This window comes from Tinamus guttatus, unplaced genomic scaffold (genome assembly GCF_059628265.1).
Source record: "Tinamus guttatus ecotype Peru unplaced genomic scaffold, ASM5962826v1 Tinamus_guttatus_pri_ptg000674l, whole genome shotgun sequence".
In the NCBI taxonomy this organism is placed as follows: Eukaryota; Metazoa; Chordata; class Aves; order Tinamiformes; family Tinamidae; genus Tinamus; species Tinamus guttatus.
Genome location: NW_028289208.1, coordinates 3,427,907 through 3,560,441, shown reverse-complemented (window position 1 = coordinate 3,560,441; position 132,535 = coordinate 3,427,907). Strand labels below are relative to the sequence as shown.

The 132,535-nt window shown below is 52.4% G+C and overlaps 10 protein-coding genes and 6 non-coding genes across 17 annotated transcripts; 11 read left to right on the top strand and 5 right to left on the bottom strand.

Annotated features, from left to right (window-relative positions):
• Positions 1–846: 846 nt before the first annotated feature.
• On the top strand, positions 847–3,460 carry DOK4 (docking protein 4). The gene is made up of 8 exons (XM_088536456.1): positions 847–927; positions 1,471–1,578; positions 1,665–1,779; positions 1,866–1,985; positions 2,080–2,269; positions 2,807–2,945; positions 3,089–3,212; positions 3,289–3,460. The coding sequence occupies exons 1-8, from the start codon at positions 862–864 to the stop codon at positions 3,411–3,413; spliced, it is 987 nt and encodes a 328-aa protein (XP_088392582.1). The 5' UTR covers positions 847–861; the 3' UTR covers positions 3,414–3,460.
• Positions 3,461–6,182: 2,722 nt separating this feature from the next.
• Positions 6,183–12,356, bottom strand: POLR2C (RNA polymerase II subunit C). Of its 2 annotated transcripts, XM_088536457.1 has the most exons (9): positions 12,257–12,356; positions 11,898–11,947; positions 11,576–11,644; positions 11,330–11,382; positions 11,102–11,230; positions 10,584–10,635; positions 10,290–10,458; positions 7,230–7,304; positions 6,183–6,567 (listed from the first exon to the last, which is right to left on the bottom strand). In XM_088536457.1, exons 1-9 carry the CDS (start codon positions 12,340–12,342, stop codon positions 6,423–6,425), a joined length of 828 nt encoding a protein of 275 aa, XP_088392583.1. In that variant the 5' UTR covers positions 12,343–12,356; the 3' UTR covers positions 6,183–6,422. The 2 variants fall into 2 exon arrangements, with proteins under 2 accessions (XP_088392583.1, XP_088392584.1); XM_088536458.1 differs by lacking the exon at positions 7,230–7,304.
• Positions 12,357–12,553: 197 nt separating this feature from the next.
• COQ9 (coenzyme Q9) lies at positions 12,554–18,595 on the bottom strand. The gene is made up of 9 exons (XM_088536532.1): positions 18,538–18,595; positions 17,346–17,517; positions 16,672–16,807; positions 16,222–16,364; positions 15,852–15,936; positions 14,970–15,074; positions 13,727–13,882; positions 13,566–13,619; positions 12,554–12,615 (listed from the first exon to the last, which is right to left on the bottom strand). Exons 1-9 carry the CDS (start codon positions 18,593–18,595, stop codon positions 12,580–12,582), a joined length of 945 nt encoding a protein of 314 aa, XP_088392658.1. The 3' UTR covers positions 12,554–12,579.
• Positions 18,596–19,677: 1,082 nt separating this feature from the next.
• CIAPIN1 (cytokine induced apoptosis inhibitor 1) lies at positions 19,678–24,094 on the top strand. The gene is made up of 8 exons (XM_010221002.2): positions 19,678–19,851; positions 20,165–20,317; positions 21,662–21,735; positions 22,111–22,273; positions 22,433–22,506; positions 22,804–22,919; positions 23,447–23,516; positions 23,977–24,094. Exons 1-8 carry the CDS (start codon positions 19,695–19,697, stop codon positions 24,085–24,087), a joined length of 918 nt encoding a protein of 305 aa, XP_010219304.2. The 5' UTR covers positions 19,678–19,694; the 3' UTR covers positions 24,088–24,094.
• Positions 24,095–25,590: 1,496 nt separating this feature from the next.
• Positions 25,591–25,661, top strand: TRNAG-GCC (transfer RNA glycine (anticodon GCC)). Its single transcript has one exon. It is a non-coding gene; the product is annotated as a tRNA-Gly (tRNA).
• A 343-nt stretch (positions 25,662–26,004) lies between these two features.
• On the top strand, positions 26,005–26,075 carry TRNAG-GCC (transfer RNA glycine (anticodon GCC)). Its single transcript has one exon. It is a non-coding gene; the product is annotated as a tRNA-Gly (tRNA).
• Positions 26,076–26,489: 414 nt separating this feature from the next.
• Positions 26,490–26,560, top strand: TRNAG-GCC (transfer RNA glycine (anticodon GCC)). The gene has a single exon. It is a non-coding gene; the product is annotated as a tRNA-Gly (tRNA).
• A 1,116-nt stretch (positions 26,561–27,676) lies between these two features.
• TRNAG-GCC (transfer RNA glycine (anticodon GCC)) lies at positions 27,677–27,747 on the bottom strand. Its single transcript has one exon. It is a non-coding gene; the product is annotated as a tRNA-Gly (tRNA).
• Positions 27,748–28,090: 343 nt separating this feature from the next.
• On the bottom strand, positions 28,091–28,161 carry TRNAG-GCC (transfer RNA glycine (anticodon GCC)). The gene has a single exon. It is a non-coding gene; the product is annotated as a tRNA-Gly (tRNA).
• A 458-nt stretch (positions 28,162–28,619) lies between these two features.
• Positions 28,620–28,690, top strand: TRNAG-GCC (transfer RNA glycine (anticodon GCC)). The gene has a single exon. It is a non-coding gene; the product is annotated as a tRNA-Gly (tRNA).
• Positions 28,691–39,432: 10,742 nt separating this feature from the next.
• On the top strand, positions 39,433–45,841 carry GFOD2 (Gfo/Idh/MocA-like oxidoreductase domain containing 2). The gene is made up of 2 exons (XM_010221419.2): positions 39,433–39,764; positions 44,514–45,841. Exons 1-2 carry the CDS (start codon positions 39,506–39,508, stop codon positions 45,410–45,412), a joined length of 1,158 nt encoding a protein of 385 aa, XP_010219721.1. The 5' UTR covers positions 39,433–39,505; the 3' UTR covers positions 45,413–45,841.
• Positions 45,842–56,736: 10,895 nt separating this feature from the next.
• On the top strand, positions 56,737–62,057 carry ENKD1 (enkurin domain containing 1). The gene is made up of 7 exons (XM_088536467.1): positions 56,737–56,851; positions 57,376–57,588; positions 58,677–58,849; positions 60,367–60,528; positions 60,722–60,891; positions 61,418–61,554; positions 61,865–62,057. The coding sequence occupies exons 1-7, from the start codon at positions 56,767–56,769 to the stop codon at positions 62,023–62,025; spliced, it is 1,101 nt and encodes a 366-aa protein (XP_088392593.1). The 5' UTR covers positions 56,737–56,766; the 3' UTR covers positions 62,026–62,057.
• Positions 62,058–64,755: 2,698 nt separating this feature from the next.
• On the bottom strand, positions 64,756–68,296 carry PARD6A (par-6 family cell polarity regulator alpha). The gene is made up of 3 exons (XM_088536451.1): positions 68,234–68,296; positions 67,819–68,041; positions 64,756–65,543 (listed from the first exon to the last, which is right to left on the bottom strand). Exons 1-3 carry the CDS (start codon positions 68,294–68,296, stop codon positions 64,756–64,758), a joined length of 1,074 nt encoding a protein of 357 aa, XP_088392577.1.
• A 1,414-nt stretch (positions 68,297–69,710) lies between these two features.
• HERPUD1 (homocysteine inducible ER protein with ubiquitin like domain 1) lies at positions 69,711–76,484 on the top strand. The gene is made up of 9 exons (XM_088536466.1): positions 69,711–69,845; positions 71,257–71,334; positions 71,423–71,497; positions 72,487–72,608; positions 72,733–72,855; positions 73,503–73,850; positions 75,196–75,301; positions 76,056–76,320; positions 76,354–76,484. The coding sequence occupies exons 1-8, from the start codon at positions 69,714–69,716 to the stop codon at positions 76,221–76,223; spliced, it is 1,152 nt and encodes a 383-aa protein (XP_088392592.1). The 5' UTR covers positions 69,711–69,713; the 3' UTR covers positions 76,224–76,320; positions 76,354–76,484.
• A 3,987-nt stretch (positions 76,485–80,471) lies between these two features.
• On the top strand, positions 80,472–87,782 carry CETP (cholesteryl ester transfer protein). The gene is made up of 16 exons (XM_010221421.2): positions 80,472–80,631; positions 81,252–81,366; positions 81,960–82,094; positions 82,339–82,409; positions 82,811–82,898; positions 83,012–83,081; positions 83,288–83,348; positions 83,990–84,081; positions 84,387–84,566; positions 85,230–85,280; positions 85,598–85,765; positions 86,688–86,755; positions 86,877–86,919; positions 87,009–87,078; positions 87,403–87,488; positions 87,574–87,782. The coding sequence occupies exons 1-16, from the start codon at positions 80,487–80,489 to the stop codon at positions 87,646–87,648; spliced, it is 1,518 nt and encodes a 505-aa protein (XP_010219723.2). The 5' UTR covers positions 80,472–80,486; the 3' UTR covers positions 87,649–87,782.
• Positions 87,783–93,679: 5,897 nt separating this feature from the next.
• Positions 93,680–131,297, top strand: NLRC5 (NLR family CARD domain containing 5). Its single transcript, XM_088536464.1, has 46 exons — positions 93,680–93,980; positions 97,933–97,995; positions 100,604–100,672; positions 101,780–103,532; positions 104,865–104,948; positions 106,134–106,217; positions 106,305–106,388; positions 106,947–107,036; positions 107,851–107,901; positions 108,410–108,475; positions 109,119–109,202; positions 109,817–109,900; positions 110,205–110,294; positions 110,974–111,039; positions 111,790–111,867; positions 112,570–112,653; positions 113,378–113,461; positions 114,290–114,379; positions 114,505–114,552; positions 114,981–115,046; positions 115,924–116,007; positions 116,985–117,068; positions 117,680–117,769; positions 117,874–117,936; positions 118,614–118,697; positions 119,122–119,205; positions 119,843–119,932; positions 120,212–120,277; positions 121,057–121,140; positions 121,228–121,311; positions 121,630–121,716; positions 122,316–122,396; positions 123,151–123,234; positions 123,601–123,684; positions 123,889–123,972; positions 124,392–124,475; positions 124,566–124,649; positions 125,318–125,401; positions 125,763–125,846; positions 126,571–126,654; positions 127,352–127,435; positions 127,985–128,068; positions 128,244–128,327; positions 129,598–129,681; positions 130,369–130,452; positions 131,105–131,297. Exons 1-46 carry the CDS (start codon positions 93,692–93,694, stop codon positions 131,184–131,186), a joined length of 5,562 nt encoding a protein of 1,853 aa, XP_088392590.1. The 5' UTR covers positions 93,680–93,691; the 3' UTR covers positions 131,187–131,297.
• The last annotated feature ends 1,238 nt before the right edge of the window (positions 131,298–132,535 follow it).

The window sequence follows — 132,535 nt, the reverse complement described above, 5'->3', positions numbered from 1 at the left end:
CCCTGTGCCCCTTTCTGAAGGGGAGGGAAATGCTGAGAGGGAGCAGAGGTGACGCCGGCGGGTGAGGGAGCCCAGCGGATGCCTCCGCTCAGGAGCGTGGCCTCTCTGCAAACAGCCCTGGCTCCTGGCGGGATGCGGATGCTGGGCACGCGGGCACCCTCCTGCTCTGCTTGCCTTTGGGATCTGCAGGCACGGTGCTTGCTGGAGCATTGCCCAAGCTGGAGCGAGCAGGAGGGGTGCAGAGCCCTGCTATTTCAACGCTTGACTTGCTGGGAGCAAGACATTGTTAACCCTGAACCCTACTGATGCCCCCATCTTTGGCTACAGCCACTTTACTGCCTAAGTGAGCAGCCTGTGAGGAAGATGGGGGAGTCCAAGAGGCGATGGAGACCCATGGGTGAGGCCTGGCATCGCCCAGCGACAGGAGGACGTGGCCTCGCGGCCCCTGGCTTTGCCTTCCTGCCATAGGTGACGTCCGGGGCGCTCGGCAGGGGTTAACGTTGGACTGTTCCACTCCGCCGCCGCGACCCACCTTGCCGCTCCGCAATGGTTCAGTCAGAGCAGGGAGGAGGAGGAGAGAAAGAGGGAGGGGGCGCACGCCAGAGAGAGGCAGAGAAAGATGTCACTATCTCTAATCTATCTGTCATTTCTCTTTTGCAGCCGGTGCCGGAGCGGGAGCCAGCGCCGGGGGCACCATGAGGGCTGCCGGCGCTAGGACAAAGCCGGGGCGCGGGCGGCGCTGAGGCAGCGGGGAGCAGCCCAGCGCAGGTGCCCGGAGGAGGAGGAGGAGGAGTGGGGCGCGAAGGCGAGCGGGCGAGGGTGCTGGCGGCCGGCGGCGGCGAGGGGAGCCGGGGCTCCGCCATGGCTACGAATGTCACCGACATCGTCAAACAGGGCTATGTGAAAATGAAGAGCAGGAAGCTGGGGGTAAGCGCTGGGGACGGGGAGGGGGACGGGGGCGCGCGGCCGCCGGCTCTGTGGGTTGCTCCTGGTTTTGCCAGAGCCAGCCCATGCTCCCCCCTCCTCCAGCTTTGTGCAGCGGCGCCTCCCCGGAGAGGCTGCTTTTTCCGGCAGCCTCTTCCCTGCGCCGGTGCCACCCGTGAGCTCGGAGCATCCAGAGGGCTGGCTGCAGAGGGGGAACCAGCACCACAGGCCTGGGGGCGCTGGCATTTGGGGGCAAAAAGCAGTGTTTGGGGCAAAGAAGCAGTGTTCGAGGGCCATGCTAGGACAGGGGCTGAGCCAGGTCCTCTCTGTCACCATGTCCCCCGCATGGCCATGCGTCCGCGAGGGGCGCATAGTTGCCTGGCAGGCTGCTCCACGTGTTGCTCTCGGCGGCATTGAGCGGGGCTGGATCCTGCTCTGGGCACCTCACTTCAGAGCTGGGGAAACTGAGACGGGGAGGCTGGCGTGTGTGAGGAGGCCGGCGCGTTGGTGGCCGCCCCCAGCCCCGGCGGGCTCCGTGTCGCGCAGATCTACCGGCGCTGCTGGCTGGTCTTCAGAAAATCCTCCAGCAAGGGGCCCCAGCGCCTGGAGAAGTACCCGGACGAGAAGTCCGTGTGCCTGCGTGGCTGCCCCAAGGTGAGCGCCTTCGCCCCGCGCCGCTGCCCCGCTGCCCCCCTGCAGCAGGAGCCCCGGGTGACACCCCGCCGTTGCCGCCTCCGCAGGTGACGGAGATCAGCAACGTCAAGTGCATCACGCGGCTGCCCAAGGAGACCAAGAGGCAGGCGGTGGCCATCATCTTCCCCGACGACTCGGCCCGCACATTCACCTGCGACTCGGGTGAGCGAGGGGGCCCCGGCGGGGGCGCCGGGCAGCCCAGCCATGCGCCCGCCCCGCGCGTGACGGCCGCGCTCGCTGCCTTGCAGAGCTGGAGGCCGAGGAGTGGTACAAGACGCTGTCGGTGGAGTGCCTGGGCGCCCGCCTCAACGACATCAGCCTGGGGGAGCCCGACCTGCTGGCGCCCGGCGTGCAGTGCGAGCAGACGGGTGGGTGAGCGCCGGCGGCGGGGCGCGACCCCGGCCTCGGCTCCCCTCATTTCTCACTTTTGTTTCGGCTTTTCCCCCCGAACGCTTCCTCCAGACCGGTTCAACGTGTTCCTCCTCCCCTGCCCCAACCTGGATGTCTACGGCGAGTGCAGGCTGCAGATCACCCACGAGAACATCTACCTCTGGGACGTGCACAACCCCCGCCTCAAGCTGCTCTCCTGGCCCCTGTGCTCCCTGCGGCGCTATGGGCGCGACGCCACCCGCTTCACCTTCGAGGCCGGCCGGTGAGACGCGGCCCTCTGTGCGCTGGCCAGGCCCGATGCCAGGGGTGATGGCCACAGCCATCGGAGGCGTTCGGGGGACCCTCGCGGGGCTAATGCCGTTCAGCTCCGTGGGGCCTGGCTATATTAGGAGCTTTTCCTGCTAATTAGCAGCTACAGACGGGAGGAAACATGAGCCTCCCTTTCATCCCGGCCCTCACCTTCCGCTGATTCAGCACTTTAGGCTCCTTTATGGAGCAAAGCAGAGGGAGGTGGCGGTGTCCCCCCAGCGCCGTCTTCCCCCCGCCGCTTCCCGTCGCTCACCGAGGGCCTCTGAGCTGGTGCCTGGGCAAAGGGCGCCGCTTATTCCTCGGGCAGCAGGACCAGGCAGCTCCGATCCAGCCACTCGAGCAATACCCAGCGCCATGTGTCCACACGAGGCTCCGGCTCCTCGCCCTGGCGTCGAGCATGGCAGTAGCAGGGGGACAGCTGGGAGGCCGCGGCGGGGAGCAAGGAGGGCCCACACGGCACCCGCGTGACGCCCCGCGCTCCGGCCCGCAGGATGTGCGACGCGGGCGAAGGCCTCTACACCTTCCAGACCCAGGAGGGCGAGCAGATCTACCAGCGCGTGCACAGCGCCACGTTGGCCATCGCAGAGCAGCACAAGAGGGTCCTGCTGGAGATGGAGAAGAACGTCAGGGTGAGATGGGGTACAGGGTGCTGGCCGGCTCGGGGTGACCTGCAAGAGGGGACGGCACGGGGGGTCCTGCGCAAATAGGGGGCCCTTTTGGGATGTCGCGGTGGCCGCCAGCGCCCCCTCAGCCCCCTGTCCCTGTGCTGCAGCTGCTGAACAAGGGCACCGAGCACTACTCCTACCCCTGCACGCCCACCACCATGCTGCCCCGCAGCGCCTACTGGCACCACATCACGGGCTCGCAGAACATGGCCGAGTCCTCCAGCTATGCCGGTGAGTGTCGCCGCGCGCTTCCCGCGCGCCCCCGGGCGCTCCGCGGCGCGAGACCGAGCTGTGCTTCGTTCCGCAGGCGAGGCGTATACGGGCGCCCAGGCCAGCTCGGACACCAACCTCCTCAACAGGTTCATCCTCCTGAAGCCAAAGCCCTCCCAAAGCGACAAGAGCGAAAGCAGGGAGCCCAAGCCGTCCCCGTGAGCTTGTGACACCGGGGGAGCCACCACCGGGGCCTGGTACCTGCGGAGCCGATGAGTGCAGGACGTGCGGGGCTTTGGATGGTCTCTTTTTGGGTGCCACCTCCTTTCTTTTTTTCACTGGGGGTGCCAAGGATCTGGGGCCGCTCCGCTCGCCTTGGAGAGGCCGAGAGCCACTTGCCGCAGGAGCTGGAGGTGGAGGCAGGTTGATGCATCCTCCACTCCAAGACCTTTGAGGCCCAGGTGCTGGCAGCGGGGGCTCTCACCCTGGCCTGCCCTCATGGAAGGTGATGATAACTAGCTCTGTGTTAAAGGATTTTAAGTATATATTGCACATACGTATGCTATAGGACGAGACTTTTTCCTTCTACCGTGAATGCAAATGTCATAGCCACCGAAGAGACCTTGGAAGAGGAGATGCTCAGCGCTTTTTAAAGCCTGGGGACATGGCTGGGAGGCAGAAAAGAGCAGGGACTTGCACCGTGGGACAGGGAACAGTGGCCACAGCGCCGTTTTGCTGTGACAGGGACCGTCCCTGGCACCCTGAATTCCCTGCAGCGGAGTCACCACTGGGGGCACCGTGGAAAGAGACATGGCTGGAGGATCCACGTGGGCCGGCCAGGCGTCCGGCGTCCTCATCCTGTGTGAAGAATGGGGCTCCTTGAGGCGCCGTCAAGCTCGTTTTGCCCTTCTCCAAGGTATCGAACCCCATGCCGTCAAATCAAGATGTCTCAGGAGAAACTGGTTTTCCCGTCGCCGACAGAGGACTCACACATGCGGTGTGGGCACCTTTGGGGCCGCCCAGGGAAGACCCGCCGCTGCCCAGCGCCTTCTGCTCCCTCAGCACCAGCCTCTCCTCACTTCGGTGCTCCCAGACACCACGTCCCGCTTACCCGGGAGTGACCTGGGGGCCGTTTTTGGCCAGTAGCACTGGTCCCTCGAGGGGCAGCTTTGCCGTGAGCCCTCGCTTACCCTGGGAACGCCGCACAGCAGGAGCTGGTGGGGAAAAGCCACCCCTCTCCTTAGCTGCAGCCCCCATTTCCCTCCCACGCTCTCCCACCGCCTCGCTGCCCATGGGGAGAACGGATGCAAAACCTTACGCACGGGGCTGGCTTTAATATCTTGAACTCAAGCAATCAGTTTTCTAGGTCTCCTATTTATTGAACTCCTTTAGAAGGGCTATCTTTTTATTGCAGTGCAAACTGAGGTGTTTCCTTCGAGTTTTCTTTCGGGGCTGGGGGCGGGTTGCTTGCTTGGTGGGTTGATTTCTTTTCCTTCAAGCTCCGGGTCCTTCCTCTTAGGCTGAGGAGCGTTGTGCTGTGGGAACCTGTGCTCTGTAAATATAGCGTGTCTTGGGTCTGTGTAGTTTGTGGGATCTGCTGGAGCAGTTTGGGACAGAGAAGGGCTACTTCTTCCGCCACCTCCACCTTGCCGCTGGGTGCGGATGGGTTCGCCGGCACCGCCTGGGAGCACGGCCGCCCTCGGGGATAGGAGGGGGAATGTGCCTGCAAGGCCCAGCTACCCCCCTCCTCTGGAAAAGATGGGATTTAGCATTTATTACCAAAAAAAAAAAAAAAAAGTTTGTTTTGTTTTGTTTTTAAGGAATTGCTCCATCAATAAACAACCCTGATCCACCCTTCCCGGTTTGCCTCCATCCACGCGCACGCGGGAAGCATGAGGCACTGGACTGGGTGCCAGAGGGAGAAGCACGCTGGTGTGGGGAGGCGATTTCCTATCGCCGCGAGGCAGCGCATGGGGCGAAGGCCTTGTCCTGCCTCCAGCCTCCTCCAGGGACAAGGGACAAGGCAGCTGAGGGCAGCAGGAAGCCCAGGAGCTCGGTAGGATGCTCCAGAGGAGCTAGGCCCTGCTGGGGCAGCTCTTCCCTGGAAGAAACGGCAGTGCTACCTCAGCACCACACAGGCTCCTCTGCCCCTTTCATCCCCGTGCCCCATGTCATCTCCTTGCCCAGGCCCTGCTGGGACAAGCGCGTGGCACCCACACCTCCCCTTCCACTAGATCCTGTTCTCTCCAGCCATGCCTTAGAGGGAAAATACCATTAAGAAACTCATCCCAAGCCCTGCTGGGTGCTGACGACGGGGAGGAGGAGGTGACCTGGCTGCTGCCAGGGTGGCAACAGTTGGGTACTTGCCTCAAACTCCAGCCCGGCAAATAAACCCCCTCCGACCTCGGAGGCACTTAAGGCTGTCGGGGGGGTTAGTAATGACCAAGTCCCTGCCGTCCCCCTTCCTAACATAAGGATTACATGGTGCACGGAGAGGCTCCACTCCAAAGGAGTCTTTAAACACAGCTAAGCGCCCTGGCGCGGCTGGACTCCCCTGCAGCATCTCGCTGCCCAGCCCAGCTTCAAGCATGTGCTTCAAAGACAGCCCTGGATCCAGAGCACCAGGGCTCCTGACTCCAGGGTTTCAGTCTCCTCAGGAGACAACGTCAAGAGCAGCAATCAGCAGCAGAGAGCGATGCCCCCTCCAAGGCAGATCTCATTAAGTTAATGTCTACTGGAGAGAAGTAAATGATGTGACATCTCTTTCTGCAGCCCCGGACGAGCTTTCAGGGATGACTGAACATAGGGGGTAAGGTTTTATTCGGCACTGTAAGGAATGGGCATACATATAAGACAGGAGCGTGTAACCAAGGGATGTGCTTCCCACTTCCTAAAGCCGCATGACCAGAGTCCAAAACCCTGGGCTAAAACACCAGGATCACACAGGGGAAAAACTACCAGGCCAGCAGAGACATTTACAATACCCAGAAATTCTTTTCCCACTTTACCATACAGGTCTTGATGGCCTGTCTATTGATCCCCCTTATTTGAGAGGGAGCGTAAGGGAAGGGGTGTTGCTGAGCAGCAGAGCCAGGTCAGGAAGGACAGAAGGAGACAGGGAGGCAAAAGCCTCAGGCCAGGCAGGTGCAGCTTTGCCCAGGCTGCTGCCAGGCAGAGGCAGGAACCTTCTGCATCACTCCTGCCTGGACAGTCTCCTGCCAAGGGGGCACCTCAGTTTATAGTGAGGACGTCGCTCTGAATCTCATGGCTCAGCTGGGTCTGGAGGTCGCTCAGTTTCTTCTTGAGGCCGGAGAGCGCAGACAGGACGATGGTCTCCGGGCGAAGAGAACCGCAGGACTCCACGTTGTAGTAAAACCTGAGGAGGGCGGGAAAGTCACCGCCTGCTCTGCAAGGAGGTGCAAAGAGCAGAGAGCACCTGCAGCGCCATCCCAGCCCACTGCGACCCAGGGGGATCCCCTGGGAGCTGCTCAGCATCGCTGACCTCCCGAGCAGGCAGCCTCGCTCCTCTGCCAGAGCTGCAGACCCACACGGCAGCCGGGCCAGCGCGTGCCACTCAGCTAAGGGCACTGCTGAGGTCTTCCCTCCCCAGACACTGCAAGGCAGCGCAGGGCCGCGCGCCAGGGCAGCTACACCGCAGGTGCCACAGATGCCGTGGGAGTAGGGGGTGCCATGAGTCACCAGGGCATGAAAGACCCGCTCGGGGGACAAATACCGCACGTGCTGATGACATCAGTGTCCCCGCGGATGTCCCGGGCCACCTCCTGCCCAAGCCTCGCATTCCACCCACCGCTTTGCTTATGAACATGAACTCAGAATAGTCTGGCATTTCCCAGAGGGGAAAACCTGCCAGTCTGGGGCATTTCACCCATTAACTCTAACTCCTGCTCTGCTCCTCAGGGAACACCAGCTCCCTGGCTTGGCAAGCAGAGTATCTGACACACATCAGCAAAAGTCAGAGGGATGGGCCCTGCAGCACCGCCCTGTTTTCCAGCAGCAGGATCACGGTCAGGTTCCTACCTCTCTGGCTTCCCATTAGGATCATAGGGAGCCTGAGCATCTTCTTCATCGATCTCAGAGTATTCGCTCTTGGGCCTGGAATCAAACAGCAGGGAGAGTTAGCACAAAGTCCCCGCGCTGGCCTGCTTGGCGCTGGGACAGGCGCTGACAGGGAAGAGGCGATGATGCCGGCAGAGACTGTGTTTATAAAGTCTGCCCTCCTGTTTACAGAGTAACGGAGTCTGCGCTGTTTCCTTGCTACTGATTCCCGGGCCAAAAAAACACTGGAGCGCTCCAGCACTCGGAGCCTGCAGCACAGCTGAGATGGGAATGCCTGATCGGCCCGTGGCCAGCAGCAAAAAAATCCCAATCCCCTCCCTGGAGCCTCAGGGCTCGGAAGCCTGTGCTCCAGGCACGAAGTGCACCAGCGGGCTCGGCACTCCTCACCACCCTGGCTGTGTCTGCGACGCTCAGATACCTCAGAAAGCAGCAGAAGATAAATATATATCTATATATTTATCTCCTTGGATAACAGGGAGATAAATTTTCTTCATTGGCTCCAGAGAGATTAAAATGGACTTGGACAGAAAGATATATTAGCAAGGAACAGACAACTCCAATGGCAATCAACATTTCTCTGGGCTTTTCCAGCTTTTACCTGTATTTTACAAAGGATTTCTCCAAATTTGTTTCCAGATACCCAGCTTATTGTATAAAACACCAGGTTTGTGAGGATACAGCCTTGCCTGCTATCAAACAAAACAATCTACACTAGCAAGTGCCTTGGGTCACCCGGAGCAGGAAACTGGGGCCAGGGCTGCTCTCGGAGGTCTCCAAAAGCCCGAACTCTCCTAAGGTCACACTGTGACAGCCTGTGTCCAGGAGAAAGTAAACCTGATAGCTCAGCCTGCACACATGTGTCCATATGACTCAAAGAAATATTCCAAAATCTACCCTCATCAATGTCAGAGAATGAATATCTAGCATCACAGCCAAACCAAAGACTTACTGAGCACCAGAATGAAGCTTAAAAGTCACTTCACATCCCAAATTGAAATTCCAGATCAAGGAGATTTTCTTGCTTCTCAAGCATCCAATTTATGGCCCAAGACAATCAGCTAAGCTTTGAAGCAACGTGCCTGCCACAAATCATTTGGCTACTTCGAAACTCTCAAGCTCCACTCCCTGGACTCCTGGTGATGGAGAATCCTGAATTACCTGCACATCAGTTCTTGTGATGGGCTCCTGCCTGAAGAACTGCTGAGCAGCAGCCTCCTGCTCTGCACCACCTCCTCACAACCACCCCCTCGCACGAACCTTGCCAGCGACGGCCTAGTCTGAGGCTAGCAGCTCCCAAAGTCCAGTTTCATGGGAAGGTCATTAATGCTAAGGGAAAAGCATCCCCACTTCCAAATTTCTTGCACTACCAGCCAGCCCGGTTACTGCTGCAGATCCCAGAGTATCACCCTGATGAATTGTGGAGGGAACTGAACGCCTGACATCTCCTGTCCTCACCCAGACTGACGGAACCGGACTCCTGAACGTGCCCTGCGGAACCCATCAAAGCCAAGCGCCGTTTTCTCCTCCATCCATAAAACAGGACCGAGATTGCTGCAGGCAGGTTTCTGCCCATTTTATGCATGCTACAGGTTCACCTGCAACTCCACCCTCCACAGCAAAGGCTCCTCACATCTCCGGAGCGCAAACCTGGCGCAGCATCTCCGAGACAGCAAAAAGCCCTGGTTGAGGTGTGAAATCAAGGTCATTTGCCCCTCTGAGAAGCTCATTTAGTGAGAGCTGAATTAGGCAAGGGGCGACACAGCATCAAGCTCTGCAACGGGGCCAAGCACCCGGGCTCAGGACACACGGACGGGGAAGGACTATAGCCCGTGGCTGCTGCTTGCAGCCACTTGCAGAGTCAACCTGGGCAACGCGGGGCCCGACAGCGCCGCGCAGCTGGGGGAGGAGAGCCTGCTGAGCCCCCTCTGCTGCCCGGCCGCGCTCTGGGCTCCCTTCCTGCTCGCTCGGCTGGCGCTCCTGCGCTCCTTGCCGCAGATCCTGCTCCTGTACGAAGGTCCTGCCAACCTTGAGCTCAGGCTGCATCTCACCACCCTGCTGTTACAGCTGCAGGGCCGCTTCCTTCGCTAGCTCCTGCGCGCAGCTTGCGCTGCCTCAAACACCTGGTTTCTCTCTCTCTCTGCTGGCTCCAGCATAGTCCGTGACAGGATGTCGACTTAGCTGCATCTCAGGAATCTCCTGGTGGAAAAATTCTGCTGGCTGAGGGCCTTACCCTGGCCACAGCAGAGCAGCAGCTTCCCAAAAGCAAAACCATGAGACCTTTGGTGGAGACTCAGCACAAGGCTGGAACAGAGCGACACAGTGCTCTGCCAGGGCCTGGGCAGAGGGCAGGGCCCAAGAGGAACATCCATCAGGAGCTCCAGGAGTGAGGAGACCTGTGGGGGAAATCAGAGCCACCCACTGGGCCTTCCTCAAACAGACAGGTCTTCAAAAAAATCAACCTTGCAACGTAACCTTCTTCCCCCCACTCCCACAACATCCTCCTCTGCCTAGAGCGGTTCTATTCCTTCCTCAAGGTTTACTGCATGCAACTTTTACAGGGAAGAAAAATTATGCAGGAGTGGCAGGAAAGAATGTGAAGGGGAGTGACACAAAACAGAAGGAACTGTTTCAAGGACGCGGCATGAGAAGAGGCAGAGGGCAGCCACAGAGCAGTCCACTTTGCGCACAGCAGAGAACAGGCTGTGCAAGGGGATGCTCGTGGTCATTTACTTGCCAAAATTACCCCTGGAGCTGAAGCGTAAGTGCCTTTTTGGAAATCTTTCCTAATTCCTCCAGGCTGATCCATATTTGTCACAGAAGGCTAACAGCGATGACAAAAATAATAGAGAGACTGCAGAAACCTGAATGCTTCAGTTTAAGAGCCCTTAAACATCAGGTTCGAGGTGTGAGCCATTATTGCAGCCGTTGCTTTACTCAACACCCCAGGTTTCACCTCAGTACCACCCTTCTCAGCCCCAGCACAGCCAGCCTGGCCCCACGGGGCAGTCAGGCAGGACATACCACTCCTCGGGCTTGGGGTACACCGTGTGCCTCAGCGCGTTGTCCGGGTCGTACTCGAAGGCCACGCCGGCCGTGGGGTTCCACTTGGCGTGCTCCTTGCCAAAGCCCTTCTTGGCGTACGCTCGCAGCCGCAGCTCCTGGCCCTTCCGCAGCTTCACGATGAGGATATCTGAGGAACAGCACAACAGAGCTTGAGAAGGCTGCGAATGAGCGTGCAGGATCCCACAACGGCCAAGGCAGCAACTATTAGTGACCAGAGTCTGCAGCCCTTATTCCCACTGTAGTTTCACTTACCATCCTGCTCCACGTAGTCATTGGGGTCGTTGTCTCTGCTCCGAGACGTCACCTGCACAAGAGAAGCGGCAGCAGAAGCATTAAGAGAGAAATTGCCCTTTCTCCCAAGGCGAGTGGCAGCCTGGCCTTCAAAGGCACTGGCAGCAAGCGGGCCAGAGATGCCATCATGAAACAGCAGGACACCAGTGCACCAGAGTGGAGTGTTTAAGGTGAGATGGACACTACTGGGGCTACGTTAAAGCCTCCCATGAGTTTAAGATGTAGAATGAGGTCTTAACAAGACCATAGTGCCTACAAAGGAGAGTCAATGGAGGAGAACAGAGCAGCACAGAGGAAGGCTTGGGCAGACACTGCTTTTCCCCCTCAGATATTCCTGTTTTGCACTTTCACTACGTTTCCACTGGCGCTTTAGGCCACACAAAGTCTTCTCCAAAGGCATTATTTAGTCCGTATCTTGTGCACGAGCCACTATAGCTCCTGTAGGAATGAAGAGAGGGGAGGGAGAACGTTACACTGACCGGTATAACGCGGGGGTTGTTGGAGATGAGATCACGCGATGTGACATGACGAGTCTGGTCTTCATTGCACCGGACATCCAGGGTAAACTCCACAGAACACTCTGGACAAAACTCATCACATGTGCAGTCCTAGGACAGATACAGGTCAAAACCTTGATGCCAAACCTCTCCTTTTGGCACCCTCACTCCTATCAAAAAAAATCATCAAAGATGTTTCACTCTACTCACTCTGGAATACTGCATCTTATCCACGATGTCATCGCTGGTGAGCGGGATCAGGCCTGAGGAAAGAAGGCAATTAGGGGAACACCTAAGCGAGACCGTGGGAGCATGGACCATCCTACTGGGACTAGCAGAGGAAGGGCAGTCTCACACCACAGGCCCTGCCAGGAGGGAGATTTCACCCGTGTCCCGTTCCTTACGGCACATATTAGCCTTTCTGCCATGGTCCCCTCCTCCCTGGCCGGGACTCACCCAGTCTGTGTGCGATGAACTCGTCGTGGAGCACAGAGGAGTTGGCATCTATTTGGACCCAGTCGATGGCTGCAAAGGGAGAAGGGACGAGCTCAGAAAGGTGTGTGGGGGCCAGGCATGGGGGCAGAAAACATGACACTGAAACAGGGGAGCTGAAAGGGCATTCACTCCACAGGTTACACCCATCAGGACTGAACACCAGGTATCATCTAAGCAAGACAACTTGAGGTAGAAGAAAAAAAAGATGGGAAATGGGGAGGTGGTGGCTGGAGTAGCAGCGTAAGGGCCACGAGCAGGCAAGCCTACAAGCCAAGGCCGATACCTATAATGGGTACTTCGGCGATGAACACCCTCCGGATGGAATTTGCCACCCTGACAGAGAGAACAAGAGCATGAGACACGGCGGAGCGCCCAGCGGCGACGCGAGCGCGGCCGGCGCGGGGACGCAGCTGCCGCGGGGCCCCTCCGCGCCCTGGGCAGCGCCGGGCCGGGCCGGGCCGGGGGAGCTGCCGCGGAGCCACCGGCCGCGCCGAGGGCAGCGCTGAGGCCGCCGCAGGGGACACCGAGGGGGCCGCCTCCCCGCGAGCCGCTGCCTCCCCGCGCAGGGAGGCCCCGCGCGGCCTCCGCCGCGGGCCAGGCCGCGGCCTCCTCTGCCCGCCCGCCCGCGCGCGCGCCGCTCACGCCAGGTCCGTGTTCTCGATGATGAACTTCACGTTCTCGTCCGTGAGCTCGGTGATCCGCACCGTGGGCTGGTTCGCGTACGGCATGGCCGCCCCGCCGCCCGCCCGCCTCCCGTCCTTCCTCCCTTCCTTCCCGCCCGGCCCCGGCGCGGCCCGCGCCGCCCGCCCCCTCGCGGCCGCCCCGCTGCAGCGCTCAGCTCCGCACGGCGCCTTTATTGCAGAACCGAACCGCGAAGGGGGCCGGGGAGCCCGCGCCGCCCCGGCGGGGCCCGGGGCCGCTCCGGCGGCAGCAGCGAGTCCGCGGCTCCTTCCTCCTCGTCCTCGTCACCGGCGCTGGTTCAGGCCGCTCAGGTTCTTCACCTGCGGGGAACGCGGAGGAGGGGCTCAAGCGGCCGCACGGCCGTGCCACTGGTGCCCCAGGCCCCTCGCATGGCTCAGCACTGGCACTGGGTCCCCCCAGCTCCGCTGGGGCCCCTGTTGCTTTCGATGCCGCTGTGGAACGCAGCTTACATTTTGGAGCATGAAATAAGAGCGGCCGCATTGGCATGTGGGATCGAAAGCGATTTCCGCTCAGACGGAGAGGGTGAAGGGAAGAGGTTGGAAAGACGTCGCTCTAGATCCCCTCGGGAACATCCCAGAGAGCCGTAAAAGCCCTCCCTAACTTTCTAGGGACTCTCTCGGTTAGCGGGTGTCAACTCATGTTGATTTGCACGCCTGTATATTGCCAGGTACGCTGAATTTAACGCGACCTCCGGGCAGCTTGTTTAGCTGTTTCAAATGAACTTGGAGAGCTCAGCACACCTGGGCGGCGGCGGCAGCTTGGGAGACCCAGACTGGCTCCTTCCTGGAGTTAACACTCGGATACCTCTGCGCTAACTAGCCGGCTGCTGCCCGTTTCCCTTCAGAAGAATGTTTCTGTGGTTCAGGATCTTTCTTGTCTACGTAAGTGCAAAGTAAACGTATTTTCTAGCAACAAGGAAATACTTTTGCTGCTGTACACAATCCGTCAGGATCTCGACGGCACGGGACGAGATTGAGCTACAAGGGATGGAGAGCAGGATCACAGCTTTATTCTGCTCTCCCGTCTTTCCTCCTCATCGCTCGTCCTGCAGCAGCAGCTGTTTTTGCACTTTTTACACCACAGAATAGCTAACTGACTGCCAACTATGCAGAAAGTCGCCTTTACAGATAGTTATGATAGGGAAGTCTTTCTTGCTGTCCTCCAGATTTGGGAGGAGAAACGCACTGACATTAAGTGTGGAAGGGCACAGAAACAATTCTGCCCTCAGAGCCCTTGCAGCAGTACTTACAGTGACTGCAGCTCCCATCAGTCCCTGGACAAGGGCTTCTCCGGTTGATTTTATCTAGGAGACAGGAGGTGACCATGACATTCAGCCTTCTTCTGCCATCACACAAGCCATATACGATGGCAGACAGGGACACGGCATCCCGACCTTGCCAGTAACGTTACCTGCTTTGCCGTATTGTGCATGTTCACAGCGTCGGCTACCCGGTTCTCCAGGAAGCGCCAAGTGTCTTCGAAGTCAGGGGATGTGTCCTGAATCATCACCAGTTCTGTGGTGTTGTAGATGCCGGTGAGCACGGCCCGGCGCGTGTACCAATTAAGCTGCAAAAGCACGAGTTGAGAGAGAGAGAGAGAATTGGCCTGGAGCCTGTAAGGATGCAGACCAGGGAACAGCAACCAAAAAGCAAAAAGGATAGATTATATCATATATTTATAAAAATGGCTCTTCAACTTCATTTGTTGCTGTTACGATGGCTAAACAACTCGGGCGCTTTTAAAAATACTGGTTGTGCTGTCTGTGACTGAAAAGCACCAGAGAAATGAAAACACTGGTCTGGATTTTGAAAATGACTGACTAAAAGCTCTCCTGTTTGCAGCTCACCAAGAAAACTCCTGCATATTGATCAGAAGGTGCAAATAAAAAAATACTTAAAAATAAAGCTTAGGAACCTTTTCTGCTGCCTGGATCCGTGAGGAGACTTCAGGAAGAGCTCAGCACAGGCACCGACTCTGATGTGCCACTGTGACTTTCATAACCCGTAAGGGACTTGCAGTTCCTGATGCAACACATGTTTCAGTTCTTTTCAGGCTTATTCCTTTAATTTTTCCATCCTCTTGTATTTTTTTTTTCGCTGCAGTAGCTTCTCTTTTATACTCACATAAAAGAAGTTTATTAAAGTAGTTTGTTAAAATAGTTTCATTTATTTTTTCTCATCTCCCCCTACATCTGTATGAATTAAAATAATTTATTAATTGCTTTAATTAAGGTTATAATTTTCTTTTTATTTCCTGCCAGAAAGATGAAAGCTTTAATAAGCTACTGGTATTTTTAGGTAGATTCTTTAAAGATTTTCAAGTAAAATCAGGAAATGCTATTGCTGGGGGAAGAGACAGCTGCTTCAATAGAGATATATTTCTTGCTAATTGAATAGTGGATCAAATTTTTAGTCACTAATTCAAAATTTTTTTAAAAAGTGCTTACAAATAAGTCTAGGAAAATTGGGGCTTTTAATTTGCTTATAAAGTGAGTCCCGCTGGCTCCTAGGTCTCTTTGGAAATTAGAATATAACTTCTGAAGTCCCTTGAGTGCTTTAGAAAACTGGATTGTTTCCAGACAAGCCCAAGGCGCCTTTTGAACCTTCGTTCTGCTGAAGTGCAGAGCCCCAACCAGCCTAGCAGAAAGACTCACATCCGTGGACTGGTCTCCAGCGTAGTGCCAGATATCGTCAATCATGCTAGTGAGGAGGTTGAGGCTGGAAGGGATGTTATGTGGGAGCAGCAGGATGCTGATAGCCTGAAACATACCCAGATAAATGGAAGAGTCAAAGAGAGAAGGACCCAGCATCAAGCAACCCCCCATTCCTTTGCTCTGGTATCTTCTCCCTCTTGTGACCAAGTTGTCTACAGCACTGGTCTTTGCCAGAAGGGAGATCTGTGAGGAACGTGCAGCTGAGCTCACACCTCGGCACTGCCTGGCGCCGAAACTCTCTGCCCGGTCCTGATGGCAGCATGTTGGGTCTCCTGAGCTGCCTCTCTATATATTTTACTATGGCCCCATTCCTTTCTGACCCTGGGAAGGATGGCTTGAGAATGAACAGTGAATTTGGAGCAAAAACCCTGTCAGTGGCTAGAGCTACTCTCCTCAGATTGTCAGCAGTTCCTCATTTGCCCGCCAGGCAGGGCAGTTCCTCACAACAGAACAGCAGTTCTGCATTTTCGAGTTTCAGGTGATACCAGGGCGGCCACAACAGCGCTGCAAGGAGCCCAACACGCAAAGACGCTTCAAGGACAACTAAGTGGAGACGCAGGTTGTCCCCTGGGGATCCCAGCTGGGCGGAGTGAGCCATGGAAAGGTTTGTCTTGCTGGAACTGCAAGAAATAGCACGGCTCTGAAGACACCTCTAATTGCCTCCTTCCAAGGGCGCTCTCCTCTTGAAAGCTATAAATGATCTGAAACACCTACCGAGGATTATTTTACAGCCTTCAATTAGTCGGGCGGAGAGATAGTGTTGAAGGCCATGGGATGTTTAAAATACATAAAAGAAAGACAATCCTTATATTCATTTTATACCTGCGGCCACTTCTCAATATATGGAATCAACATCCTTAGTCTGGCTTCCAGAGCATCTCTCAGGAATTGTTCTGTAGTCTTCTTTCTGGAATAGGAAGAAAATAAAAATATGAAGAACATCTAAGTTAGACTCAGTTCTGAACTTGAAAAAAATAATCAACCTCTGTCCTGCTTCAGCACTAGAGATACAAACTGTTACGCGTCTTTCCTACCTCTGCTCTGACTCTGTGTTGGAGAGGTGGGTGATTTGGGGCAAGTTTGCAGAAGTTACGTTTTTGCTTAAGTAACTGCCTACTGAATAAGCCCCCTGTTTATCCAGTCCTGAATTCTCATGTGCCAAGGAAGGTGCCTTTCCACACACAGTACTCACTCTGTTTCACCCAGCTGCACTAGTTTTTGTTCCTGCTCCAGCAGCTCGGAGAGCTCGGTGTTGCACTGAGACACGAAGTGCAGGACCAGCTCACTGCCATCGTTGTGGAACATCCCAGCCGCGGCAGAAGAGAGGCCCAGGGTCTGCAGCGAGGAACAGAGAAGGACAGACAAGTTCCTGGGTTACCAAGCACGATCCACCTAGGAAACACTTATTATTTTGTATTATTTTGTGATGTTAAACAGAACAGCACTGCGTTAGAAAGCTTTTCCTGAACATACGCTCCTCTCGTTAGAATCACCACTGTGTGTTGTGCCTTAGTTTAACTTTGACAGTGTTATCAAGGCTGTGTTGCCCAAGAGTATGTGGGGGAAGCATGCAGGCCTGGCTGTCTCTGAACATCAGCTCCATCCAGTTTTCAGCTGGTCCTTCGCTTCTCTCCCCACATACCTTGGCTCCCTCTGCAATGGCTTCTGCACTCCAGCCATGTTCAGGCACAAACTCCAGCGCTGCTGTGAGGATTCGATGCTGCAGCTGCTCCTCGCTCTCATAGTCCTCAGACTCCTGGCCGCCCTGGCCAGTGTAACTATGAGAAGGTATCAAACATCAGCATCAAGCATCAGCAACCCGGCCTCTACTGCTCATTCACAGCCGCCGCTGCAGGCAGACACGCTTCGAGATCTGCTAATGCAGTACAAAATCCCGCCTCTTCCTCTAAAATCCCTACAACAGGGATTCTTAATCAACATTTATTATAGGGGGGGAAAGAGAGAAATAGGGGAGGTTCTCTGGAGTCTGATCAAATAATATCCTCCTCTAAAACAAAATAAAAATTCCTAAGTTTTTCCAACAAGGCCTTTAAGTTTATGGGCATGTGGACAACATAACTGTAATTTTACAGGAAAAGAAAAAAAAAGCATCCAGAAGTGAAGGTTTGTGCTATGCAGACTACAAGAGGCTCCTTCTTGAAAGCAAGTCCCATCTCAACTCTGTGACGGCCGGGGGAATTCACACCGTCAGAGCAGGTCAGATCCCCTGTTGCTGAAGCCCGACACTCTGGATTAACTCTGGAATCCAACGTCTTTTAGTGCTGTCAGGACAGCACTAAATAGCGAGGAAGTTACCTGCGACGAGGGCCCTGAGGTTCCTGTTCGGGCTGCTGATCTGTCGGATGGGAATCAAACTGGTGCTGGGAGGAAGATGCCGCCGGCTCCTTCTTGTGCTCGTCCGAGACCCTCCTCAGCGCGGCGGAGGCCTGGAGTGCGCGCTGGGGTGGGCACAGCTGGCACCGGACCGCTGAAACGCAAACAGACACGGTCAGACATCTCCTTCAGACACGGGAAAGCCACAGGAGAGGGCTGCGGAGAGGAGAACTGTGGCAAATACTGCTGAAAGACCCGGAAAACCCCAGAGGGAGACAGCGCTGCTTCCCCCTCTCAGCCGAGGATTGCATTTACCACAGTCTTAGGAGATAAAACATGCTGATCCTCCCGCTCGTTTCTCAGATGGCTCCAAAACAACGCATCTGTGAACTAGGGCTATTCTCTAAGAAATTTTAATTAAATTGCCTTGAGGTTTGGGTTTTAAATAAGTTTGGGTTGCACACACCTTAAAAGACAAACAGGACCTGCTTTTTTTTTTTAAAAAAGCCCCCTAATTCCTGGGGTTACTGACAACCCATTTTCCTTCAACAACTCAAGAGGCATCAATCCTTTACGTCAGTTTCCCAGTAAATACCGCAGCGATGGAAAGGGATGGGACAGGGGGAGAAGCTGGCAGCTGTTTGACCGAATTCCTCTGCCAGCTATTCCGAGGCACGTCCAGGATGGGCAGGAACGTGCGGGAGCACTGGAGGGGGAACCAGCCCGGGACAGCAGCGACTGGCGGCAGCACGAGCGGGAACAGGCGTGGGGGAACGCGGGTCCACGCCACCTCCGGCCCCGGTCACTTTGGGACCTTCCTCAGCAAGGTCGCCCACCTCCGCAGCAGCGGATCCTGCACGTGGGGACCTGGCAGCCCCTCAAGCACGAGGCGGCCGCGAGCGTCCCCCGCTGGAGGGGGGTGACGAGGCTGCCCGCGCCCCGCCGCAACCTCCAGCTCGGCCGCCGGCGCCCGCCTCACGCGCGGCGGCGGCACCGCCCCTGCGCCGGGGGCGGGAAGCCCCGCGGCGCCCCCTGGCGGCGCCCGCCCGCTGCCCTTCACCTCACCTTCCCCTCCCCCCGCGCCGCGCCGGGCACGCGCCACGCGCGCCCCCCCCACCACGCTGCCCGCGCGCGGCCCCGCGCGCGCGTTCCCGTCCCTCCCCGCCCGCCTCACCCGGCCACAGGCGCCAGCCCGCGCGCCGCACCAGGCCCGCTGCCGCCGCCGCCGCCATCTTGGAAGCGGGCAGAGCGCGATGACGTTGAGGCGGGGGCGGGGCGACGGGCGGTGACGCAGTTAGATCGAGCCGAGCCGAGCCGAGCCGCGCCGCGCGCGGTACTGAGGTGAGCGGGGCCGGGGCCGGGTGCAGAGGAGGGGGCCGCCGAGCACGGGCTGTCCCCGGAGAGCTGCCCGCGGGGCAGCGAGAGCCCCTGGGCCCGTCCTGGCCGCCTTGCCGCTCCGGGTGCGCGAATAACCTTGGGGAGGCTCGTGGCGCCGCCGAGTGGCTCCCCGCGCCTCAGCGCGCAAGCCGCGAAACGCCGTGACTTGGCTGCTGGACGGGCCTCTTGTTTCCTCCGAATGAGCTGCCGTGTTCCCTGTTTTCCCCGAGACTCTATTTTATTAATTGCCCTTGGCTTTGCCTCGCAGCTGTGCCATTCCTTCATGTAGTTAATTCCAAGGCCCTACGAGCCTCTGCCTCCATGATGCAGAGGTTTGGTGTTCCCTTCCTGCATTAGTTATAATGCTCAGCAGTTTCTCTGGTTTAGGTGTTGCCTCACACGCTGAACTGAGCCCTAGGCCAGTAGCAGCATCACCAGGAGCTCTGTCATTCAGCCCGTGGGTTTGATGTGCTCTATGGATATCTCAGAGAGCAGATTTGTTAAACCATCAAGACTGGAAACGTCCAGTATTGTTAAAAACCATTTATGCCCCCTCTTTGGGGAGTAACTGTCCTGAGCCTCAAGGGCTGTTCCATGTGTGTGAAATTAAGATAACAACTCCTCCTTCCAGCATATTATCCTGGGGTGGCCACCTCCCTGATGTGGCACCAGGGAAGCAAATTGTCACCGGCAAAAGTCCTGCTGGCCTGTGATAAAGAAAGTGCCTGCTCACCTTAGCCATGGTGACAAAGCCAGAGATGCCACCGGCGTGTGCCCCGGGCTCTTCATTCCCATGGTTGTGTTAAATTACAAAAGAAGCAGATGTGCCTGCGTGAGCTCCTCACGGAAGCGGAGCTCCTGTCCCTTCATCACCTTCCCTGTCTCATTCTTGTGCCCTCTTCCTCACTGCCCCTTCTGCTCTCTGTCCCTGCCAGGTCTGGTGCGGCTGCAGAAATGGGAGAGTACGGGATCGAACCTGGGCAGCGCGTGGCCGTCGTCTGGGACGCGTCCGCACCGGTGGAGGCGCTGAAGGATTTGGTGGATAGGATTCAAGCAGTAGTGGGAGCTGAAACCCGTGTGTCCGTGGAAAACATTAACCAGCTGTGTCAATGTAAGAATGAGTTTGTTTGTTTGTTTTACTGCTCAGTGGAGAGGGCACTTTCCTGCTAGGAGCTGCCCTGGTTTCTTGATAGGCTTTCAGAATAACGATAGCAGAATCTGACTATTCTCAAATGTAAGCAGAAGCTGGCAATACCACAAGGTGATTCACTCTACTCACGCTTATCATAGTGTCTTTAATCAACTACTGCTGCTGCACACAAGCATGAGAGAAGTGGAAAGCAGGTGAAACTGATATATTGAGCAAAGGTGTGTGTGTGTACGTATAGAATTGTATCACCTTCCACCTTCATCTCTCTTTCCAGCGGCTCATGGGGAGTCCAGTTTCGATGTGATTCTCTCCGGGATGGTGCCAGGTAGTGCAGCCCAGCACAGTGCCGATGTTCTGGCAGAAATAGCTCGGATACTTAAACCAGGGGGCCGTGTCCTCCTGAAGGAACCCGTGGTGACAGAATCAGGTGAGAGAATCTGCACCAGTTCTGCTTTCCAGCTCGACAGAGAAATTCCTGTGAGGACCAGGCCAAAATGAAAGGAGCAGGAACACTGGCTGGTGTTCAAAGTAAAGACTTCCATTCCTCTCATGCACTAGGCTGAATAGCAAGGGTTTTATCTTGTGTTTAAGTTGGTACCAGTCCAAGATGTCTACGGGGATTCTCCTTCTATTGAAAGTGCAGAATAGACTTGATGTGAAGCCAGACCAAAAAGCTCAGTGGATACTGGTCTTCTGCTAGAGCTTGATGAGTTAAATGTTGCTACAGGTATCACATTTCTCGCAGCCCTTTTGAATTGATTTTGAAAATGTGGCAAATTAGCAACAAGTATGGAGGAGAAATGGTCCCAGGAGTCATTTGGGACTCTGTTACCCAGAAAAGGTAAAAATGCTTTTGGACTAAAGCTTAAGAGGGAAGCTGGAGCACCTGCAGGAGGAATGCACTGCACATTGGGGCTGGTACAGGATTATTTCTCTGTCTTTGATGTGACCTCCAAGTCTTCTTGGCGCCTGAACCTTGTTGGTTGAGGCTGGAAGGAGGAAATAACCCCCCACCCCTCCTAACAGCAGAAACAGCCATGTACTGGTGGTGGTTGTTGTTGTTGTTGGCCTAATCTACAGTATTGAAAATATTGAAAATGGTGATTTAACTGGCAGCAGAAAACCCCTCCTTGAGGCAGAGGATTTGCCCGTGTATTGAAACTGGTAGCAGCTCTGCAGTGCTGCCAGGACCTTAGAGGGGGAGCATTTCTGAGACACAAGACAGAACATGCAAAGTCAGGAGCAGGGCGGGATTCCTGTTTCCAAAGTTGTATCTGGCAGGCAGGAATTTGGAATAAAGTGCAGGTGGGACTAGCGTGAGGTGGGTCTTTTTTCTCTCTCTTTTTTTTTTCTTTTTTTTTTTCTTTTTTTTTTTTTTCTTCTTTTTCGTGGCTATTTTGTACCCGAGGGGAGAGGCCTATTAGGAGTTTATGGTAAAAAAGCAACTAGTAACTCTTGATGGCTAGAATGAGCTCTTGAATATTATGTTTCTGAATATAATGTTTGTTTAGGTGTCTGTGCTTTGAAAACTTAATGAGTTATTCACTTTAATATGTTAAAATGTTTAGGGGAGGGAGGGCAGGGTGTTTTTTTTTTTTTTTTTTCCTCCCTAATGGGTCTTTAATGCATTTGGGAAAGTTTCAGCATCTCTAAAACACATGCGGAGCTAGAATTAGCTTTGCAACCTCAGGCAGTTGTTTTAATGTCTGCTTCTCTATGTCCTCGATTCTTATCTTCCCCTCCTCTTACCCCCTGCTTTTGTGTCTTCCAGAAAACAGCCTAATGAAGACAGCAGCCAAACTCCCCACAGCTCTGACTCTCTCCGGGCTGGTGGAAGTGAAGGAGGTAGGTGGGTACTACCAGGGTCACGAAACTCCCTCATGCTGTTATCCTGAGAAGCGGGGTAGGGATTCCTGAAAGACTCACTGTGTATTAGTTCTTTAGCTACCCAGGTTTGCTCTAAATACACGTGCATGCTGCCTGCCATGATAAAAAATTGCTGCAAAGATAAGTATTTTTCTTTAGGGTTGCAAATTTAAAGGAACCCGCCTGGCTTCGTGCTGAGCAGCTCTTTCTGTTGCACTGCAGCTGGGACTGCCTCCACCTCTGCTCTGAGGAAGAGCAACCAGAGGCAAAGGGAGTTGTTTTCAAAGCGATTCTGGGCTGGCTGCTGGAGTGAGGTGGTTCTGCATGACATTAACCCGAGATCTTGCATTGCAGCTGCAAAAGGAGCCCCTGACCCCAGAGGAGGCCTGGGCTGTCCAAGAACATTTGGGCTATCAAGGCAATGACCTTCTCATTGTTCAGCTAGAGGGCAGGAAACCCAACTTTGAAGTGGGATCCTCGAGTCAGCTCAAACTTTCCTTTGCCAAGAAACCTTCAGGTAAGAAGCACTAAATGTCTGGATCACCTTCCTCACAAGGGACACTTGCCAGTTGAGACAGTGAGACAGCTCTGTTCCAGAGTTACTTGAATTCCATTTATTGGGAGCAGACGGGACAGTGGTTGGAGTAACTATTGTCTGTCTTTGTTTCGCCTCCAGGAAAGCCCTCTGTGGACCCAGCTACTGCAAAGCTGTGGACTCTCTCTGCCAACGATATGAATGATGACGAGATGGTATCTGTTTTTATTTGTGATTCTTTGCTGCTTTTTTCTTCTCGCTTCTGTTCTTACCTCCTCTAAAGCAGTTTCAGCCCTGCCATTCGGCAAACTTTACAGCTGGAGAGGTAGCTCAACACCCCTAGGGCAGAACTTGTCTGCTGCTATATGAGGTCTTGGGCACAGTGAGCATGGAGAGCAGAGGTAGATAAGAGGGCAGGGCTTTCAAATTAATGCTACTGGAGTAGTAGCATTTCTTTAAATGCAGCGATGTCTTTACCCACTGACAAATCCCTCTCTTGGGTGCGTTTCCAGGATCTGCTGGACTCGGATGAGCTGCTAGATTCGGAGGACTTGAAGAAGCCAGATCCATCATCCCTCAGAGCTGCTTCTTGCAAAGACATGGGCAAGAAGAAAGCCTGCAAGAACTGGTTAGTGTTGGGATTGGAAGAGTTGTGGAAACTTAATAATATTCTAAAAACATTCAATAAATTCAACTTAAAAAAACCCAGATAAAACTATTTTGGTGAAGCGCTTCATGTTATAAGGTAGTCCAGATACAGAAAGATGATTTTAAGAACATCTTCTTCTTGCCGTTTGGCTGCCTGCCTTGAAACTGCTAGAAATTACTGCACTTACATCATGAGCAGTCATCTTGGGGGCAGAGGGTGGCTGCAGATTTTGTACAGCCTTCACTCAACTCCTGGTTCTCCCTCAGATTTCCAGAAGAAATAGCCCATGTAGCTTTAAAGAGATCCTTGGTTTCAGTCAGAGGAATGTGTGTCAGCCCTTGCGTTTTTACAAACCGTGTTGTCAGGGAACGGAGCATTCGTGGGATCCGCTGTGTCCTGCCACAGTGAGGGTCGTTCCCTGTTGTCCATGCACAGGGCAGGAGCACGTATTGGTGACGCATAACCTTGAAGCACAAAGATTCAGGGGATTTCTTTATTTTCTACAGCACGTGTGGCCTGGCCGAAGAGCTGGAACAGGAGAAGAGGAGCTCGCAACCCAAATCTGCCTGTGGCAACGTAAGCGAGCGCTTTGGTTTCTGTACTGTGCTGTGTACTGAACAGTCTGTGTCTAAGAACCATCATCTCCCTGGGATGGTTCCCTGCTCTCCAGCACTGCCCGTGCGGATCCTGCGGCGCTGCTTGTCCCGATGGGCCTGCTGGTCCTGGCTCTTAAAGCTGCTGCTGCCCTGTGCCCGTGCACTCCCTGCGGGCGCGTGCTGTCCGTGAGAGCAGCCCGCTGCCCCATGGGGCACAGCAGGGCTTGGTGGTGCTTAGGGAGCCGCTGCCACGTGCGTGCACGGCCCTTAACTGACCTCCGCCGCGTTGCTGTTGAGAGGAGGCAGGAGGGAGGGGGTTCTGGGCTGACGCGCGCCGAGGAGCGGGTCGTCCAGCCGGGTAGCCCAGGGCGCCGTGGCAGGGAGCTCAAAGCAGCCCTTGGCTTTGCTTAAACAGCAGGGGCTTTTCCTTCTCTTGCCAGTGCTACCTGGGAGATGCGTTCCGCTGTGCCAGCTGCCCTTACCTGGGCATGCCGGCATTCAAACCCGGAGAGAAGATTCTCCTCAAACAGAACCAGCTACACGATGCCTAACGGAGAGGTGTAACGCTTCTGGGTATCCTGCAAAGGCCGCCTCTGCTCTTCCATCAGTCCGAGATGCAGAGCTTCTTCCAGTCCTCTTCATCTTCTCAAATCCATGCTCTCTGGACAATATTCCTCGTGGGGAGGGACAGTGGGGGTGCTGACACTGCTGTGAACTCATCAGATTTAATCAAGCTTGGGGTATCTGATAGATGACAGATGGCCTTGAATGTATGAAACTTCTTAATGTTACACCTTGTTTTCGGTGGTTCGCTGCGTATGGAGACACTGTCCCTCACAACCTCTCCCTGTAGACGATGGAGGTGGAATCGAGTGTCACGATGACCTCTGCGCGTGGCAGGAGCTTCCTTGGTGCTTCCCCTAGCCCGTGTCCTGCTCCGTGCCCTAATTATCCCTGGAGAATCAGCAGCTCTGCCTTAGCCTTCAAGGTGACACTGGCCTCCTGCGCTCTTGGAAATCGGAACCCACGCTCCCTTACCACGTGAAGACGGCTCCGCAGCTCCTGCCGTAAACCGGGAGTAGCCATGAATTCCCAAGTGTTTTAGAGCCTGCCAGTGATTTTCCTCCCCTTTCCCTATTTTCATCAAAATGCAAAAGATTAATTGGGATTGAGAAGCCTCCTGCCCTTACGGCAGGGAGTGGATCAGCAGGATCCCTGCGTTTTTCCCCAACACCTTTCTGTCCAGCATGAACTGGTAGCACAAGGGTAATCCAAGGCTGTGGTCTCTTCTGGTGGCTACCTACAGTGTCCCATAAAACAGAGTATAGCAATAACTTAATTTCTGGATGGCCTGTGGTCACTGCTGCTTCTCCATAAGATGCTGACAGCTCTTTATTTATCTGCGTAATTGCCGCTAGTGAAGCATCCGTGCAAGGGCGGGATGAGGGAGCTGCCCTTCTTCTGCACCAGGCTTTCCCTATCCAGGAACAGAAAGGCGGGAATCCCAAATCCAGCATCTCCACAGGGGGTTGCTCTGTTCCTGGCACTCTGTAACTTCTTGTCATGGTGCTGCCTGAGTTACACAACAGACTCGTGTGGGGTGTTGGGATGTGAGGCTCAGTTCTTACAATAAACATGACCAAGAGCAAAGCGTCTGTCCTAAAGATGTCATTTGAAAGGTTGGTGCCCCTTTTACTCGGTCTCATTTAATCGCAGCTCATGTCTGTGTGCCATTTCTGGGGCTGTTAATGATTTGGGTCATGAGACAAACCTTGGAGTTCTACAAAAATAGGGATCTTTCATCATCGAGGAGACTGGTTAAACCCTCCTCTGGGAATATAAGGAAAGGGCAGAGCTGAGACTAGGGGAAGTTGCATCCTGCCAGCACTTGGGGCTCCCTGCAGACAGACCTGGAGCAAAGCCAGGACCCGCAGCAGGGCCCAGCTCGGGCAGGGGCTGCTCCTCATCCCCCTCACTGATATTTTGGAGGGGAAGAGGCTCATGCACATGGGGAAAAATGAGGGCTGCGCTGTCCAGGGGGTGCCCCACATCTGGCATTGGTGGTTCAGTGGTAGAATTCTCGCCTGCCACGCGGGAGGCCCGGGTTCGATTCCCGGCCAATGCAGCCCTCCTTTTCCCACCCCCTCACCTCTGCGGCCACCCCAGCCCTGGCCCTACCGCCACTGCCCCCACGTTGCTGCCTCCCTGGCACCAGGGTCCTCTGCCCTGCGCAGGGATGCGCCAGCCGAGCTGGGGCCCTTGTGGATGCACTGTTCACTCTGGAACCTAATGACAACACCCCTCATTGCCACCATGGCTCAGGCAACGCAGAATGGCCCTGTTGTGGCTTGAGCCCCAGAATCAGAGAGTATTTTTTGTCTCCTTCTCCTTGGGGACTCCCCACAAATGCCATCCCCTGCTCAAGGGGGTGCTCACGTGTGGGGCAGCCATGTTGTGTCCCACATCTGGCATTGGTGGTTCAGTGGTAGAATTCTCGCCTGCCACGCGGGAGGCCCGGGTTCGATTCCCGGCCAATGCAGCTCTCCTTTTCAGACCTGTCCCTGGCTCTGCCTCTTGTTGCCACCTCTGCTCCAGCCCCCCGGGGCTGGGGCTGCCCTCGCTGCCGCTCTCCCCGGGGCAGCTGCCTCTTGGGGCTGCTTTGCCACAGCTCAGCCCCCTGCCCCAAGCCCCACGCGTTGAGGGGCAGACGGTGGTTCCATCTGCCTCGCACAGAGGGGCCCTCAGAATGTGCTATTGACTCTGGAGCCTACTGATGACACCTCTCGTTGGCATCATGGCTCTGGCAGCACGAAGTGATGCCCTCATATCTTGAGCCTCAGAATCAGAGCAGAGTGTTGGGGTCTTTGTCATGGGGGGGCGTGTCCCCACAATTGCTGGCCACTGCCCAAGGGGGTGCTCACAAGTGGGGCAGCCATGTTGTGCCTCACATCTGGCATTGGTGGTTCAGTGGTAGAATTCTCGCCTGCCACGCGGGAGGCCCGGGTTCGATTCCCGGCCAATGCAGCCCTCCTTTTCCCCCTGGGGCTGCCGCTGACCCCGGGGCAGCTGCGTTTGGGAGCCCCAGCCCTGGCTCAGGGCTCCTGGGGATCATGGGCGCTGCTGGATCCAGCCATCCCTTCTGGCCACTGCTGCCGCCCCTTGCAGGAGGCTGTGGGCTCTGACTGGGCCACTGCCCATGGCAGGAGCTCTGGAGCCTAATGACTACCGTCCTGTTGTAGAAACAGCCCCTCTGGCGCCTGAGCCCCAACTCTGAGTTCACCTGGTCAGTTCCTACTCTCTGGCACTTCCCAGCCGCCCTGTCCCAGCACCGTGGGGCCGTTCAGCACTCAGAGCTCATGGAAACTGCAGTCCTGGCTTGGGCCTCTCCTGCTGCGCAGAGCCTGGGATGTGGTGGATGCAGCAGCTGCGCAGGTGCCTCCTCGGGGCTGCGCTCGTCCTGGCACTTCCTCACACGCAGCGACGCAGGAGCTGCGGATGGGGGGGCCTCGGGCCCCAGCCAGCATCAGCAGCAGGACCCTGCTGGGGGCAGCATGGGGGGCAGCTCCTGCCTCTGCTCCCAGCCCCAAAATGCAGCTGCCCAGGGAGGAGGGCAGCCCTGGCAGCGGTGGATCCAGCAGGGGGAAAAGGAGGGCTGCATTGGCTGGGAATCAAACCCCGGCTTCCCACATGGCAGGCGAGAATTCCCCCACCGAACCACCAATGCCAGATGTGAGGCACAACATGGCTGCCCCACTCGTGAGCACCCCCTTGAGCAGTGGCCAGCAATTGCAGAGACCCCCCCCCCCCCCATGACAAAGACCCAACACTCTGCTCTGATTCTGAGGCTCCAGCTATGAGGGCATCACTTCGTGCTGCCAGAGCCATGATGCCAACGAGAGGTGTCATCAGTAGGCTCCAGAGTCAATAGCACATTCTGAGGGCCCCTCTGTGCGAGGCAGATGGAACCACCGTCTGCCCCTCAACGCGTGGGGCTGGGGCAGGGGGCTGAGCTGTGGCAAAGCAGCGCCCCAAGAGGCAGCTGCCCCGGGGAGAGCGGCAGCGAGGGCAGCCCCAGCCCGGGGGGCTGGAGCAGAGGTGGCACCAAGAGGCAGAGCCAGGGACAGGTCTGAAAAGGAGGGCTGCATTGGCCGGGAATCGAACCCGGGCCTCCCGCGTGGCAGGCGAGAATTCTACCACTGAACCACCAATGCCAGATGTGGGGCACAACATGGCTGCCCCACACGTGAGCACCCCCTTGAGCAGGGGATGGCATTTGTGGGGAGTCCCCAAGGAGAAGGAGACAAAAAATCATCTCTGATTCTGGGGCTCAAGCCACAACAGGGCCATTCTGCGTTGCCTGAGCCATGGTGGCCATGAGGGGTGTTGTCATTAGGTTCCAGAGTGAACAGTGCATCCACAAGGGCCCCAGCTCGGCTGGCGCATCCCTGCGCAGGGCAGAGGACCCTGGTGCCAGAGAGGCAGCAACGCGGGGGTAGTGGCGTTAGGGCCAGGGCTGGGGCGGCCGCAGAGGTGAGGGGGTGGGAAAAGGAGGGCTGCATTGGCCGGGAATCGAACCCGGGCCTCCCGCGTGGCAGGCGAGAATTCTACCACTGAACCACCAATGCCAGATGTGGGACACAACATGGCTGCCCCACAGCGTATTTGGGGCCATGGGAAGAGCTTAGGGGGTGGCAGAGTTTCTCCCAGACTGGACGCCCAGCTGGACGGTGGTGAGGGTTGTTAGTGCCAGTGGGCACATGGAAAGGGAACAGAGGGCAAAGGGAAGGGGGGGGAGGGTAGGCATGGGGGACCCCCACAGCTGGCATTGGAGGTTCCCGTGTGGCAGGTTCTTCTGTCCCACTCAGGGGAGAAGGAGCTGAGCTGTGCCCTCAGTAATGCACTGTTGATTCTGAAGCCTAATGACAATACACTTCATTGGCAGCACAAAGTGATGCCCTCATAGCTTGAGCCCCAGAATCAGAGCAGAATGTTGGGGTCCTTGTCCTAGGAGGGGTCCCCACAAGTACTGGCCGTGCCCAAGGGGGTGCTCACGTGTGGGCAGCCATTTTGTGCCCCACATCTGGCATTGGTGGTTCAGTGGTAGAATTCTCGCCTGCCACGCGGGAGGCCCGGGTTCGATTCCCGGCCAATGCAGTCCTCCTTTTTCCCCCTGAGGAGCACTGATGTTCCCGGGGCGGCTGCACTTTGGAGCCTGCAGTGCCAGCCCCACCAGGCGCCAGGAGCCCTGCCTGGTCCTGCTGGATCCCACCCGGTCCTGCTGGATCCTGCCCGGTCCCTTGGGCCACTGTTGCCACCCCTCACAGGGCTGTGTCATTACATTGGTTTTATCTCCCACCTTCCTCCACCTCTCCCAAACGGTTGGAGAAGGAGCAGATCCCTTGGGCCACTCTCACCATTTTTGTCCCTCTCGTCCTGCAGCTGCCTTAGATCAGATCAGCCTCTTTTCTGGCTGTAAGAATTAATGCCCCGGGTGCTAATTGAGGTCAAGGAGCTGATTGCTCACCGTGCTAACGAAGCGCTCTTTCCCCACAGCTGAGAGGCCGTGGCTGCCTTGGCTGAGCTGGTTTTCTCCTCTGGCTCCTTCCTCTTCTTCTTCCTCTTCCTTTCCTCCGTGTCCCTCCACCCCCTTTCCACCGTGTCCCCCTTCCACTCTTCTCTCCACCAAAATCGCTTCCATTTGCTCTCTCCCCTGTCGAATTCTCACCTCATCTTCCTCGGGCCATCGCCAGGCGCTCACATCCTTGCTCCCTTTCCCTCTTTTGACCCCTTCATGCCTATCTACGATGCCGGCCACTGGGAGAAGGGTTTCTCCGTAACCTGCCTCCCAAACACCTCCGTCAGTAGCTTCCCCTTTCTTGCCGTGACGCGGAAGCTGCTGCCGTGTGGAGAGCGGCGCTTGCAGGGAGGCAGGAAACCCTCCAGCCTCCACCTCTCCGTGCTCGGAGGTGGCAAATAGGAACTTCCGTCATGAGGAGGAGGCAGGAGCGGACCGTAGCCAAGAGAAACACCAGAAGGACATCTAGCATCTCCAAGACTGGGAAGCTTGACGATCTGCTCGGGATTTGTGTTTGTTAAAACAGATAGTCCTCGAGAATGGGGCATGGCCCCAGGCTGACGTGCGTGCAGAGGATAGCGAGATCTTTGGAGGGTTTTTGGTCTCTTAGTTCCCTAAGCGCTCGCAGGTGAATTTCTCCACCTTTTGCTTGCTTGCCTGACTTCTCCAACGTTATTTAATTGTTTGTGGCATGTTCCCTTGCTAAAACCGCTGTTACCCGCCTGATCGCACCTAACCCTAAGTGCCAAGGATGCAAAAAAGGGACTGTGACCATTTCAGCTTTCTCCAGACCATCTGGAGAAAGTACACTGAGCCTTTCAAACCACAGTTTCTCTCTGAGCACCTTAAGGACCTGCTGTTGAGGCATTAGTCTCCTTCAGCTTTGGATTTATGCCTTCTCTTCCCGAGTCGGGGCACCCTCCCAGCACTCCGACTGCCCCAGGTCCCACGGTAGCCCAGGAGGAGCTAATGTCTTTTCCACCACTTGCGACCCCCAATCCATAGCTGAACCTGGAGCTAAAGGGAGCAGGAGAATCATAAAGGCTTCATTGCTCTGCAGTGGCTCTTCCAGGACAGACGGGCCTCCCTCCTTAGTGTATAACTGCAAATAGTGAAAACCACACCTTTTAAAATTTATTTATTATGGTAAAACTATATACATAAGGATAGATGTCCGCTCCACTTAGATTATTGCAGCTGCATGCGCGATGCCCCTCTGTGAAGCCGACCATGACGTTCCTCACGCATCTCTCATGCTTCGAGTGAGCGCAGCCAAGCAGGGCTGAGTCACTTCAGAGACGGCTCCTGCTCCGGAGGAAGGGAGAAAACCCAGAAGACCCCCCCGCCGGGCGAGAGCAGCGTAAATGTCCCTCAGCACTGCGCTCCTGCCTGGTCCCTTCTTCACGTGGAGAGCTGGTGTCTGCCAGGGCAACGTAAAGCAGAAAGGAGGAGGCTCATGTGGATCCTCATTTGGGGCTAAATAGAGGGTTTTGCTCTCCAAGACGGCACCTTCTTGAGAGCAGAAGGCTGGTGTGCGGGAGCTGTGCTGGCAGGCAGGTGAGATGCCGCCTGTCCCTTTGTTGTCCCCCTTTTGCCTTCCTCCTATCGGGAAACTTTCACTTTTGCATAGGTGGCATTGGCGCTCTCCTCCCTCCTCTCCTGCCCGCGCGTTACCGTGGCATAGACGATCTCCGAGGCAGCCTTGGGCTCCTCCTTCTCGAAGTTCAGGTCAGCGTAAGTCACCTCATCAGCTGGAGGCGCTGGGGGAGGCTGCAGGGGAAGAGAGCGGTGAGCGGAGCGTGGCCTCTTGCTTCTCCTGTGCCACAAAGCTTGCTCTCGCCTCAAACTTCGCTTTCCAACTACTGCTTAGGAAAAACATTGTTATTTGTATTTTCTTTTACCCTTGAAGCCCCCCTGCTCACGTCTTTTAGGTCGCTCGCTCTCGGCGACCTCCCACGCTAGCAGATACGACGTGGCTACGTCAGAGCTGCTTTAACTTCTGAGCTTCTGTTTAACAAGAAGCGAAATCAGCTCCCTGATGGCCCATGGTGTGTAGGATGGTTGGTTTCTGGAGCCTGCTTACCAGGGCAAAGCTGATTTAACAGCTACTCTTAAGTCCTTTAAATGGGTGTTCAAGAGCCATCGCTTTTTGTCGTGGAGAGAAGCGGTGCGCAGAGACACGTGTGCAGGACGGCTGTGGCTTACCGTGCTCGGCCGAATCATCTCCGCCGCGTCCTTCTTCTTAGGCTTTCCTGAAAAAGAAAATGTAGTGGATTTATTACTAATAACCCCCTTGGGTTTCTTCTGGGACAGGCTTGTGTAGGGGAAGCTTTACCAGCTGCCACCAGAGGTAGCGGCTTAGCCCAAGCTCAGCCTCACCTTTGCTGTTCGTTTTGCACCACCACACCACGAGGCAAAATGCCGGCAAAGAGAGAAACACCCCGACCGCCACTCCAAACATGGCGTAGAGAAGGAGGTCCAACCCTGCGACACGTCGGGACAAAAGAAACACTCCTTAGTTACTGTCTCCTGGCACTGGGACGCTTGCTTGGGCTTGCAGGCACTTGTAGAGTTGCTTTTCTGGAGAGCAGCTCTGCAGAGAGGGACCTGGGTGTCATGGTGGATGACAAGTTGACCATGAGGCAGCAGTGTGCCCTCGTGGCCAAGAAGGCCAATGGGATCCTGGGGTGCATTAAGAAGAGCATCTCCAGCAGGTCGAGGGAGGTGATCCTGCCCCTCTACTCAGCCCTGGTGAGGCCACATCTGGAGTATTGTGTCCAGTTCTGGGCTCCACAGGACAAGAGGGATGTGGAGCTGCTGGAGAGAGTCCAGCGCAGGGCTACAAGGATGATCAGGGGCCTGGAACATCTGCCCTATGAGGAGAGGCTGAGGGAGCTGGGCCTGTTCAGCCTGGAGAAGAGAAGGCTGAGAGGGGACCTGAGCAGTGTCTATAAGTACCTCAAGGGAGGCAGTGAGGAGGATGGTGCTGGCCTCTTTTCACTGGTTGACACAGACAGAACTAGAGGAAACGGCCGGAAACTGAAGCACCAAAAGTTCCACAGAAACAGAAGGAAAAAATTCTTGCCAGTGAGGGTGCCAGAGCACTGGAACAGGCTGCCCAGAGAGGTTGTGGAGTCTCCTTCTCTGGAGATCTTCCAAACCCGCTTGGACGCAGTCCTGTGCCACGTGCTCTAGGTGACCCTGCGTGTGCAGGGGGGTTGGATTAGGGTGACCTCTAGAGGTCCCTTCCAACCTTAAGCATTCTATGATTCTATGATTTTGGAGCGTTTCTTTTCCAGGGTCATCAGCAGCATCAACAACGCTGGAAGAGACAGGTCCTCTGAGGGGACGCTCTCCTGTGCACATCTGTCTGCACCAGGTTTGCAGCTGTGGGTGGTTTGGCAGTGCTGGGGGAGCTCACCTGGCTTGGTGTCCTGCGAGGGGACATCGGGCTGAGGTGCCTCTGGGTGCTGGGCTGGAGGACAGAAACACAAGTGAGGGCCAGCAGGGAGAGAGCACATCGCCCTAACGATACAGGAGAAGGCAGGGGCAGGGACATGGAGCGGGACGTCAACTGCACCTTGTTCACTCTGCCCACCCTTCTCTATAGCAGCCTTCTCTCCCTGCTCATCACTGCCATGAAAACCCGGTGGGAAACGGTGTCACTTACGGACAACAGTCACTTCTGTGCCGTTTCCTCTGCCCGTCAGGTTCCTTTCTGCAATCAGGACCAGGCACACGTAGGTCCCCGTGTTGGCTACACGCACATCAGTCAGGATGAGGTTGGTAGAGTTTGTGCCCACACAGTGGCTTTGGTTGTGGTCGCTCTGTTTGTACCACTCCACGTGTGCGGTGAGGTTCTCGGTGTTCATCTCGAACATGCACTCCACGGTGATGTTTGACCCTTCCTGCCGGATGATAGGCCCAGAGGTCTGGTTCACAACCAGCTCAGAGGTTTCTGGAGGAAACAAAAAGCATAAATAGATCGTACCTTGTAGCAGACCTCTTCTGCTGGCATATGTTGCTCATGAAAGATGAGCAGTTAGGTAACTGCCTTCTCCTCCAGCAGTCGATGGTCTTTTCCATCCTCTGGATAAAGGTTCCTCAATACTGAATGCCCAATAGTGAGTGCTGATTAGTGACATTAGAGACATCTGCTCCTGTGGGGAGACCTGAGGCCACCTAGGCAGAAGAGTCTTCAGGCACCCAAACCAGGAGGCTTCCGGAGCTCGGTGCTCATGGAGCCGAGGATGGATGCGCTGGGCTTGTGGGCTAGGTGTTGGGAAAGAGTCCTAAGAACTGCAGATACCTAAAGGAGCCCTCACAACCTCCCTAGCTTCACTCCATCAACAGTTCTCTCTCTTTTCTCTGTTTCTCCCCAGCCTGGGGCTCACAAACGTGCATTGCATAGATGGAGCCCAGGGCCTTCCTCAGAAGCAGCAATGAACAGCTGGTTCGGAAAAGGCAACCCCTCACCATGGAGCTGCCTGGTTTTGCTCCCTGAAGGCCCCACACCGTTTTCTTTCCCTTTGAGGTAACTTCTGAGGTAACTTCCTCAAACTTCTTTGAGGTAACTGCTCTTCTTTGAAATGTGCCCCAGGAGGACCTGCTGGCCCCGCTGCCCTCACACAACCTCCGCAGCTCCTGATGGAGGTGAGTAGGTGGTGCCTGACCTCAGCCCCCTGTGCCTGCACCCCTGGGAAGCACACGGCGAGGTGCTCGTGCCAGAGGAGCCCTCAGACCCTGCAACCAACAGCAATTCCCAGCGCCGCAGAGCACCGAGGCCTGCGGGCTGCCCCCGGCGTGGCGCCGCTGCCCCCTGTGCCAGCCGCTCTTACCGTCCGTCTCCGCTCCCAAGTCACGGCCGGAGCAGGGAGCGTAAAGGGTCCCGCTCCGGCGCGGCCACACGAGGAGCAGCCCGGGCAGCAGGCTGGCTGCCAGCAGGACCTTCATGCCGTCTCCTTCGAGGCGCTGGCGCAGCGGGGCGATGGGCGCTCTCCGGCCTCTCTTTCTGCAGCAAATCCGCCGCTCTCTGTGCGTGGGAGCCCGGGCCCTCACTGCGCTCCTGGGCGCTCTCCTCCCCTTCGCTTTCCTGCTCACGTGTGGTTAGTTCCCTTTACAGAGAGGCTTCCTCTCTTCGGGGTTTCTCTAGCATCGACCTGATTTTAACTCTTGCGACTGATTCACAGAAGAACAGGGGAGGTTGGCAGGAGCCTCAGAGAGCAGCTAGTCCAACCCCTGCTCAAGCAGGGTCACCCAGATCAGGCCGTGTAGGATGGCCTCTGTGAGGCCCTCCAGCATCTCCAAGCAGGGAGACGCCACCATCCCCTGGGAAACCTGCTCCGGTGCTCAGAGGGTCACCCTCACAGCAAAGCTTTTACCATATTCAGACAGAACTTCCTTCGGTTTCATGTCGATCGCACACACCCAGTGCTGATGCAGACAGAAATAACGACGTGCAAATCCTGAAATGCAGAGACCGGGGGAAGGTTGAAGAAAGATGGCGACGCAGAGTTTGGGGATGCTAGAGTAAGCCCTGATCTGATCCCGCACCTCTCCACCCCACAGGCACATTCCCAAAACTGCGGGATATCTTTGCTATGGAGAGCTCAGATTCCTAGGGAGCTAGGATTCCTAGGGAATCAGCTTTGGCTGCGCCTTTCCAGCGCAGTGCCTCGTGCACAAAAACCAGCATTAAATCCGGTCTTGTTAGGAGACCCAAATAAAACATAAAAAGGAGCCAAGGGAACAAATGCAAATAGTCCTTCCTTTTGTGATAAGCCCCTCTCCCAGTGAAGAAGATTTGCTTGCACTAGGAAGACCTGGATATTCCTTTTGGGTGGCTGAAAGCCAGCTCTTGAGGAAGATGCTCCTCATCTCCCCAGGATTGTAGCACCCGTGGCCATCTTCAGCTGTCTCTGACAAGAGCTAGGCTGTCCCATGGTTATGCACAAGCCATATCTACTTTGCTCAAAGCAAGCTGCATTCTGTGCTCAATTAGGTACCAGGACAATTTGCTAAATCACAATTAAGAGGGTGAAGGGAACAGAAAAGATGGCCCCAGTGCTGCCAGGCCTGTGTTACTGTCAGTGTTACAAGCCTTGCCTCACTTCCAGTTGGGTTGGGTTTTCTGGCCTGAGGACATGAGATTAAGAATCAGTTTTAACTGCAGTTTGAGCACAGCAGATACGTGTTCCTAACTGTGGAAAGCAGATTAAAGGCTTCAGTTCTCTCTTTTAAGCTTTTCCATTGCTTTATCACCCAGACCATCTTTGGGTGAGCGCAAACCGTAAAGCCACAAACAGTTGCAAACCTGTGAGAAGTGCAAGAGCTGAGTAAGGGAAGTCAGTGATAACAAGTGCCGTGAGCTCTTCCCGTTCTGCCTACAGCGTTCCCCACGTCCCTCGGAGACTGTATGCAGCCCTGACATGGATGGGGACCCGGAATGACTGCTCTGGCAGGCAGTGACACTGGTGCGCAGGGCAAACAGTACAAATCTGAATTTTCCTGGACTGCTGGCATTAGCATGACTTTGCAGAAAGGACCAAAGTTTATTTATTTATATTTGTGTGTGTGTTTTTTTTTTTTTCTCCTAACAGAGTAATTTCCTACTGGATCCCACCGTTCACCACGATGCTGTGGCTCCGTGCCAAGATGGGACGGGTGAGGGCTGCTCTCGCTCCCAACTGCGCTGCAATGAGGAGGCAAATCTGAGCAGGGCGAGCGCTGCCGACTCGCGCAATGGTCAATCGCTGCGAGTCTCATCGAAACACTCTAGCTCATGCTAGAGCTTTTAGCTTTTAGTTTTTCACATAGCTAGAACAACACTTGCTTTCTTCTGCAGAGGAAAACGAGAAGGAAATCACAAATGCTGATACGATATTGGGTGCACTGCGTTATCAGGCATCTGTGCCACACGTTGCACAACGCATGACACAGGACAGGGGCTGGGGAGCTTGTCGCAATCCGAGCACCCTCATACAGCACCGGGAGAATGCAGAGGCCCTGAGGCCCTGTCCCGGGGCTGGAACTCTCATGATGGAAAGAACTTAGCACACCCACAGCAGGAGTTTTATCTTTTAATTTAATTTTAATCTCTCTTTATCGTGTCGAACACAAACGTCGGAAACGCTCGTGACGCGCCTCAGCTGGGGCAAACAGTGGGCAAACCCACCATGGGTCTCACTTCACCGCCGCGGCTGACGGCCGCCAAACCGGCCTCCTACTGGCTGCCAGTGCTGTCAGTCACCCAAAGACCCGCCCCCCCTCAGTCCCCTCCTAGCCACAGGCCTCTACGTCATGCGCGCGGGCTGAAGCCGCCCCTGGAGTCGCCATTTTAAGAGCCGCGTCGCGTGCCCGCGCTGCCCTCGAGTGGGCGGAGTCGCTCGGTGCGCACGCGCGTTGCTCGCCCTCTCCGCCCCGCCCACCGGCAGGAGGTGGCGGCCGCGGCGCATGCGCGCGCCGCCGGGCCGGGCCGGGCTGGGAGGCGCGGCGGGAGCGCGCGCGGCGCTGGGATGCGCGGGGGGCGGCGGCGCGCGCAGCCCCGCGGCCGGCGCAGCAGGTAGGGGCCGCCCGCCGCGTCCCCCCGCCGGGGGCTCTGCCCGTGCCCGTGCCGGGGCGGGCAGCCGCGCCGTGCCCGCGGAGAGCCCCGGGGGTCTCCGTGCGCGCCGGCTCGGTGAGGCGAGGAGCGGGCCAGGCCGGTGTCGTGAGGCGAAGGGGTGTCCGGGCCGCGCGTGGGTCCCGTGCTGCGCGACCCGGCGTCCCCCTGGCCCGGGCGGTGCCTCAGGCTGTCCCCGGCCGCCTCTGTCCCCGTTGCCGCCTCGGGGTCTCGCAGCCCGGCGGGCCCGAGGCTCTCTGCTCCCCAGGCTCTGCCCGCTCCAACGGGAAACTGAATCCCTGCCGAATCCGCTCGGAACGAGCTGTGTTTTCTCAGTGTATTGAGTCGCGTGCTTGTTGCCGGTTGTCACGAGAGGCTGTTCATCCAGGTGGGTAGCTAATTCGGTCAGCCTTGTTCTACGGCGTTAAACTGCTTCCGAGTGTAACCAGATAGAAATGGCACCGATTTCCCCCCGGGAGTTGGAGGGCAGACGCTGGTCCCTGTCGCCTCGGGCCCAGCCTGTTTCTATTCGGCCGACTCTTGCGGTGCCTTTGGAGCCCCGTCCTGCAGCCAAGGAGCTGCCGGTTCCTGGGGACGCCGGGCAGTGTGTGCTCCCGTGTCCCCACGTTCCCGAGCTTCAGGGACACTGGCAGAAACGGCCCGGAGCAGCGTGGCCGCCCGGGCCCGCAGGCCGCGTGTGCTGGCTCCTTCCCGAGTCCTGTTTGTGGATCCCTGTGTCTGCCGCAGGAGACAATTCCGTGTTCCTGTCTCAAACGGGGTGATAAGACCGTGCAAAAACATCCTGGCCCATCTTTGACAGCGCAAGCATGAGGTAACGGGTAAGCCAGGGCAGATCTTAACAACCCTCAGCAGGTTCATTGAACTTATCCGCCCTCCTGCTGGCATCCAAAGTATCCTAGGGCAAGGCATTCCGCAGCTTAGTCAAGTGCTGTGGCAAGAGCTGCTTTCTTTAGGTTGTTTTGGTTATTTTGGGCAGATGTTGTGGGTATCACCTTCCTTGAAAGGCAAGAGTCTTGTGCTGGATATGCGAAGTGCTCCAGTGTGCTTTTAGTAGCAGTTTCAAACAATTCGCCCTCTTCCAAACTGCTTTTCTCCTCGACTTTTGTGGCATGCTCTGTGGTTTTTTGTGTCTTTGAGCATGTCTGTGCCATCTTTTACAAGCAGACACATCCTTGCTCCGGTATGTTCAGTTTGTGTGTGCTCATAAAGAAGAAATCTTTTTACCACAGGCACTTTCTCTTATTCCGTCTGTAAATTCCAAGGATGTGTGGGGCAACTTTAAGATTTATACCTAAAGCCTCACTGCTGCACAGAAAGTAATTTTTTGTTCATTTGGTTTACAGAAAACAGTCACAAATATAAACAGTCTCTCACAAATTAATTCAGTGCATATTTCACAACATTTTATAACATCCCCAATGTTTATATGTATACGTTAACAGCATATAAACATACTCCCTACGGATACTTTGCCTTAGGTGCCAGTACTTAGCATGTCAGGATTTGCTTTTGCACGTTGTAAGGTAGCATTTTAGGATGGGGAGATGGGGAACTGAACTTTGTTCTGTCCCTGTCAAAAATGCAGGGACAATCCAATGTCCCCCCTTGCTTTTAGGGTGACTCACAGGGATTTCTTTTCCTGGTACCGGTAGCAGTTGTGTCTGCAACATGATCTTTGCCATTTCACTATAGACTTAAGAAAACCTGAATCTGAATGATGTTTTGTCTTTCATTGGCACACAAGTGGGGATCTGAAGGGATTATTTTATGAGGAAATAATGATTTTTTTAAAAATAATTTTTTAAAGTTGTTTGTCTGAACCAAGTGTTTGTGTATAGGAACTGTAATAACTGGGAGAGCTTGCATTCCCTAAATGTCATGGGCAGGAGATATTTTTAAGTGATCCAGAGTTGGGGAAAACCTGAAGTACCCACAAGGGACACAGGTAGAAGCAAGTCCTTTTCCCTTTCAAAGCAGCTTTCTATGTGTTAAAAGTGACACAAGGTCTCCCTTTAGCCACCTCTCTGGACTAAACATGCTCAGCGAATCCCAGCTTTCCCCACAAAACTTTTTTTTTTTCCTAGACTTTCTCTGGAGTGTCTTAACTGCTTGGCATAATTATTAAAATCAAAAATAGTTGTTTTCAACTTGCATATTTAGTTTGGGGGGGAAACAAAACAGGCTTATGTGCTCCAAAGTTTGTCTATTTTTTCCAGCTATAGTAGTTGTCCTAATAAAAGGAATTCCCTCATCTCGCAAAAAACCTTTATCTTATTTGGAGACACAATCCCCACTTCAGCAGCTCTGCTCTTGTGACAAACTGTGTGTCCTGTCCCCTTTCCGTGCCCTCTCGGTTCCAGCCCGTGCCTTGACTCCTCTGGCTTGTCCTGGCATGCTCCTGTGTGTTTCTGTCCGTGCTTCCTGTGTTTTGAAGCTCGGGAGAAACTCATGACTTAGTCAAACCACTTTCTTATCATTCTTCCTGTCCTCTGCATTAGGAGAGTTTAGCTCATTCCCTTATATTATTTCTCCAAGAATTGCAAGGGTTTTATTCATTCTTTCTTTCTTTCTTTGTGAGACTCTTTAATATTTTACATGCCACATGGAGGATAATAGGTGACTTCGGATTTGATGCATTTAATGTCACAATGTGCCCTCTGCTGATACTTACTGGTAACTTTTCATGTTCTAGGAACTGTGGTCAAAGCGGAGAACTGCAGAATTCAGCGTTTTGCCAAGGGCCTGCGTGTAGACCCTGACGCTGCATGAAGGCAGAATGAAAATGCTCCCGGGCGTGGGTGTTTTTGGGACTGGCAGCGCTGCCCGGGTGCTGGTCCCCTTGCTGAGAGCAGAAGGCTTCTCCATCGAGGCGCTCTGGGGGAAGACCGAGGAGGAAGCCAAGCAGCTGGCTGAGGAAATGAACATCTCCTTCTACACGAGCCGCACTGACGATGTCTTGCTGCACCAGGACGTGGATCTGGTTTGCATCAACATCCCTCCACCGCTAACTCGGCAGATTGCTGTGAAAGCTCTAGGTACTTCCTTATCTTTGGGGCTGACCCTCCGAATCCCTAGTTTTGGGACAGGTTGCAGTTGGAGCCTCTTATCCCTAGTTGTGCCAATGTGCACGTGCAGCGCTAAGGGCTGTTTGGTTTGGGATCGGCAGAGCCGTCTGCAGGAAATGTTACCTGGCATTTCTTGGAAAAATACTATTTACAGCTAAAATGCTATTTATAAGCCCTGTGTCCTTTTCAGATTGTAATTATGGCGTGGAGATCATGATAAAAGTGATTGAGCCAATTCAGAGAAGATGATAGCGGAGGGGGTTTTTGTGCCCATTTGAAAAAAATCTTGCTTGCTTCATTTCACACCTCCCTGCACTCCAGAATAGGAACCTGAAACTTCCCTTGGAGCTGAAGCAGGGTCTTTTTTTTCAGCCCTGCTGCTAATTTTCCCCTCAAGTCAGGCCACCTTCGAAAATGACAGATATTGGAGGAAAATGTTTGCATCTACTTTAGGAGTGAGTCTTTTTAACACGTTGTAGTGTTAATGCTCCTCTCGCATAGCACAGCGCTGGCGTGACTGTGTTATTCTCTACGTAACAAGTGGGATATTTTTATTGTGTTTGCAGCAGACACCCATGAATTAATTTTAGGTGGGAGAAATACATTAAACCGTGTGAGCCAAGGTGATTTGTTCTTAAGCTCTTTGGTCTGCAGTAATTTGTTTTGGAAGTAAATAACACCTCCCAGAAAGCTTTGAAATGCCACTTGGATATGCATACAGATATTGCAGGCTTTGTCATCTTTTACATTAATTCATTTGCTCTTTTGTTTACATTCTTAGACTTTTGGTCTAAGAAATTCTGTTTCTGCTCCCTCCCCTCCACCCCACACACAATATTTGACTGTAAGTCAGTCTCTCTCTTAAATACTGAAAATTCTCTTAAACACTCGTTAGGCAATAAGCATTTCAGTAGCTCTTGCAGCTTGGATGGCCACGTGTGAAATGGGCTAAAAGGGAGACTTGAAGCTCCTATGAATTAATAATTGAAAGATGAATTTGGGTTCTTTCCTCCAAGCCTGGGGCCCAACAGAGGAAGCAAGGGAGTCAAAACTGGTTGAGGCTTCCAGAGCTGCTGTGCAAAGCAGTGGAGCTATTTTGAACCCAGTAGGAGGCTGCTCCTCTCTTTCAGCTTGCTGGATTTGTCAAAATGATATTTAGAGACTTGCTGCCAAATATGCCATGACATATTTTAAGCACAGTGTTGGATAGCTCGTATGATTTGGCGTTTTGGAACAACACAAAAAAACAGAATAGGGCCAAGTATGTCTAGGGAGGAAAAATGGGGTTGAAATAGTGATATTTGTTTTTGAAGAGTCTTGCAGGGAACTGCATATGATACTAGACTGATGTTTTAGTAGCTGAGATATGGGGATTTAGGAAATATCGAAGTGGTGCAATGAGTGTATCTGTCATATCATACACTTACAATTTATTGCTGGCAAAAAGGAGAGGGTTTTCTATTTATTTGCATTAAATTTCTCACTGATTGGCATCCAGAAAGAACTACAGGTGCAATCCTGGCCTGACAGGAGCAAAATAAAAACACTAGATTGAATTCATGAACCAGGCAGAACAGATCAAAGCCTAGAGAATAACTCAAATTAAGACACTGTAGTCTTGTGGTTTGTGTCCAGAGCAGGTGAAGCAAAGAGCTGTCTGCAATTTGTGCTGCTTTTGATCTCAGTGGAACTAAATGTCATTTTGTGCTGCATGTCCCAGTTTAAATGTGTTCTCCCCTCTGTTAAATGATAATGGTAACACTGATAGCCATGCAGAGCCCAGCCTTTAAATGGGTAGTTTGTGGAAGGGCTACAAAGGAAGCCTTTTACTTGGCATGTTTTGAATCACACAGGTTGATTACATAGTTTGAGAATGACAAATCCTTGCAGAAAGCATCGTTTGGACCTTTGATATTGTAGAGTCACTGCAGATTATAGCACGTACCTGCTGATCACGTAGGCTAGAATGAGGAAGAGCCGTATCGCCGCTCTGCATGGTGACAAGTGCAGGTCTCCTGTCCTGGAACGGGCCAAACGAGCACCCTGGGAGCCCTCTTTGCACACCCTCCTTCCCAGCTCTGCGGCAAACAGCGTGGAGGGCTCCCAGGCCTAGGCAAACCAGAAATGAAATGAAAGAGCAGTTTGAAATGAGCTGTCATCCACTGGGAGGGAGGCTTCCAAAGTAAGCAGGGCTGAAGCTAAGCTGGTTATTTTAGGAAGGCTCCTCCGTCACTCCCGAATTCTTATGATGGGCAAAGCAATAATCTAGTGTGCTTTAGTAATGGCCAGTTCTGCCTCTTCCTAGGTTAAACATCAGTTTGTTTAAAGAGTCTGGGTTTTCTCTCTCTGCTTTCTACTATGTGGGTGATTGGTACCTACCAATGCAGGTTCTGTGTTTTACTGAGTGATTTTTTTTTGTCATTTGGTTGGTTTTTGGCCTTAGCCCCAGTTTGTTAGCTCATTCTTGTATCTTACTTGGGACTGTGTTCAAGCCAGGCCTTCAAAATATGGGTTGCCCTGTTTTTTTCCAGTGCAGGTGGCCCTGGTCCCCAGGAGAAGCGGACAACTGGTGCCACCTTCCTCAGTTTCAGTAAGCACTAAGGCTACACAGGACCACTTTCCCTTTAATATCTGGCTTTACTCTTCCTGAGTCCTACACACCTCCAAAAGCATCAGCATTTGAAGAAGATCTTGATGATGGCTTTTCACTTGTTCCCCCTCTAATGAAAGTGCCAGCACTCGCTGCTGGGTCTTGCCCATCTTGGCAGCAGGAACTGGGTGCAGGAGAGTCAGAAATGGTCCCTGAACGGGTGGCCGGGGGTAGCCAGGGGTACCTGGCAGGCAGCAAGATAGCAGGGAGCACGGCTGAGCTCCTGGAGGCTCCAGGCAGCGTGACCTGTTCACAAAAACTCCTTTGGAAAATAGTGCAGAAAACTCACAAAATGTGAGCTTTATTGTTCTGGTGCTCTTGGGGTAAGGACTGTTGATACTCAAAGCGTTGCTAGCAGTGACAATGGTGGAGTCCAGGCACACTCCTGCCTGGCTTTTGATTTTTGCCTCTTGGAAACACATGCTTAGAAGTGGCTTTAGCTCCACCTGTTCCCAGGCTGAGTCGGGCCTCAATTTGTTGTGAGAGCTCCTTTTTTTTTCCCATTTTATCCTGCTCCCCAGCAGCTGGACCCTTCTGAGGGTTCCACGAACCCCTTCCCTGGTCCGGCCAGGAGGTGGAGCGTTGGATGCAGCAGTGCGGGATTCAGCTTCCCAGCTGATGTAAGAGCCCAATTCAAATGGTGATGCAGTTCTCCCTCCGTTGGTGAGTCGATTAAAAACCAAGGCAGTCTCGAGAAAGGAGTGTGGCCCATGTGAGGAGTAACTTTCAGAGAGGGGCCTGCTGCCATACGCTGTGTTTCTTGCATCTCTTAGGCAGAAAATGTAGCATGGAGAAGCTGATCTTCAAGTCTGACATCAGCAGTTCACACCTGGAGACTTCAGATGCGTCTCGGGTTATTATAAAGTGCCTGTAAGTACTTTATCAAAACAGGCATGTATGGAAGAGTAAAACTATGCCATAAAGCAGCAAGAAAAAGGTGAGGATGGGGAAGGGAGAAGGAATCCTAGTGGAGCCTGGGATGGAGAATTCAGGTTGGAGCTTGCCCTGAGATGCTGTCTTGTGTCACTTGGTTTCCACCTAGAAAAAGCAGGAATTTATTGACCATCGATATTGATTCAGGCCAGGAGCCAGGTGGGCACATTGCTAGCAATAAGACTTCAGGTGGGTCAGGTTGTAAATGCACTTCTCACCTATCCAACACCTAGGGTTCCCCTTTTGTCTAATTCTACAAGCAGAAGTCATCCCCACTGCTACAGTTGTCCTAGAGCTACACCCCCAAATGTCTTGCTTTTTGGTTAGCTGTGGTGTTGAAGCAATCCACTTACCAAAACCATTATTTCTAATTCTTGGCTTCTTTACACAGGTCCCTAAATATCTTGTCTCCTATTTCTATTGATTTATTTAAACAAGACATTCATAAGGAGAGTAAAATTAAAAGGTTGTAATCAAATATCCCCTTCAGTCGCCTTTTCTCTGCAGAGCACTGATTGCCATCATGATCTTCCTTCTCTGCTCTTAGTCTTGTTTTGTTGCTTTTTAACTCATTTCACCCAAATTTTACGGCAAAAGGGAGATTTCTTAAAAAATGAAGTTTTCCTTGAAAAGGAAAGTTGGCATCTGGGAATACGAGGAGGAGCAGAGGAAGCAGAGGGTGGTGCTGCTGGGTTCCCCTGAGGAGAGTTTAAAGCAGTTACTCAGTCTTGAGGATTTGGGAAGCCCAGGGTAGATGGCATTTATTTTAGTGGGACTGTTGCACTTTGAAACATCCTTCTAAACAAAATACCCTCCGACCTGCTACCTTTATTTGGAAAGAAGGGAATTAAAGTGGAACGGCTGAGCTGTCCTACCAGATGGCCATCACTGTAGCATCTTGTCCCAATCTTAAAAACGCCTTCCTGTTGGAGTGTGTTGGCTCTGCAACCGGAGCATCTTGGAAGCAGCTTTGAGCCTCACTGTACACTCAGTGTTCCCATTTCATTTCCTAAACCTTTGGAATTGCAGCAGGAAAGCTGGGCTTTTAGAAAATGTTGCTTCATGGCAACCTTGGGAGCATCGGAGCGTGTCCGTCTCCCACACGAGCAGTAACGAGTCTCTGTTTTACCCTGCAGGAATAGGAAAGAACGTGATCTGCGAGAAAGCCGCTACCTCTGTGGACGCCTTCCGGATGGTCACAGCCGCCAGGTATTACCCCAAGCTGATGAGCATCGTTGGCAACGTCCTGCGCTTCCTGCCCGCCTTTGTGAAGATGAAGCAGCTCATAGAGGAGCACTACGTGGGCAATGTGATGATGTGCGACGTGCGCGTGTACGGCGGGAGCCTGCTCAGCCACCAGTACACCTGGATCTGCGACGAGCTCATGGGAGGCGGCGGCCTGCACACGATGGGCACCTACATCATCGACCTCCTCACCCACCTCACCGGCCGCAGAGCCGAGAAAGTCCACGGCTTGCTCAAGACTTTCGTGAAGCAGAACACGGCCATCAGCGGCATCCGCCACGTCACCAGCGATGACTTCTGCTTCTTCCAGATGCTGATGAGCGAGGGCGTCTGCTGCACTGTGACTCTCAACTTCAACATGCCCGGGTCGTTCACCCATGAAGTCATGGTGGTCGGCTCCGCCGGCCGCCTTATAGCCCGGGGCACGGACTTGTACGGGCAGAAGAACACGGTGCTGCAGGAAGAACGACTGTTCACGGATTCTCTGACTGTCAACAAAGGCCTTTTGGAAAAGGGGTTTAAAGACATCCCGCTGCTCTACCTAAAAGGAATGGTGTACATGGTGCAAGCCTTGAGACAGTCTTTCCAAGACCAGGAGGATCGCCGGACATGGGATCATAAACCCGTTTCTATGGCGGCTTCTTTTGAAGATGGCCTCTACATGCAAAGCGTTGTAGAGGCCATCAAGAAGTCCAGCCGGTCGGGGGAGTGGGAGGCCGTGGAGGTGATGACTGAGGAACCAGACGCCAATCAAAACCTTTGCGAGGCGCTGCAGAGAAATAACTTGTGAACGGTCCCGTCTTGGGTGATGGGACCATTATCATTTCTGGCTGCAACCGTAAAAATCTCTATTTTTAAGATATGTCAATTCTTATTTAATATGCTGAGTCTCTTGAGTTTTTTGTTTTTTATGTGTCTAAAATATGTCATGTCCTGATAGCAACTCTTCTGATTGAAAATTCTTTGAAGAGTTTTTAAATGTTTCCGTTTTTCCAAGTGTTTCTTTTTTGTTTGTTTGTTTTTTTTTTTGTTCTTGGAGACTGTTAAGAAAACTTGAATTGCCCTTTGCACTTGCAGCAGCTCAACTGAAGCATGGGATCTCTGCCCTTGCGTGGCTTAGGAATGGGGTGCAATCCCACGTGCGCTGGTCACTTATTTTAACCGTTTTAGCCTAAAAGCAAGTAGAGCAGGATCAGGGAGCATCTATTGCTGGGGTGCCTTTGCCTTCTCTCCTGGGGACTGACTTATCTCTACGGCTCAGTTTGTAAAGGAAATTTTATAAAGAAAAAAAAGTGTGATGGTGCAACTGATCTCTCAACTCCCGTAGTATGAAGAACAGAAGAAACGGGGTACAGCTTGTGAAACAGTGTTAAAAGCCTTTCAAATTCATGCAATCTGCTTCTTTCTTTAAAGGATGCTCTGGGTTGAGTGTCTCTGTGGGTCCGGAGGGCCTCGTGGTTTGTGCTCGCTCTCCGTGGCCCCAGGTATTATTCCTTGGACGCGAGAGGCCGGTTGCATCCAGCAGCTTTTTCTTCTCCCGTGAGTTCTGCACCCGCCGGTTGTGTTTACTGCCTGGCAGCCTCAATGCCACGACTGTATCGCTCTAGTTCTCATTTCTGTGACCATTAATAATGGCCTCGTGGTGTCGCAGGTGGCATGCAAGAGCTTCACCATGTTGTCATTAATTAAGCTGTAAAAACATTAATTGTCTAGAAATCTGAAGGTGGAAGCGAGGGTGTTTGCTACCTCTCTGAGCTCCCGTGGGCTGGCTGAGGAATAACCACACTACACACGTCCTGATAGCTAAAGACTGGGGACTGACCCGTTCTGGGCAAGTTTGTTCTGGATCTCAAACACTGGATCTTTATCTTCTCGTGCCCTCTTCCAGGGTGTATCCAGTGGAACCATGTGGCACATTGTGAGCAGAAGCTCATTCCGTTTGAGAAATGTCTCTCTCTTAGGCAGTTGCTCAGAAAGGAGAATCCCATTTTACTACATTTATTTTGTGTACTTGAAAGTTTTTAAAATGTATTTCCCACTAAATTGTAACCTTGTGTATTTATGTACATTGTGACACGCAAACAGCTTTTTCATAAGCTGGTCCTTCCTGAAGAGCATCTGACTTGTTTTCTACAGAAATAAAAAGTTGTGTTTGTTGAGGGCATTATTTATGCAGCTCTTTGCTTGTGTGTTTGATTTGGACCAGCTCAGAGCGCCCTAAGAAGCGTGACCAGAAGGTCACCCTGCTCGGCTAGCGCAGCGCTCTGCCATAGCAGGTGTTTTATGGCAGCAAAGAGGATTCTGTCTGTTCATTGCAACTTCACGTGTTTGGGGCTACCTGCCTGCCAAGTCCTCCTTCCTTTCCATGCCCTGTGCAAAACAAGGAGATGCTTTTGTAGTGCCCAGCAAAGGTACCGCGCACCTGCGTATCGCCAATGGAAACAATGCCAAGCAAAGTCTGTTGCCCACATCTTTGTTGTTTTCTTCCTACCAACTTTTGGGATTAATGGTCTATATTTTCTGTTTACCGTTGTGCAAAAATTCCTAGAAGGAGCAACCCAAGAGGCCAGCCCTGCTGGCGTGATGGGCCTGGCTTCAGGTAACTCTCTGCTTTCCACTCTGTCAGCATCAAGTCTCCTGCCATGCTGCTGCGGAGGGCAGCGCAGTGGCTGGTCCAGCGCTCCGAGCAATCCCATCCTTGCTCTAGGCTGCACAGAGAAAGTGAAGTGTTAAAATGGGTTGGTTATTCCCAACTCCGGCAGGTGGAGTAGGGGAAGAGCCACGTCTCTCTGCAGGTCTCTTTGCTGAGGATGGACTTTCTGCCACGGCTCTGAGCAGCAGCTCTCTCTGCTGCGTGTGCGCTACGTGGATGGAGCAGGTGAGCTGGCATCTCCTGAGCTTCCCTGGAACAGCCGCTCCCTCCAGCCGGAGAGCAGAGGCTGCCGTTTGGCCGGGGCAGGGAGAGGAGGAGGAGGAAGAGGAGGAGGAGGACGACGCTTCCCTGCTGGTGGCAGTGTCCAGGTGCCCAGCATTGGGATGGCAGCCAAGGAACGCACGGGTGAACCCTCATCCTGCAGAGAGCCCCCACGTGGCCCCTGTTCGACCAATGCATTTCATAAAGAAAAAACGCTCTTTTCAGTCAAATCATTCTCTTTGTTTATAAAAAGGGAGATGGGGGAAGATGTGTGTATGAGTGATGCAGTGACCACAGCCCTGCAGGCCAGGCAGACGGGCACAGCTGTGTGATTACTTATGCTGAGGGGAGAGGGGAGGCACGAGGTGGGCTGCACACACACTGAGCATCTTCTCGACATCAACCTGGGTGGATCTGTCATCTGGTGCTGCTGGAGAGCTGCTGGCCCAGCTGCCTGCAAGGGAAAGGAGCACCTCAGCCATCGGGCACCGTCCCCCAAAAGCCAGGGACACCTGGTGCAGCCAGAGCAGGATGCCAGCGGCGGCGCGGATGGGACCCCGGCATCTCTTGCCCATCCTCTTACGCAGGTTGGTCATGGTTTTGTCTTGCTGGGTGTTGAAAACTATCGACCCTGGAGACTATGGAGCCAAGTGAATGGTGCCACGTTGGTGGGAGAGGTCCTGTCTGTTCGGTTGTGCTACTGTGGAGCAACAACAGGAGACCAAAGGAAAGAGATTTTTCTATTAAAAAGTCTCTACCACCTACCTGTGGCCAAGAATTTAAAGTAACATTTCAAAGATAGAAAATAGCTGTGAGGTGCAAATCGCTAATAATCGGGATCTACCTTGGGAATTGCAGATAAGAGTTCAGACAGGAAGGTACCCGGGAGCTATGGTTAAAGCAGAGCTGTGCTCCATTTTCCCTCAGACTTTGAGATTTCCACATCTGTAGCTAAAAGCTTAGAAATTACTCATCTTTTTCATTTTTAGAGCAACCTTTGCTTGCTTTAACTGTTATTGCTGCATTTTTCCCACTCTGACTGGGAGGAGGTTGAAGGGGGGTGACCCCGAGGGGCTCCAACCGCCCATCCCGTTTGCTTTACCTCCCTGGAGCTCCAGAGCCGTGGCCCTTCCCGGGGCTCCGGTGAGCGGCTCCGCCGGCCCGGCTGCCTCAGCCTGCTCCTCCGCTGGGCCGCTCGGCTCCGGGCTCTCCGAGTTGATGTACTGGTACAAGGGGCGCAGGCGCTGCAGGCGTCCTGCGCGGGCACGGGAAGAGCGCGACCCTCGCAGCCCCTTCCCTGCCGGCGCTTTGCTCCGTCTCGGCCCGCAGGCCGCTGTCATCCCGAGGTGACTCACTCGGAACGACTAAAACAGATGCCAGCCCTCGCGGGCACCGCGGCGAGCCCTGCCAGGCCAGCCGGCGCGGCTGCAGAACCCCCTGCACTCACCCAGCGCATCCAGGGCAGCCCCTCCGGAGCCGCCTGGACCAGACGACCGGCTGCTCCTGTTTTTCCTCCTCTTCCTTTTCTTCTGCTGCGCGGCAGAGAGGCCAGAATTGCCTCCGAGGGCATCTGTCTCTTCAGCTTTGGGATGCAGCTTCTGGAAATCAGTGTGCTGGAAGACGAGTACTTGCGAATCGACCCTGCAGGACCGAAAGCAGCAGCTCGGAGCTGCTGCAGCTGCAGCCCAGCACTGGGCTGCGGGGAACAAGCCAAGGTGCGAGACACCTCGGTGGGGCTTGGGGGCTGCGTTTAAGCTCGGATGTCACCCCTCGTGCCTGTGCTCTGCCCGTTCCTCCCCTTGCCTTGCTGCCTTCACTCCTTGGCTTGCTCTTGGACTTGGTCGGCTAGACCCTGCTTCCCTTTCGACTATTGACCCCACATCCCCTTGGGCTTCGCCCTTTATGCACTTAACTCCAGATGATCTTCTCTTTTGAATGCTAAGCGGTTCCTAAAATTGCTGGGAACTGAGTTCCCTAAATCTCCAACAGCAAAAAATAAAAACCAAAGCTGAAAAATGGCACTAAGCTGCAAATCCTTGACGATAATAATATTGAGTGCTACGCTCATCCTCTGCCTTCCTCCTACCCTGTTTCACCCTCGTGCATGCCAAGCGCAGCCAGGGCAGATTCGGGCCTCGCTGGTGGCTGTTCCCAGCGCAGCGGGTCCGAGTTTCGTTGCAAGGTAACATTGGCTTGCAAAGGTGACGCGGTGACTTACGTTGCTTCCCTGGGTTGGAAGCCGTGGGCCAGCAGCCAGACCTGCAGCACTGAGGCAGATCTGAGATCCTTCAGCTCGGGGAGGAGCTCCTTGTTCTTCTGCATCTCCTCCTCGTAGCGCTCGGCATGGACAACAACGCCTCGCCCGTGCTCGTCCCACTGCGGCAGGAGGACATCGCTGACAAATGACCCCCCAGTTGTGCCCAGCACCCTCTCAGGCCCTGGCATGGTCTTTGCTGACCCTGTCACTGTGGCTTGAACCTTCTGCCAGTGCTTAATAACCATCCTGATTTGGGGATTTACACCCATTGTGGCCATGAGGTCTTGGAGATGATCCCAGCTAGACCATGGATGGGAGCAAGCCCACGTTCCTGCCATGGTTTTCCACGCTTGGTGAGAATGGCAGCGTCCGTGCGTATTTCCCTGTGGGAATGAGGACACCCCTTCCTTGGGCTGTTGGCTGCAACCCTGTCCCTCCAGCAGCCGCAGGAGGCATTGCCTGCAGTGCCACTGCGAGGCCTCGTGCAGTGGCTGCTGTGCTACCATGATGTGAAGGCGTGACCAAACTGGGCTTGAAATTATTCAGCTGCCATTTCACGAGTATAACTGGAATATCACAGATAAATACTTTGGATCAGCTGCTCTTAGCTTCAGAAAGGCTTAGCAGGAATGTGGTACTTTGTGTATCGCCAGGGATGTTCATCCTTTTCAGAAAGGCACTTTCTCTGTGATTTTCTCCTCCCCAAATTCTGGGGCACATCAGGGTTCCCCACATTTTCTTGCAAGGTTTGCACTGGGGCAAACACTCTGATTATTGGCAAGAAAACTCCTCTTTGGGTTTATCATCACCCCTGTGTGAAACATGAAATCTCACTTCACCTCCAAAGCTTTGATGTCTGGGTTTTCCAGGGCTGCTGCCAGCTGGGAGAGGATGAGCCTGGACAGGGCCTTCCCTCTGGGCTTCTTCTTCCTGGGGCTCCTCACCATGGCAGACGCTGCAGCACAGACCTCCACGTGGCAGATACGCTGGGTCGCAGACCAACACCTGCAGGAGCATTTCGTTTCATCCCAAAGTGTGATCCTTTGCCCAGCCAGGTTGGAGTCAGGTCACAGCCAGCCCCCTCCACATGGACGCGGGATCCTCAGCACTGGCTGTTTCTCTCTACAGAGCTGCCAAGACGATGCTGGAGTCACATCTTGTGCTCAGCCATTACCCCTCCTTCTCCTTCATGCTGTTGGTTCATTCAGTCCCCCCAGCAGACCCGCATCTCTATCCCTCCCCTCTCCACCCTGAGCTGCCAGAAGTTCCCAGTCCCCCTCAACACACCTGGCACCTCTTTCTTGTACCTCTTTCAGGTCAACCACCAGCTTCCAGGGTCTTACTGAAGCCTTAGCATTGCCTCCCCTTCCATAGGGGAAAAAAGGGAGGAGAACGGGCACATCACATGGACACAGCAGCTTACTCAGCCTATGACAGATGAATTTAAGCAGCTCTGTCTCTGCTTGGCTTTTTATGGGGAAAAAAAAAAAAAAAAAAAAACACAGCTGTGCCGGAGGCCCTCAAGCCCTCAGTGTAACCCTTGAGAGGGGAAAATCAATGGAGGCAGCATGGACAGTGGTGAGCAGGGGCTATGAAGCAAGGAGGGGACACCTCTAGCACAGGTATTTGGGTGGCTCTGAGGATGGGGACGCAGCCGGGGTCTGCACAGACTCAGGGGTGAGATCCAGCAGAGCAGCTCGGTACCTCGTTTCCTACGGATTTAGTATGAGAGGGACTCACAACAGCTTACTCATCCAGGCTCTTTTGTTCAGGAGAATTCATCCCTGTCTTGCCTTTTCTAGAGACATCTACACGATTTACACATTTTCACTGTCTGACTCCAACTCTGAGCGGCTTCAGGCACTAATTACTCTCCCCAGTGAAAAGAGCATCTTACTGCTGGTCCCTGCACGGACTGGATTCCCTTTCCAGCTACTAAATCTCCTTATAAACAGATGCCCACCTGGAAGGCAGCCAGCACGTGTAGATTTGGCACAGGCTGAGGCTGAGAGGCGCAGAGCTGCAAAAACTGCCTGAAAGGGTCGTCCTTGCAGCTCCTTTCTGGTCCTCCCTCGTGTCCTGGGGGTTGGGTTCAAATGGCTTCAGTTGGAAAGGGAAATTCCAGAACACCTCGAGGGCGGTTGGTATCCCCTGCTTGGTGTCCTGGGGACCCATCAGCGATGCTGTGCCTTGTTTGGAGCTCCCTGCCCAAAAAGGGACGTGGAGAAACGGGAGAGGGACCAGCAGATGCTCTGGTGCTGATGGACACCGTTGAAGGGAGTAACTGGTGGAGCTGGGGCCTACAACACTGACCCAGGTGAGGCCCCAGGCAAAATTTTGCTTGCTTTTTGGGTGCTGGAAAGCATCTGAGTACCTGCTAGGAGACCAGGAGATGTTTCAGCACTGCTGGAAGCCAGTGAGCTCCTGCCTTTAAGCTCCTGCACTCAAGCCCACATTTGAAGGGGCACATCGGAGGTCTGCGAAGAAATCGCACGAGAGACTTTGATGAAGAGTTTTTGGTGGGTGTTTTCCTACTTGGGATGATTAATTATGGTAATCACTGAACACAAGAGTGGAAAACAGGGTACAGGGTACCTTCTAGAGGAAAAGAAGCCCCCTGCATTTGGAACAGTTTAAGGATCAGTTTGTTGCTTGCTTATCTACTGCTCATCTCCCTTTTGTCCCTTTGATAAAAAAAAACATTTCCATAACATTTGAGATGGATCTCCTTAATGTTTGAGATTCCATGGGTTTCTATGGTGTTTGAGAAGGGTTTCCTTAACATGTGAGGTGAGTTTCCTCAGCATTTGAGATGGGTTTCCTTAATGTTTAAGGTGAGTTTTCTCACCATTTGAGATGGCTTTCCTCAGCATTTGAGATGGGTGTCCTTGATGTTTAAGGTGGGTTTCCTCAACCTTTGAGGTGATTCCTTAGCGTTTGAGGTAAGTTTCCTCAACGTTTGAGGCGAGTTTCTGCAATGTTTGACATGGGCTTCCTTATCACCTGAGGTGGGTTTCGCCCCACTGCAGACGTGCAGCCCGGCCGGAGTGGGCTGAGGAGCCGCCGGGCCGCCCCGGCCGCCTCTTCCCGGCTCCTCCTGCCCCCGCTCCCGCCCTGTCCCCGGGAGGCCCGCGGGGCCCTGGGCGCCGCCGCCGCCGGGGCAGCTTCCCCGCCGCTCCGCGCGGGCTCCCGGCTCCCTCCCGCACCCGCCGCGGGCCGGGCCGGGGCTCCGGGCGCTCCGCGCGGCCGGGGCCGCCCCCCCGCGCGCGGGCGGAAGCGGCTGTTGCCGGGGGAGCGCGGCGGGGCCGGGCCGGGCCTGGCGGGGCCTGCACGCGGGCGGCGGGGCCTCCCCTGCCCCGCGGAGCTTCCCCGCGGCCGCTGCGAGCGAGGCGGGCCCCGCCGCGGAGCCGCGGGCCGCGTGGGGGCCCCCGGCTGCCTCGGGAAGCTCCTGCGGAGGCTCCCGCCGAAGCGGCCCGGTCCCGGCGGCAGGACCGGCCTCCCGGAGGGTCCCCGCGGTGAGTGGTCCCGCGCAGGGAGCGTGTCCCGGCGGCACGGCCGGGCGCGCGGCCCTCCTCTACCCTCCAGGGGGACAGGAGCCGGCCTTGCTCCGAGGGGCTCTTGGGGACACCCGCCCTGCTCCTGGGGAAAGGACGTCCCAGATAGCAGTGCCAGGAGCACAGTTGGCTGCACCCCCCCTTTTTTTTTCCTCAGAGAGGCAAGGGAGAAAGTAGGCCTTGGAGACGGGCAGGTGGTGGAGAGCGGGTGTCCGAGGCCAAAGGGAACGGTGCAAAGAGGAGGTGGTCGCTCTGCTGCAGAGAAGAGTCCATGCATGGACTGAAGTCACTGGGGAGGTCCACGATACAGTAAGTGACACAGTGGGCGTCACTTTGCCTCCAGGAGTCTGGGCCTCACTGTCCCCTTCCACCTCTCTCTTTTTTCCCCTCTGTCTCCCCTATTAAATGCATAAGAGCACAAAGAGTTGAATTGAGGATCCTTAAACTTCTGGGGCTACTCTGGGAAAGAGGAAAGGCCGGAGCTCTGTTTCTTGGCTCCCAGGCAAGGATTTGGCTGTGGTCCTGGAGAGAAAGCGAGTGCCCCGTCCAGAAGGCTTGAGCCGGCCTGGCCCCGGCGGGTGAGTGAGGATGCTGGAGTCTTCGGGGTGCAGCTGCATGCCCCTGTTTTGTGGCTGGGCTAGTTCCAGATGAGCTGGGCATGGCAATCAAGCATTGGGGTAGCCCTGTGGCTCGGAGCAGCGTCGCGGCTTCCCCAGCCAGTTCTGCAGTTTTGCGTGGGGTTAAGAAGTCAGAGGAGGAGCACATAGGTGTCTGTTTACCTGTGTTAAATAGGATTGAGCTTGCAGTCAGCCTGTGACTCTGAAATACCATAGCCTGCCTTAAATAGTGTTTTTCTCATGGCATCTTGAAGGCAGTCAGATATTTGTGTTTCTGACCTTTGTTTTCTCATGCACAGGGCAAAGAAGATGCTTTGCTGGGTGCAGTTTAGCCAGGGTAGCTGAGCCAGTTATCAGGTCACCACTGAAAAGGGCTCCCCCAGTCTCTTTTCCTTCCTTCCCTGTATTCACAGGTAAACGCACCCACCTCTGTCCTTGTTCCAGAGCGTTTGTGATCCCCTGTGAATGCGGCAGCCAGGTTGTCTTTGGGCAGAAGGTCAAGCAGGCAGCAAATTAACCCACCAAAAGTAGTGAATTGTTTGCTGCAGGTGTAGTGGGTTGAATTGATTCCATGCAGGCTCCTCTGAGCTGCAGAGCTGTCACAAGGAGTGAAGCAGAAGGATGGATGTGGCAATGGGAGAGCGTGGAGGTTGTCACCACATCCCCTTTGGGCAGCTGTGGGCCAAAATTGGATTCTCTCTCCGGTGTCATCTGTGTCACCTTGGTTGGCATGGCCAAGAATGCAGAGCAGAGCAGCAGTTTGGGAAGTTGGTGCTGATCATTGGTGACTGAAGCTGCTTCCTCTCAGGACTGAGAGGGCTGCTAAGGGCTTGGGTGAGGTGAGATCTCCATAGAGAACTCTCATCACCCAGGGATGAGTTCTCCATAGCTGCCTAGCTAGGCCGCGTGCTGCGTGATCCAAACCCGGGGCGATCCGACTTGCAAAGCAGCGAGTGGGTGTCGTTTGCACCCGCCGTGCGGCAGGGCCGGGCGCGCTGGGGCCGGGAGCTGGGGCTCGAGCAGGGCTTGGAGCTGCGCTCGAGGTGCCACCTCCCCTGCGCTCGCCTTGTGTCCTCCTGCCTTGGCTGCCTGCTCTGCTGCTGCCCTTGCGTACGGCTCTGTCGATCAGTGTGTGTCTTGCTGGGCCCGAAAGGGAATTCGGAGAGAGATCAGATGTGGATTTTGAGGCCGGTAGCTCTTCTAAAGTTAAAAAAATAATAAAAAATAAAAAGTTGCTTTTCTAGAGCAAGAGAACTTGTTCTAGCTTGGTTGCATCCATTAAAAAGGAGACGAAATCACACCAAAACGGTGTCCTCTTACCTCAGACTGGGAGTCTGCTGTGCAGCCTTAGAAAGAGCCTTTCCAGGGCGGCCGGGTGCAAACCCGGCTCGGTGACGTGCAGCAGTCCCCGCTGCTCACCTTGCCTCCGCAGCGATGTGTGGGAGATGAATAACAGCTCTTTGCTAATGGGTCTCACATCAACAAGGGTGATTTAGCAGGGAAGACTGCAGTGCATTAGTTGCTATGACACAGGCTCGCTCATCCTTGCCCTGATCGTGGATTGGCTCAGCAATTCAGATGAAGAGGCCGTGCCCCTTCAGCACGAGGATGTGACGGGATCCTGGAAGGGCTTCTTCCCATCAAGCTGCCTCCAAAATCTTAAAATTACTGACTCGGGAGCCAGTCAGTTCTAGCCCCAGCTCATTAACTGAGCACTAGTTACTCTAGCCAGTCTGCCCTGGCTCCTGTCGAAATTGTGGTGTTATCTAAGCGGAGATGAAGATGAAGCTTTTGTGGCATCTGGCAGGAGATTACCAGCAATCTGTGTCTGTTGGTGCAGGATCAGAGGTTTTGGATCCTTGTTTTCTGGGAACAAGTCTGCCAAGTTTCCTGTCCAAGAGATCCCTGTGAGCATCGCAGGGACACGTCAGGGCCAGGAGAGAGGCAGCAGGACCCGGGGGAGCCCAGCCAGGCTGCGCGTCATGGGTTGTGCCAGGATGTAGCTGGGACGGGGATTTGTGGCTCTGTGGTGGTCTCCTTCGGTCTGCTTTGAAAAGTTATTAAGAAACAGAAAATATGTTTTTAGAAACACCTAACTTGCCCTTCTCCCTGAGATCTCAAGGGCTCTTTTTGTCTCAGGATTCTTGTCTAGAAACGAAGCATCTGCCCCTACGCTGTGAAGTGTTTTCTCTTGGGTGCTTTTGAGGCCCAGCACTGCTCAAACAGGACGTCACCGGCCCTCGCTCACTCGTGATGCAGCAGAGGGGGATTTGGGGCTGCGCTGGGCAGGTCCTGTGTGAAGCACAGAGGTTATTTGGAAAGGGCCCACGGGGCAGGATAATCCACACGTGAGTTTAACATGTGCCAGATGGTACCAAGGTACCCTGTGTTTCCTGGGAGTAAAAGCCCTTGGGGCAGTTAAAGCAGCTCGGCTCCTGCTCGCATGTCAATATAAAATGTTTCCATGCAGGAGAGCAAAGCCAGCAAAGATTTTTCTGTACTGAAGCTCTAGGCACTAGAGCAACTGTGGACATTCCAGGTTCAGGTCTGGTAAGGACGCTGGCTGGGATGGTGCTGCTGCAAAGGGCCTTTGCTCCACCAGAGCCCAGTTTGGGCTGGTTTCTTGCAGGTTGTGTCTGTAGCTGGGTGTGTGCTCTTTTTAATGCAAGTCAGAAGTCGACTGCCATTATTAAATCCCAATATTCCAGTATTAAATGCTGCTTTTCAGTGTCTCGCTGAGCCCCCTTCACTGCTGCTCTCAGTGGTGTTTGGTTTCAGGTGCAGAAGCTGAGTGAGGGCAGGATGTGTGAAGGGCCATCCAAGATCTCCGGGCCCATTCCTCCAGACCCTACGCTCTTCCCAGACTATTACAAACGGCCCTTCTCAGGTGAGTCCTCGTCGTGTGTCTGCTCTTTTTGGACTCTGCCATGAGACAGCACACCCATTTTCACAGAATGACAGAACAGTTGAGGTTGGGAAGGACCTCTGGAGATGAACTAGTCCCCTAGAGCACATTGCTCAGGACCAGGTGGCTCAGGACTGTCCAAGTGGCTTCCCTAAGGAAGGAGACTCCACAGCCTCTCTGGGCAACCTGGTCCAGTGCTCAGCACCCTCACAGGAAGGAAGTTTTTCTTCTGTTCAGACAAAATTTCCTGTGCTTTGGTTTGTTGGTTTGTGCCCTTTGCCTTTCTTATAACCTGGCATGACTGAAAATATTCTGGCCTGATCCTCTTTGTACTCTCCTGTCTCATATTTAAAGGTATTGTTAAAATCTGTCCACCTTTCCCCTCCAGGCCGAACAGTCCCAGCTCTTTAAGCCTTTCCTCTTGTGAGCGATGCTCAAGTCCCCTGAACATGAAGTGAAGCCTTTTCCTGATGATCTGCTGCTGCTTCTGCTTCTTTTTTTGTCAGCTCGAGGGAGGCTGGAAGGGAATGTGCAGCAGCTGGATTTTACCTCCGGCCCCCTGAGCCCATATCCCACTTTGGGCAGTGCCCGCCAGGTCCAGCCAGCCCCTCGCATCCATCCCAGTGGAAGGGACATTCTGGAAAAAGGGCGGAAGGGAACAGTCGGTCTCTTGCTGCAGCTCGAAGGGATCTCCCTTGACAGGGACCTGCCAGTGAAGAGTGAGTACAACTGAATCACTGCTGCCGTGGCTCGTGCTCAGGACCAGGCATGACGTGTGAGGTGTGCGGGGGATTCTCTGCTCTCCCAGACGTGGGGGAACATGAGTGTTGCTGGTCACTGGATCTCCTACCTTTGGTCTGGCAGGGATCTCCCTGTCCCATTGCCTGCTCTGGAGTGGTGGCTGCTGTGGCCTCCCTGGCTCCGCTCTGGCTGAGGGCTGCAGCTGGAAGGCAGGCTGTGAAAAAAAGACACCCTTTAATTTGCACTGAGGACTGGGCATGGATTAGAAACTATTTAGAGATGCTGGAAATAAATCAAGCCCTTCTAATTCGCTGCCTCTGAATGCAACCAGTGTCATTTTAGTCCAGCTTGTAGTAGGATTTCACTTGATCCATCTTCATAGAGCATGTTTATCCTGGAGAATTCATGGCTGCAGAGGCCAGGATTCTGGAAAACAGTCTCAATATGTGGTAGTGAAACAGTCTCAATATGTGGAGGGAAGTACAAAGAGCAAAGATGCTCCCCTTCCTAGGGGAGTCACAGAGAGCAAGTAGGGGGGTCCAAAGCAGGGGAAGCTGAGTGGTGGCTGTCACTTAAGTTGCCACATATTCAGATAGTGATCCTGGCCCTCCCTGTCACTAGCGTGGTGGATGCCTGCTGGTGGCTGCCACAGCTGCTGTCCCAGGGCAGGAAGGGGATGGCAGAGGGTCTGACTGTAGCTCTTGAGAGAATGCCGACGTATGGCTGGTCTGGCAAAGTCCAAAATGGGCGAGAGGGCCACATTCCTTAAGAATGAGGGAGTCTATGAGCACCAGGAATGCAGAGAGAGCTCTGCTGACCCTCAACCAGGCACTCTGGGGTCCTGATGCAGGGCAGAGTGGAGTTATTCCGGGAATGTGCGTGTAGCAAGGGAGGAAAACACACGACAGATTGTCTAGTCTGCAGGAGGGGGGAGAACTTGCAGTTTCAGTGGGCAATTGAACTTGCTCCGATGATGGAGCTGTCAGCTCTGGTGCCAGTGCTCCAGGAGCCTGTGTCTGCTGGCAGTGCTTGAGGGGTGAAGGTTACATCTCCCCTTGCTGTGCAGGGAAAGAGTCCAAAGACCACGAGAAGGAAAACGTGAGGAGAATAAAGGAGATTCAGAGGAAGTGCAAAGAGAAGGAGCGAACCCGTGAGCACAGCCAGCCCAAGCCTGTGAAGGCTCTGTGGAAATCCCAGAAATATGACAACGTGGAGTCAAAGGTGAAGGCCAAACTTCAGGTGAGTTCCCACTGAGCTCTTTCCTCCTGAGGCTCGGAGGGGCAGATGAGCAATGGGGCACTGTAGGACACTGGAGATGGGCTCCCACTTGGCCATTCTATTGCAGGGGTCTAAGGGTGGTTCCTGGGGCAATGTGGTGCAGACTTCACAGCATGTGCAATGTTGCGAGGGGTATCCAGGTGGCTTTTCAGCTTTACTGTGTTTTACCACAGTAACAGCTGTGGTATTTTGCCCCACAGAGCTGGTGTGATCCTTCCCTCTGAAAGATCTCTGTGGAGCTTCTGCTCAGAGATTTAAGTTGTTTCTCTTAAGTCTTGGTGTCTTATGTGGGATTTCTTTACTTCAGCTGTATCTGCAGCTGTTAATGGTAGCAGTTCCTTCAAAAAAGGGCTTTGACAACGTCTTGGGGTTCTCATGAAGAGGGATGGGGCACAGTGCACTCTGCTAGAACGCTCCAGCATAAGTTCACTAATTTGTTTGTAATTTTCAGATCACTCTTTTGTAATTCTAACTGGCTGTGCTAGTTAGAGGAACTTCTCATTAACTTGTCAGTGACATCTCAGTCTCTTGGCTTCTCGTGGAAGAAAAGACTGTGGAGCGTGATCAGGCTAGGCAGTGCTGAGGCACCACTCACATGAGCAGCCGACTCCTGCTCACAGCAGCATTGCTGATGTTACTGTTCAGTCTTCAGCACTACCAAGTAACCAGGCAAGGAATCTGCCATCAGTGGACTGCAGTTCTGCCCTGGCAGAGCAGTTGAGACTCTGGGTGCCTGTAAAGATCTGGAGGACCCATTGGGCCCTGTAGCTTCCAGAAGAAGAGCAGTGTCCTTGTGGTATTTATCATAAGGTCACCTTTTTGCCACAACTTCAACTTCCAATTCTCAGGGTTTGTTGGGGGGTTGTCTGCGCAGCAATCTGCAAAACGACTGGCTGAGACCTCAACTGGTGGTGACTTCTGCCAGTGCTAATTGTTGCTGCTGAAAATGAGTACAATTCTGCCCTCTCCAAACCACCAGAGTATCCAGTTTGGGGCTCTGCCAGCTTCACGCTTGCCTGTGCCATTCCATTACAGTTTGCTCTAGCAGGACTCATTCCACAGCATGTCCGGTGATCACCAGCACGTTGGGTTCTCCTAGCACTGGCGGGTGAGTCTCTTGGATCACCCTGTGTTGCTGTCTTTCCGTACCTAAAAGATCAGTCGGTAAAAAGAGACTCTCTGGAGCAGTCTCAATGCCTCACATACATGATCCGCAAGCTTGTTTCTGCCTTTATTTATGTATTTATTTATTTTATTGCTTCTTCATGAAACTCGCTTGACAGGTCCAGGCTGCTGCTGCTGCTGAAGGCTGCCTGGGCAGCGTACCCATGCCAAACAGGGGCAGAAAGGACACACACTCTCATCTGTCAGCTGGAAACTTGTGGCTGAGCTTGTGGTTGACCACCCGAATGTTGCTCAATGGGTTCCTCTTTGCTCCAGCATCCCTCCAGTAGCGTGTCTCTTCTCGCCTTTTCCAGGAAAGCTCCCCACCTCCAATCCCAGAGGCTTTGAAATTCCTGAAGGCATATTCCCGATGTGGCCCTGGGATCAAGCCGTGCAGGCCGCTGTCTCCAAGCCTTGCCAGGATGAGAGCAGGGGCGGACACGGAGGCTGCGGAGGCCGGAGGGGCCAAAGCCAAGGTGAGTCGCAAGCCGCCTGTGAGCTCCAGGTCCCCAGCGCTGGGGAGGGCTTGGGGCGATGCCCGTCCTGCTGCAGCGCCAGCCCCAGCCCAGCCCCCTGTGCAGGTCCCCGTTTGCTTTGCCCCGCGTGGGGCAGCTGCAGGAGCGTGTCTGCCCGGCCAGCCCCGCTGCCTCGCGCCCTCTCGCCTTTCAGATGCAGGTGGAGGGCAGGAGCGTTGACTTCATCAAACACAACGCCCTCAACGCCAAGCGGGCCCCGCTGCGGCGCTCCCAGTCCCTGCAAACCCTGGCCGAGCTGCTGGAACAGAAGCACCGGGAGCAGGAAGAGTACAACGCCAAGCAAAAGGGCCACGTACCCCAGTAGTATGTATATCCCAGGGCGGCCCACGAGACGCCCAGTAACAAGCCTCAGTCTTCCCTTTATCCCCCAGTTTTTGCATAGATAGAAACGGGAGTGTCTCCTGCTATGTGTTAGCAGTGCAATTTGCCATAGCCTGGGGAATATACACAGTCCCTGCTGGTTTCCTGACTTAACAAAAGCATCCCATGGCCAGCGTGACTGGGCTCAGAAAGAATTTGGTCTCCTCCTCCCTCGCCTGCCGCTGGGTGTTGACACTAGCCCGTGGATGCTCCGGCGGTTGTGGGAAACGTGCTCCTGCCCGGCCATAAACGTTGCTCCGTGCAACGTTGCTCCAGTAGTACAATCTCTGCTTTGGGAGAGGCCACAGTTTGCTCTGTCCTGCCCTCGGAGTGCCCAGGCAGCAGCGTGGGGAACGGGAGGCTTTGGAGGGCCCAGTCTGTAGCCTCTGCCTGTTTGGCCTTGGCTGTCGTGCCCTGGGGGGCCCGTCCTTCCAGCTGTGCCAGCTGTGCTCTCGTTGTGCTGTGCCAGCCTGCTGCAGAGGAAGGAGCTGTGGCGCAGGCAGCTGGAGGAGCAGCAGCGAAACCTGCCAGACCCTGACACGCCGCCAGGTCATGCCCGGATGCCCGAGGAGCAGCGGCTGGAGACCCTCAGCAACCTGAAGCAGAGTAAGAGGAAAAGAAACATGGGTTCCAGCTCAAAAAAATGAGAGATTAGGGAGGGCAAAGTCCTGGGGCACAGGTTTTCTTGATTTTTTTTCTTTTTTTTTCCCTGGTTGCATGACTGACTGCTTTTGAACTGTGTTTTGTGTGTGCAGAAAGAACGATCTCTTACAGCTTGGTAGGGCTTGCATGTTGCAGGACTGTCTGGAGTAGGCTTGGCCCAATGACATTAAGTTTCTATTAAGATCATAGATTTAGGACAAACTTGCTATTTGCTCTGCCACTTATCAGCTTTCCTTTTTTTTTTTTTTTGCAGGCCAAGAGCAGCTGGTGAAGGAGCTGGTGATGCTTCCGGTGCGCGCAGACACCCTCAGCATTCAGAAGAGGCGCATGGAGCTGGAGAGAAAGCTGTCCCAGATAGAGGAGGCCCTCAAAATTTTCACCAGGCCCAAGGTCTTCATCAAACTGGACTCCTGAGCCGTTGGGTGCGTGAACGTCCTTCATTGCTGGAGAAGAGTGTGAGAAGGAGGAAGGCAAGTTCAGCACGCTGGGCTGGTACCCAGGTGCTGATACCTGGTCTAATGTGCAGTCTGCCTCTCTTACTCACCCTCAAAGGTTGTGCTTCATCCAGGGGAAGGGGAGGGAGCTGAGTTAATTTACTGTCTCTGCGCAGGGTGGAGAGCGGTTGTTTCTGCAGTACTCGACTCTCACAGAGGTCTGCTCTCTGTGCTCATTATGCACGGGGTGGGTCTTGTTTCTTCTTACTCCTGTTTCGCATGACCTGCTTCTGAAAACGGAGAGGAAGCCTCCTCTGCTGCTCCCTCTGGGCCTCACACTCCTGGTGCCCATTTTTCTCCCTACAAGTTCTGAGCGACGAGCACAGCTCATTCCTGCCACCTGTGCTGCACTTAGAGGCAGCCTGACCAGGTGCAGCCACAAAAAAACTCTTGTGCTGCATGTTTGCTACGTGTGCTCTCAGTGTTGGCCAGGTGCCTCTGCTCCAGGACCTGCTGGGGGTGGTCCCTATCTTGGGGACAGCTCAAGGGGCAGCGCTCCAGCCCTCCTGGGAAGGAGCTGGGAGATCTGGCAGTAGCCACCACGGCCGGGTGACTAGATGGAGACCTTCCCTGTCTGTGGGGCAGGACGTGCTCCAATAAAGCATCGTGTTTTGCTCCGCTCGCGTTTGCAGTGAATTGCAAATTGGTCTCGCTGTGCCCACAGTCTCTTTGTGGGCCAGTGCGGTGCCCTGGGGCACGGAGGAGAGGTGCTGCTGCCAAGGGCAGCTAAAGCTTTTTGGAAGCTGGAGAAGGGAAGGTGCCAGCGTGGGCGCGGAGCCCCCCGCGCCTCGGGGCTGTGCCCGGCCGGAGCTGCGGGCAGAGCGGCACCCTGAGGGCGACGCGGAGCAGCTCCCTGGCCCTCCCTGCCCTAACCGGGTCTGGCTCAACCAGCTCGGCTGTCTGGCTGCTCTCCCGCCTGCCTGGGGTCTGGCTCCGTGTGCTCTGAGCACCCCCGTAGCCGCGTCGGCTGCCCTGCACAGGGGCACTGGGGTGGGTAGAGCTGCCCCGAGCTTCAGTCCCCCATTGCTCTTCTAAGATCCTCGGGTTCCAGGGGAGAGTGGGGCCTGGGCTGCTCTGCAGCTGTATGGTACAAAGCGAGACTCTGTGTTGTCCCTTCAGGCCCTGAGGGGTGCAGGTCATCCGAGTCCACGCTCTATATCCCACCATGGGCCCTTGGCGGTAGCACCCACAGAGAGCCCCAAAGGCAGGGCTGGGTGAAGGCGGCGCTGCCACGACGGCCAAGGAGGGCAGTGCCCCGAGATCCAGGCTGCCGTGTGGCTGGAGCAGCCAGGCCCCTCCACCTGCCCCCAGGGCCTCTGGCTGCTGGTCTCCAGGGCCGAGTGGGGACCGTGCTGCTGCGGTCCTTTGGGTCACCTCTGCCTCAGCCGAGGAGCGGGGACGGTTCAGTCCCTGCTGGTTAGCGGAGGTGGGCAGGAGCTGGTCCTCTCTCCTTGCTGGGAATGGTCCCTCTGTGCCTGCAGCGGCCTGGGCAGGGTGCAGCGAGGAACAGGGCTGCCCAAGGCAGGATGTGACTCCCCTGTGCCTCTGTGGGCCACTCTGCCAGCAAAGGTGGCCTGTGACCGTCCTCCTCTTGCCCTTGCTGTGATGGGCCAGCTGACCGTGGCAGTGGAGGGCAGTGATGGACCTTGGTGCAGATGCTTAAATGCTGGTGTTGGGCGCGGATGTGGGTGCTGCGCCTCATGCTGCCCCAGGTGTGGAGAGGAGGGGCTGAGGGACGCGGGGGCTGTCTGGCCGTCCCCAGGCCAGGCCTCCAGCTGGATGAGGACCAAGGTGCGGGAGGGAGACGCCAGCGCTTCCACGGGTCGGTGTCTGGATGCACTCGCTCCGCCGCGCTCCCGCTGCCGCCCGTGCAGTCCCCTCCTCTCCGGCAGGGCAGCAGCTCCCGCCCCGGGGCCGGGCAGGCTGGCAGCAAAGCCACAGCTCCAGCTGGCACCAGCCCTGCCCAAGGCCACCGACCGCTACCCTGCGGCCTAGGCACGGGCTGCCGGGGCGCTTGAGTGCCTGCGCAGGCAGGGGGCTCCCGGTGGGACGCGGGATGCGTGACGGGGAAGGGACGCCCTGCCCCGCGCCTGCTCCCCATGCCCGCGCTCCCTGGTGCGTCTCGTGGGGCCCCCGGCGAGGGCCTCGAGCCCCTGTGCCCCACCTGGGCACCCCTGTGACCCTGCTACTTGGGGACAACGCCAGCACGAGGCGCCTGCAGGCGCAGCCGCCCCTCACTGTCCTCAGCAGCGCCCCAGGGCGCCGCGGGGCCCGGCCTGCGCCGCAGGGAGGCACGGACGAGCGCGAGGGCTTTCTAGAAAAGGCTTTACTGTCCCTTGCAATATATTAACCGATGGTGCAGATTTCAATAAAACAATTAAAAAAAAAAAAAAAAAAACACCGTGGTTGGGAGGATGGAGGGCAGGGAGATGTGGGGGCTCGGCCAGGAGCCGCAGCGGCCGCCCTGGGCACGGGCGCTGCGAGGGGGCAGGAGGCTCAGGGCCGTGCCCAGGGGCCCTGGGCCCTCCCCAGCGGCCCCTCTCCCTGCCCCGGCGCCCCCCAAGAGTCTCGGCAGTAGCAAAAGCCCTTGGGCCTGGCCTGGGGCGCTGCTGCGAAGGGCCTGGGGTCGGAGCGGAGCGGGACGCCGTGGCTATAGGGTGAGGAGGGTGCCGTCCTCGCGCCCACTGCCCCGGCCGGGGCTGCCGTCGTGGCTGCCGAGCGACTGCAGGGAGCCGCGCGCGCTGTGCGGGGACAGGCTGCGCCGCGCGGGCCTGTCGGCGGGCGCCCCGTTGGCACAGCCGCCCGCGCTGTAGTGGGGCGCGCCGTCGCTCTCGATGACGAGGTCGCCCTCGTCGTCGCTCTCGGCCGTGCTGTAGTTGCTCAAGTACTGCGAGGCCGGGCTGGGGGTCTGCTGGCTGGGGGTGCTGTCCGTGGACATGCCTGAGCTGCCCGAGGCCTTGCTGCTGCGGATGACGTTGTTGCGCTGGTTGGCCGGCTTCACGGTGATGATGAGGTTGTGGCTGTTGGCCACCATCATGTCCGTCACCTGGTCCAGGGACTTGCCGGCCACGTCGATGCCGTTGACCTCCAGGATCTCATCGCTCACGGCCAGCAGCCCCGTGCTCTCGGCCAAGCCGCCCTTCACGAGGCGCGAGATGAAGATGCCGGGCACCTTCTCGACGCCGTGCGGGGCCACGCGCACGCTGACGCCGTCGCGGATGTAGAAGCCGAGCGGCTTGTCGGAGCCGTGCTTGTGCAGGCGCACGCGGCGGTGGCTCTCGGGCAGGATGTCCACGTCGATGATGGAGGAGATCTGGCGGAAGTCCTGGGGCAGGCCGATGAGCAGGGCCGGCTTGGCGCGGTAGTGCGCCGGCCGCAGCAGCCCCTTCTTCTTCCGCTGCAGGGAGTTGGAGGCGAAGACGCCGGCGTCCGACTCGGCTGCGCGGAGCAAAGGGGGAAGCGGCGTCAGGCGGCGCTCGGGCTCATGGCCTCTCCCACCCCGGTGACCCCCCGGGGATCCTGGGCAGGAGCTGGGGGAGAAGCGCCCTCTTCCCAGCCCTTCTCCAGAGCATCATCCTTGGCATCCCTGGCTGCTGAGCACGGCGCCCTCCCTGCGTCTCCCGGGATTACCCGGCATACACGCGGCCGGGATTAGTGAGATCTAGCCAGCGGTTCAGCCTTAATCACACTTTAAGCCAAATTCGGCAGCTTAACGCTGGAGCTGCCGTCTCCGAGCACCCCGGCGCTCCCGCTGGGAATGTGGGAGAGGGACCTGGGGTTTTGGGGCTGTCCCTGTGGGGCAAACGCTGCCCCGGGAGCTGCTGTGCAGGCGAAGGGGAGGCCAAGGTGGTGAGGGGCGGCCCCCTGCCCCAGCTCGCAGCATTGGCAGCCGGGGCCCGTCCCCAGCCACAGGTCAATGGGCTGCAGCACAAGAGGACGAGGAGGAGAAGGAGGAGGGTTGGACAGGCTGCTGGCCAGGGGCTTGTGTGCGCCGGGGGCTGAGTCACCCCCGTGACAGGGGCATTGGATGGGTCCCGCGGCCCCAGGCTCTCGCTGGCACCGGAACAGGGCATCTGGGGCTGCTGAGCCCTCCTCGAGGGCAAAAAGCCCCATCGGTCGCCCCAGCTGCCCCCGGCAGCACCCGCAGCCGCGTGGGCACTGTGTCCCCACGAAGCACCGAGGCCGCGGGGTTTCTCCCAGGCCCAGGCAGCTCACAGGGCTCCTGGGTTATAAATATCCCCCCGTGCTGCTCCCGTGGTTATTTTTAGCTCAGAAAGGGCGGCCGAGGCTTCCCCGCAGCCAGTGCTGCTGGCGCCGCAGGGCTCTCCCTGCCTTCGGGCCCCGCTTTTCCTCGCGCTCTGGCGCTGGGGAGGACTGGAGCGGGGCCCGTGTGCCCCTCGGCTCCGTCCGCGGCGCGGGCTGCTGCACCGAGACGTCGGCACGGCCGCCGCATCCCCGGCTGCCCCGCGAGCGGTCAGACCGCGGCCCGGCCCTGAGGTGACCTGGATGCATTTTAAATCAGTGATTCACCTCCCGCGGCGCCCCTCGCGAGGCTGCCGAGCCCATTTCCCGCACCCCAGCGCGGCTCCGGGAACGGCAACGGGAAAAGCCAGCCGAGCCGGGGGACGAGGGAGCGCCGCTCGGCCGCGCGGATGCCACGGAGACCTGGGCACGCCGGCCCGGCCGGATCCGCCACCTGGGGCGAGTCATTTACCTCTCCCTCCGCCTCTGCTCGCGCCCGGCCGCCACGAGGACGCACAGGCACATGGAGCGCGGCCTGGATTCCCTCCAGCGCCGGCCCCGGCCTCCCCTCCCTGCCTTCAGCCCGGCTCCTCTCTGCCGTCTCCCCACGTCCCCGCGGGACAACGCAGGGGCCAATGGCAGCTGGACGCAGAAAGGCCTCCAGGTCCCCGTTTGGCCCCGGAGGAATGAAACGCAAGTCGAGCACTTCCCGATGAGAGGGAAAACCCAGCTCAGCCCAGGGATGCACCCGGGGCAGCATCACCGCTCGCCCGGGGTTCGTCCAGAAGCACAAGCTTTTCCGAGTGGGCTACGGTCCTGTGGACTTTTCTTGCTGCTCAAAAAGCCTCGGCGCTAATAAATGGGGCGAGAGGGCATCACCTCTGGGGCTGGCTCTCCACCCACCTCGGTGGAGGTGTGAGATGGACCCAACGTGTCTGTCCCCGTGAGGCTTTCGCCCCTGTGGTGCCGGTAGCCCTTCTAGGGATGCGGCTACCGCGGCGGTTTCGCACTGTAGCCGAAGGAGCCGCTCCCCGAGGACGAGGCTGTGCGGTCAGGGCCTCCTCGCGCTGCACACACGAACAAAAATTCATAGTAAATAAAAATAAAAATCCACTGCATCTGGCAATCTAGAGAGCCCTGCCAAAGCGGTCACTTCCACAGTGTCAGGGGCGGGAGCTGGATCGGGCTCCCAGCCGACACAAGAGCTGTGGTTTTGAGGGAGCTCGGCTGGAAATGCAACTCGGAAGCAGCGATACCCTCTGCCGGAGCAGAGCGGTCCCCGTGTCGCCCTGCTCTCGCTCCTCGCTCGCTCTCCTGCTTTTCCATGGACATCTCTGCTGGAGCTGGGGCCTCTGGAGCAGCGGGCAGCCCAGCATCAGCCCTTAACTCAGCGTGGGGCGGCTCAGCCCGCCCGCCTCCTCCTCGGAGAGCATCCCGGCTCCCTAACGCGAGCGGAGCACCTGGCACTCACCCTTCTTCTGGATGATGACCCGGAGGAGGGGGTTGGCGGAGGACAGGGCCTTGTGGTAGTTGTCGTCGTTGTTGATGGGCAGCAGGTCGCCGTGCACGTCGGTGTAGCCCAGCAGCACGTCCACGCGGGGGATGCGGTGCACGGTCTGCAGCAGGCGGTAGAAGTCCTGGAAGCTGCCGGCACCGGAGCGCCTCACGGCGAAGCGGCGGAACTCGGCGTCGAACTGCGGCCGAGAGGACGCCTGAGGCGGGGGGACCGGGCCGGGGGGACCGGGCGCCGCGGCGGGCTGCGCATCCGCGCGGGAGCGGCGCGCACAGCCGGGCAGGTGCCTCGGCGGGCGGGCGCGCTGCGGCGGCGCCGCGGGAGGCGGCGCGGGGCGCGGGGGCTGCCGCGGCGCGGGGGGCCCGGCGCTTACCTTGCTCTTGACCTCGATGACGGGCTCGGCGCTGCGCGCCGGCGTGCGCGGCTGCTTGGCCATGCTGCGCGCCCGCCGCCGCCGCCGCGGGCCGGCGTGCCGCGCCGTGACGTCAGCGCGGGGCGGGGCCGGCGGCCGCCGACAACGTCGCCCTGGTAACGGGCGCGGCGGGGGCGGCGGGGGGAGCGGCCCGCGCAGGGCGATCCCGGGAGGCGCTTCCCGGTGTCCCCCCCTCCCCGCGGGGCTCTCACGGTAACCGGGATCCAGGCCGGGGTCGGCGCTCGCACGGGAACGCGCTGGGAGCGCTTCCTTTCTGGGCGCTGCTTTGCGGCGGGGCGGCCCGGGACGCGGGGCGGCCCGCGGCGGCAGCGGCCTCCCCGCCAGCCGCGCTGCGAGCAAAGGCCGCCCCCAGGGAAGCGGCAAGCCAAGGCGCCCTGTCCTGGAAGGGGCCGCTCGCCGGGCTGCCCTTTGCCATCTCCTTGGGAGTGGCAGGTGGCACTGATGCCCTCAGGCCATTTCTCCCCATCTTTGGGGTTACAGAGCGGACTTAGGGCTTGGCACTGGGGGATGACCCCGATCCTGCTCAGCGCTGAGTCCAGGAGGAGTGCGGCTTTTCCGGCACTCGCCTTCCTCATCCTCGCAAGGTGTCCCGCTGCACCCTGGCACGAACACTCCGCCAGGGCACGCTCAGGCGCAGTCCATCTCCTTCCGAATTCGCCTGTCGTTCCCCCACACGGCGATGTCCTGCAGGCGCAGCTCTTCCTTGGGGGCGGCTGAGCATCTTTTCCTGTTGCAGAATCACCTGTTGGCTGCAAAACTGTCTCTGCGTGAGCCTGGGTGCCAGCTACGGCTGCCAACGAGCACGAAGCGGCCAGGGGGACGAGCGGAGCAGGTACGTGCTCCAGATACCACCGACTTCTCTCAGCCTCACCGCACTTTTTAACGCGCCAAACCCCTCTCCTGGTGTTTCCAGCTCACTCCCAGTAGCTTCTCTGGCGCTGGATCGCGTCGCCGAGGAGGGCGAGTGTCTGGAGGAGCATCCTGCAGCGGCGCCTCTGCAGGAAGGGGTGATTACTTTGTGGCGGAGGCCGCGGAAGGGCCTCTCGCGCCCTGTGCTCCAGTCCGGGCTCCCGGCGCGGCCCGGCCTGGCCCTCGCCTCGCGCCTCCCCTCCGCGCCGGCAAATGGCGGCCGGGCCCCCCCGGCGCGGCGCCCGTCGCCATGGCAACGCCGCGGCGCCCCCGCGCGCCCCCGGAGACCCCCGCCCCGCCCCCCCGGCGCCGCCCAATCACGCGCCCTCACCCTCCGCTCCCTGCCCCCGCCCCCCGCCCCGCCTCCTCTCCCCATTGGCCCACGTGGCGGCCTTGCTCTCCGCTGCAGCCAATCAGCTCCGGCCAGCGCGGCCGTGCGGAGGCGGGAGGCGGAGCGGGGCCGGGGCGCTATAAAATGGCGGCGGCGGCAGCGCCGCGGAGCGCGCCCGCCATGGAGGAGCCCCTCGCGCTGCTGGTCCGGAGCCCCGCGCAGCGGCACCCCGACCTGCGCCTCCGCGCCCGGCCCGCCTGGACCGTGCGGCGCCTCAAGGCCGAGCTGCGGCGCCTCGTCCCGGAGGCACCCGTGAGTACACATGCCGCCACCCGCTTTTCCCCTCTCCTAACCGTTTTAACGGTTCCGCCTCACCCGCGGGAAGAGTCTCGGCGGAGCCGTCGCTTTGACCAGGTGACGCAAGTCCTGAGCGGCATTGCGAAAAAAAGAAGTAAACATAAATAAGCAAATATGTTTGGGAGGGAGGAGCGTTTCTAGCACCTGCTTCTACAGATGATCCGGGGGAGGGTGGTGGTGGGGGGGACAAGGTTGCATCAGCTGCCCAGTGCTTGCTGTTAAATATAGAGGTGAAACTTGGGCAGGCCGTGCGGAGAAGGTGCTTGGGGGTTGATTTGGTTTCTTGTTTAACCACAGTTAAATATTAGCTGGGCCTGATAGGCACGGGGTGTGCTTGAGGGGTGTTTACAACAGCTGTCTGGAAAGTTTTTTGTTCTTGCTGGGAGAGTTTGAGCTGCGGGCAAGGTCGGTAAATACTTCTGTGAAAAGCTTATGTATCCACAAGGTGTCCTGTGGAATGCTATCAATGGAATCCCATAGTGTGTTTTGGGTGTGGATAGTGGGTTGGGGCACTCTCCTGGTTTAATAGGAACAGCTGGTTCTTGTGCTGTGAAACAGGAGACCTTGAAGGCAGTGGCTCAGGGTGTTTGCAGCCCTGGAGCAGATTTTGCAAGCTCTCTGCGCTGCAGTCCGCTGTTGTGGCGGTTCAGGGAGGTGTGCAGTGCTGTTCTGTCTCACCCCATGGCATGAGGGCATGCACAGAATGTCCTCCCTGGAGGATATGCACTTCTGCCTCTCGATGACGAAGTCCAGTGGACGGGAGCTGCTGTGTTCAGCTTCCGGATGCTGATCTGGCTTCCAGCCACGTTGCATCATGCATGGGAGCTTCTCAGTGGCCTCTTGAGAGGTGACTTACTAGCATGTCTGAGAGATCTAATAAGTGACATGAGGACTTGCCTCCCCTCTGGGGAGGGTCACTGCCCTGGAACAAGATTGATGTGTTTACCCTGTCCTGCAGCAGCAGGAAGATTTTTGGTGAACAGCTGCTCAGATGTCCCTGGGGTGCAACAGACTTATTTGACTGCACCTTAGTGCTCTTCAGACCGGACAGTGCTGCAAGCTTCCCTTTCTAAGCAGCACAGGGGCTTTTGTCAGGGCTGTCAGTGTTGGTGTGTAGCAAGTCCTGCTGCTTGTCTTGTTAATTTAGATATTGGTGCACTATAATAATCAACTGAATGGATTGTTTCGCCCTTTTTTGGATGTGCACAGCTCCCTGTTCAGCTTAATGTGCAAGGTAGTTAAAATTGCCTACCTCTATGCCTTTGACCACCAATTATATTAATCAATTTTATGCATTATGTAAATGTTTAATGTTTGTGTGCACTTACCAGAGGAAGTAACTACTATATTCTGTCTTTCTCCAAAGCCTGAAGATGACCAGAGATTGATTTACTCTGGGAAGCTGCTGCTTGATCATCTCTGTCTGAGAGAGTTGCTGCCAAAGGTATAGAAATTCTTTTATGCTGTGCTGGTATATTAAGCAGGATGGAACAACTGCTTTTTAATGTGCCTTTGCTTATGTTTTATTTTAGCATGAGGAATTGCATGCCCTTCATCTGGTGTACAACCTCAAGACTTCTGTGACTGCCCAAGAAACCAGCACAAAGGTTGGTTTACTGACTTAACGTGCTACTGAGTCTTGATTTTTGTGACTATCTGAAGAATGGGAAGTAATGGCTATTTTATACTTCACTGATGCTGTAGGCTTTTCTTGCAGGTGTAATAGCAGTACTGCTGCCGGGGGTAGTTCTAATGCCCAGAGATGTGAAAGCCATTCTGACTAAGGTCGATGCAAATTGATTTGTCTTTCATAAGGAGATTCTGCTTGCATTTGTTGAGAAATATCAAAGCTACAGCCTACTTGTAGAAAAGTGCTGTATTTTACCAGGCAAAGTCAGTATCTGGTATATTCAGTTATATTAAATAGCATGTAACCTGTCACCTTCAGGAGATGAAGACTGTTTTAACTGCTGTCATTGAAGACTTGGAAAGACAGCATGCAGGAAGCTCAAAATCAGCATGAAGACTGAACTGAGGACTTGCTGGTGTTACATGCACTAGCTGCTATGTGGCCTAAGATGTACTTTACACCATGAGTGTTTTACTTTAAATAAAGATACTCCTATATTGTCCATTGTAGACAAATTGTATTTAGCCTGCTACCTGGAGTTTGCCAGGTATGAGCCAGCTCTTCCCTGGATATCATACAGCTACATAAGCACAGAGCAGCTTTTGACTTAGCCTCTCTATGCAACAGTTTATGTACCTGAGTGTATATAGAGCTTAAAGCTTACAAATCAAACTGTTTTGGGTGTAGCTGAGTATTTTTCCAATTGCATTTTTATAATCAAGCCAGGCCTGACTCTGTGACAATTATAAAATACAAAAATGGAGAGACTAAGTGCAGGTCAATTTTAAGGAACTTTAAAATGGTGATTAAGAGCAGTGTTAGTAGTGTGACAGCACCTAGAGGAGAGGTGTAGCAGTACAAAGCTTATGAACTGTGCAATGGTGCAGTGTGGTGTGACATCTCTTTTGCATAAGACTTTTTTCAGTATTCTGGGCAAGTCCTCACCAACTGCATTGTTTTCCCCAGGTTGAAACTGCTCAGCCAAAAGTATCACCAGAAGCTGGTCAAGAAGCTTCTGCATCGTCCTCAGATGGTGAAAGACACAGATGCTCTTCTGACAACCAGTCTTCAGCAGGTGCTGGAACCAGGTAAAGAAGCCTGTTGCATGCATCAGTCAGGATGTTAAAATGCTGTCAATCTGGCAGGCTTTGGAGTGTGAGCTCCAGTTTCTCCTGTATTTATTAACTGTATTATGTTTACATTTCAAACAAGCCTTGAAACAGCTCAGCATCCCTTCCAAAATGTGGCTCCTGGGTTCTCTGCTTACACAACTTACAGCATGCTCCAGATGTCCTGGTTTCAGCAGATCTATGCAAGACAATATTACATGCAATAGTAAGTTTTTCTTATAAGAAGTTACCAGTGGAAAGTAAAAACTATAATATAAAGAAATAGAAAGCTTGTGGCAACTCTTTTCTGATGCAACTCTGTTGGGATACTTTTGTACCATATATTTTATGGTGTCGAAATATGTGGCATGTGCCTCTAACTGACACTTAGTGTTTGGCTCGCATCTAGGATGTGGCTTTGGGTCTTGCAGCTTGCAGATTTTGAACCTTTTTCAGTGGGAGGGCAGGTATCTGCACAATAAACTAAATCCTACTTGTGAGCCATCTTTCTGGCCATTTTTAGTAGGTTATAGACCACTACCTGTAAATCCTTGTCCTAGGTAAAGCCAGAGATTGTGTGTGTGTGTTTTTTTAAGCTTCCTGAACAGTTTAAATTTATTTGGAAAGCTTGTAGAAAATACATATATTTTCTTAAAATTGAAGGCAAAATTGGTATGAGCTGATTTGCTCAAGTCATCACTCATCTGTTAACTGGGAAGAACTGAAACTTGCATCTACTACTCCTGTAGTTCCTAGACTTTGGCTTCTACTTTCATGTATAATGTGACTCTAGTTTTACTGAGCATTTTTAATACCAACATAAAATGCAAAATCTTTTGACCAAGCTTTATTCTGTCCTTTTCTGTTTTCCAGCCTGGCTACTACTGCTGCATCTACTGACCCATCCCGTACCCAGCGTGCTCAGGAGATACCGGTGGCACCAGTGACACCCCCAGCTCCTCTCCCAGACCCGTTTCCTGCACAGAATCAGCCTGGAAACCAGAACGTTGCTCCGCAGGTGAACGCAGCAGCCAACCAAAACCTGCGGATGAATGCCCAGGGGGGGCCACTGATGGAGGAAGAGGAGGAGGGTGGCAATCGAGATTGGCTGGACTGGCTCTACTCAGCAACACTGTTCTATGTCTTTGTCAACATCATCTATTTCTACTCCAGTGTCAGCAGATTTCTCCTGGTCATGGGTGGCACTGTTTTGATGTATCTGTAAGTATATGATTTTAATAGATAATATTTTATTTGAAAGCATTTAATTGAAAGATTATGCTCTACTGTGAGCTTTTTCCTATTTGAGTTTCATATGACTTCTGTGAAGAAAAGTTGAAGCACTCCCTTAATCCTGGTTATAACTTAGGGTTTAGCATCAAAATTGTAACTATAGCCTGCCCCTGAGTTGGGTGAAGAGTGAGTGATAGTGGATGATATGTTTAAAATCTCATGTTAAAGCTTATTCTGGCATAGTTGACCTAAAAAAGCAATTTCCAAGTTCTCCTTATGATATTGATCATTTCCAGCAGGCTTAGGGTCCTGATTAAGCAGCACTGCCAGTTCTTGAATCTTCTTTCATACCTTCTGTTAAAAGAAGGCTATGAAGGTTATTGGGTGGTGAAAAACCTCATGCAATTCAACAAGGCCAAGTGCAAGGCCCTGCACCTGAGGAGGAATAACCCCAGACACCAGTACAGGCTGGGGACTGACCTTCTGGAGAGCAGCTCTGCAGAGAGGGACCTGGGCATCCTGGTGGATGACAAGTTGACCATGAGGCAACAGTTGCCCTCGTGGCCAAGAAGGCCAATGGGATCCTGGGGTGCATTAAGAAGAGCGTCTCCAGCAGGTCGAGGGAGGTGATCCTGCCCCTCTGCTCAGCCCTAGTGAGGCCACATCTGGAGTATTGTGTCCAGTTCTGGGCTTCACAGGACAAGAGGGATGTGGAGCTGCTGGAGAGAGTCCAGCGCAGGGCTACAAGGATGATCAGGGGCCTGGAACATCTGCCCTATGAGGAGAGGCTGAGGGAGCTGGGTCTGTTCAGCCTGGAGAAGAGAAGGCTGAGGGGGGATCTAATCAGTGTATGTAAGTACCTCAAGGGAGGGAGTGAAGAGGATGGGGCCGGCCTCTTTTCACTGGTGGCTGCCGACAGAACTAGAGGAAACAGCCAGAAACTGAAGCACCAAAAGTTCCACAGGAACTTAAGGAAAAATTTCTTGCCAGTGAGGGTGCCAGAGCACTGGAACAGGCTGCCCAGAGAGGTTGTGGAGTCTCCTTCTCTGGAGATCTTCCAAACCTGCTTGGACACACTCCTGTGCCATGTGCTGTAGGTGACCCTGCATGTGCAGGAGGTTGGACTGGATGATCTCTAGAGGTCCCTTCCAACCTTAACGATTCTATGATTCTATGAAGGTGCTTCCTGTGGCATCTGTCTGGGTTGGGGCAGCCTAGAGCTCAATAAGTTGAACTTGCAGTTTGTAAGGCTTTGAGCAGAGGTTACCTGAACTGTCTGGATGCTACAAGCAGGAGTTTCCCCAGCATTAATAACACCTGCTGCCTTTTCCAGGCATCATGTTGGGTGGCTTCCATTTAGACGAAGACCGGTTCAGCCTTTCCCGAATAATGTTCCGGCTCAGGCTGCTGCAAACCAGGATCAGAACAATAACTTACAGGTATGTCTTGTTTTAAACCATGAACATGAAATCCTGGGAGGCTTCATTTTCTTGTCAAACTGCTTTCCATGGCGGGACAATCACCAGCCTACTTTTCTTTGGTATGGCCAATTCCCCTTCTACAGTGTATACCGGCCTGCATGGTATTCTGTAGTTTCTATCCACTGGTATGTCCTCAGTGAATTCTTTTAATGGAAGTGAATTATCTTCTGAGATTATAATCCTGATGATTCTTCATAAGTGAAGAGCTCTGGCACATTATGCCATAAAACTCTTGGTTAGAAGAAGGTACCTTTAGCGGAACTCACAGGCTCATCACATTTTCATGCAACTGGGGAAAAAGCAGATATTTGCAGTAGGTTGGTTCATTATTGCTGCAGTAACAGTAGTTGTACTGCAAGCTGAACTGCAGACTGCAGTTCAGACTGCAACTGAAGGCAATGTTTAGCCTAATCTAGTGATGAGGAGTTACTTGAATGCTTAAGCAATCCAAGTATGGCTGTAAATGTGCGAACAGTTCCCTTGTGCTGGTCTTGTGTCCCTGCTTTCTTGCTGTAGGTGTTTGTTCTCACCACAATGTTCTTGAAGGTGTTTGCTGGGTAAACAAGCAGCAAGAGGGCACAGTTTGCTCTTCCAGCTGTGTGGTTGTTCAGGGATGATGTTTTCATATAGAAATGCCTCATGCTGAAAGAGCAATGAAAATGTGATAATTGGTGTCAAACAGAATGTTTCTAATGCTATTTTATTTCTGTAGCAAGAAAATGCAGGCGGAGCCAATGAATTGGAGGCCTCTCCTGAGGAAGGACAAGTGTTACTGGAATACCAGCAGGCCAGCCCATCGTTTTTGAGCACGGCGTGGCTTTTCTTCAAGACTTTCTTTGCATCTCTCTTGCCAGAAGGGCCTCGTGCAGTCCGCAACTGACTCGACACTGGTCTACCTGCCTGAAGCTTCGGCGAGTTTTAAATCTACCTGGTGAAATCAAAATTCCAGCTCCAAAACATGAGCAAAAAGGGGCAGTGTTGCCTCTGGCTCACCCTGACAAAGCTGCAAGAAGCCTTAAGTGATTGCAGTGTCAAGACTAAGACGTGCTGGGCTTGTCTTCATTCCAAAGAAGAACTTGTTCCCTTGTGGGTTAGGTCCCTATGTAGGAGCTTGGCATTGGAGCCCTGTGTGATGTGCAGGCTTGTGGCAGGTGTGTGCAGAAATGTAAGAAGCACGTTGCTTCTTCCTGTGCAATGTGATTCCTGTTGGAATGTTTCAAATGCTATTTAAATTACACTGAGTGTAGTATCTCCAGACAATAAATCACTGGATATGTGCTAGCAGGGTTTTTAAGAAGGACTTGTTGAATGGCTTCAGTAATAGTGCTCAATCTTAACTTGTTTTCTGCATAAATATTTTCCTATGAAAGACAGTGCAATTTCCTTATGGAACAAAGGAGGGAAATGAAGACTGACCTCTTGATAAGCAGTTATCTTTGGGTCAGCTGAGTCGCAGGTTACATTTCAGGTTGTCAAATTCAGATGATTCAAAATCAAGGCCTTTACTTTCCTACTCCCAGATCAGGGGAGAAAAATGCATTTAATTCTAGATAGCAGGAATTTATTTAATAGAGCCTTTCCCCCCTGCTTTGTTATAAACTTGAAGCAGTCAAGTTGTGTGTTCACCTTAGATGCATTTCTACTCCAGAGCATTTTGGAGTTTCCTCATTGTGTTGCCTTTCATTTTAAATACAATTAAGGCCTTCAATAAATCTTGCAGGCATTTGTGGCTATACTTGTATGCACTTAATCTGGAGGTTACCCATGCAAAAGGGCAGGCTTTGCTCTTGGTTGCCCCTTTTTTATTTTTGGAAAAATAAATGTGTTTATCAGGGGCTGAAAAGGATGCTTGCAGATATTTAAACCTTGTCCCTTAAACACATTTTTCAACCTTTAAGTGCCTTGGGTGGCTTTCCTTGAGCAAACAACATGTGTAAGCACAAAGGTCATGGACATTCCTGAGGCAGGGAAACTTGCAGATGTTTGGGAAGCTGCAGTTTGATCCCTTTGGCACAGTGACTTCTGTGCAGTCTGCAGTGTTATCTGGGCTCAGGGATCGAGTTACCTTGATATAGACTGTCCAGGGACAAGAGTCCCAACACACACCCAGCTTTGCCTTGTGCTGCTTGCTCCTCCATGGCCAAGCTGCTAGGCTAGAAATGCTGCCCTGGCCTGTGTGTGTTTGGGCACAACCTGTGCAGTCACTTTGACCTGTAATGCCTGTTCTCCTCATCTCAAAGGAGGCTGACATTAAACAGGGTTGGTCAGCACTAGTTGCTGCACCAAGTTTCTTTTTTAATTGATAAATCTTATTCAAAATCAACAGCTCCTGTTAACCTCTTGTTGAAGTACTTTTTCACTATGTTTTCAATGTGCTGGAAATAATTTTAGAGGAAGAGGGAAAAGGAGGGCAGGGGAGGAAAGGCAGGCAAGATGGTAAAATTTAGCAATAGTCTTTCAATAAAGTATTTTCAGAGCTTATTTTTTATCTTAATTTTGTTACTTATGCAGGAAGTAGGTGAAGAAGCCTTTGGGCTGCTCCCAGGCTGTGTCTTCTTTGCCTGCCTGAACCTGTATGTGTTCCCCTTGGGGCTGAGGGCTTTAAGAAGCCAGGAGGGGAGGAAGGGTTTGGCTTGGCTCACCTGAACTGTGTCCTGGTGTGAATGTTCACCCTTGTCCTGTGAGTGCTGCTGCAGCTCTGGGTGTCGGGGGGCTGTCCAGCTTGTCCCTGAAAGCAGCCTGGCCGCACAGCTGGGCATGGCCAGGGGCTGGCAGAGCGAGACCTGGACCAAAACCCAGCTCTCCACAGCAGTGTGAGGCCTCCGAGCGCTCCCCCTCTGCGAGCACATCCTTGTCCTTGCCAAGGAGGCAAGGGAGATGCACATGGTCTCCGTATTTCAGCCTCCTTGCTTGTAGGTCTTGCTAAAACATGGTCTATTTGAGGAGTTGTTGAGGTCCGGTTGGCCTGGATTTCTTCTGCCCTTAACTCTCACGGAACCTAGGTAAGACAAGACAGAGCTGGCGGCTCCACGCACACCCCGGCGGGACCCTCATCCCCACGAGCTGCTCCGTGTGTGCATGGTTCCTGCTGCGACCTCCTTTCTACTCTCCCTCCTGCAGGCAATGCTGGTGTAGGCAGAGGAGGGTTTGTGGAGTTATGCTCGCAGTCATGCTTGGTTTTGTTGATGTCCACTTTTGGTTTTAGTGCTTAATTTTAAAGCCTTGTGACCATAAACAGGAGCTTGTGAATTTGCTTGCTGCCTACTATGACAACCCTGCCATGGTCACAGCTTGGAGCAGTAAGAAATAACTTCTTGTCCAAGCTGACAGTCCCTCTGCCTTCAAGACCTCTTGCTGCTGGAGCTTTAAAGCACCACAGGGGCCAGAGTGAGATGTGGCTGCAGCCTCAGAGGGACAAAGCTGGGCCTTCAGCTAGGGCTTCCTGCATCAGCTTGGGCTTTGCCAGGCTGGAGATGCCAGGGTGAGTCATTTGCTGTGTGTGGGTAACTCCAGGTGGGTTCTCTGGGAGGCTGAGGGCAGGGTGCTGCTTCCCTGCCTCCCATGTTGCTCCTGTTGTCCCTTCTGCCTGCATAAGAGGGGCAGACCTGTCCCCTCCATGGTGTCCAGGGCTTGCAAGACACCAGGACAGCAGGCGGGCGTCTGCTTTGCGCCCCCCGCCGTGTTCCTATTCCTCGAGGGTTTCTGTGGCCCCTCTGGTGCTGCTGGCCGGCTGCGGGGTGCTCTCCTCTCCCCAGCGCCGTGGGGACGTGCGAGGAGCCGGGGGCCGTGTCTCTGAGCAGGCTCTCAGGAAGCAACTGCAGCCGAACACCCTGTGCTCGGGTCAGAGGCTAGCAGTGCCGCCGAGAACCTCTGCTCTGGATCCGGGGGGAAAAACAAGCCCGGGCTCCCACAGCGCTCCCACTGCAGCAAGGTGCTGAGCAGCACGCGCGCACGTGGCCTTCGGGCAAAGCCTTATGCAGCAAATACCTCTCACAACCTCTGCTGCTGAGGCCCTGCTTTCTGAAATGGCAAAATAGCATTATTTCCTCATGCGGTGTCCCTGTGCCACCCTTTCGCAGGTCTCCATGCTCCCGTGCCTCGCTCAATGCAGTGGAGAAACCTCTTGCAAGCTTCATTTTCAAGCAGGAGGAGGCAAGGAGGCCAGTCTCCCCCGGCTCGTGCTGCGAGCTGGCTGCTGTGTCCCCTGCGGTAGCCTCCTCGGGCCGGTTACTCCAGGGCAGGGATGCTCCCTGCGCCTCCCAGTTCTTTGGCTATTGTAGTCGGAAAATCGCAGCCAGCTTTCCTGTTCCTGCTGGAGGTCAATGCCCGCCAGTCCCCTCTCCTCCTTGGCTCTTCTAGCAGGCATGTGGTGCTGGGGGAAGCAGCTGAAGTGGGGAAGGAGCCCAGCGTGGTACCCTACAGGGTGCTGCTTAATTGATTGAGGTGCTGAGGAGGAGCCAGGGGTTCAGCTCCCTTTGCAACCCTGCACTGGTGCCCATTGCGGCTTCCTGGGAAGATGTTTCCCCTCTCCAGACACTGGCAGCTCCTTGCTAGGCCCACCACAGGGGATGCAGCAACAGCTCCGGGCATCCTGCAGGCTCGATATGTGGACGGACACCTCAGGTGTGTGTGGCGCGCCGCTTTCTTCACCCCACACGCGGTCATCGGCTCGGGCAGCCCGTCCTGGGCCCCTGTGCCCTGGTCACGCTCGGAGGGAGGCTCCGGCCGCTCGCTCTCCCTCGGCGGGTCAGCGACCGCGAGTGCCTCCCGCCGGGGCACCTGGGGCCATTCACTTTGTCACTTCAGCAGGAAAACAATGCAGCCAGACGGGGACGGAGGAAACCGGCCAACCTTGGGCCCCAGCGAGCCCGCGCGCCGGGAAGGCGAGGAGAAGAGGGAGGCCCATTGGCCTTGACAAGAGTCCTCTCTCCAGGAGCGTGCCTGTTGCAGGAGGAAGGCAGTATGTGACTCCAAGAGGATTAAGGGAACTATAGGAAGACTAGGAAATGTGTGAGGAGTCTTGATAACTAGAGGAAGCAGGTCATGTCCTGCTTTGAGTGCACGCGGCTTGGAGGTATGAAAACCACCCGCGCAAGGGCCAAGGAGCAGTCGAACTCATCCGCGCTCTCCGCTCTGGCCGAGGATGCTCTGGGTCAGCACCATGAGGCGCGGGACCGTCGGGATCTTGGTGGTGCTGGTCCACACGCTAGCGGCCTGTGAGTTCGGGCCGTTCCCCTACAGCGCCACGGGGATCGCCTGGAGGATGACGAAGCCTGCGGCGCTGCTCAGTAAGTCCTCGCCACGCCGGCTTTCTTGCTTCCCCTGGGGGAGGCGTTGATATGCATAGGGGCGTGCAGAGAAGGACACTGGGGCAAGCAGAACGCGGGTGCATCTGGAAAGAAACTTTCCTATGCCGAAGACGTGCCCGAAATTGAGGTTGGAAGAGGCAGAATAACTTTATGGCAATGGGTATGGAAACCTCAGTTTGAGGTTTTTCTCCAGAGTTGAGGGCAGGATGGGTGTTTTTCAGGTGTCTCCCATTTCCCTGGCCCTTTCCAGAGAGGGAGTGCTTGGTGCTGTCAGGCACCATCTGATCTGCTGAGTCCATGTCCTCCTTGGAGGACACAGCTCTGCTGCTTAGGAGTCTGCTCTAGAAACGCCCTGAGGTAAAGTCAATGCCTTGGGCAGTGGAAAGGCAAGCGCAGCATGGACCTTCCAAAATCTGCTTCTAAAGTGCAGCTCAGCTACGGAAAAGCTGAGCTCAGTCCCTGGGAATGGCTTGTTTGTGGCTGTTGAACCATGAGCCTTCGACAGAACTTTTCCATAGCTCTAATACAGCGGGTGCCCCCCCATATATAACTAGCGAAGACAGCAGTTTGTGAACTTCCCTCTTTTCTTTTGCATGCAGTGAACCAGGAAACGGCGCAGGTCATTCAAGTGGCCTTCAGAAACGCCAAATTCCCCAACATCACTGGAGAAAGGGCCGTGCGCTTCCTCGGCAAGGTGGCCTATGGGCTCACCAAGTGAGTACCACAGCCCGTGCTCGCGGGCCGCGTTTGATGAAGGGGATCAGGAGCTCACCTGGGAGGAACCTCCATGCCATAATCCCTGCAGAAAGCAAAGGGCAAGGTCTGTCGGCCTGGAGCAGGGCATGTTTGCTCGCCCTGAGTCACCCCCGCCCTGTGCTTGCATCGCAGGACAGTCCTCCCCTTTGGGGCAAATAATCTACGTTTTAACACTGAGGCCGTGTATATGTTAGAAGCTTGTCCTCTTCTATGGGCAGACATCTGAAAAACGCAGTGTTGAGGTCTGTCTGTCGGGACAGTGAGGAGTTTTCTGAGCTTTCCCACAGGCCCGTTGGCCGATAGATGGTGCCAACGGCTTATTTAGTGCAGAGATGGGATGCAGCCTAGGGCTGCCAAAACTGTTCTTTAGAGCACAATCGCGCTTGCAAGCGTTTGGTGGCAGCCTTGTCATTGTGCTCAGCCCCTCTGGTTTGCAGAGGCTCCCGAGCGCTTTGCAGGGGAGGCGCAGGCCGCTTTGGAAGTGCTGCGGGTCTTCCTGCGCCCGGGAGTCCCATGAGCCTGAGAATCTGCCGGCTTTTCGTGCTTTCCAGCATCCAGCTCAACAACTTGTCCATCGAGCAGAGTGAGGTGGAGCTCAAGGAAAACGATGCCATTGACATCACTATTAAAAATGTGATGGCCGTCTTCAAAGGCACCCTGAACTACGGCTATGCCGGGGCCTGGTTGTAAGTACCCAGGAGGCTCCTGCTTGCTCCTGTGCTGAGCTGCAGGCTCCCTCTCCACTGGCTTTTAGCCAGGGCAGAGTTGCTTAAAATCTTGCATTGTTCAGGCTCTGCACTGCCGGGCTGCTTAACCACCGTGCAAGGATTTGCACGATGGGTGCTGTAAGACCCAGCCCGCGGCTGAGGGAGAACGCGCTCCCGTTGTGGCTGCGTGCGGTTGCTGGACGTTTGTCGTCTTCTCTTGCAGCTTGCAGCTTTTCCACTCGGTCGATTTTGAAATTGAGTCCTCAATTGATCTGCAGCTAAACATAAAGCTGAGTAAGTAAGAGCTGGCCGTCGCGAGCTTCATGCGGGCTTCCTCCGAGGAAACGGGAGTGCCGTGGCTGGGAGCAGGAACACTGCGGGTGGGCGTAGGGGAGTCCTTCCCGCCCTGACTTCCCAGTGTCCAGAGTCTTTTGGAGACCTTCACTGGGACTTGTGGTTCAGGGCCAAGCACGGCTCTCCAGAGACGAGCTCCTCTCCGAGCGTAGGTGTCCGGTGCCTTCGGTCCTGCGTATGGCTCCGTGGTGAAAGCTCCATGGGGGGAGCCCCCGCTGGTCCTCTGCAGCAAAATCTTGCTCCAGCTCCATGCTTCTAGCCAAATGAACTCACCCTTCTCCATCTCTCTCTGAGTTGGCCATCAGTGCTTGTGTTTTGCCTCCTCTTCCCATCCTATGCAGTGTGCCAGGAGGACCAAGTGGCTGCTGATGCCTCGGACTGTTACCTGACTTTCCACAGACTGACACTTCACCTCCAGGGAGACAAGGAGTGAGTTTGTTCCCCTCATCATTTTAGAACTTGGTTTGCAGAGCGGGGCGGTGGCGTCCCAAGTGCTGCTCTGCCGAGCAGCCCTGACCAGGCTCCCTCTCCATCTTGCACAGGCCGGGCTGGATCAAGCAGCTCTTCACGGATTTCATCGCCTTTACACTGAAGCTTGTTCTCAAGAGCGAGGTAAGATCAACCTGCAGCTGGGTCTCCTGACAGCAGATCAGCCAAGGAGAAGACTTGAAGGTCTGCTGAAGCAGGGTGTCGAGTGAAATCAGTGATGTGTTGCCAGTGTTGCTCGTCAAGCTGAGCAGAGTCCAAATATTGGCATGACACAACCCAAAATCTCCCTTCTGCGGCCTTCACACACCCTTTCTGTTTTTCTCTTGTAGGTTTGCAAGGAAATCAATATTCTTGCCCAGGTGCTGGCAAATTTTATACAAGACATAGCAGGTAAATATTCTTGTTCTTCCACTTTCCTTTCCTACAGGCAGTTTAACACTTTAGCCGGATGCTGGCAGGGCAGTATCCATCAAAAAAAGTTATTTGAAAATAAGTCTGGGATTCCAAGCCCTGAGACAGCAGCAAAATACGCCTTAGCAATTCTATGCTTTGAAATGTCTGTGTCAGGTTGACTTTTCAAGAGAGATTGCACTGAAAGACCGTTCATAAGAGTTTTCTCCTTCGCTATTGAGTGACCAGAGCTGCAGAGTAGCTGCAGAAGGGCTGATGTTGGTCAGCCCGGACGGGAGCGCACATGAAGCGTTAGGGCTGCGATACTGGAGTGTCTCTGTCTGCCTGCCTGCAGTTCCCAATCCCAAATACTAGGAAAAAGGAGAGGAATATAAAAACCAAGAGCGAATATCCCTATTTCCCAGTAGGGAGAGAGAGTCACAGTGAGTGCTGGCAAGGTCAAGACTAGCTCTGAAGTGTCCTGGTTCTCCCAGTCCTGTGTTTCTGCTTGCTCCTTTTATAACTGCTGGGCCCTGCAGTTATAGTACTCTGCATCAAGTCTTAAAAGTGAATTTTGCAAGCTTTTCCTTCCATGCATATGCCAGGTGTGAGATTATTTTTGGATTGTTTTCTTCCTGCAGCAAATTTTGTCCAGGATGAGGATATCAGACTTGATATCTCCCTTGCATCGGTTCCTTTAATAAAAGCAAATTATCTAGAATCTCATCACAAGGTAATGTAACCCTTGCTGCTCAGAAACCAATGGTTTTTCTGCCTGTGATGTTTGTCTGGAAGGGCTGGCTCCTTGCTACACTATATGGCGAGTCTGCACCCAGCCAACGGTGAGTCTGCAACGTGGGCAGCTAAGCCTGCCCAAGTGTCTGATTCCAGCCTTTTGGTCAGCTGGGGGGGCTTGATCTCCGCTCTGAATCCAGCCAGCCCTTTTCCATGAAGCTATAAGCAAAAAGTCCAAGTCTGGCTATTTTGTCCCACCTCCTTAATGTCCGTTGATGCCAACACGCTTGCTCTCCTTCAAAGGGCCTCGTCCAGTACAAGAACTACTCTGATGTCTTCAGTGACTCTCTCTTCTCCCCATCTCTGCTGTCCGAATCCCGAATGCTCTACTTCTGGCTGTCCGAACATATCCTCAACTCTCTGGCTTCAGCGGCTTTCTTAGATAAGCGCCTAACGTTGACCATCACCGGGGAGAAGTTGCAGGTGACTATCTGAGGGCTGGTTCCTTCCCATTAAATCATATTTTGTGGAGATCTCTATCTAAAATCTCTAAATAATGTGGTTTTTGTGAGATCTACAGTTTTCTGTAGAAGATAGAAATCTGAAGTCAGAAACTATGTGTGAGCCTGGTCAGAAAACAACCAGGTAATTCCAGGTCAGAAGGCTTGATTGTAATATCGGGCCAGAATATTTGTTCCTCTAAGACCCAAATTGCTTAGGAGAGCAAAGGGGAGTTTATTGTGTTACTGATGACTGCCTCGTCGGTTCCTGGCATTGGGATTTTGGATAGCTTGGTCCAAGGTGGCTTCAGAGCACGTGATACATCTCCTCCCAGTGGTGTGTTGGTCATGTGAAGTGATGCTTGCTTCGTGTCTAAGTAGATGCCAGAGAATGTGGGCTGGTGGGGTCTCCCTAGAGAGATAATGCCATCTGGTTTAAAATTTATCTGTTGCATTGTGAAGGAACCCAATTTTCCTGCGTGAGTGCTGAGGTAGGAAGGTGAACTTTGGAGGAATCCATCCATGCTTCTGAGCTTATTGCAGGCCACACGTCCATGTTCTAGTCCGTCCATGTTCTAGTGGGTTCACACTAGCTATGGCCCCCTCTTTTTGTTTTCTAAAATCTGTTTCTGGTTTGTTTCTGAAGGCGCTGTTTGAAATCGAAGACACAGAGGCTCAGCGGAGAGCTGTGGAGATGGTAACTTCTGGTCTTGTTCAAAGTTCTGTTGAACAAGAAACTTTTTGAGTTGATTCTGTTGCATTGTAACCCTTCAAGACCTTTCCTTGCCACCTCACGAGGCTGGGGTGGTAAAACCTGCCCAGGGGCTGGTGGAGGAACCGCTGTGCTTTTCAGGGAGGACTTCTCCAGCCTCCATGTGGTCACGGCTTCACTGAAGTCCAGCTATGCTATTGGGCCTGGGAGAGCTGGGGGAGGACTTGAGTGCTATAAAGGAGGTACAGATGCATGGCAAGTTGCAAAGGCCTAACTCATCTGTTGCTCTTTATTTGACCTAGATTTTTCAAGGCACCTCCTACAATGATTCCGTGGCCAAGGTGTGGAGTCTTGCCCAGCCCCAGATCTCTCTCCAGCCAGAAGGGACAGTGGTGAAGGCTTTGGTAGCTGCAGAGATCAGCATCTTTCCCCCAGGAAAAGAGCCCCTGATGGTTCTGTATATGGAGAAGGTCAGTTCTTGCTTCTCCTGGCTCTGTCCTGAATCTAGATGAGGTTGCATTTAAGGAGTGTTTTAATTTTGGAAAGCTCCATACTCATAAATTCTGTCTCTGACCTCTACTTGGAGGGTTGTTGTCTTGGAAATGAAGATATAGCGTGGCTGTCAGCAAGAATAGTCCCTTCTGCTCTCTGCAGGTATTGCAAGAGATGAGTTAGGAGGGAGGGTGCTTTGGGGAACTGGGCACATCTGTCTCTGGTGGCTATGTGGTATCTTGAGATAACTTTGGGTAAGACTGTAGAAGATCTTAACTAGAGGTCCCTAAAATGGTGCTTCTCAGGATATGGTCTGCTCCAGGCCTGCCAGATCTCTGGAGATGACCTGCAGTTGGATATAAGAATGCTCCCTTTTGGCAAACATTAGTACATATGTGAAAATTAGAAAATAAGCATAAAAGGCCAAGCCTCAGAGATTGGCTTCTTTTTTGATTTGTCTATAAAAGAGTGTCAAGACAGCTTGTGGTGGTGCCGGTAACCCTGGGGGCCAACTCCCCAATGAATTTGCTGATCCTTCAGCTTGAGATAGACCTTGTGAGACAGCACCCTAAGTGACCACTTCTTCCTGCTTACACAGGACTCAGTAAAATGGCAAAAGTCATGGACAAGGGTGTTCTTTCAGTATTGAATCTTCAGGGCGGAGCCATATATACTGGGCTCCTCAGATGAAGCTGTTGTCTAGAGGCCTATAGACAGGGGCTGTGGGCATCAGAGCACTCATTGCATGAAAATGCAGAAGGAAAACCCTGTCCTTCCCTGGAGACAGCCAGAGGTGAAGCCAGATTCGTGTTGAGCTTTGCTCCAAAAAGCAGCATTTCCAAGCACAACTCCCTGTTCTAAGGCAAACTGAGCTGAGTGACGCTGTTCACTTCCGTGCAGGAAATCACAGTCACTATCCAAGCAGCGTATGCGGAAAAAAAACTACACTTGCACCCCTTGGACTCCAGGTTGGTACTAAGGGCTCTTGAGGGTGTCACTGCTCCTTGCAGTACGTGTCTGAGAGCAGCGTGGAAAAGATTTCTGCAGCCCTTAGTGACCGTCTTTCTCCGCCTTTTTCCTTTTTTTCAGGATAGAGTTTAAAGCCTTTAATTGCACGGCTGATCCAAGTGGGGTAAGTCCTTAGGACGCATCCTTTAGGCCACTTATTATTAAAATACACCTGTAAAATCTTTTTCTATGACTTTTTTTTCTGGCTTGCAGAATGACGAATCCATAAGAAACTTCCTGCAGAAAATGATCTTGGTCACTGGGATCCCAGAAGTGATTTCAAGTGAGTTTTCCCTTTGCCAAAGCACTCAACATTGTCCAACAGCAGCGTTCCTAACACTAAGGATTGGAAACAAATACAGCAACGACCCTGGCAGCTACAAGGAATCTCACATCACTGCTGGGAATTTCTGCTGGATTTACTGGGGAAACAGAAAAGTCTTTGGAAATGGTTGGGACAGGTGGAGCAAGTTTCCTGACAGGCTGAAGGTCATGGGGTGTTGGGATACAATTAGCTTTTGGCAGTGGGCAGATGGGTCACAGTACATGGGGGACATCAAGTCAGGTAGGCCATCCCCATCACCGGCTGGTTATACTGGTTCCATAGGGATCCAACCAACTTTAATATCGCTGATGAACAGCAAAGGACTTCATCTGTTTGAAATCCGGAGTCCTGAGATCATCACGAGAAAGGTGAGTGCAGTTATATGTGGCTTCCCAAGCCCTTGTTGGAAGTGCACTGTAAGTTAATATACCTTTTTGGCCTCATTCTTTTTAGGGATACTTAATCGTGCAACTTGACTTTGGCTTCCCGGATCATTTGCTTCTCGATTTTTTTGAGAAGACATTGTAGACCTGGTCTGTTCCTAAAGGAGTGTTGTCCTGTGCCAAGAGCAAGGTGGCATGTGAACCAAACCAAGAGCCAAGCTGATCTAGATCAGCTTGCAGAGGTTCAGTCATGACAAGTGATGCTGGTTTTACTTTCCTTTTCCTGAGAAATTCCCTGGTTTCTGTGCAACTGTATCTTCACTGAGCCTTTGCTCTGCAAAGGTGCCATAGTCTGCATGTCTGTGGCCTCCCAGCAGGATCCTGATATGACTCATGTGTTTGGGAGTGAGGAGTCGAGTTCTTGGAGGACGTGGCTCTGGGTCAGCGCTCACAGGCTTTGCCCAGCACCTGGTGTCCCCGTTGCTCCACTTCGCAAACATAGTGAGATGGAGCAAGTGGCTTCTGATTTTGACAGACTTCAGCAACTTGAGTCACATTACCAGGCTTGATGCAGCTGCAATGGTGAAAGACCCAAGTACGGCCAAAGAAAGTGAACAAGACCCAAGTTAGCAGTGCTGTCTGAGAGCAGAGAACTCTCATGTCTGCGGTACTTTCTTTATGGAGCTCGAAACCTGGCGCAGAGATCTAGACATGGTTTTACATTCATGGTGGTGAGACACTGGCACAAACTTGAGCAATAAAAATTGTAAGGTAGAGGTTATAGAAGAAACTCCAGCTATCTACCCAGCCAGTAGGTTCTTGTTCCTTCCTCCTCCAATGCATTAATCTATCGGGAGCAGAGCAGTTAATTTCCTGTACTGTGAGTTTTGTTCCCCTCTTCTCCCTGGCATTTTTTTTTGTAATTAAACTTCTCCTTTGGAAAGCAAACCCTAAGCCAACTTATCTGCACTTGATAACGTTTATGATGGTGCAATAAGGGCAGAGAACGATGCCCTCCTCCCCTGGGAAGCCGCATGGTGAAGCTGGGGCTTCCCAGGACGTGTGGGACTAGGGGCCCTTGGTCTCCCTCAGTTGCTTCCTTCATCTTCCCATGGGTCTCATGGTGGGACTGAAGTGGGGGCTGCTCTTGCCTCCTCCCCTCTTACCCTTTTAGCAGCAGAGGCCATGGGGCTCCCCAGCCCTTCCTCGCTCCCATCGTGGTCAGAGTTGCTGTGGCTACGAGACCAAGGGATGAGTTTGCCCAGCTTGGAGGGGCACAGGCTGATGTTGCAGCTTGCTCTCCAGCACCCCCCAAACCTTATCTTGCCCCCCACGCTCCCGCCACCATCCACACTGTGGTGGGAGCTGAAGGACACATGACGGGGCGTTGCGATGGGCACACCGATGCCGTGGGGCTGCGGATTTTGGCGCACCCCAATGCTGTGGGGCTGCGGACCTTGGGGACACCGCGGCAGGGGCACAAATGCCGTGGGGCTGCAGGGCTGGGGGTGCCGCAGCAGGGGCTGTTTCACCAATAGTCATCTCAAAGAACCTTCCCTCTCTGGAGGGGGGTGACTTTCTGCCCTGTCCCCGCTCCGTGCCAGCCAACGAGGCACCAGGTTTTGCCAAAGAGGGGGCGTCCAGGCTGCCCGGGCGTCGTGTGTGCCCGGCGGCGGCGGGAGCCTGGCGGGGAGCCCAGGCAGACACAAACACGTGTTTTCTCGGCAGAGCTGCTGCCGCCGCCGCCGTCCCTGCGCGGCGAGCGGCAGCTTTCGCTTTCCGGCCGCTGCTCCCCGGGAGTGCTGCCACCACTGTGAGTGCGGGGCTCGGCTCCGGGTGGGCATGGAGGGGGGCCACGGGCAGAGGCGGCGGCTGGGGCAGGCGCATCCTCTTGTGGTCTCCCCCTTTTCTCCCCACAGGGCCATGGGGAACGGGAGGAGTGTTGGGGTCCATGGGGAACGGAAGGAGCGTTGGGGTCCGTGGGGTCTGTCTGGCAGCTCGGGGTGACACGGTGCCCGCGCTGCGTGTCCAGCTGCTGTGGGGCTTCAGCCCCAGCCCAAGGAGCCGCTGCCGCAGTGAGGACGGTGCTGCAAGGAAAGTGGGGCCGAAGTTGTCTGTGCTGGAACTGCCCAAACAAATTATTTAAATCCAGAGGAAAGGGGGAAAAAAGGAAAAGAGCTGCTCTCCCCCAGCCTTCGGCCTCCCCAGTTTCTCTTCTCCACCACAGATGGGTACTCAGTGCTCTGCAGCCTTTCGCTGCCCTGGCGGCCTCCTCCTGCACCACGATGCTCTGGGGAAGGCTGCAAGAAACAAGCATTTTCCTCTTTTATCCCCTCGGGATATGGGGTTTGCTGGGATGGGTTATTTTTATTCCACTAGACAACCTCAAGAAGTGTTTCAGGTGGCACCTGGCTGCTTTCAGGACCCTGTTGTCAACCTGCAGCTTCCTAGGCAGCTTCTCTGGTAGATGGGCTCATCCGTGGGAAACGGGGTCCTCTTTCTCTCCTGGGGTGAAAATCATGTAACATCTTTGTGCAAACAGTAAAATAAGGTTTTCCTCCTCTCCTAGGATCACCAAACCTGTGCCTATCAATATCAGTATTTCCCCTGAGAGAATCTTCACCAAAGACAAAGAGGACTTCGCTGCACAGAGGATGTTTACTGCCACAATCCCCTGATTCGAACTAACACTCCAGCTCTTACCTAAGTTATTATTCATCTGTTTTCATCTGTTTTTATTATTATATATTTTTCAAAGAATAACACTCCTTTTTTTTGTTTTTGTTGTTTTTTTTTGAGAGCATTTTGGCTTCTCTGCCTTTTTTTTTTTTACCAAGGATCGGAGCAGTTACAGTTGGGGAATTCCTACTTGTACTTTCATTTTCGCTGTCTTTTTTTCACTGAGTGGCAAACAAAGGTGCTCAAAGACAGCGGTAATCGGCAGCTGATGGATGATGTGTGATGCACGGTGACACCAAGGCAATGGCCATGGTCTGCACAGCCCCTGTGTTCTGCGACCCTCAGGCTTGGCCGGGCTCTTCGGAGGCTTTCCCCGCCCTGGGTAAGTTGTAGCAAGATATCAGGCAATGGAGATCTGCAACGTATTTGGTTGCAAACATTTTGATTTTAAATTTCATGGCTGGGAGCAGCATGAAAGCCATTTTCCATTGTGGTTGGATGTTTTTATTTTCCTGGCAATCCTCAGTGACAAGTCTGTTTTATTATTATTTTTAATACATTTCTATTAGGTAGATAGTTCTAAGGCATTGGAGGAATAAAGCCAGGCCACTGCTGTCTGCAGGGATGTCTGTTTTTTTTTTTTAAAGATGAATCAGAAGCAAAATAAGTGTCTCAAAGTTGACTGGTGAAGCCACTAGGAACCAAAGTTTGTTGTATGAGAATTTCTGGTATTTTGCACTTTGTTTTGAAGAGCAGCTTGAATTTGAAAGCTCACAAGGGGGAATTTTTAAAGTTTCTGGTAGCTGAAATGTCATTTCCTTAACTGTGTTTGTTGTTGTTTTGATTTCTTTTTTTCTTTTTTTTTCTTTTTTTGGTGTGTCTCTATTTTTCTCTTAATTTTTCCATTACAAATAATTTTATTTGTATACTATAATTTATACTATAGAGTGAACTTTGTATTATTTTTTGAACAGGAAACACAATATCCTTTCTAATAAGGTTCAGAGGTTGCATTTTTGGCAGCATAGAAAGGGCGTGAGGAGAACACTGGCTCTGGTTAAGTCTAATTTTCCCATCCAAATCCATGTGATTTGGTGGTTGTTTTTGTTAGATTACTGAATGAGAGTGGTTAGAGGACTTTTATAAATTGGGATTTTGACCCCTATTTTGATGGATGTCAGAGCTGGCTTGCTTTTTATGTTGCGCATACCGAAAGTTTCATCCAGAATGGGAATCTTACTATGGTCTTCTGCAGTGATATGGTGTATTCAGAGCATACAGCGGTATTACATAATTGGCAACTTGTGACATGATTTTGGCCATCGGAGTCAGAGACTAGTAAGAGTTTGCAGCATCATCAGCTTTGGGCTGGAAGGCAGCAGAGCCCAGCTAGATTATCCCCAACCTGCCCCTTGTTGAGCTGAACCAGGTCCACATCCTGGCCAAGTTGCGTTCTGGTGCTGCATCAACTCAGCACTGTCCGAGTTGGCAGGGAGCTGTGCTGGATTATGGGGGAAAAGATGTCGGCTTAGACCTGAGTCAGAGTTCCACGTGACTCATTTTTATCACAGCAGTAGCAGGTCCTCAAACGTCCAGACTCTGCGATTACTGCTGGTCTGAGTTGAGGATGCAGCTCATGGAGATGACAAAGCTCCACAGCTTTTCCCGGGATCAAAGGCAGAGCTTCTCCACCCATGTGATAGGAAAGCTTAGGAAGTGTGGACTAGATGAGTGGACCTTGAGGTGGATTGAGGACTGGCTGGATGGCAGAGCCCAGAGGGTGGTGATAAATGGGGCCGAGTCTGGTTGGAGGCCTGTGGCCAGTGGTGTCCCCCAGGGATCAGTACCAGACCCGGTGCTCTTCAAGTTGTTCATCAATGACTTGGATGAGGGCACAGAGGGCACACTCAGCAAGTTTGCAGATGGCACCAAACTGGATGGAGTGGTCGACACTCCCAAGGGCTGCGCTGCCCTTCAGAGGAACCTGGACAGGATGAACACGTTGGGCAGAGAGGAACCTCCTGAGGTTCAACAAGGACAAGTGCAGGGTCCTGCACCTGGGCAGGAATAACGCCAGGCACCAGCACAGACTCGGGGTTGACCTGCTGGAAAGCAGCCCTGTGAAGATGGATTTGGAAGTCCTGGTTGACAACAGGTTTACCATGAGGCAGCAATGTGCCCTCGTGGTCAAAGCCAATGGGCTCCTGGCTGCAGCAGGAGGAGCATTGCCAGCAGGGCCAGGGAGGGATCCTGCCCCTCTGCTCAGCTCTGGGCAGGCGCCTGGAGCATTGGGGGCAGTTCTGGGCTCCCCAGGACAAGAAGGATGTGGAGCTGCTAGAGAGGGACCAGCAGAGAGCCACAAAGATGATAGACTGGAGCATTTGACATACAAGGAAACACTGAGTGAGCTGGGCCTGTTTAGTCTGGAGAAAAGAAGGCGAAGAGACGAAAAGAGGAGATTTGATCAACATGTTCAAGTACCTGAGGGGTGACTGTAGGGAGGATGGGGCTGGGCTCTTCATGGTGGCCGGTGACAGGACGAGGGGTAACGGGTGTAAGTTGAAATACAGGTAGTTCCACCTCCATGTGAGGAAGAACTTCTTCACGGTGAGGGTGGCAGAACCCTGGCACAGGCTGCCCAGAGAGGCTGTGGAGTCTCCTTGCCTGGAGATCTTCCAAACCCATCTGGGTGCCACCCTGTGCCCCGTGCTCTGGGTGTCCCTGCTGGAGCAGGAGGGTTGGACTGGATGATCTCTAGAAGTCCCTTCCAACCTCAACCCTTCTGGGATTCTGTGTGCAATTGCCTGTCCTTTGTGTCTGCATCTCACACCGTTATTTTCCTAGGCATTCACACAGAGCGAGGCTTCTGCGTACGGTCACGCAGCGTGCGTGCAAGTGCCACTGCCTGGTGAAACTGTGCCAAAAGGAGCTCGGCCTCTTGGCAGGGCATGGACGGGAAGCCACCACTGGCTTTGAATGTGCTGCTGGATTGCACATAGACCGACCAAAGGGAGCCTCACCACACCATGAGCAGGTAGGAGAACACGTGCTGTGGGAATGAAGAGGAAGGCCAGGGAGAACTGGCATGAGAAGTGAAGGGTGACGTTGCCACCAAAGTTGAAAGGTTCTGCTTGTCCCCACAAAGTGAAAGGCAAGAGCAGCTGCCTGAGCCCTTGGCATGAGGAACCATTGACATGGCTTCTTCTTGGCTGGTTCCCCAGCAAATACAGTTCTGCTGTGTGTTCCTTTCCCTTGCGGTATGAGTGTATTGGGCACTTTGCAGGCAACCGCTCCCATCGCTGTACCACAAAATTCTGGCCAGGATTTTGCTCCTTTGTACTGGAGAGTAGGGCAAATAAGTAGCTCTGGGTGGATCAAAGTGTGGAAGAACGGGTAGTCACCAAGGGCCCGTGCTGGGTACTTGGGAGTAGGGTTGTGTGGATCAACACCTCTTGCTCCTATGCCTATTGCTACCCTTTCTGACTTCATCTCTCTGTCCCCTTTTACAGATGGATGATCTAAACTTGGAGGCAGCCATAGCAAGCGCTCGCCCCCAGCTCGTGGAGTTCCTCAGTCACCGTCCTGGCTGGCTGCTCACGACCTCCCAGCACTTCCTCCCACGGGTGCTCCTCAGTGGCTTAGATGGCATCACCGACCCCAAGGAGAAGGTCTTGGTGCTCCTTGACCTGCTGGAGAAGGCTGGCCCTGCCACCTGGAAGCAGTTTGTGCAGTACCTCTGCATGGAGTGTGACCTCCCCCTGGACCTGGAGATACTGCTCATGAGCTGCACAGGAGAAGGTAGCGGAGCTGGGCCACCTTCCTCTCCCTGTCTCCAACAACAGCCTGTGCAGGGGCCTTCTGTAGCCAACAAACTGCATGAGGCAGTGATGCCACCATTGCTCTTGCATACTCATTCAGTGCCTTGTGCCCTTGTTGTTAGGATGTGGTTTTCCACTCGCTGATGGTGTCTAGGCAGCTATGAGCTTAGCCCAAGCCACCTGATGAAACATGGTGCGGCTTTCTTTCTGCCTCACTCTACTCATCTTTTCTCATCATTTCAGGAATGAGATCAGAATAAGAAGAGTTATTGCCCCTAAAAAATGGCCTTTTACAAATAGGTATTTGAGCAGGAGAGAAATCCAGGGAGATCCCTTTGGGCTCATTCCTTTGTGTCCTGATCCTGCCAGGTGCTAGTGACCCATGCAAAAGGGAGCCCTGTGCTCACTCTTTAAAGAGCAGTTGGCCTCATTGAGGAAAGGAACGTTTCTGTGGACCCCATGGGAACCTGCATGCTCATATCCTCTAGATTGCCAAATTGGAAAAGTCCCTAAAAACACAGTCTTCTTGCCTAGGCACTAAGTGCTGTTTTTGACGTGGTGATTAGGTATATCTGAAATATGTGGAAGAGGATGTGCTGTGCTATGGGATTCCAGGCTGCTTTTTGGGAGAGTGGAGCATGTCACAGCAGCGGGAAGCTTGGAAGCAGTGATGTTAGAGTAAGCAGTGATGCTTGGAGGTTTTTGGTGACAACATTTTCTTAATCAGATAATTCAGCCTCACTCCTTATTTCTTGGTCAGAAAGTTATTTTTCCCAACTTTATCTTCCATAGTTTTTGAAGAAAACTTTTGAAATTGCTGAAAGTTGTTCACTCTTCCTTGTCGTAGCCTACGGTATCAGCTCACTGGCTTTCTCCCTTGCTGTGTTACTGCAGTTATTTATTACTTCTTTTCTGCTAACACTCTGCTTAGCAGGAAGTCTCACGTGGTGAACTCATCCCAATCGCAGCAGCCTTAATGCTCTTCTTGCAGTAACCTGTCCGTGATTTGCATCCTGACTCAGCCTTTGCTCACCAACTGCAGCAGCAGCTACTTTTGCAGAGTCGAGAGGGTGGCAACTAGAACAGCGGAGCAGATTTTAACCCTTAAAGGCAGTGACGTATCATAAAAGGTTATTTTTTTTTTAGGCTTTGGGGTTGGCTTATCCTGGTTTGAGTGTGGTGTGCTGTTGTTGCGGTTTGATGGAGGAACAAATTTGGTAAGAGATGAATCCCGTTGCGTTGCAGATGATCCTCAAAAGTTAGAGGGACTGGGGGTGGCCAGACTCATCTCTTAATAGGGATACCAAATACTGTGGTAACTATAGGCCCGACTCTGGCAGTACTGGATTCACGAACTGTCTGTCAACCGCAGGTCCGGTTGCCTTCCTAGGAGCAAATTGAGTTCCCGAATAGTGTGGTCAATTATAAGCTTGACTCTGGCAGTTTCGGATTCACTGTCAACTGCAGATCCGATCGCCTTCCAAACAGCCAATCGATTTCACAAATAGTATGATCAGCTCTAGGCCCAGCTCTGGCAGTATCAGGGTCACAAACAGCTTGTCAACTGTCTTGTCCAATTGCCTTCAAAGCAAGTAGTCGAGTTCACAATAGCATGATCAGCTCCAGGCCCGACTTTGGCAGTATCGGGTTTGTGAACAACCTGTCGACTGTAGGTCTGATTGCCTTCAAAATAAGTAGTGGAGTTCATGAATAGCACAATTTATTCAAATGCAACATTTAGAAAACAGGTTTCAGATGTCAGCACAGGAAATTCTCTACTGCAGGGTGGGGTTCTCAGCTGGTGCCTAGTGTACAAAGGTGCAATCCTCCCTCACCCAAGAGATGGGAGAGGGCTCTCAGCCTCGAGGAGCCTCCTCAAGGAAGTGTCCTGACCCGAGGGGAGGAAAGGGGTTCAGCCTGTCGTCTGATCCAGAAGTTATGATGGAGTCTTCCCTCTCTCCTCTTCCTTCTTCCTTAATTCCTCTTCCTCCTTTCCCTGTTCCTCCTTCCCCAGTTCTTACCTTCCTTACATTCTTCCTATTTCTCTATGCCTCCTTAGTTCACCTTTTATATATTTTCTTTTATATTTAGGTGGAGCTTGAGTGACTCTAGCCATACTTACTTTCATTATTCATTGGTTTATAAAAGTCTCCTGAGTTAATAGAAAATCTAGAGAGGGTGCTCATGAAGAGTGGTCGTTCCTTGGAAGTGGGTAACTTCTGGGATGGGGTTGTGTATTGCTATTATAATGAGGTTAGAAGGAGGAGAATTTTGAGCAAAGTCCATCGGAAGGGACTGATCTGCCACCATGGTTGGCCCAGCACCAGACATCTTATCGTACTGTGTGGGAGTACAGCAGAGTCTGGCTGCGGTGTCTTCACCCCACTCCACCCTCCATTCACTCATCGTCTGCACGGCACCATGAGGTGATCCCTTTTGTGGGGAAGCCAGCAAAGTTTGGCCATGGTGTCTCCGTCCTGCTCCCCTCTTCATTTACTCTCATTGATGTGTGCTAGGATGGCAGATTGTGTTGCCACGGGAATCGTGGAGCAGTAGATTCTGCACATACCAACCACCCTGGAATTTATAACTTGTCTCTTACCTCAAGCAAACCTCTGTAATGCTGTAACTTCTGTTAGGACCTAGTTTTTTTCCAATTTCCCCTTTGTCGGGCAATTCTCTCACAGCTGTCTAACACACTAGTGTCACTGATGCTGCTGCAGATTAATTGCTTTTCTTTTTAGTCTGTGGGACATTTTCAGTTAATTCTGGTTCCCTGCATGGCTGTGTGAAGGCAAAGGCTGTCCCAAGGAGTTGGGTGGGTCTTGGGGCTTGGTGAGGAGACAAAAGGGCCACCCCTTGCAGCAGCAAAGCAGTCTTAGATCAGGCAAGTGTGCAACTGCCCTTCAGGTTTTGCCAGATGCCCAAGTTTGTCTTCAGATGGCTCTGCCAGACTAGCAGGGAACAAGAGCTACAAACACAAGTGAATACATCTCAGTCAGCTGAACCCCCAAAACGGGCTCGTGTGGGGTCAATGAGCATCACCCTTGCTATGGGAAGTGGTAGAAGCAGCTGAGATCAGGGAGTGTGCAAGACTGTCATAATCATTTCATAAAATTCCTCCTAGAGAAGAGAGCTTGTGAGGCCACAGGATGAACAAGACTGGAGAGTTAATTCAGGTTAAAACCCATCTGAGGAGCAGTAATGGATAGGTTAGGTACAGATCAATTCGGCAGCTTAGTTTGCGCTGAACGGCTGCATGAACAGGCATGCACATACCAAGGGATGAGAGCAGGGCTTGAGATGGGCGCTGGAGGAAGAGCTGAAGCAAGTCTTTTAGCACTGAAAGTGGCTTGCTCTGCTCTGCGTGGCATGTAGAGACAGGGCTGAGTTATTCAAACCGTCGAATGGATTCTGTTTGTGGCCGTGGCACAGGGCGCGTGCCCACTGAAGCCTTGTTCTTGGTTGCTTGCTGGGGTTTCCTGGCAGCTCGAGCCTCCTTGCTTCAGCACTTCTCCTTATGCAGAGTCAGAGGAGGTCCCTGGTTGGCCTGCAAGGTAATGCTACCAAGGTTTCATCATCCGAGCATCTCAATGCAGAAACTGGGCAGAGCAGGGACTCCCCTTTGGGGCTTCAGGGTGGTTTTTCATCAGCCAAAGCAGTTCACATGCTGACTTTGCATGAGATACAATGACCTATTTCAGTCTTTGCCTGAAAGCAGAAAGTAACTCTATTTCAGGGCAAGTTGAAAGAAGATTAGGTGGGAAGCCTGAAATCTGGCTGCTTTGTGTCAGCCCCTTTGCTTTGTCCTGCTGTCTGTGTTGTGAGCTACTTGCCCTTCATTTTTTTGCTTGGCCAGTAGCACTCTAGATTTCAAGAGCAGGACATCAGCAATAACAACATTTCATTTATTTCCATTTCCACTCTTTTAGGTAATTTAAGCCAGAAGCAAGAAGTATGCACAGGTGAGAGTGCCAGGCTGTGTGTGCCAAGAGGTAAGGCTGGATGGGCCCTGGGTGCTCTACTCCTGTCTCTCCCCAAGGGCTGGGTTGGGCAGGGCTGCAAATATCCCGCATATTGCGACATACAGACCACGCAGCTGGTGAAGTTGGGGGCAAAACTCACCGCAACTTCAAGTTATGCTTTTTTTTTTTTTTCCCAGTTCTCCATGCTTTCCAGATGAATCTCCCTTGTTTCATTTCCTCTCCCTGTGTTTCAGAAAGTCCCCTTGGCCCTAACTTTGCTAAGGATTCATTCACTTCTGTTTCACTAAGCAAGGAAATTCCCCTGTCTCTCTCTGCCGTTGGTGCAGTTGACTCATTGGTAGGTGGAGGATGTTGATTTGACTCTTGAAGACAGAGAAGATGCATAAATCTAGAGCTGATCCAGCAGAAACCATTTTGGAGATGGTTCCAGAGGCTACTCTCCGTTTGAGACAGAGTGAGAGCTTAAAAGCACGGGTAATCGTCTTTCTAGGGCTTGTTGCAGAGATGAATTTAGGATGGAGGCCTTCCCATACGGTGCAGGTCAGGAAATGAGAGATTTGTCAGACCACCTGCTGCTTCCCCGTGTGCTCTGCATCGGCATCAAACCTAAAAAACAGTTCACAGCCTTTGCTGCAAAGTGAAAATGCTCAAGATTACGTGTCCCTACTGAGCAGTGTGTCTGGGTGCCCATATAACAGTCATGAAAAGCATCAAGGGCTGCTAAATAAAATTCTGAGTTGCTGCTTTAGTCACCTGGTGTTTGGTTTCTAGAAATGAAGCACCAGCCCTGCTGCCCTGCCCATGTGAATGGTCTCGTAGCAGAAAGAAAAGAGGTGACTAGGGCTGGCAGCCTTCTGAGGGGATGAATGGTGGTGACAGCAGCAAAAGGAATCCAGATTATCTGCTGATTCCTGCTTGCACAGAAGGCTGCCTGCGGTTTGCACCCCTGGAACATGCACCGGAGGAAAGCGGAGCAGCTGGGAGTGAGCCCTGCTGCTCTGCAGGCTGCAACCCCAAGGAGTCTTGCAAGCTCCTTTCCTGAGCTGGGCAGCCCACGGGTGCAGGGAGCCCAGTGCAGGCCTTGGGTCCTGCAGAGGTGCCTAGTGCAGGTGGCAGTGTGGCTTTGACGCTGGGTTGCGCCTTGCACAACTCCCGCAGATTCAGAAAGGAGGAGAAGCGGCTCCGGGTTGTGCCGGGAGAGCTCTGAGCCACGTCACAGCGGTGCTCCCTGAGGAGCGAGCTCCTGCCCATCTCCGGGGGTGTTCCCCTCTTTCAATCTCACTCTGCCATTTGCAGTCCTACCCATTCCCATGGTTGCAGAGACACTTCAGTCTCTGCTGGTCACTCAGAGGCTGCCTCTGCCGGCAGTGCAAATGCAGCATCTCACGTGCCATGAGCTCTGCAGAGGTAACCGGTCACTGCTCGGCTCCCCCAGTGAAACAAAGCTTTTCTAGTGCTCTTCTCGATTCAAAGCCAGGCAGATCCAGGGCCCAGCCTACAGGCAGCCCCATCAATGAGCTTGCAGTATTTATAGTCTTCTATATGCCCTGTCACTGCTGTCTTTCAGGTTCATCTCATGGGCTTCTCCTGCTTTGGATGGACTTAAATCCTGAGAAGTGATGAACAGATCAAACAAGTCAGGCTGTGACTTTGCTAGTGCGTAGCTTTGAGACGGGGTGGGGATGCAGCTCTTTGGAATAGTTCTCAAAAAGGAAATATTGCAGAGGAAAGCATGAACCTTCAAAAGTGTGCGCATGCTCAAGGATCAGTCCCAAGGATGCCTCAGATAAGGCCTGTGTGGTACTCCCTGGCTAAGGTTCTGCCACTGCTTAGCATGATGCTCCTCACCAAATGGGCCGATTGAGCAAAAGGATCTGAGCATCATTTGTGTTAAATTTAGCATCTTAGGCCAAAATGTGCCTTTGGAAACTCGCATTATTTCCTACAAAAAAATTTCCAAGCCAGGTTTCCACAAGCAGCTTGCACTATCACAGCCTGTTGTTCCTGATGTCCCAGGTGTTGCTGGCTGTGAGTAATAAAATTTGGACATTGACGGCTCTGTAAAGCAAAATCAAAGTCATATTCCAGTATTAGATAAATGCTGACTCCTCATAGCTGGTTATTTGTCCCAGAAAGGTAGTGAATCTCCATCACTACTAAGAATGTCCAAATTAGAGGGCCTGTGTCTGTAGTAGAGCAAGAAACTAGTGACTCATACTATGGCAGACAAGTTGGACATTATCTACTAGGAAGCACTGTCTAAACTGAAGGGTTGGAATTAATTGCCTAGAGTACTTGAGGGGCCTCTCTTACTGAAGGTCTTTAAAAGGGCCTAGACACCGATGTTGCCTGCAAGAACTCTGGTGTACTCTGTCTTGGCCAAGGAAATGGATTAGTCTCTTGAGGACCATCCCAAGCTGATTTTCTCTACTTAGCTGCACCTCCTCTTCAGTTATAGAATCACAGAATGGTTGAGGTTGGAAGGAACCTCTGGAGATCATGTGGTCCAACCCTCCTGCTCAGGCAGGATAAGCTGGAGCAGGTTGCCCAGGACTGAGCTCTCGTAAGGTGACACTCAAAGCCCTACCATGACTTGCCTGTACTTTTCCATTTGCAGGGTTTGGTCGCCGCCGCCGCCACAGCAGCAGCTCTACAAGTGATAAAGATGCTAAACAGCAGCGACTGGGTATGTAGATGCTGTGGGAGGAGAACAGTGGGGTGCTCCCCTCTGAGGAAGGCCCTCTTCAACTTCCTCCCAAAAACACCCAATAGATAACCCTCCTTTTTTGGTTCTTCTCAAACAAAACGTACGTTTTGTGGCTGCATAAACTTCTAATGTGACAGATTATAAAACAGAAGGGCAATGGGACACCACATTTAACAGGCAAACATCAGTTCCATTTCAGAGATACTAAACTCCACCGAAGGAGAAAGGATGCAGGTGGCAGAGGTGACGAGCACCCTCAGTGCTTTGCTGAGCACAGAAAAGTGCCAAACCTCCTCATATTGTAGAGGTGGCTCCTCCTGGGGAACTTCCTCACCTTCCCTGGTGCTTGTTGGGACCCACAGATTTCAAAGTGCCCCCGGGGAGCCTCAGACGGTGATTTCCACTATGTGCATCTGTCCTATTAATCTGGAGAGCAGCAACACGTGCTTTATGTACACACACAGTTGGTTACTTGTCGTGAACGGAGTCTGCTTGGTTTGCTTGTTAATTTATTATTGCATTTGGCTTGGTGTACTGCTGTGCTGCTCCTTGCCATCCCCAGGGCCAAGTGTTTGGCTTGGAGTGTTGTTTCAAATGCACGTTGAACAATGTGCATAGAAGCAGCAAAAAGAAGTATGTAGTCCTGAAAAGAGACCTTGGGAGGGGGAAGTGTGGAGGGAAGGAAGAAATGAGGAAATCCCATGTTACAAAATCTCCAAAGACAGCCTCAACAGGCAAGAAAGGTCCATTGCAAAATGCAGAAAGTTGAGCAAGTGTGGCACAGGCTGGCACGGGTGGACTTTGTATGAAACTATTTCACCTCCCCCCCGGCCTTTTTTTTTTTTTTTTTTTTTCATTCTCTTGAATTTTCCTCTCCTCTTTCAGCTCCTGGGCAAAACAAAGTTGAGGAAATCATGGGTTGTTTTTATGCTTCCAAAATTTGTCATTTCTGGCTGGTTTCACGGAACAGCCCCTGATGTGGGCTAGTGTTCCTTTGTGTGCAAGTGGCAGTATTTCTGGTCACTCATGGCTGAGAACTTACTTACATCTTTGCCCTCATTCTCACCCTGCCGTCTTCTCCCTCAGACTCAGCTGAAAGGTACCGACATCTCCTCATCAACTCAGTCCGCCAACGCTATGGCAGTAGAAGAGCAGCCAGACCAGCGTCACGGGGACAAATGCAGCCCCCGACATTCAACCAAGCCTTCGTCAACCTGGTTATTCGGAGCAAAGCGTCTCGATTAAAAGAGAAAACAGATAAGCCCCGGGAGGATGTAGCAGCTACTCCAGAACCAGAGGAATGTGTGGATACAGCTGTGAAAGTGTCAGATCTGTTTAACAGTGTTGCTCCGTCGGGTGCCACAAAAGTGATCTTTCTGTTTGGCAAACCAGGTACAGGCAAAACCATGCTAATGCACAGGATCTATCAGAAATGGGCAGAAGGTGTCTTGCATCAGTTTCTCCTCACTTTCCTGTTTGAGTTTCGGCAGCTGAATTTATTGAAAAGAAAATTGACTCTGAAGGAACTTTTGTTTGACTTGTTTCTTCAGCCAGAAGACAGCCCTGATGCAGTGTTCCAGCACCTCTTGGAAAATGCCCAGCGTACACTGATCATTTTTGATGGGCTGGATGAGTTTGCAGGTAACATGGACGTGCCATCCTCTTCTCAGGGATGCCCGGCCCTTCTGTCCCCTATGTCTATATCTGAGCTCTTTGCAGACCTCTGTCACGGAAAACTCCTACCTGGTTGCACGGTGTTGGTCACCAGCCGACCTCAGAGACTACCTGACTTCTTACTAAACACAGTTGATTTGCTAGCAGAAATTTGGGGATTTGACCATGAGAAAGTTGATGAATATGTCAGCCACTATTTTCATCAGCATTCTTTCAAAGAACAAGCGATTGCTCACCTGAAGAACAACACAAAGCTCCTCAGCATGTGCCTGATCCCTGCTCTATGTTACGTTGTCTGCATCTGTCTGGAATATTTGCTCCTTAAACATCAGATGAGTGTGGAGCTTCCTCAGACTATGACACAATTTTATATCAAAATGCTTCTCATCTTCATAAACAAACATCAGGGAGAGCATGCAGGCAGTGAGGAGACTCAGCTGAACTGCAACAAGAAGGCCATTTTGGGTCTGTGTGATCTTGCCTTGAAAGGCCTGGAAGCCAAGAAGCTTGTATTTTATGTCGGAGATATTCCGGAGCACGTGAAGGAATTTGCTTCATTGCATGGACTGCTGACTGTCTTTGAGGTGAAGACAAGTGGTGGCCTCCCAGAGGCTGGCTATGCCTTTGTGCACTTGAGCTTGCAGGAGTTTTTTGCAGCACTATGTCTCATGGTAAGTAAGAAAGTAGACAAGAACTACCTGAAGAAGAAGTTCTCTTTGAAATCAAAGTGGACTGTAAAGAACGAAGCCAAGACCGAGTTCGTGGAGAGTTTTCACATCTTTCTCTCAGGCCTGTCTTCCAAAGAGTGTAGGACATTCCTCATGTTGCTGGCTGAACAAGACGAAGCCTGGGTACAGGATAAGCAGGATTCCATCCTGCAGTCGCTCAAGAGGCTGGCAGCCACGAACCTGACAGGGCCTAAGGTCATTGAGCTCTGTCACTGCACGTTTGAAACGCAGGACCTGGAAGTGGCGCAGCACATTGGGAGCCTGCCGAATTTCAAGTACGAGTTTAAGAATTTTAGACTGACGCCCCTGGACATGTCAGCTTTGGTTTTTGTCATAAACTCAGGCCAGGATTTGACTCGCCTGGATTTTGCAGGATGTCCCATGGACATTGAGTGTTTGGAGATTCTGGCCAGCTGTAAAAATGTGGCACGCTTGAGGTAAGCATATTGTGTGCTTTGGACTGATGGGCTGAGAGAGGGAGAGAGGGGGTTAAGGGATTGGGAGGGCAAAACTGGCATTTATGATTTAAAAGAAAGAGAAATTCTGCTCTTTATAGCCTATCTTTGGCACTGAAAAAAGCATTTAATAATGAATTTATGAGTGATTGAAGGATGTTAAGGTGATAAATCCATTCTGGTTATTTTTTCTTCTTTTTGTTCTTTATTTTGACCAAAGCAATCAAACAAGAAGATAATTAGCCCAACAGATAAGGGTGCAAATGGTATGTATTTCTTGACATTAGAAAAGTAGGAAGGCTCTAACATACAAAGGAGAGAACTGTGATCTAAGTGCAATCACCAGAAGTTAGATGAGCAAGAGGCCACCACTGCTCTTTGAACTACACCCAATCAATGCTTTATTGCTGTGTTGGAAGAGCTATTCAAGGAGAATCTCTTGGGATCCTGTTGCAAGGCTGATCTCATTCCGTATTTTTATGAATGTGAATGTAGAGAAAATGAGAAGGAGGTGGGTGGGAATTCTCCATCTTGACCTACTAGAAGAAGGTTCAAAGGAGTGTACCTGGCTCTGCGCTTTATGACAGACATATCAGGCTGGAGTTCCCCTGATGAAGGTGTTCAAGAATGGGGAATTTTATACCTTTACAGAGTTATGTGAAAAGGTGGAAGGAAAATGCCCTGTCTGCTCCAAAGTAGAGAAACATGAACAGAAACGTGAAAACCTGGATATAGAAATCACTGTAAAAAGGTCAGCAGTCGATCCTTCTGTTAAGGAGGAGAGCAATATCATTGGGTTACCTGGCAGAAAAGCTGTCTGATGAGGCATCCCAGCCACTTAGGTATCTGACAGAGAACCTTAGGGCAGTGCGTAGTGTCTTCTGCTTCCAAAGGACAGACAAGGCAGACATCTGAGCTTGGTGAGACAGGAAGGGGTGGTTTTTTTGAGAGTCCTTCCCAGACTCATGCACCCTGGAGTCTGTGCCTGCCTACAGTTACGGTCCTCACAATATGCACACTCCGAGGACTCTGTCTTGGAAGGGAAGGGGAAGGCTCTGGGTCCTCAAGCATGTCAGCTGCTTTCTTTCTTACGTTATACTCTAAAGGCACTATATGGTGCTGTTTACTAATGCCTCCCATCACAGATGTAACTGATTGTTGTGTGAAAAGATAAAGCTGCTGCAAAACAGAAAATGATGTAACAGCTGTTTTGAAAGCAATTCAATGAGTTTCCCATTTTACTCTATTTTAACCTATTCAGTGGGATAGTTTCTTTTGTTTTTTGTTGTGTTTACTTTTTTCTTCATGTTTTAGCTTTCGGAGTAGAAGATGTGGTGATGACTTTGCTGCTGCTCTTTCCAGGGGCCTTCAGAAAATGGGGAGCCTGAAGAAGCTCGAGTAAGTGTTCACGGGTAAGGCCAGGGCTGCTTCTCCTGCGGTTCCATCTTGCTGTTTAGTTGCATCTGCTCCCTTTAAGCCTATCTGGAGTCAGAGGGAGCAGCACAGAGATGTGGTTCCTGTTTTGTGCTGCCACCCAAAGCCAAGAGGAGCGTTGTATTGTGGGCTGCTGGAAGAACAGGGGTGGCAAGTACAAGTTCAGTAAGGAAGCAGAGCATTTGTGGTCCACAGCATCCAAGAAAAGGCAGGAGCTTCCTTAAGGAGCACTTGCCCTTCAGTCTGTTGCCCGGTAGTGCCACCAGATACTGGCAGTCAGGGCATATTTTGGAAACCAAAGACTCACTCTGCACACACACACACGTGTCTGCATCTGGCAGAGAGGAGTTGTTTTTATTGCCCACAGGTACTGCCAGAAGTTGGCTCTCCCCTGCCCCCAAAAAGCTCGGGAAACACTGTTTTGATCTGCTCTGTTTTGGAGTTTTGGTCAAGCTCTATTCGGACAGGCGCTGCAAGGGCAAGGAGAACTCATGGGAGGACTCCAGGGTTAAACTGCAGGCTTCCTTTCCATAAAGCTGGTGGAAGAAGGGGAGGAACGAGATGAGGAAGGGCTTGCAGTTAGCTTGAGTAAGTGCTTTGCTATGAGTCTCTACAGAAATACCTTCACATAAGGGAGGAGAGACTTCACTTAGGCCTTGATACTCTTGGACACTGTAATGTCCTGGTGTCTTGGCAGCTTAGCAAAATGGAGAGAGCTGGAAAAGCTGAATCAGTAGAGAAGAACGGTGGGATTTAGATATGGCCTGGCTGTGCAAATGAGAGGAAAGCAGGTGGGAGACTGCACCTGGATTTTGAGGTCTGGACAGGAGCCACGGCAGCTCTCTGCAGTGGCTGAGGCAAGTGTGTGGGCATGGTTACAAGCCAAGCTTTCTTTTGGAAGTGGTTTAGGGCAGGTTTTCCTGTTAGCCTTCTGCAGATGGCAAAGTGGGGAAGAGAACAGTGCCTGGCGCCCACAAGAGTCTGTGAGCTGCAATGGATGAACGTGCAGAGATACCACCAGGGCAAATTCTGCCCTGCTTGAAAAACTGAGGCTGTGATTCAGGCACGCATCTGCAAGAAGTTTTGCCACATGCTCCAAGGCATGTTGGTGTCTCCCGTGCTTCTGTTGAACAGTTCTTTCTTTTCCAGGCTGACGGGTGGGATCATCACAGCCAAGGGGTTATCTGACCTGGTCCAGGCTTCCTCACATTGCCTCCAGCTGGAGGAAATGAAGTGAGTGTGTGTGTGGTGGCAATGCCACCCAAATCAGCTGCTCGTTTCTCGGGGACCTGGGATAATCATGGGACAATCTACGTGTAGCTTGCAGGACAATCGGATACGGGACCTGGAGGTGAAGAGGGTGATGGATGTGTTTTCCAGAATGGAAAAGCTACAGAAAATAGAGTGAGTAAAAGGATTTAAACCTATTTAGACCTTGGAAGTCTGTGGGAATAGTAGCCCTGAAAACAGATACAGGATTTGTAGGAGCAAGACTTCATGTCTCATGTCAAGAGAAGTCAAAACAGCGTAAGTGTGTGGTCAACAAATAAATCCTCAGTTTGCTAATATCATGTTTCAAAAGGGTTTTAAACGTGAGGGTTTAGAACACTCTTTTTTAATGTGCCATACTTAAATTGCTTGATTTCTTACAATAAGAGTTTAACTCTGCAGTATGGGTCAGTGCCATAGTCATAAGTGTATCCCTTACATTTGGGTCAAAAATGATCATTGATGCTTCTGTAGCAAATATTGGAATTCTCTCTTATTCTAAATTCATGGGAACAGTAACTGGGAGGGAAAACCTGTGGTCTGGTAACGTCTTCATTGGGTTTTAAATGCAAAAATCCTAAAATTTTGGAGGCACTTTTGTGCTTCAGCATGATTGGGGTGCGAAGCTTTTGCATGCCAAAGGAGTGTGCTATTGGTCCAGCACCTGACTTTATGCTCTCCTGGTATTCACAGTTTGAGCTACAACCATCTTTCCTTGAACGTTGTTCTGCTCTTGGCGAAGGAAATTGTTGCCTGTCAAAATGCTACTGAGCTGCTTGTCAGGTAACAGTGCATGAGAGCGGTGAAAAACATACGTTATCTTGAAAAATGTCTGTTTTGAAGCTTAATTGTGTTGCAAACAAAATCAATGGAAAACGAGTTTTGTTCTTTTCTTCTGTTGTCAGATTGACACTATTTGAATAAATTATTTTATGGGCTTACTGTTTATATATATATTAGTAGATCTTTTTATCCTTGATTTAGAAATTGATTTGCAGTGAGTAATATCGCTTCATATGTAAGAGGATCTAAGGTTATGTTTTAAGCTCTGCAATAAACCAACTGAGCCACAGTTCTTTCCTGGCCACCACAAAATTTGCTGTAAATCAGCTTGGTGTAGTGAAAGGAAATGAATTTAAGTAGCTGTATCTCAGTGTGTCTTTAAATGATGAGTTTTGATGTTTTCAAATATCCAGAATAACAGAGAAGGGGGAGTATTTTTGAATCTGAACTCTTGTGTTCGTCTCGTGTTGCAACTTCAGCAAGCCAAATTAATCCCTGCTGTAACTCAAGGGAAGTTGTACTGCATGCAGCTTTTCCCCCATTCTTCTTGCTGGAATGGAGTTTTGGGGAACACTTTGCCAGCCTCACAAAAGACCCATTTCTATTTAACTGCTATTCTTTGTGTGTGCTGAAGCCCCAGTCCAACATTTGGGTGTCCTGTTGCTCTTGGCTTGCCTGTGAGAACATGCTCGCATGGAAGATGTCAAGGCCCTCTTTAGCAGACAGCCCAAACCCAGTCCTTGCTGAGCATATCTGCAAAAGAAATGTCATCCTTCCAGCTGTGCCCTGATGTTGACTTGGATCTCATTTTCAGGAAGGACACCGTGATAATATATTTTTCCGGCCAATCCGGGAAAGCCCCAAGGTAAGAAATTGCCCTTGCTGCCATGCTTTATTTAGGGTGATGCTGATGCAAACCATCAGCTTGGTGTCCCTGTAACCACCCCAGCAACAGGATTGACTGGAGAAAGTAAACCAAAGGGGAGGTGTTTGCATAGATCTACTGGCCAGGTCCACAAAGGCAGTTCCTTGGTACCTCTGTAAGTCAGAAGTGGTGCCTTTCTGTTGCAAAGCTGATGGAGATTTGTGTACGGACAGTAGCAGAGCCAAAGCCTCTGCCCCTGTGCTGGTTGCCCGCTGTGCTCTCTCTGCTTGTGCAGTTGATTCAGATATTCTGTGAAATCCCATCTCTTGTGCTGAGAGAGGTCTTTGGGTTCTTGCAAACTTTTCAATCATTGCAGATAGGGCTGGGCAGGAGAACACAGGCCCCGTGGCTTCTTTAAAAAAAGACTCCCCAAAATACTATCCAGCTCCTGAGTCCTCAGATGCTTTGTGAAGTAATACTCAAGGCCAAACATTTTGCCTTTTTGCAGATCTTCGGATTTCAGAGGGGAAGAGAATAAAGAACATGTGACTCAAACTAGGCACATGAAGTTAAGGTAAGAGTAGGCACTGAAATTCCCACTGGTTAATGTGATCCTCACATGACAGGTACCACAGAAAGACAAGAATATCAGCTGTGCTTGTCCTTAAGTAACAAGTGTATTTCCACATAAGAAAACACTAGAGATAAACTTGAATCAGTGAATTAAAAGAAAAGCAAAAATCCTTGTCTGACCGTACTAGTGGCTTCATTTCTTTTGTGTTGGGCTCTATAGCCCGAGAGGCAGTGGTGCTTTGGCCATACACAACATGTATTCTTGTAGTTACCAAAGGCCAGGGCTCCAGAAGATACTCCTGCCTCTCCTCAAAATAAGAGAACTTGGGCATGTTGTGCGAGGACGTGGAAGCTGCACAATGTCCCTGGGAACGATCGCATCTGTTCCGTCGCGCGGCTGATGGTGCCAGGCAGCTCTGGAACGAAGCTTTGCACTTGCCCAGCACTTTCCAGGTGCAGCCCTCCACATTCCTGCATGGGGAGCATGGGGAGCCAAAGCAGCAAGCCCAGGACTGTGCAGCAGAGCAGGGAGTAAAGCCCCCATCTCCCGGCACTGGCCTGTGCCTCTTGGCCTGGAGATGAGGATGCCAGGAAAGCCTGGGGCCCACCATCCCGTCACTGCTCATTGCCCTTCCTGTTCACAGCCTGCAGGGGCTCAGCCTGTGTCCTCAACATGCAGAGGAGATTGTTGCCATTCTTCAGAGCTGTCCCCGTCTCTCAGAAGTGGAGTAAGTGCCCCATTTCCTTCCTGTTGTGTGGCTACAGGTGGTGGGAGGAGCAGGGGATGTGCTGTGGAGAGGCTGAAGGACGTGGGGCCCTGAGGAAGGATCCCAGCTGTCCTCGTTAGGCTTCTTGGGATCTTGGGTGGGGATTTCTAGAGTGGTTCAGGAAATGGGCACTGAGTAACTGTGGGGCTGCTGTCACAACTGCAACCTCTGGCTCTGTGGGGCTGTAACGAGGTGTTGGTTGCAGAGCGGACCCTGCTAATGAAGCAGTGCGTCATGCTGGAGCCAACATGGAGCTGAGAGAGCTCTGGAGAATCCTGGAGGGATGACAGATCGTTTGTGCATTGTCCCTTTGGTCTCCTAAGGCCACCCACACTTCTGGGAGAAGTCAGAGGAAGAAGGCATGCTAAAAGATGGGGAATGTTGCCTTAGGAATAAAATTCTGTGTCCCAAGTTGCAGAGAGAAGCAAGGAGACAGGGGGGTTGCTCTGGTTGCTCTGGGAGAGAGCAGCAGCCCGGGCAAGAAAAAAATGTGTGAGAGAGAAAGCAAGGAGATGTTGAGGGTTTTGTTATTTATGCTGTTTAAAACAGTCCCCACTAACTGGAAAATGTCTCAGCTTATCAGGTAACAACCTTGGAGATGAAGGCTGCAGTTGGCTGTTGAAAAGCCTCCCTTGGATATCAATTTTGAAGCAGTTGGAGTAAGTGTTGCCTCGTACAAAACCAGACTGCCCTTTTTTTGGCACAGGCCTTGCAGGGATGCTGAGCAGGACTCAAGGTGGTGAAGGCCTCCCTGAGCACTCTCAAGGAAGGATGAGTCCTACCCGTGAGACTGTTCAGAGTCCACTGAAGTGTTACAGTTGCCCTTTCATTAAAACCCCTTTCTCAGAAACAGTGGTCTCTTCCAGTGTGCCACTTTTGAGATATATTAATGGCCACTTTCATCAGGATGGTCCTCCCTGGTACTTAGAGCATGTGTGATTTGTCTTTTTTTCTGTTTCTTAGTCTCAGTCAAAACCACCTTTCCATTGATGGCATCTGCAGTTTGGTGAAGTCAGTAAATACCTGCCAGAAGATAATGGAGGTTGAAGTCAGGTACATGATTAAAGAATCATTTCTGAGGCTCACCCCGATATGCAAGTCTTAGAGTTACGTTCTGAGATATGTGCTGAGTATCTCAGAACATGCTCACGTGCTTAGGTGCTAAGCCACCTAAGAAGCTGGTTGGCAAAGAACGTGCACGGAGGCCATTGGTAGCACCTGCACGTGGTGATGTTACATCACTGCAAGTTAACACTATGTGAGCCATCAACCAGAAGAATTTCAGAAAGCTCAGAGAACTGCGTGGCTTTTCATGCATGGGGATAGTTTTAGACTCTTTCCTGCTCTCTGCCCTGAGAAGTTTTGGAGAGAGGTTCTCTGTAGAGCATACAAACTGGTGATGATATCTCCTGAAGTGGAGTGGAAGTTCTGCTCCTCTAGCTTTCCATTGGAAACACATTGGGTTGTTTTCAGTAGCAACAGGTTTTTCTGCACCTTCTCTTTGAATGGTTCTGAGGCACTGAGTCATCTGATACTACATAAATTGATCCACTCAGGATTTAAGGCCAATGGCATGATGTTTTGCTTGCTTAGGCAATATTTTAAGTGACTGATGGCAACACAGAGTTTTAAACAGATCTCCAGCAAAATGGAGCATTCATAAAACATGAATTCATCTAAATAACCGAAATGTGATGTTGATTAACTGCTGCTCTTTCTATTCCTCCCTCAGCCTGTGGCATAACACTGCAATCTTGAGGTTTACAGGGTACAGAGAATCTGCTTCTCCTTATTCCAGGTAGAGTATGTTTGGACAGATATTTCCTTTTCCTCAAGATTCTGTTTCGGTCTCGTATCTCATTTTGAGAGCCAAAGGATAACGCCCTACCTCACAGCAATTCTTGCTTTTTGTCCTCCACTTAATCCAAATGTAGTAGCGCTTTCTCCTCCTTTTCTTGGTCATTTTGGATCTTCTAGGCTAGCTTCTATAGCTTCTATATATATATTTCTTCTCTTATGACTCTAGAGCATGTTTCACCCATATCCTCCTAAGCAAAGCAACCTGTTCAGTGACGACTGTGCTTTCTGATAACAGGGAATTGTAAAGACAAACAACCCCCAAGTGCCCAGACCAAAACAGCAGGGCTATCTCAGCATGCAGCCCAGTTGCTGTGCCCATGTTTGGAGGAGAATGACAGCCCGAGGCACACAACTGTGACTACCTTTCAAACTCAGGTGTTTTGTGATTTGGATGTTGCATTTCTTCATGAGAAACCTGAATTTCTCCACAGACATGGGTTCTATTCACAAAACGTACTTAGGGAAAAGCCAAATTCTCCATCAAACTGAAGCTCAGATGGGAAATCTGTCTGTCTTCCCCTTCTCACCCACTCATCTGCATTCTCAAGTATTTGGTTAGTCCCTGGGAAGATATAAATGGCAAGATAGGAATGTCATTTAGAGCCATATGAACCCCAGGGATTTCTGAAATTGCTGAAGTTTCAGTAACTTACCCTTAATTTGTTTTGCTTTTGTGCCCACTTACTAGGGAAGAACCAGTGTTCTCTACCAGTGACCAAGAAGATAGAGAAGAAAACCAGACACCTACTGCTTCAAAAAAAATAAGGTAGTATGAATTTTTTTCATGTATTACCAATCTCTGGGTCCTAGAGCAGATGAAAGCAGCATATCCAAGTTATTCCAAGTTGAATGGTGAATCATGAGAGGGCTGGTAAAGATCCCATCAATCAGTGGCTCGTCAGTCCCTGCCTGTGGCGCAGTAAACTCTCTGTGCTTGGGTCTGTGGTCTCCCACAAGAGTCTGGGTTACGGTCTCTTTCTCACAGAATGACCACGGTGACCGGTTAGTGAATCGGCTCCGTGTGCTCATGTCACAGTGCGTGGAGCCGGAGCTCGGGGTGTTGGGGGTGTTTGTTGCTCTTCTTGGAAGCGCGTCCGGAGCTGGACCCATCTTTGGAGGGGAAGGTGTTCCCGTTAAGCTTTATCTCAGACTATGCCCAGCTGTCTCTTAGGCTGCGGAGAGGAATGGAAACAAATGTGCCTGAAGGCTTTTAACCAGGACGCTGGGGACTGGGTTCTTTGTGCTGCAGGTTTCCTTTGAGATTTAGTGCACCCCTCTGCTCTCCTCTTGCAGACAAGAGCCTGAAGCAGAGCTTATCAGATTTTGCAGCCAAGAAAAGCAAGATGTTTCAAGGGAATTATTAATTTTACACTATCTCCTGACTTGTTATCTGCCTTTGCAAAAGAGTGAGGTTTACAGTCTTTGCAACCTTACATTCCTGGACCACTGATTTTCCTTTTCCTCCTAGACTGACCGACAGTCGTCTTCAAGTCAGTGACCTGGAGAAGCTGTGTGCAGTCCTAAAGGAATGTAGCAGTGTCTCAGAGCTGGAGTGAGTCCTTCATTACTCGTATGTTCTACACCTGCAGTTTGTTGGGATATTGTGAAAATGCCATTTTGGCCATAATTTTTGTTCTGCTCTTGATCCCACACCACGTGCAAGGACCTTCTGCACCAAAGGGTTTGCCTCTGCTAAGGCTACTTGGGAAGAACCATTTGGTTTGCCCAGAGGCCAACAGACCTAGCACTGATGGAAAGATACCCATGACTCTGGCAACGTGCACGCCTAGCACCTAGCTCTGGAGGGCAGAACAAGGAGCAGCGCAGTCACGTAGTCTTGATCTGACATGGGCACATAGATGATCTGAATCCTTGGGCACTAATTTCATCCACCTGAGGGGCTTCTTCTCCAGGACTAATGCCTGGCCTTTCTGTTGGGCCTGTCCAGGCTGATCATTTTCAGAGCTATGACCTCCTAGGTGCTGGTAACTGCATGAAGCAGCACTCTTGGTCCAGAGGGTCTGCTACATGAGGAAGGGAGGAGCCCCACGCTAGGTTCTTAGCTTTCTTGTGTTGATGTAACTCCAGCCCCAAGATTTCCTAGAGGAAGAGGTTCTCCTCTTCGGAGGAGAAGGGGAAGTGAACATATTATTTGAATAAGGGTGATAGGTTTTTGATTTCAGAGGTCTTGATACTAAGAGCTGTCTGGGGTCTATATTTCTTTTCTGTTTTCTTTTCTTTTAAATAAAAGTTAAATATCTTCCTTTAAATCCTAGCCTATCAAATACTGCTCTGGGAGACAAAGGCCTCTATCAGCTGTTTCAACTCATCCCGAGTCTGACAATGTTACGTTCGCTCAAGTAAGTAGCTCCTGTTTCTCCTTGCTTAGAGATAGGTTTTCTAGGAGTCCTGGTTGTAGAAACACCATCGAGGTTTGAGAAAGACTGTTCAGGATCAAGCGTAGCATCTGATACAGACATTATAGTCTGAGTTTTGTCAAGGATAGTGCCGTCTGGTCTTACCCCATCTGTGGTCTGGGACAGCCTGATTTCACTTGAAACTTTGCTCAGATCAGTGCTTGAGGGGCTGTGCACACATAACCCTGAAGGAATAGACTTCCACCTCCCAGAACTGGGCATCTTTGGAAGACAAATGCTGGAGAGCTCCAGCTTCAGCAGTGACATCTGAATTCTGCCCTGGAATAGGGCTGATATTTTTGAGTATTTTGCCTGGCAGTCCCATCACAAATGCACTGCACGAGAGGCTAGGGTAGGATTGTAGCATCGCTTGTCTCTATGGAAAGAGATGCTTCTCCCTTCAGTGTCATGAAACATGGGTTTTCCCCTCCTTTCACCACCATCCAAGTCACTGCGGTCGTGCTAGAGACTGTGACAGATCTGATAGACCCGAGACTGTTCCTTATTGCTGTGGGTTTTGTATTGCCATGACCGCCCGGACAGCCGGGGGTTGTTGTTAACTTGCACCACTGTAGGGCAGGAGGAACCCTCAAAGCAGCGGCCACATTTAGCACTCCCTGGAGTGAGCTGCGTGGGCAGAACTGCGGTGGGAAACAGGAACAGCAAGGTGATAGAGAAGCAGCCTCTGAGGACTTCTGTTCTAATCTGGTGACTGTGCAAACCGCTACTAGTTTTGCTTTCAGAGGCTCATTTCATCTCTCCTTTCTCTAGGCTGGATCGCAATGAGATCTCCCTGAACTCGGTGCCTTTTTTAGCTCAATCCTTGTCTGCAGGGGAACAGATTAAAACTATGAACCTCAGGTATGGCCAGGAGAGTTTTTTTTCTATATTTCTGTGCTATGTAAGACTAAAGGACCTGTTTTTCAGGGAATGATACATGAATGTTTGTCTTCAAACTCTGTGCTAATCATGTTCTCTGATTGCAGCTTAGGACACACACAGGAGGTTCACATAACCTTTTGGGAAAGAATCGGGTAAGATCATACTGACTGAGCTGTCTGTCGAGCTCCTCTGATGTGTGAGTCCCTGAGATGTCCCAATTAGTTAAAGAGCTGTTTGGCTCCGAGCTCCAGCCTGGGTGGGGGAGCAGGGGGTAGCAGGACGATGCATTTTGGGGTGACTGAGAGCAGTTTGAGGGCATAGTGCAGACTCTAGTGTCCTGGTGCTCACTGGGGCTTTAGTCATGGATCCAGAGCTATCTGGGCTCTGCAGAGAGGCACTAAGACCCTTTCAGTTCTGGGCACAACAGGAGCCTGATACAGGCAGGTGGGGAAGGGAGGCAGACTGGAGCAAGAGGCCCCTGTCACCACCTCACCAAGCTGCAGGGTAAAGAGTCTGCTACATGAGGGCGATAACAGCACAGCTGATGGGGGGAAAAACATTCTTTCCTCAGGGTCAGAAGTGTCAGCAGATCCAGAAGATGTTTCCTGACGCATCCCAAGCCTGGAACAAACAGCCAGTGCTTTTGGTATGGCAACCCCAACTCCCTTTTGTCACCCAAGAGTGGGAGGAGAGAGGGCTGTGGGGTCTGTATCTTTAGCAAAACATGTGGGACCCGACATGTCTCCAGGTCTTGCTCCTCAAAGAGCTGCTCTGTGCCCTATGTTCAGAGACAGGTTCAGCTCTCTTGGAAAGCAGACGTTTCTTTCCTCTGTGCATAACCCATCGTTACTGATGGAGCGAGCACAGAAATGGGAAGGGGTGGTGACACATATTCCACACCTCTGGAAAAGGTCTATCTTTAGTATATATCCTTTCCATTCCCTTCCCTGCTAAAACTGCTCTAGGAGGCCAATCCTAAAAATAACACTTGGTTACAAGAAGATGATCTTGGATGGTTATAATTTGGAAAAGCCTTCCAGACCAGCTGCCGCCATTCCTGGCTGTGTGGCCACCAGAGAGACAGCGCTGGGCGAATAATACACCCTCCTGGGATAGACCTGGGACATCCACTGCTATGAGTGCGTGTATTAAAATAAAAGGTGCACCTTCTGCTTGGCCAAGCTCTTAGACGTTGCCCCGCTCTCCTGGGGCAGGAGGACAGTGTGCCACCTCTAAGTAATGAGATAGAGACCTGGCTCCTGGAGACTCATCCCCTGGGAGGTTTTTCCAGTTTCCTTTTTGGAGAAGGGTAGAGGAGGCACCATCCTCTGCCTTGCTGCAGGAGAGCTGGAACAGTAGGCAGCAGGGGAGGATGCTGTCCAGTGCCTAGAGGCAATGTAAGTCCCGGTGATGTGGCTGCAGGGAGGCACCACCGCAGCAGGGCGGTGATTCGGGGTGGCAGGGAGTGGTGCTGCACGTGGGGGTGGGAAGCATTGAGCTCCTGAGGGCTTTGTGTGCTTCAGTCTCAGGGACTGCGCGATGGCTCCTGAGGATGTGAGCAGGCTCTGCCAGATCCTGTCTGCCTGCACCCAGCTCACACAAATTGAGTAAGTGCCACGCATGCAGCAACCACATCTGTCCGTGTGTCCGTCTTCCCAGCCCACAGCTGCAGAGAGGGGAGCTGGATCAGCAGTAGGTAGGAATCAGCATCACTCTGCTGCCTCGGTTGCCCTGCACCTAGAGCTGAGGAGCAGCTGAATGGAGGAAGCCAGGATGTGTGGAACAGTGTGCAAAGACTGAGCAAATGGGTTCTGCTTTCCCCAGGTGGAGTCCAAGGCAGGGCAGGGAAATGTCTTCTCCCATCAGGGTCGCTTTCCCAAACTGCTAGCTCAGACTGCATTCAGGGCACGCTCTGGGCAGCATATGGGACCTCCAAGTTGACTTACCATGACCAAGAAATGCCCTAAGACTTCAGCTAGATGTTTAGATAAATCCATGCTTTGCCCTATCCTTGCTAGTTCAGACAGATTTTGGTCTTTTCTATCAAATCTGCGGATAAACAGCTCAGAAAACATGTTCTCCTAGTCTTCCTCAGTCATGTGGTAAAGCACCAGCTAGTGCTTGAGATCCTGCTTGCAATGTAGCCGCAGGGACAGCACCTTGCCCAGAAAGCCAAGAACCGACTCTTGAAGAACTGGTCACCCTGCAAACAGGAGCCTGGTGCCAAGAAAATTAAAAGAATATTGCTTGAAATAAAAAATGAATAATAACAAGCTGCAGGATAGCAGCATTGCATGCGGGAAATGCAGCAGTAACATAATTTTTATAAATTTACACTAACACAAAAGTAAAACTTAACACTGCAATTTTGACTGGTTGTAAAGAAACACAAGAACCAGCCTCTTTAGCCATAAAGACTAAATTTGACCTAACTCTCAGCACACTTCTGGACGTGGTCTTATTTCAGCATTTGCCCATGACCCACCCGGGGCCATTTTTGTGCGCATGCCCATAGTGGTATTACAGAAATACTTAGAGATTGTCCCAGCATTTCTTGGAACTTGTTTTCCTCCATGTTTTGCAGCCTGTCTGGGAATTCTTTGAATGAGCAATGCATTAAGAGATTACTGACCTTCCTGCCTCGTCTCCATCATCTGATACTGCTGAGGTGTGTTTGGGAACCTGCTTTGGCTGCTGCCGCGAGGCAACGATGTTGCCCGCTTAGTGTCAAGTGCTATAGAGTGTCAGCTATTTAGGCATGGAATTAGGCATTACCCTGAAGGTGCAGACAGATTGTCACCATGGGGGCAAAAAAGGACACAGAAGGGCTTAGTTGTGTCCTGCAAGGTGATAGTGTGGAGGAGCTGCTATCTTGGGAGACTGAATTCACTCCCTTGGGGAGGTTCTTTTCAAGGCCGTGTCTCTCCCAGCCGATTGCCTGCCCTTTACCACTCCAAGAGGAGGTGTTCAGGGTAATTCAGGGTAACCCCTTGGCCTGGGCTCTCTTGTTAGCCCAAGGAGACAAAGAAGTGTTTGCAGAGGATGACCCAGCACAACTGAGCCAAAGCTTCAGCTGAGCTCTGAAACTCCCCCTTGGGATCTTGCCATCTTTGTTGATACAAAAGGAACCCTGCTCCAAACTTCAGCTCCTCACTCAGTGATTTTGAATTAAATGGGATGGATCCAGGCTTTTGCATCTCAGGAGGAAGCAAGGGGAGAATCAGACCCTAGGTATAGGAGCCACTCTTTCTGTGAGCTGATTTCATTCTTTCTTTCCAGTATTAGGAACAATAACTTTTCTCCACACTGCATCATCTTACTGGCCAACTCCATCAACCTCTGTGAGCGGATCAGAAAGGTAGAAGTGAGGTAAGACATTCAGACTGTAGCCCGGCAGCTCAGCTCTGCAGAGAATCTAAAGCTTGTTTCCTTTGAAGAATGTGGCTGAAGGACTGTCTTTGTGTTTGCTGCAGGGCAAGGAAAAATGCTTTCCTGCATTTTGGAACAAGCATGGAAAACAAAAAGACATCCTGCAGGTACTGGCATGCAACAATTGCAAATTCATTTATTTTAACTAGGTTTGAAATAACAGTGCAAGTGAACAAACCTCATGGTTGGATGAGGACACATGGGTTGCTAATCAAAGAGCTAGGGCTAGTAACTTAGGATCTAGGGCTTAATTCAGCTGCCTCAATGCAAATCTTGGCACCATTTAAGATGCCATGGGATAGCAGGGGTGCATAGCTCGAATGGCTATGGGCCTGGTCATCCTAAGTGGCATCAGATTCCACTGCACAGGCAACTGAGTTGAGCTCTGTCACATTTTCCTCATGTTCCTCAAATTCTGAGTGACCAACTCCAGGTGAACATCTGTGTGATGTACACGTGTCGCACATCTGCAACCTCTGGGGGAGTGATGGTTGCTTACTCTGCCTGCAAAGAAGACTCTAACACATCTCCAGTTAGACACCCAGGCAATAAAAGACCTGTAACCCTGGGTTGATCCTTGCTAGCTTCATGGAGGTGGTGTAAGAAACGTGAAAGACGCAAAACTACATTCATCTCAGCAGAGGGATCACATCACCAACTTTAAAAACCCCAATGTTGCACACAGACTGGTATAAAAAAAGCATCTGCTGCCAAGTGGCTCTCTGTTGATGCTGAGCCTGGCTGCTGGACATACTTGAACACTCTTGTTTTCTCTCTTATGTAGACTGATTGACTGTGCCATTGGTGAAGAGCAGCTAGATGAGCTCTGCAGTGTCCTGGAGCAGCATGGGTGGCTGGCAGAAATAAAGTAAGTGTTTTTCCTGGGTCCTTGAACAGGAGTCACTGAGGGAGAGCTGAGTCCATTGCCCTGCTTTCTCAGTCTATTGGTGTGTGCCAGTTGCTGTCTCAAAATACCTGGAAATGGAAGAAAATCAGCAATTGCACAGCTCCTCTATGTGCCTTTTGAGAAGAATTGAGCTTGTATGGGACAGCATCCTTGGGGTTTTCATTCAGTGGTGGCTGTTTTGATGTATTTACGCCATGGCTTCACCTGAGAGTTACCTCGCTGGAGTTTGTGTTTGTAGGGTAGCAGCTTGTATGAGACAGAACTGTAAAGACTTAGCTGGGATTTAAGCCCAGGAAATTTATCTTTTTTTCTCAGAAGTAGCTTTTTACAGGAGCACTAATGCTCAAAAGGCTGAGTTTGTTCTCCAACTCATTCTGTCTTTCAGTCTTTCCAGGAATCAGCTGGGAGATGAAGGCCTGAGGCGTCTCTTGGACCACTTGCATCAGGCATCCGTTACCTGTTCCCTCAAGTAAGAGAGTGCTCTGTGAACCTGAGTGTTTGGGGAATTTCTCGAGCCCTTTTTAGAGCAGGATGCCCTGGGAGGAGCAGCAGGTGCCTCGCAGAGCTCATCCATGGAGCCAGTGGCTGGGCCTCTCATCCAGCACGGCTGGAGAAACAAGCTCCAAGTGACTATGGATGTGACTCGGGGTCTCATCCCAGCCCTGCTGAAGTCTGTCAGCCCTTCCCTTGGCATCAGTGGGAGCTACCATGCTCCTGAGTGGAGGAGCATGGCAGAAGTTGATGGAGTCGCCTGAGTTTTCAAGTCATCGCCGCTCTGTGAGGATTATCCCCTTTAAATAACTCAAGGCACAGAGATCTTGTGAGCTCAGATGTGCCCTACTCTGGCCTCACTTTTTCCCCCTCTGATGGGCAAAGGGTGTCTGCAGGCTGCCTTTCTAGTGCCACTCAGGCAAGCTGGAAGTTGGCTTTGTCACCCAAGCTTTTGGGGATGTGTCTTGGAGGGGTTTGGTACATTTGGCTTTGACAGGAAGGGACCCACAAACTGCTTTGCCTTCAGTGCCAACCTGAATTCAGCTTCTGTGGCTAAGGAGCTTGGAAACAACCCACTTGACATCTTAAGAACTTTCCTGCTTTCTTCTTGGCAGCCTCAGCCATAACAGGGTTTCTCAGGATGGAGTTCTGGATCTCATAAATACCTTTTCCACATCTGGAAATACCACTGAAATTCAAGTCAGGTAGGTGTTTCTTGCTACTAATTCTTGACTCTTCTCTGTGTATTTTCCTTTTGGTTATTGTATAGTTTGTGATCTTCAGGCAATAACAACAAGGGCTATAACTAACTTCTCATATATTGTGTGGGCAAAACTTTGTTTTATATCCATTTCTACTGGCCAAATATAGCTGGGTTGGGTAACTAGATCACTGCTGTGTTGCTTTGTGCCTTTTGATGTGCCCTTAAATTCTGACCACTGGGGAAATAGTGGCTTTCACACTCACATGTCTCTCTTGTGCAGTTTGTGCTCCAAAGCGACTTTAATCATCAAGCTGACAACCAGAAATGATCCAAGAAAGGTTCTGAGGTAACAGTACAGACTTTTTTGTGTGATTTCTTTGACAAAGGTGGTATTTTCCCAGGGAGAAGGGAGACAAAACCTCTTTTCACCTTTGTGCTCCAGGCACAGTGATGTTTTGCAGTAATTTATGGTATATTTTTGTCGATTCACCTAATGGGAAGTGCTTTTTCACATCACCTAAAATCCCACATCCCCTTATCTCACAGCTTCTGTGCTGACTGTTCTTCACCTCTGCAGTGGGCTGAAGGTGTCACACTGCCTTGTCTGCCTTCATAAATCTTATTCAATGCTGTCACCTTGGTTATATCTGAACTGGTTATATCTGAATATTCCTGAATGAGACCTTGCCATACCTTGCCCAACTTCACTCCATGCTGTAGTTCCCTTAGTGAAGAAAAGTGTTCACATCCAAAAAAGCCCTGGGGGGTGCTCTGGACAGGCCCCTTCTCTGGAGGATCAGGTGACCAGGACTTTTGAGTGTATCATGGTGGGTACCTGCTTGGTGTCACCATGACCCCCGTGGGGTCGCTCACAGGTGCTCTGCAGAGCTGTAGTACTGCCATAGGAAAGCCATTAGGGAGGCCTGCATGAGCACAGCTCAACAGATGCTTTTAAAACATTGCCAGAGTCTCTGGAAGCCCTGCAAAGCATTTAAGGTTTGGGTGTCATCTTTTTTTTTTTTTTTTCTTTTTTTTTTTTCTGTGAGGAAATCTGTGAGGATTGCCAGGTCAGAAAGCTTGACTGTTCATAAGAAACTAAGACTGTTCTCTTCTGCATCTTTTCAGACTCACAGAGTGCAGCTTTCAGCCAGAGCACCTGGAAAAGCTGTGCTCGGTCCTGGGAAAGTGCTCCAGTCTGACAGAATACGTGTGAGCTAACGACCCAAGATAATCCTGTTTGGACCTCTTTGGCCTGGCCTGTTCGCAAGCCTTTATTTCCCCGACCTTTTGTTCTAGATCCTCAAAGAACAATGTGACAGTCCAAATTGCAGAGGTTCTTTTGCATTCTCTGAAGAAAAACCTGGGTCCTCTGAAAATCAGGTAGAGTGTCACTGTCATGTTCTACCTATCCATCTGGGGCTGGCTTGATAATTTAAGATCTGCTTTCTTCAAAAGCATCAGAGAGCTGTGATTCTTTCAAAGATAGGCAGCATTGCTCCGAGAAATTCCCACTCTAAGTTGTTGGTGTTTTGGCTATATCTCCTTGATTCGTTACTGAGCTAATGTTCCCAACATCTCAGAGCACTTTGCTGCTTCATAGAGAGCTGTGGCTGTAGTCTGTGCTGTCTTGCTAGACCTCCACCTGCTTCATAAAGAAGCAGGAGACTAAAGCAGAGCTGTCTGTATGCTTCTCTGCAGCATAGAAGAGCCATGGGTAAGTGAAGAAAGTGTCAAGAGTCTTCTTGAGCTGGCTCTCCAGGCCTGTGGGAACATTACCGAGATCACGTAAGTAGTGCCTCAAGTTCTGACATATTTTATATTTTTTCTTTTAGCCCACCCGCTTTTTTAAGGAAATGGGGTTGAAGGTGGCGCTCTTATTTGCGCTCATTCTTCTCTCTTCTCATTCTCCAATGCATTTGCAAGCCACTAACCCACTTGAACTGCATTTGCCCCAGATATCTGTCGATTAAGTCTCACAACCTGAGAAGGTTTGTGATCGGGTAGTGGGAGGGAGCCCTGTTCGTGGTCTCACGCAGGGGAAAGGTGCCCAGCTGAGGCTGTAGTAGTCCTGGAGCATTTGTGCAGGAGAGCAGTGACGAGCCTCTGGCTGTGCTTGTGCCATACTAACCACCAGAAAACAAGGCAAAGGGCTGCATGGGGCAGGTTTGGCAAGGCTGGCTGACACTGGGCTGGCTCAGATAAAGTTAGAGGCAGTTTTTTTGACTGAGGTTAAACCTTGCAAGCCTCTCCCAAGAGAGGTGATTAGCATTCACGCAACAGCACAGTCCTGTCCCGTCCGGTCCTCCTCGTTATTCTTCTGGAAAATTGCATTTTCTTCCCCCACCCAGACTACACAAACTCATGATGTTCTCTCTGCCTTCCAGGATATGTAAAGATAAAACCCTCTTCCAGTTATGCGTGGGCTTCCCACCCTGCATGGAGAAGATGGAGTCAGTCGTTAGCAGGTGAGAAAGGCCCTATTCAGCGTTATTTGCTGCTTGTTCTGCAAGTCACTGTGAGATCAGGAAAATCATAGCGGGGTCTGGAGCTTAGGGCTCCATGGGCTCAGTTCCAGAGCTCCTCTGTACCACACAAGCTGAGGGATTATTCATGTTATTCTTGCATGTGTCATAGAATCACAGAACGCCTAAGGTTGGAAGGGACCTCTAGAGGTCTAGTCCAACCCCCTGCACACGCAGGGTCACCTAGAGCACGTGGCACAGGACTGCATCCAAGCGGGTTTGGAAGATCTCCAGAGAAGGAGACTCCACAACCTCTCTGGGCAGCCTGTTCCAGGGCTCTGGCACCCTCACTGGCAAGAAATTTTTCCTTAAGTTCCTGTGGAACTTTTGGTGTTTCAGTTTCTGGCTGTTTCCTCTAGTTCTGTCGGTGGCCACCAGTGAAAAGAGGCCAGCACCATCCTCCTCACTGCCTCCCTTGAGGTACTTCTAGACACTGCTCAGGTCCCCTCTCAGCCTTCTCTTCTCCAGGCTGAACAGGCCCAGCTCCCTCAGCCTCTCCTCATAGGGCAGATGTTCCAGGCCCCTGAGCATCCTTGTAGCCCTGCGCTGGGCTGGTGTCCTGCAGGCCAACCTCTTCCAGGTCCATGCTAAACCTGCACGAGGGAAAAAATATGCTTGTTCCTAACGGGGCTGCAGCGGGCAGGCTGGGGGCCGCTGCGAATGCCGCTGCACAGTTGTGTGTATTTTCATCCCACAGACTCAACCTGTACGAGCTGGACGTTGGGCGCGCTTGTTTCTATCAAAGGCTTCGTGAAAAATGTGCCCAGCTTCAGGAACTGAGGTGAGCTGCCAGGCAGCACGGGCTTTTGTGGGGAGAAGGAAGCAGCTTGTCCTTTTGTGTGAGAGGGAACAAGGTCCTAGTCCTTGCCCTCTGGACTCCCCTTCTCTTTTCCTTAGGGAGTTTGGGTGGAAAATCAAAGTGGCTGCGTGCTCAGAGGCTCTCTAGGCTGTCCTGTGAATGGGCCTAAGTCACTCTGCCCAGATAACCTGGGCTCTCTTACCATGACTGGGAGCTTCTGTGGGCCGTTCTCAGGTGTCCTGGGACCTTCTCGGGATGTCCCAGCACCTCAGTGCTTTGGCTGTGGGCTGGCTGCAGACGTTTTGTCAATAGTGGGTATAGCCCAGACCTGTTGTTGTGTTCTTACAGATGGTCTCACGTCGAGCTCCAGGGTGACGAGGCAGAAATGCTAGTCAGTGTTCTGCTGCCTCTTCCAGCGTTGAAGAAGTTTGCGTATGTCCTCATGCCTCATTTTGCTTTCTGCTGCTGAATGTGCATGGCTGTGGTCTCCCCTCTGTGCTTTACACATTGCTAAACACTATCCCTTGCCCTGCTCCTCCCTGAAAAGCTCCTGGTGTGGAAGGTGGCCATGAGCTCTGTGACTGGTGCTGAGCCCATCTGTGAGGACCTTCTTGTTTGATCCTGGCTGTTTTGCAGACTCACCTCTAGTAGGATTGTGCCCACGGGAGTTGATTACTTGATTGCCGGCTTGCAGAACTGCCAGGCTATCGAAGAGCTTAAGTAAGTGCCTCGTCACCGGGCTGTCCAGGTCTCTCTAGATGCCTTAGTTAAACTGCACCCTCCTTTCTGCCCATAGTGGGGACAGGTGGAAGTGTCTCCTGACAGCTGGGGAGCTTCAGATACAGAATCAGCGACGCTGCCTTTTAATTTGTAAAGAAGGAGGGGTGGGAAAGATGGAGATCGGTGGTCAGTGTCTCATGGGGAAACCAAACGTTTGGGTACCTGGCATTTGTATGGATCATGTCTGAGCTGGGAGGCAGCGATTCCAGATCAGCAAATTCAGAACCAACATTTCAGTCCCAGAGGGTGGTCTGGTGGCCATGGCTCTGAGCCTTCCCCTGCTTTCCTTCCTTACATACTCTGGCACCCTGGTCTGACCCTTGAATAGTTAGTTCTCCCTGCATCTCTTTATCTTTTAGCCTAGGCCACATGAGCCTCAGCGATGCTACTGTTCCTAAGCTTGTGCTGGGCCTTGGTGAAATGCCCTCTCTGAAAAGACTGCTGTGAGTATGTGACTGCAGGTCGCCCATAGCCTCGTTATTTTGAGGAATGCTAGCTTAATGTCCCTTTTTTTCTGGGGCTCTCATTTCCAGCCTGAACCATAACAGTATTGGTGATGACGCCTGCCCCAGTCTTGCAGATGCCTTGAGGAAAATGCACTGCTTGGAGGAAATAGAGTAAGTTCCTTGTTTCGTGTGGACTCGTGTCAGCAGGGCATTAAGAACCAGTGCTGGTGTTGGGGAGGTCCAGATGTGCTTATGAAGAGTGTTGTTACAAAAACAGGGAGGCTGCAAAATGCTCTATAATGAGCTACCTTGGGTTAGAGGAAACCGGAGTGTGCCATTCAGAAAGGCAGCTTGGTGCAATCCCACTCTGCTGCAGTCGCATGTGTTAAAAGAAGCCTCTGGATTTAAGTTTTTCCTGGATTCTCCTGGATCCAGAGCAGGGCAGCAGGCCCCCTTCGCTGCTGGGGTAACCTTGGACCCAGCACTTCCCTGTTCTGGAAAGCTCAGAATCTAGATCTCCACGCTGGGCCATGGTGGTATGGAGCCTGATAACCATGCCTGCCTTGAGATTCTGGCTGTAGGCATTTCCCATCACTTAATAAGATCCTGCAGTGATTTTGATGGCTATTTGTGATTTTTTTTTAATGCCTCATTAACAGTTATTAGTTTTTCATGGGACGGTTAAGAGAAGCAGCTCTTTGACCCTGCTGCCAAGGTCAGAGGAGAACTTTGTGTCACGCAGCTCATGGGAGATGTTTAATAAGATGTCGTGCTCTGTCTGACACTTAGCGTTTTCCTTTACCATGCAGCTCTCTATTTTTTTCCCCCCTTCTTTAAAGTTTAAGCCACAACAAGATTGGAGATCCAGGCCTGATAAATATAGCTGCTGTCCTGCTGGAAATGCCAAACCTGAAAAGAATCAAGTGAGTCACTTTGTTTTCCTTGGCTTGATTTTGGTTAGAGCCAGAGTTGGTGGGAAAGCCTGTGTGGGAAGCTCTGCGTTGCCATCATTTATTCAATGCCCCGACTCCTTCCAGCGTTTCCATTCTCATCAGAGACCTCATAAAAAGACTACAAAGCAAATGGAAGGTCTTTCCCGGCCCAAATACACTTGGGCCTGACAGCAGCTTTCCATGCTGGTGTAGCAAACTTTCCAAGAGTGGAGGTTACACTCCTTTGCTCAGGCCCTTGTGCCTGGAGATGACGGTGGGCACTTGCCTGCTTTCAGGAGCCTTTTGGAGCCAAGACACCACTAGCTCAGTTGTCTTTCATGCCTTTTTTTAGCCTCTCTGGAAACATTCCTAGTCCTGTCGGTGGAGAAAAGCTCATGGACGCTCTTGCCTGTTGCAAGCGCATCGAGGAGCTGCTGTAAGTGCATCATTCCCAGTGCCCCTTCAAGAAGCTGGGTGCAAATAAAGGCATAGAAACCAAGTCTGACCTGGCCCCAGTAAAGCCAGAATGACTCCATCTGCTGGGGTGGGGGTTATATGTTCCTTGCAGTTTCTTGGAGATTCCTCCAACTGTGCAGACTCCACCAGAGCTGCAAACCCAAGGGCTGTGCAGTGCTGGAGCTGCTGCAGAGAGCAGCCTGCGTGGCTGCAGAACGGAGGCATCTTGCTCTGCTGGCCTCCACGCACGCAGGACTCCTGCTGCTGCTCAGGACTAAACCTTCCAATGTGTTTCATGGGGCAAGTCTCCCCTCGCAAGGGCCTCCTGGCTTGGCTAGTCTGTGGAATAAGCCAAGTTGACTGCAAGAAGGCAGCAAATTTTCACAATAAATAAACAAATAGTCAATTATATGATTTCCCATCTGTCCACGCTACCACCACGGTGATGACCAGCAGCATTGCCGCAGGACGAGCACAGCATATTTTACTTCCCTGCTTAGCTTCTGCTGCAGGATTACAAAGCGTCCCCGTTATCTCTGCCTGTTCCCAGTGCCTTGGGATCGCGGCCGTTCTCTCCTCCCGCATTAGTCCCATGCACATGTGGGTGAGGAACGTGGCTCACAGATAAGTGTTGTCCACATGCAGGTCAGGAGTGACGCTCTGCAGTTTGCTGCCAGTTACATTTTCCTTTCTGCTCCTTCTAGGCTATCTAGGAATCATTTTGGTGACATGACAGCAATGAAACTTGCCCTCTGTCTGCCTTGCATGAATGACCTGAAGATCCTGCAGTAAGTATCAGCCTCTGGTCCAGGAAAGAAGGATATCCTGGGAATTTCTGGATTGGCTGAAAGAAAGTGCTGAAAAAAGAAGCAGGTGTAGACTGAAGTGGTTGATTTGGAGTTTATTTTATGTGGCTCAGGATTGAGAAACCCTCTTCAGGTAGTCTTATCCTGAGCACCTGCATGGTCCCTTATTATCTTGTGCAGTCAGCTGACTCGTATTCCCCCCTGAACTCAGACGTACTATATTTTTAAACCTCGTGTGGGAGTATTTCCAAGGCTCTAACCCATAGGATATTCCCATACTGTGTCACAGTAGCAAAGCAAGAGATCTGCAGGTTAAAAGAGCTGGGCTCAAGTAGCCTGCAGGATGTTTTCCAAGCTAAGTCTAAAGTATCTTCAAAAGATAACTAAGAAAAGCAATCCCTGTGCTGGGAAACTTGAGTCCTTGCAGATAGGTTCTTGTATCGAGGTCCTCTTCACTCTTTGGTTCCTTGGGTCGTTCCTCACTGTCATGAGGAACATGTTGCCCATGTGCTTTTCAAGGCCCCTTCATTAAGAGTGAACCACAAAGACCCCAGGTTATTTCCAGCACCAGGTGCCAATTCAAGAGATGTGACAGTTGTCGTCTTAGCAAGTTAAATATGAGCTTTTGTTACAGCTTTATCCTGAAATAACCCTCAAATCCTTGTGCTTCTCTTGTCAGTTTGCAGAACACTAACATTGGGCCAAGTGGAAGCACAGAGCTGGCCGGAGCCCTGGTGGGATGCCAGCGGCTGGAAGAGCTCAGGTAAGGTGAAACGGGAAATTCACCGGAGACAGATACCGTGGCTCCGCTTTGAGAATGGAGCAGCACCTGGTCGTAAGGCCTGGGAGGCACTTACTGCTGCCCATTGAGCCTTTGAGAGCCCTTGTCTTCCTCTCACTGTCCCTTTGGACACGTTTGCTTCCATTCCTCTTCAGTCACACCAGCCATTGACTCTAACACAGCTCCTCGTGGCCCGTTTCAGATGCAGCGCAGGAGAGGTTGCAGGTCGGTGCAGCTCAGGCGCTGGTGCATCTCTGTGGTGGCATCTCCAGGTCTCTCCACTGCTGCAAGGGCTCATGCTTGCTCGTTAGGACAGGGCTGTCGTTCCCGTTTCACTGAGCGGGAAAGTAACCCAGAGTTGCCATGTCCCAGTCTGGCCTGTCCCTGCTGTCGCTAAGAGTTCTAGCTCATCTTAGCTTGGGTCCTAGTTACTGGCAGGTTAACTCACCTAGTTACCTCTTGCCTATGGCTTTTCTATGACTGTGGCTGCTCTTCCTGCGGTCGCTCAAAGCTTTTCTGTTATTATTGCAGCTTATCAGAAAATTGCCTTGGGGAAGGAGGTGTCCATGCCCTGTCCAAGGGTCTGCCATGCTTTAAAAACCTCCGAAAGATTGAGTAAGTACCTGGGCGTTGGGTGCTACCGGGGCAGTGCGTGGCTGGCCCCGTTGGTAACACTGCCAGAACGAGACTCCTCTTGCTCCCTGATTGTTGATATTGAATCCAAGCTACTAAAAATGCAAAACTTTTTTTAAAAAAATTATTATTTTTATCTCTCTCCTCCTTGTTTCAGCATGAAACTCTGTGGCATCACTGATGTTGCTTCTAAATTGCTTTCTCGTGCCTTCAGACAGTGCCCTTCCATGGAGGAGATAATGTGAGTGTGGGCGTGGAGGGGGGCTTCTTCCAACATATCTTAATATCTGCTGTTACTGTCACACTTTTGACCCCACTAAGTATCTAGTGATACTTCCTGCTATGTATGTTTTAGCGATAAATTTACTAGTAATTTACCAATTGAGTAAATTGACCAGAAAACATTTCCTGGTATAAGTAGGAGCTTATTGGAAGCAGAGTCTGCAGAGCGGAACAGGACATGGAGGAAAACTCTCATCTTTAGGCCCTGTCCATTATCCTTCATATTTTAGTATCTTCTTCAGGATGAGGGTCAGACTCCTAGCCCACGTTCTCTGTTGTCCAAATTTTGCCTCCATTTTTTGAGATGAGTGTAGCTAGTTCCTATGTGCCTCCATTTCTTCTTCTACAAAGTTCTCATGAATGGTGTGAATCAAATCATAGCCAGGTTGAAGGCCACCAGACCTTCATCTCCCTCCCTTAAAAGGTATCTCTGTGGTGATCCCAGCTATCTTAGGGCTGTCAAAGCAGGATTTTATTGCCAGGCCTGGCAGAGGTGAGGTCTGATGCTCATGCCACACAATCTAGGTGGGGACAGCAGTCTTGCAACATTCCTGAGGAGTTCGAAATGGAGTAAGGGGAGGAGTAGAGCAATGTTTGGTGCGTAGGCACATTGCTGCTGCTTGCGGTGTGACGCCAGGAGCAGGTAGCTGAGTGCTGCAGTGAAGTACTGCCTGGGGCCATGCTAGGGTTTTGATCTCCAGCGGAGAAGAAAACGGCCAGGCTGTGCAGCACATGGCAAAGAAAGGAGCTGACATGTTTTCTCATGTGCTAAAACACCAGAAAGTGAAAAATCCACCCTTTCAAGTGCCCCATGGTCTATCATTTGAAAGAGTTTAGAGACCAAGGGAGGCTTTAAGAGCAGGTCTGAGGAGCACCTTAGCTGCCACAATAGCTTAATGCTACCAGCCCAAAGATGAGCATCCTGTGTGCTCAGCTGTCACCTCCACCTTTGGCATCGCATTCCTGGCACCTATAGGACTCCAGGGATAACCGTGGTCCCTGGCTATGTGACAAGACAGCCTGGTCTTGTCTTACACACAAAGATGTGAAACTGAGGAAACTCTTCCTCAGTTAAGCTTGTAAAGCCGGGGAAGGCAAGCAGCTCTTAGTCTGGGCTACTCGATGATGGGTCATATCCCAGCAGTGCTGTTGTTCCCCAGACGTTCACCCTGTTCACCTGCTCTCGGGCTTGGCTTGACTCACCAGTTGGGGTTTCTTGTCCATCTCAGATTGTCTTGGAATACCCTTGGTGACAGAGGAGCCCAGGAGTTGGCCAGTGCTCTCCCAAGGATGGAAAAACTGAAGACGTTAGAGTGAGTATGACCTGACAGCAACCCCAGGGATGCTCTTTTTGAGTTTTTTGAGCCTCCAATCACCACCTTTCCAGGTTCGAATCCTCGCTTCGCCTGCTGTGTACACAGCGGATGGCGAGTCCTGCTAGTGCAGTACCCAGCAGGCAGGCACTCATGTAGCACTTCTCAGGCCCGAGTCATATCGTGAGCTTGGGTGAGCTGCTTCCTGCAAGCTTTTATTTCTCTCTGATGACAAGGATGGTCTAGATGAGTAGCTTCCTTAGAGTTGCCTTTTTGAGACTCCTCTCCCCGGAATGGAGGAAGCAACCTGTGGGCCTTGGGCCATAGGAGCTCACGGGAAGCTCAGGAGAAGCTCCTGAGCTGTACTGCAACCAGTAGCTGCGATGGATGGCACCAGATCACGCACCGGCTCAGGGGCATCACAGCCCAGCCCTACCCCTGGGGACAGACTGCCATCTCCTGCCCAAGGAGATGGAGCTTTCCTCCTTTTGGCCCTTTGAAATACAAGATACGTGTTCTTTGCTATTTGAAATCATTAGTTTGTGGTTCAGAGGATCAGAAATTAGTTATTTGTCTACAGTACAGTTTCTGAAGGTGTAAGCACAAAGGTTGTGTCTGTGGCAAGAGGAGCTGTTTCTAGCATTTTTTGGTCCCCAAGACTTTGTCTCTCCTTGTTTTTTAAAACAGTCTGGAGAAGAATATCATTGGAGCAGATGGGGCCACAAAGCTAGCAGAGGAGCTTGCCAAGTGCCCAGAAATTCAACTCATAAGGTAAGCAGGTGACACGGAGCTTTGTCGCTGGGTATTGGCTCAACCGGGCATGTCACGGGGTGACCAGCCCTGAGATGGACTGGTCCACATCCCCAGAAAGCCACGGGAGGAAGGGACAGAAAAGACCTTCTGGCTTTAAATGAGACAAAAACAAAGGTCACTTGCTTAATGTCTCTCTGTCAAGAAATCTGCTGCATTTTCCCATTTTCCCTTTAAGGCTTTTTTTTTTTTTTTTTCCTGTTACATCTGGTTTCCCTTTCCACATTTTCCTGCCCCATCCCACCCTCTCTCCTGGGATCCGTATCTTGCAGATACTTGGGACACTCCCAGTTTCTCCCACCCTGTGTCATTGCTTTGCCAAACCTGTATACCAAACTCCAGTCAAAACCTCATCTTGCAAGAGGGACCTGCCCATCCTTCACTCAACTGGAAAAGTCACTATTCTAAAAGCATCTTTGATAACGTTTTGGTAACACAGCGGGTGGCTTTGAGGTAAACGGCAAGAAATTAGGTAGATGAAGAAGGGTGGTGCGTGTAACGCAGGTTGCTGACATGGTTCAGCACTTCTCTCCAGTCAGAGGCCGTCTCCACCAAGGCACATTCTTGCCTCCCCACATGACCTCCTACAATAACGTCTCTGCTCTCCTTGTAGGCTGTGGAAAAATCCGGTGCCTCAGGACCTCGCTGAGAATTTGACATTCCAAGACTCAAGATTGTGTTTCTCCCCCTGCTAGTAGAGAAGAGCCCTTGAGAGACTAGGAACTGCTCTCTGTCTTCCATTGTCCTCAACAATTTGCTCTAAATGGGATCAAGAAGAGCCTGGGAAGTCAAGATCCATGCAGATAAAATCATCTAAGAATGAGGTCTTCCTTCCTACACTGCACTTAAGCAAGTCTGAAGATTTCCATGTGTTGTTTGTTGTGAGATTTTATGCTATGCGGAAGAACAAAAAAGGATTGTAAGGATTTGCTGCTGGCCAATCAATGTTCTCATTCCAACTTTTAAACTCTTTCCAAGAGGATGAGGTGTATCTGCTCGGGCTTTCTGAAAGCCCTGGGATATTTCATTACCCTTGATCAAGATTAGAGCACCTATGGCGAGTTGCAGTAAAAGGATGAACATCTTCCAGGAGAGAATGTAAAATTTGACACTACTAGAAAGGCGCTCGAACAGCCCTCTTAAGAATGGTGTGCAGCTGTGTGAAATACCTCTATGATTTTCAGGGGAAAAGAAGAATGTGATGTATATAGCTGTAATATATATATTTGTTTGCTTGATAGCAGTGTCCTTGAATTGCCTTTCCTAGTGAAAATGTCAGGACTCCTGAAATCTCAAATCAAGGTCCAGTGATGACCAGGAGTTGTACATTGATGATGAGGACATAGATTTCAGCAGGAAAACTTAAAAGGACTGAGCTTGTAAAATAATTTGTAACAAAATTGAGTATTCGGTGTGAGGGGCCATTTTCATGTGTGTTTTTCAAGAAACTTGGGGATTTGGGGAGGTTCAGCTGCACTGATCTCTTCGAGGAGAAGCGAGTGGCAAGTTGCTTCCAAATGCTGCTGTTGTGTCTACACGAGGGCTCCTTCGAGCAATTCCCTGAGCCCCGAAGCCTGCATGTCTCCATGAACTGGGATTCTGGGCACGTGGGAAGTGGAGAAGATCCCAAGCACTGATTTTGCTGCACAGCAGATGAGACAGACCAGGACTGTCCCTTGCCCGTGCAGAACAACAGCTCGGGTGGCAGGAGCGGAGCACTGCCATTCACGTTATTTATTAAGTTGTTGTTAAGCCATATGTGCTTTTTTGTTAAGTGTTTGTGCAGGAAATATTTAAGCCTTGTGGTGTATTTTATTTATGGCATTTTGTTTACAGCAGCACAGGGAGGGTGTTGGTCTAATCTGGGCAGGCTTTTGGAGTGAACCAGGAATTGTGGATCATGGAAACCTCCGAGCAGAGGAGGTGGAGAGCTGGTGACGGATATTTCTGGAGGTGCCACTCTCCTTATTTAAGGATAACGTTAGGCTCTGTGAAATGTTGATGTGGCTGCGTAGTGGTAGGATGTGCTTTCCAAGCAAGACTG

What these genes read in the sequence shown, in the direction of transcription:
- NLRC5 (XM_088536464.1), top strand. Translation starts at nt 93,692, where the DNA reads ATGGATGATCTAAACTTGGAGGCAGCCATAGCAAGCGCTCGCCCCCAG. An exon ending in TCTGCTTCTCCTTATTCCAG is followed by an intron (nt 111,040 to 111,789) that starts GTAGAGTATGTT and finishes CCCACTTACTAG; the next exon opens with GGAAGAACCAGTGTTCTCTA. An exon ending in ACAAACAGCCAGTGCTTTTG is followed by an intron (nt 115,047 to 115,923) that starts GTATGGCAACCC and finishes TGTGTGCTTCAG; the next exon opens with TCTCAGGGACTGCGCGATGG.
- GFOD2 (XM_010221419.2), top strand. Translation starts at nt 39,506, where the DNA reads ATGAAAATGCTCCCGGGCGTGGGTGTTTTTGGGACTGGCAGCGCTGCC. An exon ending in GATTGCTGTGAAAGCTCTAG is followed by an intron (nt 39,765 to 44,513) that starts GTACTTCCTTAT and finishes TTTACCCTGCAG; the next exon opens with GAATAGGAAAGAACGTGATC.
- COQ9 (XM_088536532.1), bottom strand. Translation starts at nt 18,595, where the DNA reads ATGGCGGCGGCGGCGGCAGCGGGCCTGGTGCGGCGCGCGGGCTGGCGC. An exon ending in GTGCAGCTGGGTGAAACAGA is followed by an intron (nt 15,937 to 16,221) that starts GTGAGTACTGTG and finishes TTCCTATTCCAG; the next exon opens with AAAGAAGACTACAGAACAAT. An exon ending in ATATTGAGAAGTGGCCGCAG is followed by an intron (nt 15,075 to 15,851) that starts GTATAAAATGAA and finishes GGTATGTTTCAG; the next exon opens with GCTATCAGCATCCTGCTGCT.
- POLR2C (XM_088536457.1), bottom strand. Translation starts at nt 12,342, where the DNA reads ATGCCGTACGCGAACCAGCCCACGGTGCGGATCACCGAGCTCACGGAC. An exon ending in ACAACCCCCGCGTTATACCG is followed by an intron (nt 10,636 to 11,101) that starts GTCAGTGTAACG and finishes TCTCTTGTGCAG; the next exon opens with GTGACGTCTCGGAGCAGAGA. An exon ending in TACCCCAAGCCCGAGGAGTG is followed by an intron (nt 7,305 to 10,289) that starts GTATGTCCTGCC and finishes GTTTGATTCCAG; the next exon opens with GCCCAAGAGCGAATACTCTG.
- PARD6A (XM_088536451.1), bottom strand. Translation starts at nt 68,296, where the DNA reads ATGGCCAAGCAGCCGCGCACGCCGGCGCGCAGCGCCGAGCCCGTCATC. An exon ending in TCATCGAGGTCAAGAGCAAG is followed by an intron (nt 68,042 to 68,233) that starts GTAAGCGCCGGG and finishes TCTCGGCCGCAG; the next exon opens with TTCGACGCCGAGTTCCGCCG. An exon ending in GGTCATCATCCAGAAGAAGG is followed by an intron (nt 65,544 to 67,818) that starts GTGAGTGCCAGG and finishes TGCTCCGCGCAG; the next exon opens with CCGAGTCGGACGCCGGCGTC.
- ENKD1 (XM_088536467.1), top strand. Translation starts at nt 56,767, where the DNA reads ATGTGTGAAGGGCCATCCAAGATCTCCGGGCCCATTCCTCCAGACCCT. An exon ending in AAGGGCCACGTACCCCAGTA is followed by an intron (nt 60,892 to 61,417) that starts GTATGTATATCC and finishes GTGCTGTGCCAG; the next exon opens with CCTGCTGCAGAGGAAGGAGC. An exon ending in CCTCAGCAACCTGAAGCAGA is followed by an intron (nt 61,555 to 61,864) that starts GTAAGAGGAAAA and finishes TTTTTTTTGCAG; the next exon opens with GCCAAGAGCAGCTGGTGAAG.
- CIAPIN1 (XM_010221002.2), top strand. Translation starts at nt 19,695, where the DNA reads ATGGGAGAGTACGGGATCGAACCTGGGCAGCGCGTGGCCGTCGTCTGG. An exon ending in AAGAAAGCCTGCAAGAACTG is followed by an intron (nt 22,920 to 23,446) that starts GTTAGTGTTGGG and finishes TATTTTCTACAG; the next exon opens with CACGTGTGGCCTGGCCGAAG. An exon ending in CCAAATCTGCCTGTGGCAAC is followed by an intron (nt 23,517 to 23,976) that starts GTAAGCGAGCGC and finishes TTCTCTTGCCAG; the next exon opens with TGCTACCTGGGAGATGCGTT.
- DOK4 (XM_088536456.1), top strand. Translation starts at nt 862, where the DNA reads ATGGCTACGAATGTCACCGACATCGTCAAACAGGGCTATGTGAAAATG. An exon ending in TGAAGAGCAGGAAGCTGGGG is followed by an intron (nt 928 to 1,470) that starts GTAAGCGCTGGG and finishes CGTGTCGCGCAG; the next exon opens with ATCTACCGGCGCTGCTGGCT. An exon ending in CGTGCAGTGCGAGCAGACGG is followed by an intron (nt 1,986 to 2,079) that starts GTGGGTGAGCGC and finishes CGCTTCCTCCAG; the next exon opens with ACCGGTTCAACGTGTTCCTC.
- HERPUD1 (XM_088536466.1), top strand. Translation starts at nt 69,714, where the DNA reads ATGGAGGAGCCCCTCGCGCTGCTGGTCCGGAGCCCCGCGCAGCGGCAC. An exon ending in GCCTCGTCCCGGAGGCACCC is followed by an intron (nt 69,846 to 71,256) that starts GTGAGTACACAT and finishes CTTTCTCCAAAG; the next exon opens with CCTGAAGATGACCAGAGATT. An exon ending in TCAGCAGGTGCTGGAACCAG is followed by an intron (nt 72,609 to 72,732) that starts GTAAAGAAGCCT and finishes ATTTCAAACAAG; the next exon opens with CCTTGAAACAGCTCAGCATC.
- CETP (XM_010221421.2), top strand. Translation starts at nt 80,487, where the DNA reads ATGCTCTGGGTCAGCACCATGAGGCGCGGGACCGTCGGGATCTTGGTG. An exon ending in GTGGCCTATGGGCTCACCAA is followed by an intron (nt 81,367 to 81,959) that starts GTGAGTACCACA and finishes CGTGCTTTCCAG; the next exon opens with CATCCAGCTCAACAACTTGT. An exon ending in ATCTAGAATCTCATCACAAG is followed by an intron (nt 84,082 to 84,386) that starts GTAATGTAACCC and finishes TCTCCTTCAAAG; the next exon opens with GGCCTCGTCCAGTACAAGAA.